Source organism: Salmo salar, chromosome 10 (genome assembly GCF_965601325.2).
Source record: "Salmo salar chromosome 10, fSalSal1, whole genome shotgun sequence".
Taxonomy (NCBI): domain Eukaryota; kingdom Metazoa; phylum Chordata; class Actinopteri; order Salmoniformes; family Salmonidae; genus Salmo; species Salmo salar.
Window position 1 is genome coordinate 74,775,867 of NC_138300.1, and position 144,179 is coordinate 74,920,045.

The window sequence follows — 144,179 nt, forward strand, 5'->3', positions numbered from 1 at the left end:
AAAGTGCTGAACCAATAGTTATATTGAATACGTCCGTCCTAGCTTGGATTGCCTCTTATCCGCTCATTTTTCCCTTATACCATAGTTTGCACATCTCAATTGTCAGTAGAAACCCCATTTGTTTAAGCAAGTCAGCAATATCAGCTATGTTTTTTAAAAAGGCAGTAAATGAGGCTGAATGAACTGTTTCGCTGTTAGACAAGGCTCCACTGATAGCCAGGTGTAGCAGTGGTAAGGATTAACTCCATGGTGCTGAAAGGAAAGCTCTGCTGTTGGGACGACAATTTGTGGGCACCGTTTGTCACCATTACAGTGCAATTAATGTATTGTTTTAGTGTTGTGTAGTGCCTTTGCTGGCATGCATCAAATATATATATATATTCTGCCCCACCAAGATGTACATGCTAAAATTGCCCTAATGTGTTTTACTATCTCCTGCCTTAGTATTCAGTAGGCTCTGAGATTAAATATGCTATGATGTCGGCTCCTATCACAAAGCAATACTGTAACCAACGGTAAATGCATCTGTTAGGCCTACATTTGAATGTTTTTATTAGCCTAACATGATTATAACTCCCGTGCATTAAAACACCTCAATTTTCCCCCAAAGAACAATATTTGCTTGCAGTACAGTTGATCAACCACTAGAAGTTATGTGTTCCGCGTTCTCTGCACGAGTGCACGTAGTAGATGGACCGTAGAGATCACAGTAGTAAGGCACAAAAAAATGCAGGAGGCGGGAACAGTAAATAAATAAGCCAGTGCCCATTGCCACAGCGCTCGTGGATGCTCAGCGCAACAAGTTAGCTTTTTAGTCAGACGAAATTTAATCTACTCGGTGCTCCTGCCTTTGTGTTGACAGCTCGACAACTCTGACAACCGCTTTCCCCACTTCCAATCTTGTCTACCATTTTCCCTTTACCCACGGACTTCTTACTTTAGATTACGATTATGTGGACGTTCGACCCTTATTTCTCCTCTCTGAGTCCGCCGCGGAAATGATATACTCGACAGCATATCTACCCAGTTTCCACGGTAGGTTTTTATCCATGTCGAGACCGCAGACATTGTCAACGAGAGGCAGATTTATTTCTGCTTCGCGGTCCTGGTACTGTATTTACCCGTTATTTTACGAGATAGACACGTTAATTGGAAATATGACACGACAGCTGAAGGTAATGAACAGATGATTCAAGTCGGACAGTGACATTATTATTATTATTATTATGTTATTACATAACGGATAGGTTAGTGCTTGGTAATTGAATTATCCATTTGAATTACATAATGCAAATCTTCGACACTCGTGCCATTGTGCTGTGGTAGTCTGCACTCATCCTGCCCATTTAGCTATACATAATTACAAAGGAAACTAAAAACTGATAAGTCATTCTTCTGTGCCAACTTTGTGCAGTATTCTTCTAGAACAATGAAAGAGGTGTGCAGAGAGATTTCCAGTGTGCTGACAATATGAAATCATGGCTGCTAAAATAGACTGCAAGGATCTCAGTAGTTTCTACTTTGGGAATGGAAACTTGTCACCCAGCACATGATGTTCCACTCATGGGTATGTCAGATATGTAGTTGGGGTATTATGATTAGTTTAGCCAACAGGCCCATGTACATTTAGTGTCTGTCTGAAAGGTAATGACATGCATTTTCTAATTGTTAGTATCAAACGGGTCATACATTCCAGAGAGTGGTTAATAATTAGACACGAGTGTGTTTGAATCCATTTGGCCTACTTTTGTATATATAGTGTAGCTTCCTCTCTGATCTCCATGTAACCACTCATCGACTGAACCACAAGATTATTATTTGTCCCATCTGACACAATGTATTATCCAGCAGCAACATCTTGCCTAGTGCTCCCTTGGGCTTGCATATTATGTAAAAACTTCAAATAAATCATTTTGACGGTATTGAAAAACCATCCTGTGGCTTTTTCCAAATACCGCGGTGTACGGTATATACTGTATATCGCCCAAGCCTATCACACAATACCAATTACAGCCATCAGAATTGTGAAGCCCTCTTTATTGAAAGGTTGGACCATGTTAACATTGCATATGGCCCAACCTCTATTGTGAGTGTTTGAAAGAGATGGATCAATTATTATGTCCTATTATAATGAGGAATAGTCAGTTTTATTAGACTTTTGTTGGAAATGAAAGGTGCTAATTGAGCACTGCCCGGCTATGTTTGGCCAGGCTAATATTCTAAAGTGAAGTAGGTTGGGAGCTTCAAAGAGAACCCATTCATAAAACTGTGGACACAGCTCTCGGCGGCGAGGTAATTTACATCTCAAGGTTCTGTATCTGTTTGTGTTGTAGATAATAACGGCTGTCTGAAAGTCAAGTTGGACAGATCAGCCTCAACTAAACCAAACAGTAAAATGGACTTCGTAGGCGAAGATATTACTTTACTAGTAAACTATTGAATTCATTACTTCTGATATTGGATAATGTGGATACATTCTTTATTGGTTGTCATGCAACTTCCTAAGACCTATCCACCACACATGCCCCCTGTCTATTGGTATGCATCTCCCATAATGACTGATTTACTGTGTGGCCTGGTGTGATGTTGTTTACAAGTTTCCGGTCCACTAGGCTTAAGCCAAAATCTTTTTCTAGTGGGAAATGGTTCCCCTCCACAGAGTTGAGACAGGCACAATGTGGTCGTTTCCCCTAGCGTTGTTTCGGATTGGACTCCTCGTTTGGGGACAGGGAACAACTGAAGGGATGAGATCACTCAAGGACACTTAAACAAGAGACCCATTGAGGAGGTTTAGAAGCATTTTGGCTCTGATTTGGAGTCAGTAGCAGCACTACACAATATAACTGTTTGTGTTTGTTTAGTTGTAAAACCGCCGCCCCTTGAATGTCTTTTGGACTCAAAGTTACTACTCATTAGAACTCCCGAAGAGCAGCCATTATCTATCATTCTATCGTCTGTCAAATAACAGTGAACAGGACTCAAAGATCGAATCAATTTAATTTCAGTGCATGTAGATGGGTGTTGATTCCAGCGAGAGGGGAATATTATTTTCGGAACCATTTTGCATAGTCACTTATTAGCAGTTCAGCACATCAGCGTTTGTCGTACTGTTACGCAAAATCAAGATAAACCTTTACCATCATAGAAGACATTAAACATCCATAACCAAACTGGCTAAAACTCTGTTGTTGGCCGATGGTAGCTATATCTGCACATGTTAACTTGAGTTCTAACGTCACCAACATTACTAGCAGCAGTAACAGTAAATCCAGGTATAATGGCTAACACAAAAATTGACTACATTTACATACGGATAGTATTCCGGATAGTAGCTCATATCCAGATTAAGGTCTTATTCAGGATAAGCTGTTTACATGCACCTTTTGATATCCCACTCACGAGTATCCCTTTAACCATGAATAAACAGAATATTTCTAATTTAAGTTCATATGGGTTAAATAGAATAATAACTCAAATCTGGACACTGACTGTAGGGCCTATAACCTCTCACATGTAGTCGGATATAATATTAACTCCATCAGAATTATGCATTTCTTGCAGTAAAACGATAGAACAAATGTTAATTTTGTCTCAGGAACAGGATTGGAGAAATATTATTTATTTGTTTCGGCATCTCTTCAGAAAATGCGCGTGTAATGTATTATCTTTGACACTGTTATGCAAGCAGACAGTATTTCAACCACATAAATGATGCACCCAAGATGAACTGAAGTCTTATCAGAAGCGCGTTTCATCGTTTTCTCAGCGTTCCATTTCCTTAAAACCGGTCAAACTGATGACATTTGGACATTTTTCAGAGGACCCAGTCTTTCCACTGTTTTGGAGTTATTGCATTTTTGCCGGTCCCAAAACGCCAACCTAAACGAAACAGACAACTTTACCGGTGTTAACTAGATTACTAATGCATTAATTCTATCAATGTAAGACATTCTTCAGGTGAGCACTACTTTATTTTGTCTTCTGGGGCAACAAGTTATGACAGACGAGAAGCTGCATGTATCTAACTATAGCTGACAAACAAATGGCCTACCAAGTGTTGGAAATTTGGTATATAGCCTCGTTGTTGTTTTTTTATTGTGTTCCTTTTTCTTGTTTTACTTTAATGTATTTGGTAAATATTTTCTTAACTCTTCTTGAACTGCGCTGTAGGTTAAGTGCTTGTAAGTAAGCATTTCACTGTAATGTCAACACTTGTTGTTTTATAATATGGCCTACCAAATGTCGGAAATTATAAGCAGAAACGTTTCTAAAATAGGGGTGAAAGTAGCCAGCAGGCTTTACAGTCCAGTACGGAGTATCAGCAAAATAAATTATTATGGAATTATTATGGTGGATTTAACTGCGCAGGTGCCCTACTTTTCAAAGTGATTTGTTTGACAATCAGATGAAACATCACACAACAACCATGATATGTGAAACTGAGCTTGCACAGACCACAAAAAACAACAGTAAATGCGATAAGTTGTTTACATGCAACAGTATCCCGTCTAAGACCAGGCATCTTATCCGGGTTTCTCATAACCGGGATACAAGCTTTTTTGGGTTATTGTAAATGGGATATGTTATTGTAAATGGGATATGTTATTGTAAATGGGATATGTTATTGTAAATGGGATATGATGTTTATATGCATCAACTCAAAAACAGAATACTTGAGTATCCCGAATAATAATGGGATATTGGTGTGCATGTAAGTGGCTACCATAATATCCTGCAAGTTATATCAGCCAATAAAGATCAGGCAGTTGAGCAAAAATAAAGACATATCTTGAAATAAACATTGACATTAATCCAATTGGTATTTGACCGTTAATTTCTGCAAAACTTGCAGTGTTGATGGAGTTGTTGTAGCTTACTTGCTAGCTAGCTAGCTAGCTTATTCCATCCCCATACGCCATGCTAAATCCGAGTGGGCCAGTTTGTTTTGCATGGCACGTTTTCTTTAATCATCCACTAGCAACATAACATGACAAAACTCTTTGGGCACTTTAGTACCTACTTCCCTGATTCGCCTCCATCACCGAAGCCACCAGCAGGCTGTTCCTTTCTTGACTTCAAAGCTGCAGTGTATTGTTGGTATGCGAGTTTTTGATAAATGTAATTCAAATTGCGAAAACAGACGTATTTTTTTAATAAACTTTTGCGTAAAGACCGTTTTGAAGGAATATAATCAGTCAACGTTGTTTTAGATTTGTGGAATATATATTGTGCAACCTTTCCTTTCACAGCACGAGTGAGGCTGGATTATTGATAAAGTCTCTGAATGAAATATACTTTTGAACATCCAGTGGTTGTTTTTAATATTGTATCTAGATCATTTTTAACCATCATCTCAATGCTAGCCTGGTCCTAGATGTCTTTCGATCTCTGTGTGACAGTGACGATGGGAGTTGGCAAGACAGCACACACAGATCTGGGACCAGGCCATCTCAGTGCATGTCACTCTGGTCCTGGCGGAGCTAGGACGCCAGACAGCCAGTCAGTCACCAAGGGGCTAACTGAACTTCAGAGAACATGACGCTTTGAATAAAAGTGGGAAGAGAAGAGCATGTTTCGCAGATGAAACCAGGAGATACCTGGTCTGGGGAGTAACCGGGCATTCACCTACACTGACCTCAGATCCAGTTCTTCCTACCTGACTACCTGACTGGCAAATTAGGAGAAAGTTCTAGAAAGGAAAGATGGAGAGAGCAAGGTTGTGTAACTAATAAAAGGAAAGTCTTACTAAGCACAGCATATACACAGAGTGTACAAAACATTAGGAACACCTTCCTAATATTGAGTTGCACCCCTTTTGCTCTCAGAACAGCCTCAATTAGTCGGGGCATGGACCCTAGAACGTGTCAAGCGTTCAACAGGGATGCTGGCCCATGTTGACACCAATGCTTCCCACAGTTGTGTCAATTTGGCTGGATGTCCTTTGGGTGATGGACCATTCTTGATACATACAGGAAACTGTTGAGCATGAAAAACCCAGCAGTGTTGCTGTTCTTGACACACTCAAACCAGTGCACCTGTCACCTACTACCATACCCTATTCAAAGGCACTTAAATCTTTTGTCTTGCCCATTCACCTTCTGAATTGCACACACATAATCCACATCTCAATTGTCATAAGTCTTGAAAAGGATTCTTAACCTGTCTCCTCCCCTTCATCTTCACTGATTAAAGTGGATGTAACAAGTGACATCAATAAGAGATCATAGCTATCACCTGGATTCACCTGGTCAGTCTATGTCATGGAAAGAGTTCCTAATGTTTTGTCCACTCAGTGTATCCAGGACCTCTACACCAGGCGGTGTCAGAGGAAGGCCCCAAAATTTGTCAAAGACCCCAGCCACCCCAGTCATAGACTGTTCTCTCTACTACTGCATGGCAAGCGGTACCGGAGTGCCAAGTCTAGGACAAAAAAGGTTCTCAACAGTTTTTACCCCCAAGCCATAAGACTCCTGAACAGGTAATCAAATGGCTACCCGGACTATTTGCATTGTGTGCCCCCCCCAAGCCCTCTTTTACGCTGCTGCTACTCTCTGTTTATCATATATGCAAAGTCACTTTAACTATACATTCATGTACTTACTACCTCAATTGGCCCAACCAACCAGTGCCCCCGCACATTGATTAACCGGGCTATCTGCATTGTGTCCCGCCACCCACCACCCGCCAACCCCTCTTTTACGCTACTGCTACTCTCTGTTCATCATATATGCATAGTCACTTTAACCATATCTACATGTACATACTACCTCAATTAGCCCGACTAACCGGTGCCTGTATGTAGCCTCGCTACTGTTATAGCCTTGCTACTGTATATAGCCTCGCTACTGTTATTTTTCACTGTCTTTTTACTGTTTTATTTCTTTACTTACCTATTGTTCACCTAATACTTTTTTCCACTGTTGGTTAGAGCCTGTAACTAAGCATTTCACTGTAAGGTCTACACCTGTTGTATTCGGCGCACGTGACAAGTAAACTTTGATTTGATTTCTCAAAGGGGAATGCGTTGCTGTAAGCCGTGTATCCTGATTAAATCCGAAGGGAACAGACAGGTGCAGGCACAGACAAGCTGAATGATAGGTTGTTAATGCTAGGGATGTAACAAATTAAAATGTTTAAACCACCATTTTTTTTAAAATCGGTTTTCCACATTAATTCACAATGCAGCTGCGCTTCTGCCAGCAACAGTTTGGGCCTCACGGTGCGTCCCTTTCAGGTGGTTAAGCATTGAACCTGTGCTACCATTACTATACCTCAATTCCACCTTGCAAAGTTTGCATTTCTTTCTCATTTACCTTCTCAAAGTATTGTCATACAGGACTTCACCGCTGTCCCTTGCCTTTTTCTGCCATTTTTCCAACTGTTAACGACGATGACGTAGTGGTGGAGAGTCGACTCCAATTTAATTGATTTCTCGACTCCTTTTGTGCTGACTCCCGGTGTAAACTCTCATTTCTGAGTTTCAAGATTCGATTCCGCTAGGACTCCACTTCTAAGATTCAGTATTTTTGGAACGGAGGAGACTGATCACATTGCCGTACTTCCGAAAACAGAAACACTTGCATCTTTCATAGCGAGCTAGCGAGGGACGAAGAGGGAGAGGGGAGGGACACAGTATAGGCAGGTAGACCACCAGGCAGACTGAGTCAGAACTGTGCACTAGGCCCATCTATGGACAATCAAAAGCTGGTTCTCGCAATGGACAGCTGTATCTCTTTTTGGCTTGCAATGTCCCGCAACTTCAGTCAAGCAGGGCCTATCATCAATGAATAGGCTAGGATATTGAGATGCAACACTTCGCTCTCCCAGTCACACACAGTGTCTGCGCAAGTGCACGGGTTCGCTTCATGCTGTTCACAGCGTGGTAGCCAGGACACCAGAGCCTCATGCTTCGACACTCTTAGTTGCTGCGGAAATTGACCCACTATACTGTTTACTTTCTGCATCTTCTTTAATCACAGTGGCGTAGGGTGAAGGTGGTTTATTGGTTGATTTGGCCTTGAGTGCGGAGACCTAGGACAGTGTCTAAGCACGGCTTTATCGATCGCAGCTTCCACAGTCATGCTGCTGGTGATGCAGGTTAACTGACTTGCCTAGTTAAATATAAACAATAAATAAATAAATAAATAAATAATGATTTAATATCGCTGAGTCTATATTTAAATTACGCATCTTTCCCTTTATAGCCTATCGTCTAGTTAGGCTAAAGAAATAATAATAATATGTTTTGTGATAACGGCACTGTGTTTTTTGTTTAGGGATTTTTCTTAACGTTAAGGATCCCAATTTCGTTTCAAAGTTTTAATGTTTACACCCCTAGTTCCTGTATCATAGCGATCACACTTCAGTGGTCACACGTCAACCTGCATCACCAGCAGCATGACTGTGGAAGCTGCGATCGATAAAGCCGTGCTTAGACACTCTCCTAGATCTCCGCACTCAAGGCCAAATCAACCAATAAACCACCTTCACCCTACTCCACTGTGATTAGAGAAGATAAATGGGGATGAGACTAATTAGATCTATTTATGTTCCCAGCCACATCACAGGAAATGGGTTTCCAAGAATCAGGGAGCCATGGAAACCGTTGTCATGGTTTGTCTCGATGGAGCTTGTACCTGTCTTCTCAGGCAGTGTGTGTGATGTCCGCAGCTGTTGCAGATAGGATCAGATCAGGAGATGGGTGAAAAGGGTGGACTGGAGAGAAAGGAAAGGAAGGGACAGAGAGGCGTCAACTCTTCTTAAAGATGCTGTCCGGGACCTTAACTTACTTCATAACATATTGTACGGAACATTTCATACGAAATGGATGACGTAGTACACGGTCGTGCACAATTTTCGAGGGACCTGTTTTCGCCTTTGAGCACTACTTCCAAAACTACTGGGTGACAACATACAAAAGCTCTGGAGAATCACTTTAATGACAGCTGAAGCCGACAGGAACAGGAAACCAGATACAGTTATATAGTACGACAACAGACTGACTTATATATTTTTCACATCTTATCCCATGTTTTTACTCTGAAATACATTTCGGCATATTCACTCTACTATTTCTATCCACTATTTCAACACTATCAGAATTCTGTTCCTATGTATTTATTTTTAGAAGTGGGTCTTTGTTCTGTTTAGCACAATTTTTATTGTGACTCCCTTTTGAAGGCATTCATGTTTGTCTAAGGGAACGGAAAGGCTACACTTGCTCACAGATGATTTGTTTCGCAACACTCCCAAGGTCCTCTGTTTTGCGTGCTACCTGACCTTTCGTGAGTTAACCTGCGCTCTTCATATAGCCCAGGTTGTGTTTGCACTGGGTTTCTATCGGTTGACCATTAAACAAGGTGTCTCCTCATGTCCACTTTGGAACTCGGTAACAAGAAGAAGAAAATGCCCGCCTCGAATGGCCTTTTCTCAGGCTGTTGCCATGGCGACTGAGAGAGGAAAATACCTGCATGCATAGCGACCGTACGTGACTGTGTGGCAGAGTGAAATTTTGCAAGCACTGGGGACAAAAGAAAGCCCACTGACAATATGTGCAAAATATGTGCATCACTGTCACAGAACTGCCAAGAGCTTTTTTGTGGTGATGCGTTTGGTCTTTGTCGAGTAAGGAAGCCTTTGTCGATCCATTGTGCAGGGCCACTGGACAGAGAATAATGAGCCAGGCTTGGCATGCAGTAGAGAGGAAGTTCCTTATATTGCTCCATTCTCTTTTCACTGCCATTATTAAAAAACATCATCCCCCGGAACGTCAACTCCTGTAATATTTCCCTCAAACAATAAGATCACTATTCCGTCTCATTTTACCGTTTCTCTATTTTTGAGGTCATGGTGGGGATATAAAACTCCCTTTGTGTCCGGACAGTCCGGGCAGGCAGTGTCTGGTGCCAACTCTATCCCATGGCAGTCCCAACTCCAGTCACATCGCAACTAAAGAAAACACAATGCCAGCTAGTCCCCCGGACCAGCCCTGAGCTTTTCCCTGTGCTGCATTTTGGACATCCTCCAAAAGCACAATTATCTCCTCTTCAGTGTCCTTGGGTGAGGTAGCATTGGTGAGGATTGGGAACCTGGCAAGATATAATTGACTAAATACAGAATACAGAATCTGGGGTTGATAGACCAAGAGCTGTGAATGCCTCGTCTCCCTAGTTAAAGTAGGGCTGATTCAGCCCTTTGAATTCGAATGTGAGCGTAGTTACTTACTTTTCACATTGAATCGTGTGTGTGTGTGTGTGTGTGTGTGTGTGTGTGTGTGTGTGTGTGTGTGCGCATTTCTCATTCTCCCATCTCATAAGGCTCACACGTACAGACTCATCAACCTAGTTACTTTTGGCACTCATTGTGTCTCTGCTGCTTCTCCGTTTGCTGCCACCACGCTATTTACACTCTGCATTACTACCTATCACAGTGTTTGTCATCTCTCGTTGTCAACTAGCTGTCATGCCATGTAATCCTCTGTAGGCCTATCTGTCTCAATGTAAACTCATCGCTGCCTGGCATCCCCGGTTGAACCTTCAGTGTTAACTGTTGACCTTTGAATGCTTGAAAGAATATCTCGAGAATGGGTGTTTATCATGTACACCAATGAAGAATGTGGGGTCTTCAGCATCTTCAGAGGAACCAAGTTGAAGTCCTTGAAAGGCTTTAGGGTGATATGGGATTTTACAGCAGGGGGAGGTTGAAAGACCTTGTTCTTGGTGTGCGTCAAGCATGTATGAAACATGGGATGGAATGGAGACAGGTCAAGCTCAGTGGTGGTCTTATCTCAGATTCACTTCCATCTTATCAGCCTTCCTTGTCTGTTTGAACTGCATCTGCTCAGCAAACCGGCTCTGTTTTATTCCCTTCAGAACACTGAAGGGAAGTTGAAACAATGGTATTTTGTTTGATGCGCCCGCTAATTACTGTTTCTAAATGTGTTCATTGTTCACCCAGTCGAAGGAGTCTACGTGCTTTGCCAAGCTAACGGTTCTGAAACTGTGAGAGCGCCCACGCCTCAACCTTTCTCTCTGCAGCCTTTTAACGATGGTCCAACCTCTATATTTAGTCATTATCTCCCACACTCCCTCCCTCCCTCCTTCCCCTTCCCACCTTTTCAATAAGCTGGGCTGTTAGCTGAACTGACAGCCTGATCATCATGTCACTTCTCCGCCCGTCTTGTCAGTTGTCACCTACCTTGTCTCTCCGTTCCCAGCCAACCAATCAACTGTCACCTACCTTGTCTCTCCATTCCATGCTAGCCAATCAACTGTTAGCGTGCCTGTCTTCCCTCAGACAGCCACCTAGTCTGCTGTGGTTATTCTCATTAGTGACTTTCTACTCTCTTGGAGAATGGTATTAGCTAATGAAAGAGGGCTTTGTTGTTTCAGGTCAGGGCCAGTTTAGTGGATGACAGGAAACCACTAATGACAAGCAGAAAACCACACGTTGTTGCAGTTGTCTCAACTCGTGAGCAGAACAACTGGAATCCTACAGTTATTAGCGCGTGGATACCCAAAGCTGTTCAGCCAAACCAATTCATTAGGGGTCCATCAAGGTGTGACTCTCACTAACCAAACGTTTGGTTTGGAGGTGACAAAGCTGAATACATGTCTGTTCTACGAAATATATTCCCAAATAAATGTATTCTCAAAAATTGCTTTCTCTGTTACGCTGTGTAAACTGAACTGAACTGAACTGAACTGAACTGACACATACTACCATTCAACGTTTGGGGTCACTTAGAAATGTCCTTGATTTTGAAAGAAAAGCTCATTTTTTGTCCATTTAAAATAACATCAAATTGATCAGAAATACAGTGTAGACATTGTTCATGTTGTAAATGACTATTGTAGCTGTAAACTGCTGATTTTGTTATGGAATATCTGCATAGGCATACAGAAGCCGATTATCAGCAACCATCACTCCTGTGTTCCAATGGCACGTTGTGTTAGCTAATCCAAGTATATCATTTTAAAAGGCTATTTGATCATTAGAAACCCCTTTTGCAATTATGTTAGCACAGCTGAAAACTGTTGTTCTGATTAAAGAAGCAATACAACTGGCCTTCTTTAGACTAGTTGAGTATCTGGATCATCAGCATTTGTGGGTATGATTACAGGCTCAAAATGGCCTGAAACAAAGAACTTTCTCCTGAAACTCATCAGTCTATTCTTGTTCTGAGAAATGAAGGCTATTCCATGTGAGAAATTGTCAAGAAAATGAAGATCTTGTACAACACTATGTACTACTCCCTTCATAGAAAAGCGCAAACTGGCTCTAAGCAGAGTAGAAAGAGGAATGGGAGGCCCCAGTGTACAAATGAGCAAGAGGACAAGTACATTAGTGTCTAGTTCGAGAAACAGACGCCTCACAAGTCCTCAACTGGCAGCTTCATTAAATAGTACCCGCAAAACACCAGTCTCAACGTCAACAGTGAAGAGGCGACTCCGGGATGCTGGCCTTCTAGGCAGAGTTCCTCTGTCCAGTGTCTGTCTTCTTTTGCCCAACTGAATCTTTTCTTTTTATTGGCCAGTCTGAGATATGGCTTTTTCTTTGCAACTCTTCCTAATTTGTAAATTTAAGTAGGGGTAAAGTGACTATGTATAGATAATAAACAGGGAGTAGGGGTGTTAATGTAAATAGTGCCGGTGGCCATTTTATTAATTGTTCAGCAGTCTTATGGCTTGGGGGTAGAAGCTGTTAAGGAGCCTTTTGGTCCTAGACTTTGGCGCTCCGGTACCACTTGCTGTGCTGTACCAGAGAGAACAGTCTATGACTTGGGTGACTGTAGTCCTTGACAATTTTTTGAGCTTTCCTCTGACACCGCCTAGTATATAGGTCCTGGATGGCAGAAAGCTTGGCCCCAGTGATGTACTGGGCCGTATGCACTACCCTCTGTAGCGCCTTACGGTCAGATGCCGACCATTTGCCATACCAGGCGGTGATGCAACCGGTCAGGATGGTCTCGATGGTGCAGCTGTAGAACTTTTTGAGAATCTGGGGACCCATTTCAAATCTTTTCAGTCTCCTGAGGTGTTGTCGTGCCCTTTTCACGACTGCCTTGGTGTGTTTTGACCATGATAGTTCGTTGGTAATGTGGACACCAAGGAACTTGAAACTCTCGACACGCTCCACTTTAGCCCCGTCAATGTTAATGGGGGCCTGTTCGGTCCTCCTTTTCCTATTGTCCAAGATTAGCTCCTTTGTCTTGCTCTGCCAGGTCTCTGATCTCCTCCCTATAGGCTGTCTCATCGTTGTCGATAATCAGGCCTACCACTGTTGTGTCGTCAGCTAAATAAATGATGGTGTTGGAGTCGTGTTTGGCCATGCAGTTGTGGGTGAACAGGGAGTACAGGAGGGGACTAAGCACGCACCCCTGAGGGGCCCCAGTGTTGAGGATCAGCGTGGCAGACGTGTTTTTTGCTACCCTTAACACCTGGGGCGGCCCGTCAGGAAGTCCAGGATCCAGTTGCAGAGGGAGGTGTTTAATCCCAGGGTCCTTAGCTTAGTGATGAGTTTTGTGGGCACTATGGAGTTGAACGCTGAGCTGTAGTCAATGAACAGCATTCTCACATAGGCGTTCCTTTTGTCCAGGTGGGAAAGGGCAGTGTGGAGGGCGATTGAGATTGCGTCATCTGAGGATCTGTTGGGGCGATATGTGAATTGGAGTGGGTCTAGGGTATCCGGGATGATGCTGTTGATGTGAGGCATGACCAGCCTTTCAAAGCACTTCATGGCTACCGATGTGAGTGCTACGGGGCGGTAATCATTTAAGCAGGTTACCTTCACTTCCTTGGGAACAGGGACTTTGGTTGTCTGCTTGAAACATGTAGGTATTACAGACTCGGTCAGAGAGAGGTTGAAAATGTCAGTGAAAACACTTGGCAGTTTGTCCAAAGTAATTCAAAGCCTGTACTGTATCACTTAGGATGCAACTTTCCAGTGATACAATTTTTTCCATGTAATGTTGTTATTAAAACAAAATCAGGCAACTCCATAGTAGAGTAGTTTAACTATTTACCTAGTCGGCCTGTTGTTGTGTGCTGTATGCGAGAAAAATGTTCCTCGAGGCGCATTCAAGTTGCGAGAGCCATAGATATGGAGGGAAACATGTAGTCTTTTTAGACAAGCAGTCTTGGCTAAACAATTCATAATACAATCGCTTGAAAACAGTTTTGAAAGCAGTTTTTGCAAATGTATTTTGAAAGCAAAATGATCTCATCATTTTACAATTAGGGCTGGAGATTTCCAGGGATCTCACAATATGATATTATCACAATAATTCTATATGTATTGCAATTCCAATACATATAGAATTATTGTGATTTTATTGTGATTCGATGTTCCAATCATATTGCTCACCATATGCCTACTGCAGAGGGACGAGAGAGAGACAAAATAAAACGAGTTTTGATCAGTCATGGGAATGAAAGTGCTGAAAACAAACTGGCTCCCGATTTAAAAAGAAGATGGAGAACAAGCTATGAAGGCAAGATACTGGACTTTAGGCACAGGTACAGCCAACTAGCAGAAAAATAATATTGTGATGTTGTCAAAACGATACGATATATTGTTAAAATGAATATCCCGATATGTAACTGATTACCCCCCCCACCCCCTTCACTAGTAGTCTTTTGCACAGTGCGACATTTGTCACTGACTTCAGATCTGCTAAGAGTACAGAGAGTACTAAGCCTTTGCAACTGTTTATGAAAGGAAAGGTCCAGGGACAGCAAGGGAAATGCACAAGTGGGAAATTGTGTCTGGGTAAAATTGCATTACCCACACATATTAAGGAGAGTGGGTGTCACTAGCTCTTCCTCAGAAGTGCTTTTCTCGCATTTTTAGCACCCTTCCCACTTTCTAAATAGTTATTGGCATCCTTGATAAAGATGAGCATATTAAACAAGTCAACCGTTTCTTTGTGGATTTTGATTAGTGCTTGGGGTTATCCACTTGCGGCCAAATGTCAGCATCCTGACAGAGGCAACCAAAACATAGACTCTATGGTTGCAAAAATGGTAAGAGACCTATCCATGCTCTGCTTTCTTGACATTTCTGTCGACCAGACAGGTCCTACAGGCCTGGTCATGTGCGGTCAAGAGGGACATAGGTCAATTGCAGTTGGTCCAGAACAGGGTAGCACATATTGCACTTAGATGTTGATGTGTTGAAGGTATCAAACTGTCTGTTCAAGCAGTTGGCACACAGTTCGGACACTCATCGGCAATCAGAAGTCTCTTCACAGTCTCCAGGTTCAGAACAGAGGCTGGGAAACGCACAGTAAAAAATAGAGCCATGTCTACATGGAACTCTCTGCCACCCCAGGTAACTCATGCTGGCAATAAAACCAGATTCAAAAACCAGATAAAATAACACCTTATGGCACGAAAGGGACTTTAAATAGACACGGACGTTTGTATATATTTTTGTATTGTAATTTACACTGTATTATGTATTGTATTATGTAGGTGGGTGGCCTTGCACAAATCCTTGGCTTATGCGAGCCCGAACGGCTCATAGGGCAGGACCCATCTCCTGTTTCTGAAGAGTGAGGCAGAGTCAGGAGATTAAGTATTATTATGTATTTTATTTGTTGTGTTTTATTTCCTGTTTGGACCCCAGGAAGAGTAGCTGCTGCCTTGGTAGCGGCTAATTGGGGAACCCAATAAATACTACTACCTGTTTTTTTGGCTAAAATGTCCTGGTACTTGGTAAATTTCACGTTGACCTTAACATGGGCCCCAGGACCAGTGGAAGCAAAATAGCCTCATAACATCAAAAATCCACCACCATATTTTACCGTAGATATGAGGTACTTTTCTGCATATGCTTCTGTTTTTCAACGCCATACCCACCGTAAACATTTTGCAGTATTCATCTCAGTCTCCGGATTTGAACCCCATTGAAAACCTGTGGTTTGAATTGAAGAGGGCAGTCCATAAGCGCAGACGAAGGATGTCAAGGACCTGGAACGATTATGTATGGAGGTACGGTCTAAGATCCCTCCCAGCGTGTTCTCCAATATCATAAAACATTTTAGAAAAAGGCTCAGTGTCGTTATCAAAGGGTAGGGTGCTGGAGTACTGAAAACGGGTGTTGATAATTTTGTCCCCTATCTTAAAAACAAATATATATACATATATATATATATATATATATATATATATACACTGCTCAAAAAAATAAAGTGAACACTAAAATAACACATCCTAGATCTGAATGAATGAAATAATCTTATTAAATACTTTTTTCTTTACATAGTTGAATGTGCTGACAACAAAATCACACAAAAATAATCAATGGAAATCCAATTTATCAACCCATGGAGGTCTGGATTTGGAGTCACACTCAAAATTAAAGTGGAAAACCACACTACAGGCTGATCCAACTTTGATGTAATGTCCTTAAAACAAGTCAAAATGAGGCTCAGTAGTGTGTGTGGCCTCCACGTGCCTGTATGACCTCCCTACAACGCCTGGGCATGCTCCTGATGAGGTGGCGGATGGTCTCCTGAGGGATCTCCTCCCAGACCTGGACTAAAGCATCTGCCAACTCCTGGACAGTCTGTGGTGCAAAATGGCGTTGGTTGATGGAGCGAGACATGATGTCCCAGATGTGCTCAATTGGATTCAGGTCTGGGGAATGGGCGGGCCAGTCCATAGCATCAATGCCTTCCTCTTGCAGGAACTGCTGACACACTCCAGCCACATGAGGTCTAGCATTGTCTTGCATTAGGAGGAACCCAGGGCCATCCGCACCAGCATATGGTCTCACAAGAGGTCTGAGGATCTCATCTCGGTACCTAATGGCAGTCAGGCTACATCTGGCGAGCACATGGAGGGCTGTGCGGCCCCCCAAAGAAATGCCACCCCACACCATGACTGACCCATCGCCAAACCGGTCATGCTGGAGGATGTTGCAGGCAGCAGAACTTTCTCCACGGCGTCTCCAGACTCTGTCATGTCTGTCACGTGCTCAGTGTGAACCTGCTTTCATCTGTGAAGAGCACAGGGCGCCAGTGGTCTCATGCTACCACTAGAGTGAAAGCACCGCCAGCATTCAAAAGTGACCAAAACATCAGCCAGCACGCATAGGAACTGAGAAGTGGTCTGTGGTCCCCACCTGCAGAACCACTCCTTTATTGGGGGTGTCTTGCTAATTGCCTATAATTTCCACCTGTTGTCTATTCCATTTGCACAACAGCATGTGAAATTTATTGTCAATCAGTGTTGCTTCCTAAGTGGACAGTTTGATTTCACAGAAGTGTGATTGACTTGGAGTTACATTGTGTTGTTTAAGTGTTCCCTTTATTTTTTTGAGCAGTGTATATATATTACTTGTTAAAGACAATCTCTTTCTCTGAGCAATTGTATTAATATAAAATACATTTCAAATTGTTTAGAGCATGCAATATATTATTTATTTTATACAGCTTATTTTATATAGTCTTTTTTGCTCATCTTTATCAAGGGTGCCAATAATTATGCACCTAGCTGAAGCTGTGGACAATATCCTGGGAAAGTGGGTTTATAGGCCCTTTCACACCACTGAGCAGAGTGAAACCAAGCTGTACCGAGCTGGCCCTGTAACACATCCACCATTGTAGCTGAAAAAGACAATGTGAAAGGAAAATATCATCTGCCAGCACAGTTTGTCTCCAGTCAGCACTATAGTTAGAAAAGGGTATGTGTATGTACTTGAGTGAAGTGTTTCTGTTGATCATTTAGTCAGTGTGTGAATGGGTTTTGTGTTTTGTTCTGTCCCCTCAGGCTGAAGATGATGGAACACCAGGAGCAGAGTGATGACATCAGTGTCCTGAGCCCGCTGGAGTTGCTGGCAGAGGCCGCCAAGGAGGATGATGGACACTGCCAACCACAGTTCAGGTGAGGCATCTCCACTACCTATGGCACAGATTTAGGATCTGCTAACCCCCTACCCTCTCAATCCTAATCTTAATTGTTGGGTTATAAAACTGAACTAGGGTCACTTCAACCTACTCCCTTCCCATACACGGCTCCTGAGTGGCACAGCGGTCTAAGGCACTGCATCTCATTGCTAGAGGCGTCACTACAGACCCTGGTTCAATTCCAGGCTGTATCACAAACAGCCGGGATTGAGAGTCCCATAGGGCGACTCGCAATTGGCCCAGAGTCTTCCGGGTTAGGGTTTGACCTGGGTAGGCCGTCATCGTAAATACGAATTTGTTCTTAACTGACTTGCCTAGTTAAATAAAGGTTAAAAATAAAATACAGTACACTTATAAGGATCCTGGATATGATATAGTCCATTGCCTTTGAGTGGTCAAGAAAATGTCTGTCCGCCCCTGTTCTTTTAGCAGTTGTTAGGGCAAATAGAAGAGACATCTGACTGTTAGTGTGAAAGTTGCCAGCCTCCCTGCAGACTCCAGAATGATAAACAGATGCATAATGTCACCTCATGCTGTCATGATGTACACACTCTGTCAGTCATGGTTAATGTGGCTACTCTGGTCACACCGCACCCCCAGCGAGCAAAACTAGTTGCAATGACGTCATTATCATGGTTGTATACTGGTTGCATAAGGACATTTCGTTAACATCTTTTTAGCAACCAGAAAATCACATTGTAATCTGTTTATATGACATCTTCTGAATCAGAAAAGCAATTCTCAACCAGAAAAGAATGTAATTAAGATGCCGTGTGCCATTGCCGTCTGCCGCCGTTGCTTTGCCGCGCTGACTAAGGACAGGGAGGCAAATGAGCAACTAGCAGTATGATGTGCAGTGATATGGTCCCGTGTGGCTCAGTTGGTAGAGCATGGTGTTTGCAACGCCAGGGTTGTGGGTTCGATTCCCACGGGGGGCCAGTACGGAAACAAAAAATACAAAAAGAAATATGTATGAAATGTATGCATTCACTACTGTAAGTCGCTCTGGATAAGAGTGTCTGCTAAATGACTAAAATGTAAATGTAAAATATCTCCACCTCTTGTCACCATATTCAACAACACTGTCTTCTTCTCTTCAGTAGCCTACACGTCCCCACTTGCATTCTGCCCCACCTTGCAGTCTCCTCTGCATACAGGAGTGGTATAATTGCCAATGGCTTAGGACACAATAAAAGTCTGGAAAACGCCGGCAGCCTGGCATACAAAGACAGTTAAAGGTCTCTATGGTCTATTTAGTTTTACATTGGTATCGAGCAGAATAGAATCACACCTCGTAATTCAACGTTGATGACTAGGTGCGAATGCTGTCTTGAGGTCTGGGACCCACCCTTTTCCCAAAGTGTAATTATAGTGACATTTTCCTTGACTCAGGATGAGGATTAGCTTTCACATGCTATCCTAGCAATTATTATATAGTATTTCTGGAAAATCTCATTGTTATATTCTACCCATCTGTCAACATGCCGTTTACATCATAGTCTTTTGATACAGTATAGTTGAACTTGTCTATGGGTGTGACAAATCTCAAGTGCACAGAAAAAACACAGACAGACAGACAGACAGACAGACAGACAGACAGACAGACAGACAGACAGACAGACAGACACACACACACACACACACACACACACACACACACACACACACACACACACACACACACACAGAGAGACTGTTACGGAGTAATGTCCTGACATAGACCCGTACCTACCCTGGTTTGTGACTCCCAGTCACTGTCAGACCTGGGATAACCTCTCACTGGCAGAGACGAACAGACAGACAGTCACATTCTCTCTGTCAGGAACACAGCCAACAGAGTCAGAGATCACATCAGGCCTTTTAACACAGTGTCCTGGTTTTAACTGTCGGTCCAATAATACTGTACATTGCTAAGCTATGCTATACAATACAACACAATATAATACAATAGAAATCAATGACAATATAACTTAATAAATCCCTCCAGGAGCAATTTTGAAGGCATCAGTGAGAGTACAAATTCGCAATGACATAAATTGTTGGAACTGTCGGAACTAGAAGCACAAGCATTTCGCTACACTCGCATTAACATCTGCTAACCATGTGTATGTGACCAATACAATTGGATTTGATTTGAATTACATCTTGAGCATACAATACAACGCGATAGTCCTAAAATTCATCCATACCATCAGACTATCATATCATATAGTATACACAGCTTGGAGAACTTGGGCTATAGTATGTATAACCAATAATGAACCTTGTTTTTAACAGCTATGTTATTATATGAATTATGAAACATCAGCTCTTTTGCCCCAGTGTTGTTTTGGTTCAGATTCAGTTCATTTCAGCGAGTTGAGGCAGAATTTATAATACCAGCTAGACTCTATTGAGTTTCCTTACAGATAACTATCCACTTAGCACCTTAATGTTAGTAAGTGATGCTATAGGGCTCATTTACCCTTCAGGTGATTGGAGATCTGTCTGAAGCGCTCATAATAACAGCACTAACGGTGAGGCAGCAGTAGTCTGTGCTGTTCTGGGAGTGTGACTGATAAACAGGCTCTCTGGCAGCACATGAAAGCCTAGAAGGGTGCGTGCTGAGGGAGAAAATACAGAGGGAGTTAGGATCATTAGATATGAAAATGGAACCCCCCCCCTCCGCCCCATACACACACACACACATCACACAAACAGAAAAGGCACACACACTCAAAACGCATGCACGCTATCATACACACACACACACACACACACACACACACACACACACACACACACACACACACACACACACACACACACACACAAAGGCGTTGTGTCTCTGCTCACTCAGAGAGTCTCACGTGTAAAGATACTCCCTGTGGTGATACTGTCTGCTCACTGCACTGAGCCAAAGAGGGAAAACCAGACCTGGTCAGAGAGACGAGCTAGCTCTTTAAGAGGGAAAATAAGTGGGCAAAACCATTGTCTATGTTGTCTATGTTGTCTATTGTCTATGTCTAGGTAAATATGTTGTCTATGTCTATGTAGTCTATTGTCTATGATGTCTATTGACTTTGTTGTCCATTGTCTATGTTGTCTAGGTAAATATGTTGTCTATGTTGCACCTCCGTCACTCGGTCGCATCGTTGCCATTGTTATTCGCTTGCTGCAGCTTATTGATGTGTGACTGATGGTTAATACCAAGTCTTTCTGAACGGGGGCTAATGGCTGTTTCGTAAAATGTACACTATTGTGGCCTGGAAATATGATCATTGCTAACATAGACAAATAAAGAGTAGAAAACAACGTTGCCATCATTGTGATGTCGTCAAGTTTAATTTAGAGGAGTGGCAATGTTGCTTTGAGCTAGCAAAGTTAGTCAGAAATAGCTAGCAATGCTAACGTTAGCGAGCTGACATTTCAGCGCTCTCCCCTCAATCTTAGCTAGCTAGCTAAAGTTATACTGCATCTAAAGTCAGTTGTTTGGAGATATCGCAATGATCACAAAAGCTTGCCCTACAAATTATTTGCCTCCTTTTGAAATGTCATCGTGTTTCCAAGCCACAGTAATGCACTTTAGACTAGCACCCATTGAGACTGCATTGAGTAGAATGCTCAGCTGGACATCAGGCCTAAAACGAACGTTCAAAACAATATTGTGATGTAATGTGCAACCCATGAAAATGTTGGCTATGTAAATACAGGTTACTGCCAAAATAAAGGAAACACCAACATAAAGTGTCTTAATAGGGTATTGCGACACCACGAGCCAGAACAGCTTCAATGCACTTTTTACAAGTGTCTGGAACTCTTGGAGGGATGCGACACTAATCTTCCACAAGAAATTCCATAATTTGGTGTTTTGTTGATGGTGGTGGAAAAACACTGTCTCAAGCGCTCCAGAATCTCCCATAAGTGTTCAATTGGGTTGAGATCTATTGACTGAGATGGCAATGGCATATGGTTTACATTGTTTTCATGCTTATCAAACCATTCAGTGACCACTGAAGTGTTTCCATTATTTTGGCAGTTACCTGTATGTACAGTGCATTCAGAAAGTATTCAGACCCCTGGACTTTTTCCACATTCTGTTACGTTACAGCCTTATTCTAAAATTGATAAAATCATTTTTTCCCCCATTTCATCAATCTACACACAATACCCCATAATGACAGAGCAAAAAATACATTTTTGCAAATGTATAAAAAGTAAACTGAAACATCATATTTGAACAAGAATTCAGACCCTTTATTCAGTACATTGTTGAAGCAACTTTTGCAGCGATTACAGCCTCAAGTCTTCTTAGCTATGACGCTACAAGCTTGGCACACCTGTATTGGGGGGAGTTTCTCCCATTCTTCTCTGCAGATCCTCTCAAGCTCTGTCAGGTTGGATGGGGAGAGTCGCTGCACAGCTATTTTCAGGTCTCCAGAGATGTTCGATCGGGTTCAAGTCTAGGCTCTGGCTGGAATACTCAAGGACATTCAGAGACTTGTCCCGAAGCCACTCCTGTGTTGTCTTGGCTGTGTACTTAGGGTCGTTGTCCTGTTGGAAGATGAACCTTTGCCTCAGGTCCTGAGCGCTCTGGAGCAGGTTTTCATCATGGATCTATCTGTGCTTTGCTCCGTTCATCTTTCCCTCGATCCTGACTAGTCTCCCAGTCGCTGCCGCTGAAAAACATCCTCACAGCATGATGCTGCCACCACCATGCTTCAATGTAGGGATGGTGTCAGGTTTCCTCCAGACGTGATACTTGGCATTCAGTCCAAAGTCTTCAATCTTGTTTCAGCAGACCAGAGAATCTTGTTTCTCATGGTCTGAGTCCTTTTTCCAAACTCCAAGTGGGCTGTCGTGCATTTTACTGAGGAGTGGCTTCCATCTGGCCACTCTACCATAAAGGCCTGATAAAGGCCATCGGGTTCTTGGTCACCTCCCAGACCAAGGCCCTTCTCCAATTCCTCAACTTGGCTGGGTGGCCAACTTTAGGAAGAATCTTGGTGGTTCCAAACATTTAAGAATGATGGAGGCCACTGTGTTCTTGGGGACCTTCCATATTGCAGACATTTTTTGGTACCCTTCCCCAGATCTGTGCCTCGACACAATCCTGTGCTCTACGGACAATTCTTTCGACCTCATGGCTTGGTTTTTGCTCTGACATGCACTGTCAACTGTGGGATCTGCCTTTCCAAATCATGTCCAATCAAATAAATTTACCACAGGTGGACTCCAATCAAGTTGTAGAAACATCTCAAGGATGATCAATGGAAACAGGATGCACCTGAGAAAAATTTCAAGACTCATAGCAAAGGATCTGAATACTTATGTAAATAATTTTTTTTTATAAATTAGCAAAAAATGTTAAAAAACCAGTTTTTGCTTTGTCATTATGGGGTATTGTGTGTAGATTGATGAGGAATAAAAATATTTTGTATGGATTTGACAATAAGGCTGTAATGTTGTCTATGTTGTCTACATCTATTTAAATGTGTATATGTTGTCTGTTGTCTATGTAAATTAGCTAGTAGTTATTGAAATAGATGTTTGCATGTGTGTGCATGCAAGCATATTAGCAGGGCTGAAAGTGTGTGCATACATGCACACTGCACACATCTCCTAAAAAATGTGCAGACAGGAGCCATGTCATCTTCGAGCTGCTTGCACACTTAAACGCCATATCAGTGCGGCTGTGGTGTGATCTGAACTGGGCCCCAGCAGAGCTCAAAAACACCTCCCTAAGATAGATCCTACCCCTACAAACACACCACACACACACTCCTCACCCTCTTCTCCTCTCACGCAGCACCCAAGAGGCTGCAGGAGATGCAGAGTGCTGGGAGAGGCAGAGCGAGAGGATCACAGGAGGAGATGGAGAGAGACAGAGAGTGCTGCAGCCCAGCGCACGTGCAGCCTGCACATGTTTACTAGAGAAGAGCGGAGACCCCGTTATGTAACACATATCTAGGGGGAGGGGGGAGGATAAGAGGAAGAGTTAGATGAAAGAGGAAGTGTGAGATGGATAGAAGGGGATTGAGGGAGAAATAGATGGGAAAGAGAGGGGGAGGAGAGATAAATAATGGAAAGAGAGGGGAAAGGGAGAGACATTTATGGAAAAGAGGGGCTAGGAGGGAGAAAGATATATGGCAAAATAGGGAGAAGGAGTGAGAAATACACAAGTATTCACACCCCTTGACTTTTTCCACATTTTGCTGTGTTACAGCACGAATTTAAAATGGATTAAATTGAGATTTTGTGTCACTGGCCTACACACAATATCCCAGTGGAATTATGTTTTTCAAATTTTTTACAAATGAATTCAAATAAAAATCGGAAATGTCAATAAGTATTCAACCCCTTTGTTATGGTAAGCCTAAATAAGTTCAGGAGTAGGAATTTGCTTAACAAGTCACTTAATAAGTTCAATGGACTCACTCTGTGTGCAATAATAGTGTTTAACATGATTTGTGAATGACTACCTCATTTCCGTATCCTAAACATACAATTATTTGTATGGTCCCTAAGTCAAGCAGTGAATTTCAAACACAGATTCAACCAGAAAGACCAAGGAGGTTTTCCAATGCCTCTCAAAGAAGGGCCCCTATTGGTAGATGGGTCAAAAAAAAACTGACATCAAATATCTCTTTGAGCATGATGAAGTTATTAATTACACTTTGGATGGTGTATCAATACACCCAGTCACTACAAAGATACATGCGTCTTTCCTAACTCAGTTGCCGGAGAGGAGGGAAACTGCTCAGGAATTGAGGCCAATGGTGACTTTAACCTGTTAGGGCTAGGGGGCAGTATTGACACGGCCGGATAAAAAAACGTACCCGATTTAATCTGGTTACTACTCCTGCCCAGTAACTAGAATATGCATATAATTATTGGCTTTGGATAGAAAACACCCTAAAGTTTCTAAAACTGTTTGAATGGTGTCTGTGAGTATAACAGAACTCATATGGCAGGCCAAAACCTGAGAAGATTCCATGCAGGAAGTGGCCTGTCTGACAAGTTGTTGTTCATCTTGGCTCTTTTTATTGAAGACTGAGGATCTTTGCTATAACGTGACACTTCCTACGGCTCCCATAGGCTCTCAGAGCCCGGGAAAAAGCGGAATGATATCGAGGCAGCCTCTGGCTGAAACACATTATCGCGTTTGGCAAGTGGCCGATCAGAGTACTATGGGCTTAGGCGCGTGCCCGAGTCGACCCCATGCTTTATTTTCTTTCGTCTGTTTACCTAAACGCAGATTCCCGGTCGGAATATTATCGCTTTTTTACGAGAAAAATGGCATAAAAATTGATTTTAAACAGCGGTTGACATGCTTCGAAGTACGGTAATGGAATATTTAGAATTTTTTGGTCACGAAATGCGCCATGCTCGTCACCCTTATTTACCCTTTCGGATAGTGTCTTGAACGCACGAACAAAACGCCACTATTTGGATATAACAATGGATTATTTGGGACCAAACCAACATTTGTTATTGAAGTAGAAGTCCTGGGAGTGCATTCTGACGAAGAACAGCAAAGGTAATAACATTTTTCTTATAGTAAATCTGACTTTGGTGAGTGCTAAACTTGCTGGGTGTCTAAATAGCTAGCAATGTGATGCCGGGCTATCTACTGAGAATATTGCAAAATGTGCTTTCACCGAAAAGCTATTTTAAAATCGGACATATCGAGTGCATAGAGGCGTTTTGTATCTATAATTCTTAAAATAATTGTTATGTTTTTTGTGAACGTTTATCGTGAGTAATTTAGTAAATTCACCGGCAGTGTTCGGTGGGAATGCTAGTCACATGCTAGTCACATGCTAATGTAAAAAGCTGGTTTTTGATATAAATATGAACTTGATTGAACAAAACATGCATGTATTGTATAACATAATGTCCTAGGGTTGTCATCTGATGAAGATCATCAAAGGTTAGTGCTGCATTTAGCTGTGGTTTGGGTTTATGTGACATTATATGCTAGCTTGAGAAATGGGTGTCGGATTATTTCTGGCTGGGTACTCTGCTGACATAATCTAATGTTTTGCTTTCGTTGTAAAGCCTTTTTGAAATCGGACAGTGTGGTTAGATTAACGAGAGTCTTGTCTTTAAAATGGTGTAAAATAGTCATATGTTTGAAAAATTGAAGTTTTTGCATTTTTGAGGTATTTGAATAACGCACCACGGGATTACACTGGCTGTTGAGTAGGTGGGACGCAAGCGTCCCACCTAGCCCATAGAGGTTAAAACATTTACAGAGTTTAATGGCTGTGATAGGGGAAATCTGAAGATGGATCAACAACATTGTAGTTACTCCACAATACTAACCTATGTTGTGACTTTACTTTCATTAATCTGATGACTGTTATTTATCTAATCAACTAACTCTTTAAAAGTCAATCGATTAAATACATATTGTAACTATTAACTCATTAGGATTTTATGGCAAAACGAGAGTGTTTTTTTAAGAGTTACCATCTCCCGATTAAACTAAAGGTCTTTACCTTTTAAATCCATAAACAGTCAACTCATTAATTGTAACCTCATATCATATCATCCTTCTGAACGGTCGTAACCTCCTGCATCTGCATAAACCCCAGCCTTACTTATGATTCAGTACTACACAAATTGGTTAAATTATTTATTTACTAGCGAACTAAATGATAACACAGGATAAACATACACATTTAATACATTAAAACAGGTCCCTAGCGGACTGACACAATATGGCATTTTGTTACAAAGGAGATGAAGAGTGCGAGAGAGAGAGAGGGGCAGAGACATAATACTTTGGTACATTTAGAAACTACTCCCACTGTAATCATATACTTTGCACACGAACCGCTGCCCATTTGGAGTAATAAATCATGAATGTACACTGCTCAAAAAAATAAAGGGAACACTTAAACAACACAATGTAACTCCAAGTCAATCACACTTCTGTGAAATCAAACTGTCCACTTAGGAAGCAACACTGATTGACAATAGATTTCGCATGCTGTTGTGCAAATGGAATAGACAACAGGTGGAAATTATAGGCAACTAGCAAGACACCCCCAATAAAGGAGTGGTTCTGCAGGTGGGGACCACAGAGCACTTCTCAGTTCCTATGCTTCCTGGCTGATGTTTTGGTCACTTTTGAATGCTGGCGGTGCGTTCACTCTAGTGGTAGCATGAGACGGAGTCTACAACCCACACAAGTGGCTCAGGTAGTGCAGCTCATCCAGGATGGCACATCAATGCGAGCTGTGGCAAGAAGGTTTGCTGTGTCTGTCAGCGTAGTGTCCAGAGCATGGCGGCGCTACCAGGAGACAGGCCAGTACATCAGGAGACGTGAAGGAGGCCGTAGGAGGGCAACAACCCAGCAGCAGGACCGCTACCTCCGCCTTTGTGCAAGGAGGAGCAGGAGAAGCACTGCCAGAGCCCTGCAAAATGTCCTCCAGGAGGCCACAAATGTGCATGTGTCTGCTCAAACGGTCAGAAACAGACTCCATGAGGGTGGTATGAGGGCCCGACGTCCACAGGTGGGGGTTGTGCTTACAGCCCAACACAGTGCAGGACGTTTGGCATTTGCCAGAGAACACCAAGATTGGCAAATTCGCCACTGGTGCCCTGTGCTCTTCACAGATGAAAGCAGGTTCACACTGAGCACGTGACAGACGTGACAGAGTCTGGAGACGCCGTGGAGAACGTTCTGCTGCCTGCAACATCCTCCAGCATGACCGGTTTGGCGGTGGGTCAGTCATGGTGTGGGGTGGCATTTCTTTGGGGGTACGCACAGCCCTCCATGTGCTCGCCAGATGTAGCCTGACTGCCATTAGGTACCGAGATGAGATCCTCAGACCCCTTGTGAGACCATATGCTGGTGTGGTTGGCCCAGGGTTCCTCCTAATGCAAGACAATGCTAGACCTCATGTGGCTGGAGGGTGTCAGCAGTTCCTGCAAGAGGTAGGCATTGATGCTGTGGACTGGCCCGCCCGTTCCCCAGACCTGAATCCAATTGAGCACATCTGGGACATCATGTCTCGCTCCATCCACCTACGCCACGTTGCACCACAGACTGTCCAGGAGTTGGCGGATGCTTTAGTCCAGGTCTGGGAGGAGATCCCTCAGGAGACCATCTGCCACCTCATCAGGAGCATGCCCAGGCGTTGTAGGGAGGTCATACAGGCACGTGGAGGCCACACACACTACTGAGCCTCATTTTGACTTGTTTTAAGGACATTACATCAAAGTTGGATCAGCCTGTAGTGTGGTTTTTCACTTTAATTTTGAGTGTGACTCCAAATCCAGACCTCCATGGGTTGATAAATTGGATTTCCATTGATTATTTTTGTGTGATTTTGTTGTCAGCACATTCAACTATGTAAAGGAAAAATAATTTAATAAGATTATTTCTTTCATTCAGATCTAGGATGTGTTGTTTAACTGTTCCCTTTGTTTTTTTGAGCAGTATATTTACATGTAAATGCCTTGGTTCGCCGGGTATCTCTATCGGGAACCAAGCCTTCTTTGAAAGGTGTTTGGTTGGGCCTTTCCGCGGCACGCTTGTAATGCTCTGATTGTCCAAAAGGGGTCCCCACCCATCTCTTAGGCATTTTTTGCTTTCCTCTGCCGTCGCCCGGCATCCGGCGATCCATCGTGTAGTCCTGAACAGAACAACAGAGCTCACTCTGCTTCCACTCGCTCTGGAAGATGATTCTTTGAAGATAGGCTAGCCAGCCATATCGATGGTTCTCAGTGGGGTGATGAGAGTAGTAGAATACATACGGTGGTTTGAATAGTAGAATGATCCCAGCTAATCAGTCATACCAGTGATTGTCCGAGAGGTGACATTATCGTTTCTACCTCGTGTTGAGATTTCTAACCACTTTGGACGTGAGCTGCAGCTCAACGCCTCTCTGGCCTGGTATGTTAATTCTTAACCCACTGTTTTATACAGTTCATTCAAAAACGCTCTCTGACCTCACTCAAGGGGCGGTGACTACTCACTTGTCCAAAGTTATAGAAACAATTTCCTCTTGTAGTTTCTAAGATCATATCCCTCTCTTAACAAAAACACTTTCATAATTGTTCATATTTTGTACACAATGTTGAAGATACAGACTTCATACATGTAGTGTGTATACTTTTCAAGTTACAGTATTTCCTTTATAACATTTTTAATGACATCACAAAATAACAACCGAAATGACATTATTATTCTTTAGATCGCTTCTGACCATTCTCCACGTTCTATGTTAGAAATATTGTTCCAGTATTCGCTTTAGAATGTGTTACAGTTTCGGCGGGAAAACGTCTGTGAAACAAATTTCATTACATTTCTGTGTGAATTTGGAGAGGGAGATAGCTGAAAGTTCTAATCCTTGATTAAAAAAACATGCATTGTGTTTGCAATAAGGCACTAAAGTCAAACTACAAAAAAATGTGTCAAAGAAATTCACTTTATATCCTGGATAGAAAGTGTTATGTTTGGGGCAAATCCAACCCAACACATCACTTAGTACTACTCTTCATATTTTCAAGCATGGTGTTGGCTGCATTATGTTATGGGTATGCTTGTCATCAGCAACTGTTTTTTATTTATTTTATTAACGGAATATGGCTAAGCACAGACAAAATCCTAGAGGAAAACCTGGTTCAGTCTGCTTTCCACCAGACACATGGGAGACAAATTCACCTTTCAGCAGGACAATAACCAAAAACACAAGGCCAAATATACACAACATTGAATGTTCCTGACTGGTTTTGACTTAAATTGGCCTGACTTAAATTGGCTTGACAATCTATGGCAAGACTTGAAAATGTCCGTCTAGCTATGATCAACAACCAACTTGACAGAGTTTGAGGAATTTAAAAAAGAATAATGCGCAAATATTGTACAATCCAGCTCTTAGCGACTTACCCAGAAAGACTCTGTAATCGCTGCCTAAGGTGATACTAAAATATATTGACTCAGGGGTGTAAATACTTATTTCATTTTCAATACATTTGCTAAAAATGTCTAAAAACATGTTTTCACTTTGCCAATATGGGGTATAGTATGTAGATGGGAGAAAGAAAAAATATATTTAATCCTTTTTGAATTCAGGCTGTGACACAACAGCATGTGGAATAAGTCAAGAGGTATGAATACTTTCTGAAGGCACTGTATATGGGAAAGAGAGAGAATGAGTCTCACACTCACACACACACACACACACACACACACACACACACACACACACACACACACACACACACACACACACACACACACACACACACACACACATACCTTTCAAATACAAAGCAAAGAGCCTCCACTCACCGGCTGGTTAGATCTCAGTCAGTGAGAGCTGAGAGCCTGGAGCCATGCCATTGGAGGTAATGATAGCCCTGTCACACACACACACATTCACACACAGAGACATTAGACACCACAAACACACTGAGATTAGACACCATACACCTGCTTCTAATCCACTGCCAGGGAACACAGAGAACTGCCAGCTTTTGACTCGAGAAGCATGGCTCAGCATCTATATCAGGGGTGCTGGGAAAGCATGGGAACCAAGTACCTTAAGGAAAATCACTTTGACACGTAAAACAGTTTTTTTTCACAGTGAATTCTATAGGACTATTCTATTTTGCATTGGGGAGTTCCCAAAAGTGTCATTTTCCAATTCCACATCTTTTTTTGTACTAGCTACTGAATTCTATCAGAGATGGTATTACTAGTGAACAACGTTGGCTTTGATGTAGGTAAACACTGATTTTCCTGCCAGAATGATGAGAAAAAGACAACCATTGGCTGTGTGCGTTTCTCTAATGTTTACCCACACCTGATTTGGTATATCAGTGGCATTTTGAATGGGGGACTCAAATCCTGGTAGCACGCTATCTATTGTACACCATTCCTAGCATAGTTGACAGTAGCATGGGTGCAGAGAAACATTTGGTACGCTGGCCCAGGTTGTGTTGGTTGTGCCGAGTCTTAATTAAAAGCTGTTTAATAATGGAGGACGATGCAGCTCACTCGTCCCCACGGAGCGCCAGTGTTTTTCTATTAGTGGCCTCGGTGCTGCCTGGGTACTGGCAAGGGACCTAGCACTGCCTGTTTACAGCACGGAAGAAATGGAGGCACAAGTGCGCACAGAACACACGCAGGCACAGACCCATTGCGTCAGCGGCAGTGGTCCCTTAGCAGTTGAGGATTACATCAGTCAGGCTGACACACACACACATACCACACACACACACACACACACACACACACACACACACACACACACACACACACACACACACACACACACACACACATGCTACTTACAAACCATTTTCTTTCTTTCTTTTGCTACTTACAAACCATTTTCTTTCTTTCGCTCTCCCTCCCTCTTTCACTCTCACACACACAAACCACTCATATGTCCCACACACCCGCACATACATGCCACTGACTCTCTCACACGTCATATATTGGCATTTAAATGTCTCTATCTACCCTCAAGACTGATTCAGTGCCCGTCTCAAAGTAAGCCACTCTAGATAATGCTTTTAACATGTTCCCAAATTGATTGAAACAAATACATTAGAATGACTTTAATAATGACTCATCGATTTCCCTCCCCTTCCTATTTATAGCCCAGGGGAGAACGACTGCCCCCTCTCATTGAAGCCACAGAAGTTCAAGGCCGACCGCGGTATTGCAGGCATTGTTAGCAGAAAACAGGATCCCCCATTATAGTGAATGGAATATCAAATCCCCAAAATATATATACAGTATATACAACTATGAAATAACACATATGGAATCATGTAGTAACCAAAAAAGTGTTAAACAAATCAAAATATATTTTATATTTGAGATTCTTCAGAGTAGCAGGCTACGAGGTAATTGAGGTAGAGATGTATATACTGTCTAGGAAGAGATAAAGTGACTAAGCAACGGGATAGATAATCAAAATGGCAATCTTCGTACCAATAATTGCTTCTATTACACCAGTTGTATGTCCTTGAACCAATTATAAAAAATTGCATACAGAAGAAGTTATAAGCATAATTTAGTTGCTATTCAGCCTGCAGTACCCCGGCCGGCCTTCAGCTGGAGTTACTTAATAACCTTTCTGGGACATGTGGGACGCTAGCGTACACGGTACACGCGGTACACACTATTCAACAGCCAGTGAAATAGCAGGGCGGCAAATTCAAAACAACAGAAATCTCATAATTCAAATTTCTCAAACATACAACTATTATATCCCATTTTAAAGATACATTTCTCATTAATCCAACCACATTGTCCGATTTCAAAAAGGCTTTTCGGCGAAAGCATAACATTAGATTATGTTAGGACAGCGCCTAAACAAGAAAAACCACACAGCCATTTTCCAAGCAAGGAGAGGCGTCACAAAAACCAGAAATACAGCTAAAATTAATCACTAACCTTTGATGATCTTCATCAGATGACACTCCCAGGAATCAATGTTACACAATACATGTATGTTTTGTTCAATAAACTTCATATTTATATCCATAAACCACATTTTACATTGGCGCATGATGTTCAGAAAATGTAATGCCTCCAAAACTTCCGGTGAATGAGCACATCAATTTACAAAAATACTCATCATAAACGTTGATAAAATTTACAACAGTTATTGAAAGAATTATAGATACACTTCTCCTGAATGCAACCGCTGTGTCAGATTTCAAAATAGCTTTACGGCGAAAACACATTGTTCAATATTCTGAGTACAGAGCTCAGCCATCAAAGCAAGCTATACAGTTACCCGCCAAGTTCTGGAGTCAACTAAACTCAGAAATAGTATTATAAATCTTCACTTACCTTTGCTTATCTTCGTCGGAATGCACTCCCAGGACTCCCACTTCCACAAGAAATGTTCGTTTTGTTTGATAAACTCCATATTTATGTCCAAATACCTCCGTTTTGTTCGCGCGTTCAGATCACTAATCCAAAGGCATAATGCATGAGCGCAAAACCCAAGACGAAAAGTCAAATAGTTCCATTACCGTTCGTAGAAACATGTCAAACGATGTTTACAATCAATCATTAGGGTCTTTTTAACATAAATCTTCGATAATTTTCCAACCGGACAATAGCATATTCATTACAGAGGAAAAAGAAGGAACGGCGGCGCGCCTGTGTGCCCGCGCAGTAAACAATTCGTTGGTCTCAGGCTTGAGACAGCTCTTATTCTCTTCCCAGTAACAGTAGAAGCATGAAACAAGGTTCTGAAGACTGTTGACATCTAGTGGAAGCCTTAGGAAGTGCAAAATGACCCCACAGACACTGTAGTTTGGAAAGGCAATCAGTTGAAAAACTACAAACCACTTCCTGGTTGGATTTTTTCTCAGGTTTTTGCCAGCCATATGAGTTCTGTTATACTCACAGACATCATTCAAACAGTTTTAGAAACTTCAGAGTGTTTTCTATCCAAATCTACTATGTAGATATCTTAGCTTCTGGGACTGAGTAGCAGGCAGTTTAATTTGGGCACGTTATTCATCTGAATTTCCGAATACTGCCCCCTGTCACCAAGAAGTTAATGGGAGGGGACAGCACTGAGCTAGCCTGCAACGTCACTTCCTGGAGTAGCTCAAACTGCGCATGTTATGTCTCCATGAGACGCCATCTTAACCGACTTCATTTTGCTTCAAATGCGCTGTTGAGTCTTCACATAGGAATGAATGGTGTTACGTGATCGATGGCTTTGTCCATTCATATATACCCATTGCTATACCCCCCCCTCTCCCTCTCCTTTTGACTCTCATCCCCCTCCCTATACCTCCCTTTCTCTCCTTTTTTCCTTCCTTTCTATTTCTTTCGCTTTCTCTGTAGCTGTGTGTGGCTGGGTGTCTGTTGGTGTAGTGTCTTTGTACTAAAGTGTCTTTGTACTACCAGGGAGCCAGAGGGCACACTGCTGCAACAGCCACTCTCTCCCTTTCCCTCTAATGAGAGTGTGCCATAGAGATGCCCACGTGAGGCTGGGTTACACACGCGCCTGCCTGAGCGCGCGTGCACACACACACGCCCTCCACACATACATCAAATAAAATGTTATTAGTCACATACTTCGTAAAACAACAAGTGTAGACTAACAGTGAAACACTTACTTATATACAGTGCCTTGGGAAAGTATTCAGACCCCTTGACTATTTCCACATTTTGTTACTTTACAGCCTTATTCTAAAATGGATTAAATAAAAACATTTCCTCAGCACACTACCGCGTAATGACAAAGCAAAAACAGGTTTTTAGACATTTTTGCACATTTATTACAAGTAAAAATAGAAATTCCTTATTTACATAAGTATTCTTACCCTTTCCTATGAGACTCGAAATTGAGCTCAGGTGCATCCTGTTTCCATTGATAATCCTTGAGATGTTTCTACAACTTGATTGGAGTCCACCTGTGGTAAATTCAATTAATTGGACATGATTTGGAAAAGCACACACCTGTCTATATAAGGTCCCACAGTTGACAGTGCATGTCAGAGCAAAAACCAAGCCACGAGGTCGAAGGAGTACTTATGTAAATGTAATATTTCAGGTTTTATTAGTATAAATGAGTAAACCTTTCTAAAAACCTTTTTTTGCTTTGTCATTATGAGGTATTGTGTGTATATTGATGAGGAAATCAATTTTAGAATAAGGCTGTAACATAACAAAATGTGGAAAAAGTCAAGGGGTCTGAATACTTTCCGAATGCACTGTATATAGAAATAGTGACATGAGGAATGAAGAAATGCACTCACACACACTTGCACGTGCCCATACACACAGACAAACACACACTCTCCATACACACATACACACACACACACACACATATACACATAGAGCCATCTCTGTCTCAGTGGGACTTCTGTACTGGGCCACAGGGCTAGAGTACAGCCAGTCTCTGTTTGTCTTGGGCCGGCCTGATGCCACTGCCTGCAGAAATATCTTCTCTTCTCTTCCTCTGCTGTCTGTCTGCTACTCCCTCATTATAGAAGCCAGCGGGTTGCAGAACGGGTGGACAAACAAACAGTTTGGGATTAACTGGCTCCCTCTCATCTCTTTCACTAGACCAGTGGTTTTCAAACCTCTCCTCGGGAACCCTTAGACATTTCACCATTTTGTCGTAGCCCTTAACTAGCTCACCCGATTCACCTATTCAAGCGCTTGACGATTAGTTGACAAGTTGAATCAGGTGTGCCCGCTGTCGAATTGTTCAAACACATGGAACTGCCGAGGGTGCCTGAGGAGAGGTTTGAAAACCCTTGGACTAGACAAGAGGACCACAGTACTGCAGCTTGTATCCTAGCTAGGTTGTGCAGAGCCGTGGTTTAGTGGGTAACTCTACCGGCCCAATCTGCATATGCCTCCCCACTGGAGACTGGGGTTCCATCCCTGTTTCCTCTTATGTCTCCCTTCTCACTATATCCCCTACTACCGGTATATACAGTATACCTGTCTATTAAACCAGGAAAAAAATACTAGGCTGAGTGAAATTCAGTCTTCCATTACCATAATTGAATGGCTCGTTTTCGCTCTGTTATTCTTAGAACGAAAGTTCGACAACCTGGAAATTGAGGTCCGCCGTGTGCTACCAACAAGAAAAAAATCATATGAAATGTGCAAATGCTTGCTATTCCTGTCCGCCGGTTCAACTTAAGGCCCCTCTGTTATGTGTCGTTAATTTGTGGTGGAATTCCAACTGAAAGTATACACAGATAACGGTACACAGCAGTTTACTGGAAGTGAGTTGTTAATTGCAGGAATTACAGGAGGGACAGTTAGTCTGTGAAGGGCAGTGTGAGTGAATGACCTCTCAGTACTCAGGGCTATAGAGCCTCAGTGAATAGGCAGTAGAACAGCTCTAGGGCTGTGTGTGTGTGTGTGTGGTGTGTGTGTGTGTGTGTGTGTGTGTGTGTGTGTGTGTGTGTGTGTGTGTGTGTGTGTGTGTGTGTGTACCAGAAATTGTCTCCTGTGAGAACAACATGTAGGCCACCCAAAAGTTCCTGAGGACAACAAATGCCGCATTCACCACTACGGACAAACTGACGCCGCTTACTCACCCACACTCAGGCTGTGGCCTACACACACACACGCACGCACGCACGCACGCACGCACGCACACACACACACACACACACGACAGATAGGCACACACAGACTGACACGCAAACACACATATACACACAAAAACACACACTTTTACCCCTTCACACCTCTCACAAACACAGAAAAGCAAACACAGAAAAGCACCCTTGCAACAACAGAAAAGAGGAGAGTAAATAATTCCCTGTCATACTGAACACAGTTCTATGTTGTGGGAACTAACCTCATTATGCAATGCAGTTTACATCTTGTATAACCCACATAAGAACTGGAGACTGGAGTCTATCTCTCAGACCACCTGACATCAATTCCTTACCTGAGGGTCTGTGTCCAATAACTTTGTTAGTCTGTGCACTCCTCCTGTTGACAGTGTCTGAGAACTCTGATCGCACACACACACAGTGTCTGGGAACTCTAAAGCTGACTATCTATTTATCCTCTGGTGTTTAGTATTGTTCTACTTTGATTTTCTCCTGGTCTCTGTTTGCACTAGATTAGAATATTAACAATGGTTTCTGTGTATGAATAAGAGTGTGCTTAGGTGGAGGTGTGTGTTTGTGTGTGAGTGTGTGTGTGTGTGTGTGTGTGTGTGTGTGTGTGTGTGTGTGTGTGTGTGTGTGTGTGTGTGTGTGTGTGTGTGTGTGTGTGTGTGTGTGTGTGTGTGTGTGTGTGTTAGAGAGAGAGAGAGAACTTCTCTGTTGTGTATATATACTGTATGTACGGTGCATTCGGAAAGTATTCAGACCTCTTGACTTTTCCCACATTTTGTTACGTTACAGCCATATTTTAAAATGTATTAAATATTTTTTTTCCTCATCAATCTACACACAATACCCCATAATGACAAAGTGAAAACATTTTAATGTTTTATTTTAGCACATTTATTAAAAATAAAAAACAGAAATGCCTTATTTCCATAAGTATTCTGACCCTTTGCTATGAGACTCGAAATTGAGCTCAGGTGGATCCTGTTTCCATTAATCATCCTTGAGATGTTTCTACAACTTGATTGGAGTCCACCTGTGGTAAATTCAATTGATTGGACATGATTTGGAAAGGCACACACCTGTCTATATAAGGTCCCACAGTTGACAGTGCATGTCAGAGCAGAAACCAAGACATGAGGTTGAAGGTATTGTCCGTAGAGCGCCAAGACAGGATTGTGTCGAGGCACAGATCTGGAGAAGGGTACCAAAAAATGTCTGCAGCATTGAAGGTCCCCAAGAACACAGTGGCCTCCATCATTCTTAAATAGAAGAAGTTTGGAACCCCCAAGTCTCTTCCTAGAGCTGGCCACCCGCCCAAACTGAGCAATCGGGGGAGAAGGGCCTTGGTCTGGGAGGTCTCTCTGACAGAGCTCCAGAGTGCCTCTGTGGAGATGGGAGAATCTTCCAGAAGGACAACCATCTCTACAGCACTCCACCAACCACTCTGGTAGAGTAGCCAGACGGAAGCAACTCCTCAGTAAAAAGCCCATGACAGCCTGCTTGGAGTTTGCCAAAAGCCCCCTAAAGGAGTCAGACCATGATGAAACCAAGATTGAACTCGTTGAGCTGACTGCCAAGTATCAGGTCTGGAGGAAACCTGTCACCATACCTACGTTGAAGCATGGTGGTGGCAGCATCATGCTGTGGGGATGTTTTTCAGCGGCAGGGACTGATAGACTAGCCATGATTAAGGGAAAGATTAACGGAGCAAAGTACAGAGAGATTCTTGATGAAACCTGCTCCAGAGCGCTCAAGAAGGTTCACCTTCCATCAGGACAATGACCCTAAGCACACAGCCAAGACAATGCAGGAGTGTCTTCGGGACAAGTCTCTGAATGTCCTTGAGTGGCCCAGCCACAGCCCGGACTTTAACCCCATCGAACATCTCTGGAGAGACCTGAAAATATCTGTGCAGCAATGCTCCCCATCTAACCTGACAGAGAGGGTCTGCAGAGCAGAATGGGAGAAACTCCCCAAATACAGGTGTGCCAAGCTTGTACCGTCATACCCAAGAAGACTCAAGGCTGCCAAAGGTGCTTCAACAAAGTACTGCGTAAAGGGTCTGATTACTTATGTAAATGTGATATTGCGGTCCTTTACTTTGACTACATTTGCTAACATTTCTAAAAACCAGTTTTTGCTTTGTCATTATGGGGTATTGTGTGTTGATTGATGAGGGAAAAAAACAATTTATTCCATTTTAGAATAAGTGTCACGTCCTGACCAGTATAGGGGTTATTTTGTTATTGTAGTTTGGTCAGGACGTGGCAGGGGGTATTTGTTTTATATGGTTCGGGTTGTATGTGTATGTAGAGGGGTGTTTGGTTTATGTATTCCGGGGTTTTTTGTATTGTTCTATGTTAGTATAGTTCTATGTTCTGTCTAGTCTATTGTAGTTCTATGTTTAGTTTATTGGGGTTGGACCTTCAATTGGAAGCAGCTGGTAATCGTTGCTTCTGATTGAAGGTCCTATAATTAGGAGTTTGTTTTCATGGGAGTTTTGTGGGAGGTTGTTCTTGTTTTGCTGTATGTTGCCTTCAAGACAGTTTTTTCATCGTTTTTGTTGTTTTTGTTTGTTAATAAGTGTTCACGTTAAAAGTTCATTTTGAGCACTCAACCCGCTGCGCCTTGGTCCATTCCTCACAACGAATGTTACAATAAGACTGTAGCGTAACAAAATGTGGATAAAGTCAAGGGTTGTGAATACTTTCCGAATGCACCGTGTATATACAGTAGTGTGTCTCATAAATGGAGTACAGAGGACTGTGGTGAAAGGAAGCCGTTTAATACTTGTTTCAGTTTAGATCAGCCTTCTCTTTTCCCTGAAGGCAGGGAGTGGGGGGAGGTCTGGTCTGGCAATGTTGGCACGGCCCAAAGTGGTGTCATCATACCTACCTAGCCTCGTGATCCACGGTTGGCATTTCTTTAAAGGAAGGCATCTCCGCAAGCAACAAGCAAACTGTGGTTGGCCTCAGAAATCCAGGGAATATAGAGGCTTTCTGTTACACTTTATAATAATAGCGTTCACAAATAATCCATTTAAAAGCTCATGAACGTTTAAATGCTTATGAATTGTAATGATTATAAAAAGTATAAATGCCTTTACGTGTATATTAATTTTTATAAATAATAAAATACTTAAAGGGAGGCTGAACTTCCTGATTTAGCCTCTGTTTCAATTCTCCTCATTAGGAAATGCGCCTGAGAACAAGATTTGGGTCTTGGAGGTGTGCTTTGATGTGGGGATCTTTTGTGTGTGTGTGTGTTCGAACGTGGGAAGCGTTTGAACTTTCACTCTGCCAAAACAGTACACAGTTAGTCACTCACCCTTCTAGATAAACTGAAACAGTCTAACCAGGTCTTGTGTCTGGAAGTAGCCTATACTAGCTAGCAAGCTAGCCAACTAATTTAGCCAATTAGCTTCAGTGTGCGACTGTGGCAAAGTTGGTTTTTACTTTGGATAGCCTATCTGTGGGGCTAGTTAGGGACAGTCAATAAATTACACAATGTAAATGGGACAATATGGGTAATTAGCTCACATTATCTCAAATTCTTTATTTCATATGACAGTACACCTACTTTAATATAAATATGGTATCAAAGCAAGTACTGTTGTTATGACACACAGTACAATACTGTAAAATTGACTGTATTATACTGTAAAAATGTAAATGCTACCGTAATCTGAATGAGTGACTGGATGAATGAATTAAATTCATTGAGGGGAGGGGTTTAAATTCATTGAGGGGAGGGGTTTGAATTTCACAGTATTTAACTGTAATTACGAGGGATTGGTGCAAGCAGGTTAGCAGATAGGTAAACTGCTTATACATTAAAGCATATTAATTCATATTTGGTGTTTTATATTGCTTGCACTTTAGAGGCCATAACATAGACTTCCAAACTGGCAGCTACTACAGGGCAAAACAGACCAAAAGGACATGGCAAAATGCCCAATCATTTAAGGTTTAAGACTTGCTGCCACTCCAATCTGTATACATTTTAAATTGATGGGGCACTATAACCACATAGGGGTTAAATTGGTACAGCATTCTCACTCACGGGGGCAAAAAATATAGTGTCTTACAAGGTAGGGCTGGGAATTGCCAGGGACCTCACGATACGATATTATCACAATACTTAGGTGCCGATACAATATGTATTGCTATTCTCATGATTCTATATGTATTGTGATTCGATACTGGGATTTTATTGCAATTCAATGTTCCAAACATATTGCCCACTATGTGTCTGCTGCAGAGGGACAAGAGAGACACATGAGAAAACTATTTTTGATCAGGGTCTGATATACCACGATATACAACATATTGACTCACTGTTTAAAAAAATACCTGCGTTTTGGAACAGGTATAGCCAACTAGCGCAAAAATGATATTGTGACGTTGTAAAGAAGAATGTTGCGATATATCCTCAAAAATAATATCCCGTTATGTAACTGTGTCGATTTTGTCCCCCATCACTATTACAAGGCACACTTCTAAATATGTTAATGAGACAGAAACAACAATCAGCCAGGTCACCAGTGATACAAGTCAGTACTCGACAACCATCCATGCCTGAGGACGTCTGGAGATGGCGTATTTTTCTGTTGAGAATACCCCAAATTACAGTATAAATTACAGTTTTCTGTTGCATTTCAGTTTTCTGTTGCATAACATCAACATGGACAACCCCAAAAACTGTAAAAATATCCACATTGGATTGGAGCGCTATTTTTAGGTAACTTTTAGGAGTCAGTATGTAATTCAAACCCTGGCAGTTATCAAATCGGTTATATAGGGCTTGAACCGAGACCTTGCACGTGACTATGCCTTACAGATATGATTTGATTGGATAATTAATATAAATAAACAAAAAAGCTGTTCCAATTGAGGACAGACACACATTTTAAAACCATTTAGGATCAAATTCAAAATGATTATTTACACAGTATTATTATACAGAATCATGTGACCCTGCCTGCACCTTGCTGGTACCAGAGTCAAATCTTTTCGAATATATTTTTTTATTTTCTGCATTCTTAGATACAGTGTTCTTGGTTTCAGTCAGAGACAGACTCAACCTGTCACCTTGACTATGTTGTCAATCAGCTACTGTTGACCCCCCTGTTAGACAGCCCCTGCTGTCCTCTCTGGTCCTTGGCTCCTGTCCTCATTTCTTTCTCTCCGCTCTCCTCTGAAAATAATACTGTATATGCGATTTAGCAAACGCTTTTAGCCAAAGTCACTTACAACAGTGACTCACTTACAACATACGTTGTCTCATTGGTGGTAGAGGGGGCCTCACCTCACCTCCTGGCTGACAGAGACACAGATGGAGAGAATGACCCCCGACTGGGTGCATGTGGCCTGACACCAGCTGACTGGCAGGTATCCGATGGCACGTGACAGACAGGATTGTCCCAACATGGGGTTAAACACTGTCACTGCTCTTTAGAAGATGCTATTTTGGGGACCGCTTCAGTTGTTGCGGTGGTGAAGGGGAGTGACAGAATCAGACCACAACACTAGCCATATAGGGAAAGGAAAGCTGGACACGCAGAGATCTAGGTATAGTATAGTGCTGCTGTTTCCTTAATAGAGTATATATTATATTATAAACTGGGTGGTTCGAGCCCTGAATGCTGATTGGCTGACAGCCGTGGTATATCAGACCGTATACTATGGGTATGACAAAACTTTTATTTTTACTGCTCTAATTATGTTAGTAACCAGTTTATAATAGCAATAAGGCACCGCGTTGCGTTGTGCATATGAACAGTCTTTAGCCGTGGTATATTAGCAGTGGTATATTATATTAGCCATATACCACGCCCCTTCGGGCCTTATTGTTTGTTTCTATAGCAGCCTACATCTAGTGAAAACCAATTATTGTGCAGTTTGTTTTGGTATCATGTTGTCACGTCCTGACCAGCAGAGGGCGTAATTGTGTTAGTCTTGGTCAGGATGTGGCAGGTGGTTTGTGTTTGTTAAATGTTGGGTTGATGATTGGGACTTCCAATTGAAGGCAGGTGTGTATAGTTGCCTTTGATTGGAAGTCCTATATAGGTGTGTGTGTTTTTCTTTGGGGTTGTGGGTGGTTGTTTTGCACTGTGTTTTTTAGCCTGCAAACTGTTGCTGCTGTCGTGTTTATTGTTTCCTGTGGATGCTTTACTCCTTTTGTTGGGTAATTAAATATGAGTATTCACATACCTGCTGCGCCTTGGTTCATTTCTGAAGACAGCCGTTACACATGTAGAAACCATTCAGAATGTTCTCTGTTTGCATATACAGTAGGTGGTTCCCTGTCACATTAGACTGTCACTATGACGTTCTAGTCTAGCCCCTGAACCACAATAGAATACCTGGAGAGAGTGATAATGACACAGTGGCCTATCAATGAAAACCAGTCACAACCTGTCTGAAGGCTTTATTCTCCCTCATTGACCACCGTCCAAAATCTATAGAGCTGAAATTATTATTATGGTTTAGGAGTAGTTCTGTTTTTACAACCAAATCTCTGTTTTTGATTTAAATGGCATGTTATAGAAGGGTCCAGACACCTTTTGTGTGATTTCATGTTTTTGAAAAACTTACCCGAACAGCAAATTACTTGCTCGTCTTCATTGTGTAGTATTGTGGCCCCGAAGACACAAACAGTACAATATGCCAGGCTTGAGCTGTGAATGGGAAGTAGCCTCTCCAAGCTATAATAGGCCCTTAGGGATATTAGAGGGAGTCTACTTTGGGCTCTAGTGGTCAGTATCAATCACTTTAGGTGTGTGTGTGTGCGTGTCCGTCCGTCTGTCTGTGTGTGTCTGTCTGTGTGTGTGTGTGTGTGTGTGTGCGCGCATGCGGGTGTGTGCGTGTGTGTGTCGGGTCAGGACTTGGCCAATAGAGACATCTGCTAAACTGTTTGTCTTTTACTTGACTTTCACAATCTGACTTTACATAAACACACTTTTCATATTACCTAAGCATTTACATTCACACCGATGACCTGTTTGAGGTGTGTGTGTGTGTGTGTGTTTGTCTGTGTGTGTCCATTTGCATGTCCCTGTCTTTTATTAATGGTTGTAATGATTGTTTAGGTGGTGTGTGTGTGTGTGTGTGTGTGTGTGTGTGTGTGTGTGCGTGCCACTCAAATATAAGGCTCATTTTGTCCATCATCGGCAGTTCAACAGTACATGCTATCATAGTCGTCCTCTGCTTAAAGACTATATGGAGGATACATTTAAGAACAAATGCATCATCATCATCATCATCACAGCTTTTGCTCTGTACTGAAAGTCCTGTATCTTGTAGACTTGGGGGAGATTGTAACCATCCGGACTGAGCTGAACATGGCACAACAGTCAGATTATTCATTTTTTTCCTACATATTTCTTTTTCTGACAGTGACAAACCATAGAAACTGTGTCACCACTCCTAAAACTTCTCGGTGTTTCTCTCCTCTACAGGCTGCAACTGATTGATGACCTGACCTATGAAGATGTCAAGAAATGCTACAGGGGCTCGGTGAGTCATTATTCCCGTGTCTGGATTCCCACTGTTTGTCATCGTTTACACGGTATTGTCAGCATAAAGAAGTAATGGAGCGCTTCATTCATGTGTAAGAAAATATTCTAACCACTACAATATTACGTATAGGAGAGACAAAGTAAGGACGCATGTAGTTGTACTTGAACTATCACACAGAAATACTGTCTTTACCCGATTGTAAGCAAGACATGGTATTTTGTCATAACAAAGGAATGAGTTTATGGCAAGTTATTTAGCATGGTAATAGTAAGTTCACCAGTCCACAGAATATTGTATATGCATAGTATAAGTGTCAGCTAATACATTTGAAATCTTATGAAGTATTTATTTTCAATGATTTTAGCACGCTCACAAGTCCACGTAATATTGTACGCATACAGTATGAGTTTCAGGGATTTGCATTTGAAACGATTTCAAATGTTTATTATTGTCCAAGGTTTTCTAGTGCAAGCTTCACATACAGGTTTAAAAAGTATGTGAGGGTTAAATTAAGCTCTGAATGGATCAGACCATATGTCTTCTGATTTAAATACCCATTTCTCCAGTCTTATACACACACAGACCCACGCCGACACACGCACACCTGCAATCGAACTGATTCAAACAATCACTCCCCTTCAGAATGGCTGATGAAAATGATCCCTTGGAAATAACCCACAGATGTTTCCAGCACAGATGTTTCCGTCTTTATCTATTATTGTGACATGGTGAGGTTGGACCCAGGTGCAGAGAAGAGACCAAATGAGGAATCAGTGGTTAAGGAGGAACATAATATTTTACTGAGAAACGGTAACAGAAGGATCACAGTAACGCTGGGGAAACCAACACACACTAAGTCTCGAAAACTCACTCAGGCGACAAACGCACACAGCACATAACTCAAGCTTCAGCAAAGGACAATAGAAAACACGCCTCTTTTAAACAGGGAAATCATAACGAGTAAATAGGACACACCTGAGTGTTGTTAATGTCTCTAGGACGATCTCTGCCGCCCTCTGCTGACAGGTGGAACCATGACAATTATAAGTTATAACCCAGGTTGAGGCAAAGAGGAGAAGGGATTGTCTGTGGCACCACTACAGAGGAACAGAGAAGGGAAGGGAACACTGTTAGATGTTACGCAGGATAAACAATTGGGTCAGAACACATTGTGACATAGGAAGTGTGTCTGAGTTATGAAACAACTCAGTGTAACAGAGAGGGTGTGGGACTAGTGTATAGTGATCGACCAGCACCAGGGGAACAGGTGTGTGTGTTTTTGTGCGCTTGCCTGCGTTTGTGCGTGCACGTGTGTGTGAATGGGTGTGCGGAAGAGTGCATTTTTTATGTGTGTGTGTGTGTGTGTGTGTGTGTGGTGTGTGTGTGTGTGTGTGTGTGTGTGTGTGTGTGTGTGTGTGTGTGTGTGTGTGTGTGTGTGTGTGTGTGTGTGTGTGTGTGTGTGTGTGTGTGTATGATCCTGTAGGGTAGCATGCCAAAGCTCCAGCCCCCATAGGGAAAGGACAGGGCAGGATCACGTGGCTGAGAGGAACCTAATTGATTGGAAAGGGTTTTATGCACTTCCAAAATAATAACAGGAGCTGAATCATAATCTGTTAAAAAAGCTTAGGTGATATAGTCACATGGCCATCAACTTTATTACAAGATTCCGTTTGGGAGAAGTAAAACAGTGAGTGGACATTTTCTGAAAGGAACCTCCCCCGTCTCCCCCTTGTCTCCCCTTGTCTCACCCCTGTCTATCCCCTGTCTATCCCCGTCTATCCCCGTCTCACCCCTGTCTCCCCCTTACAGACCGTCAGCAAGTACAATTCCCAGTACCACAAGCTGTTCCAGACCGTGCCCAAGGAGGAGATCCTCATGAAAGGTAAGTCAGGGGAAATTGAACACTGTCTATACATCATATACTCTGTCTATAATACTAGAATACTCCTGTAGTTAGAATGCATGCCCAGTACATTGCTTCATACAAGGTGGTATGCCATCTGATGGCTTGGGATGAATGTGTGCATGACATTTGTGGGAAGATCAAATACAGTGCAAGAAAATACCATTTGAATTGGGAGTGCTGAACTGCACTTTGTTTGAATAGGGTTTGCATCACTCTAATGTGCAAGGGTTGACTTGACACTAAACTAGATATGGCTGTGCAGCTACAGTACCACAGTTGAGATGTAGGCTATTCATATAACTTGCAATGCCTTACTTCTTCTGCCGCATATGGACATTCACACTATCATAAACCACGCCAAACCCGCTAGTCGCTAAAAAGCCGGCAAAGTGGTATTTTTAGGTTACCAATTCATTTGGGATTATGTGACTTGAGCCAAAGTCAATCAATTCCTTTTTCATTGCAAATCACTGTCAGCTGGCTGTTAGAATCACGTCCTCATCTCCTTACAGCAGGCTTCACAGTGCTTCCTAGCCAGCTGCTTTCCACTCCACAGAGTGTCTTCCTCTCCCTTCTCTTTCATTACTGTTCTCTCTTTCCATCTCTCTCTCTCTCTCTTTTGACCACTCTCCCTTTTCTCCTCTCTGTGAGGAACCCTGTACCAGCCTGCTGCATTCAGCTGGAAATGGAAGTTGGACAACTGAATGCATTGAACCGCATTTAAGCCAAAAGCCCTCTGAATCAGAGAGGTGCGGGGGCCATAATGAGGCCATGATCAAAAGCCTCTCCAATCACACATTGCCATTTTGGACTGTTTGTTTGTGTTTTGGTCATGAGTCATATTTTGTGACGTTAGTTCATAATCTGTGTTAGAACAGAAGTGAGTTTATTTTTGGTTCTTTCGTAATTTGTGGTATGGGCGTCTACAGATTGACGTGTTAGTATGCACGCCCTAAATGACATAATGATATTTCAAGTTGAGTTGTGTTTCTATACTAAAGGGAATCATCACTAGACAACGGTGGTCCACAATCCCATACACTTCAGCTGTATCCCACTGCCACAATGTGTGGGTTTGAAGCCAACTCGTATATATCCCACGCTAGTCTCCAGCTCTGTGCATTCTCCCTCTGGGGTGTGTATTCCCCACAGAATGAAATAGAACATTATTATACTGTATCTCTATGGTATTCCTGGTCTTATTTGTGTTTTTTTCCCTCCCATTTCCAGTGTATTCCTGCGCTCTTCTCCGAGACATCCTACTTCAGGGCCGCCTCTACATCTCCCGCAACTGGCTGTGTTTCTATGCCAACCTCTTTGGGAAGGACATCAAGGTGAGTGTCAAACAGCCATGGTGATGTGGTGGTTCATTGGCTCCAGTGGGTCTTCCCTGGTTAGCAGTTACGCTGATGCTGCCTGGTTCACAATGGGAAGGAATTGCAACTGCCCTCAGCCTTGACACAAAATGGCTTCTCTCTTCTAACAATGGGTGCGTTCGTAAATTCACTCTGGCTATCTACTCCGATTTCAGAGCACTCTCGTTTGAGTGTGCCAGAGCGCAAAATAACTGATGAATTTATGAACGCTCAACGCCTGTTGTTTATGGCCCGTGTCAGTAAACGTCGGTAAAAAAGTGTAATTAAATTGTTGCCAGCAGCACAGTTACAGTCACCAATGCTCTAGATAACATGAAAACAGCCTGACCAGCTCTGCTCGGGCGAGTAAAATGGTCAGAGTGAGGTGTTCTCTCATTTGAGTCTGGAAGTAGCTAGCGAGCTAGCCAACATTAGCTTGCTAGCGCACTCTGGCAGATTTAATTTACAAACACACCAAATATGAAGACCTGTGTTGAAAATAAATAATAGACTTATCATCATCATACCTATCAATGCTTATATAGCATTGTTGGTATGATCATTCCCGTTGATAACAGGTTCTCATTTTTACCTCCACACTTTCCATTGACTAGAGATCATTCAACATAAATGGATGTTTCTCTGTTCAATTGCTGAAGGTTTCTCTCTTTGAAATAGAGAATTAGGATGTCTGATAGAGACTTTTATCCTCTGCACTTAACAACCTGAACACAAAAGACATTCAAATGAATCGCACTGCATGCAGGTTTCCCTCTATTATGTCCATCGTTGAAACTGCTTATTCGCTTACGTTTCCTAGTTCAGATAATTGAGCTTGAAAAATGAAATGTTACAAGAGTAACGTTCAACATGAGATATGGCCTGTTTGATGTAGGTATTGAAATAAGTACAATAAAGTGACATGATAGTCAGGTTATTTATTGAACAGCAAACAGTTTTACAAGATGTTGAGTCCATTTACAGTAAAGGAAATTAAGTTGAGCACCAATTTCCTTATTTACAAATCATTACTTTCCATGACATCACGGAATACAACATAAAATGTAGTTGTGAAAGGGATAATAAGTTCTGAATAATACAATTGTTGGTCAGTCAAGTGTAAAAATGTTTTCAAGAGGAAAGGGTATTTGGCACCAATTATAGAATATTTGTATTGTATTTCTATGAAATAACAGAATTCTATTGAACTGATAAAGCATAAACCTAACAAGGCTATTTTAAGCTCAAAGACCCATTAACCAGCCAGTCATTTGAAGTGACTGAAGATTAAGCACGGTGTCAACTCACCCTGAACCCAACTATCAAGCACTCACTGTGTGTACACTCCCGCTGGAATAGACCTTTATTTGTTCCTTTTCTCACACTGTTTGTTTTGACCCGTTCTACTCCCCCTTTCTTTAAATGGGCACAAAGTCCCAAGATTGGGGTGCATAGTTATGTAGCGTAAAGGTCACACAGCTCATTTTTGTCATGTGCCGTATGTCTACTCTTAACTAACCTAATGGCATCCCAAACACTGTTCTGTACAGAATAAAATGCTTGTTCGAAATGTTTGCAAGTCATCCGGCTCAGATTTCCCATGTATGAATGGATTGGGTAGAATATAATGTCCATGTTAGTGGCTCTCAATATGCAACAATAATGCTATTGCAATGAGAATGTGCAAATAACAATGTTACCTTAATGTGTCCTTGTTGACTGACTGATCACTAAGGGAGTGAAGGGATGCTACGCTTAACACTAGAAAAGCCTGGCCCCATTGGTCCCCCCTCCGGGCCAATGACGTGTCTTTTGAACGTCAACATTCTAGTAAATACATTTCATATACAGTACCAGTCAAAAGTTCAGACACACCTACTCATGCAAGAGTTTCTTTATTTTTACTATTTTCTACATTGTAGAATAATAGTGAAGTCATCAAAACTATGAAACAACACATATGGAATTATGTAGTAACCAAAAAAGTGTTAAACAAATTAAAATATATTTTCTATTTGAGATACTTCAAAGTAGCCACCCTTTGCCTTGATGACAGCTTTGCACACTTGGCATTCTCTCAACCAGCTTCATGAGGTAGTCACCTGGAATGCATTTCAATTAACCGGTGTGCCTTGTTAAAAGTTAATTTGTGGAATTTATTTTGTTCTTAATGAGTTTTAGCCAATCAGTTGTGTTGTGACAAGGTAGGGGTGGTATACAGAAGATAGCACTATTTGGTAAAAGACCTATTCCATATAATGGCAAGAACAGCTCAATAAGCAAAGAGAAGTGACAGTCCATTATTACTTTAAGACATGAAGGTCAGTAAATGGAGAAAATTAACTTTGAACGTTTTTTCAAGTGCAGTCGCTGAAACAATCAAGCGCTATGATGAAACTGGCTCACATGAGGACCGCCACAGGAAAGGAAGACCCAGAGTTAACTCTGCTGCAGAGGATAAGTTAATTAGAGTTAACTGCACCTCAGATTGCAGCCCAAATAAATGCTTCACAGAGTTCAAGTAACAGACACATCTCAACATCAACTTTTCAGAGGAGACCTTCATGGTCGAATTGCTCCAAAGAAACCACTACTAAAGGACACCAATAAGAGGAAGAGACTTGCCTGGGCCAAGAAACACGAGCAATGGACAAATATTTTTTTATTTCAGTTTATTTTAGTAAATACTTTTAAAAAAAATTCTTAACTGCATTGTTGGTTAAGGACCCATAAGGACCCATAAGTATTCAGCGCATTCACGTCTGTAGCGATGAAATGCTTTGAAAGGCTGGTCATGGCTCACATCAACACCATTATCCCAGAAACTCTAGACCCACTCAATTTGCATACCGCCCCAACAGATCCACAGATGATGCAATCTCTATTGCACTCCACACACTGCCCTTTCACACCTGGAGAAAATGAACACCTATGTGAGAATGCTATTCATTGACTACAGCTCAGCGCTCAACGCCATAGTGCCCTCAAAGCTCATCACTAACCTAAGGACCCTGGGACTAAACACCTCCCTCTGCAACTGGATCCTGGACTTCTTGACGGGCCGCCCCCAGGTGGTAAGGGTAGGTAACAACACATCTGCCACGCTGATCCTCCACACGGGGGCCCCTCATGGGTGCGTGCTCAGTCCCCTCCTGTACTCCCTGTTCACTCATGACTGCACGGCCAGGCACGACTCCAACACCATCATTAAGTTTGCCGATGACACAACAATGGTAGGCCTGATCACCAACAACGATGAGACAGCCTATAGGGAAGAGGTCAGAGACCTGACCGTTTGGTGCAAGGACAATAACCTCTCCCTCAACGTGATCAAGACAAAGGAGCTACAGGAAAAAGAGGACTGAGCACGCCCCCATTCTCATCGACGTTACACCACGACAGTCGTGAAGAGGGTACGACAAAACCTATTCCCCCTTAGGAGACTGAAAAGATTTGGCATGGGTTTTACAGCTGCACCTTCCTGACTGGTTGCATCCCTGCCTGGTATGGCAACTGCTCGGCCTCCGACCGCAAGGCACTACAGAGGGTAGTGCGTACGGCCCAGTACATCACCGGGGCCAAGCTTCCTGCCATCCAGGACCTCTATACCAGGCGGTGTAAGAGGAAGGAAGGCCCTAAAAATTGTCAGACTCCAGCCACCCAAGTCATAGACTGTTCTCTCTGCTACTTCATGGCAAGGGTTACCGGAGGGCCAAGTCTAGGTCCAAGAGGCTTCGAAACAACTTCTACCCCCAAGCCTTAAGACTCCTGAAAATCTAATCAAATTGCTACCCAGACTATTTGCATTGCCCCCCAACCCCCCTTCTACGCTGCTGCTACTCTCTGTTATTATCTATGCATAGTAACTTTAAGAACTCTACCTACATGTACATATTACCTCAATTACCTCGACACCGGTGCCCCGCACATTAACTCTGTATCGGTACCCCTTGTATATAGCCTCGCTATTGTTATTTTACTGCTGCTCATTAATTTTTTTTATTTTTTTTTATTGCTTACTTTTTTTTAGGTATTTTCTTAAAACTGCATTGTTGGTTAAGGGCTTGTAAGTAAGCATTTCACAGTAAGGTCTACACCTGTTGTATTCAGTGCATGTGACAAATACAATTTGATTTGACAAATATGATTTGATTTGATTAGACAGGTGGAAATCTGTCCTTTGGTCTGATGAGATTTTTGGTTCCAACTGCCGTGTCTTTGTGAGACACAGAGTAGGTAAACGGATGATCTCCGCATGTGTTGTTGCCACCGTGAAGCATGGAGGAGGTTGTGTGATGGTGTGGGGGTGCTTTGCTGGTGGCACTGTCTGAGATTTATTTAGAATTCAAGGTACACTTAACCAGCATGGCTACCACAGCATTCTGCAGCGATATGCCATCCCATCTGGTTTGCACTTAGTGGGACTAGCATTTGTTTTTCAACAGGACAATGACCCAACACACCTCCAGGTTGTGTAAGAGCTATTTGACCAAGAAGCAGAGTGATGGAGTGACGCATCAGACCTGGCCTCCACATTCACCCAACCTCAAACCGATTGAAATGGTTTGGGATGAGTTGGACCGCAGAGTGAAGGAAAAGCAGCCAATAAGTGCTCAGCATATGTGGGAACTCCTTCAAGACTGTTGGGAAAGAGAATGCCAAGAGTTTGCAAAGCTGTCATCAAGGCAAAGGGTGGCTACTTTGAAGAATCTCAAATATAAAATATATTTTGATTTGTTTAACAATTATTTGGTTACTACATGATTCCATATGTGTTGTTTCATAGTTTTGTTGTCTTCACTATTATTCTACAATGTAGAAAATAATAAAAAGAAAGAAAAACTGTTGAATGAGTAGGTGTGTCCAAACTTTTGGGCGTTGTCGTGCACTTGTCAGCACCCTTTTACATTTCACAGGGTTGTTAACCCCTTTGACGCTCCACAAAATGTACTTGATGGTATTATTTTGGCCACCCTGAGCAATAATTTGTCTGAGTAATAATGCGTGGTGTAAAATACTTGGGAAAAGTACAGAAAAAAACTACAGAATGACATTAGAACTAAACAATTCACTCTGTGATGAAGCTGAGACTTGTAGGCCGGCTTTTCCCAAAGTCGGATTTTTGGTCTTATGTTCGTTGTCATGCTGAAATTTTTAAATAAAGTAGTCTTGGGTACTTCAGAAAGGGATCACCAAAAATTCACATCAATGTAACACTTAAGAACCCATAGTGGCCACCAGCCGTCTTTCTTCAAATTACTATAGCGTTGTTTTTCTAACAATAATATCTGTGTCAATATCGCAAAATTAACTTTCGAACAACCTGTTGTCGTATTCGCGTGGCTGTTGTCATCAACCGGAAACAGAGTATGCTGTCATTTGACTTTTTATAGGGGGAAAAAATCACTTAATTACTCAAAATTACGGTACTGAAGTGGCCACGACTTTTCACTGTGGAAGAGGCTGTATCTATGTTGGTTGGTGATAAGGATTCGGACACGTCTTTGCACTTTGAAAGTGATGATGTCGAGGTGAGTGAAATAAGTAAACAGCAGATGTATGTTTGGTGTTGTTGACGTTTGATGCTATGAAACTTGGGGAATAGCTCTCATATTAGCAAATCCTGTCATGATCACTTGCTTGGTACAGTCGAGTACATCAGCGGCGGAGCAGGAGCTTGAATGATTGCTCTCTCATGGAAATAGTTGCGGTGTTTGAATGGAATTTATTTTGGGCAACAGACATATACAGCGAAATGAGGATATCACTTGAAAGTATTCATTGAAACGCTTGTTTCCAATGTGGTCCTCGATTTTCAAGAACAACACAAATGATTAAAAGACAAGACAAAATTACAAACAACTATAAATACAGTAATTTATATTGACATCCTAAAAAGTGGCACTATTCACAGCACTTCTCCCTAACCTTAAAAAATCAACCATGTTAATTTCACATTTAAACAATCTTTTAATTGCACATCATACCGATCCTTCAAATAAATACACCTGGCCAGCAGTAGGGGGCACAAGGGGCAGCGGAGTGGTTTATCTGTATATAGTCAGCTAACTAATTTGTTGTTATGTCTTGTTTCTACTGATGTAATTGATATGGAAACGGCTCAAGCGGCTTGCTATAGCTAGCTAGCCAGCTAGTCTGTCAGGCAAGAAAAGTTGTGTGTGGCGGTAAATTTGGAAAGCGTCAACCTCAGCTGTCACTTTCACTAGCTAGCCTTACAGACAACCAGCTAACTAGCCATCGAAATTAGAGTAATTCGCATTTATCTGTTGGGCTTAAGTCATGGTTTGTCGTGTTTGCTAGATACAGATATTCATAGGCCATACATTGCCTAGTTTTCCTACTATTTCACAGCTTACGTGTCGCGTTAAGGTAGATGCCCGTGCAGTTTAGCTCATATGATATTGAGTTGCAGTGATATTTGTTTACATAGCCAGCTAGCAAGTTGCTTGTTTTGTTGTTGTGTTTCTACCGATGCAATTAATCTGGAATCTGTCACAGCTCCGTAACTAATCAGCTAACATTGGCGAACTCTGTACCACATACTTTGACCTCTTACCATCTATGAAAGTAATCTGACCATGGGTATTGAAGTGTGTACCCTATATAGCCTTTATGTTTATAACCTGACCCATCTATGAACATATTCATGAACGTCTTTTTCGTGTACTCTCTCCTGTCTGATTATCCATCCGTCTGATAGACATTGTATCCCAGTTCATAATCTGGCCACTAAGGGCTTCATTAAAAAAATATATTATATATAGTATAGTGTCATGATGATGATGTGTGTTTGTGTGTGTGTGACCCCAATACAATTCTATAATGCTGCTGTAGATTATTGAGAATTTTCAAAATAATGCACATTTTCTCACACATTTCAAACAAACAGACACAGCTCAAAAACAAAGAACAAATGACAATTACAAATGATCTTAGTTTTAAAGAGCACAACATCTTATTTGATATTACACTACATTCATGTCAATAGGAAAAAGACAGATTTTGTCAATTGTGTAAAGACACTCACTATCAAAAAACGATTAACACGCAACCCAACAAAAATCCCTAGAGTATTTACATTGTAGTAAATTTGTAGTAAAAATGCTAACAACTATTCAGAGACTATTTCAAAATGCAGATAACCTCTCTCAATAAGATTTAGTACAGACCAGGCTGGACACAAAATGTAGAAATAGTAGCCTACTTTGACAACAATTCAGTGAATGCAATAAGTATTAGGTAGAGACAAGAAACAAAACAACTGTTCAGAGACAATTTTAAAAAGTAAAAAGCCCTTCAAACTTCACCTGCTTTTAAATTATGAGTTACAACTCGGTCCACACGCCCTGGTGCCACCCTCTTGGGTCCCCTCTTCCTTCCACTGTAGTCATATCACAAAGTGAATACACAGCTGCGTTTTGAATGCCTTCAGGGACCAGCACCTGCGGTTTCTGGGAAGGGGCCTTTGCAGGGTCCCGCAAACAATGTACGCATTTATGATGGACATTTTGAGCGTCCCCAAAACATATTCTTCCACCATTTTTTGCCTGTGGATCCAACACTGTAATTGCTCCTCAGTTGGTCAAGATGGTCAACCACACTCCTCATTTTCTTGTTGTAATCCATTACAAGGTCTGGAAGAGATAGAAGTTTCTACCACTTTTAAAAACAACTCCAAACCCCCTGCCTTTCACTTTAGGCACATGTTGTGTGGTAAAAGGGTGAATGTTGTGACTTGGGGCAGACAAACTCCATGGAAACGTAGGCTCCCCTCTCGGGTGTGCTCTCCCTCTTCCTCCTTCTCTCACTCTGGTTCCTCCTCTCCTCCTGTCCCTTTTCCACTTCCTCTTCCTCCATGTTCCTCTTCAAGACAAAACAGCCAACTAGTTAGCTGACTACACTATACACAGCTAAACACTGTAACTATTTCAGAGACAGAGAGCAATCATTCGAGCTCCACCGCTGATGCTCTCACCTGTACCAACCAAGTTATCGTGACATGACTTGCTAATCTGAGAACGAATCCACAAGTTTCACAGCATTAAACATCGACAACACCAAAAATGTATCTGCTGTTTACTTATGTCAATCATCTCGACATCATCGCTCTTCTGCCCCAAATATATAAAAATTAAATGACAGAATACCCTGTTTCCGGTTTCTGCTTGATGACAATAGCCACGCGAATATGACAACAGGTTTATTAGTAAGTAAATTTTGCGGTACTGACAGAAATATTATTGTTAGATAAGAAAGGCCATTGACGGCCGCTATGGTTTTTGAGTTAAATATATTACTGTGCTTTGAGTGTTGCGAATTCAAGTATTTTTTAGGAATTGTCAAGGATGGGGGGGAGACTTTAACAATGGCAGAGTCATTTAAAAAGTTAACTTGTTTTTAGTCAACATGACACTCTTGGCTCTCCTAGTGCTGCGGGAGTAAAGGGATGCTATGCTATTATGCTATGAAGTGCAGGTGCTAACCATGTTTGCTTTTCCTCTACAGGTGGCCATTCCGGTGGTGTCAGTACGGCTGGTGAAGAAACACAGGACAGCGGGCCTAGTACCTAACGGGTTGGCCATCACTGTGGACACCAGCCAGAAGGTATGGCTCAGCATAGTACAGCAGCACAATGCAATATGGCTCTACCACTCACAGACAGCTAGCATTATCTAGGTGTTAACCCTAACACTTTAAGAGTTTTTTCTGCATAGAAGAGTATTGAGCAGGCCAGGTAAGTGTTTTTTCGGGACGCCTATGTCCAAACAGTATAAAAAATATTTTTTTAAATATATATACTGTATATACACTACCGTTCAAAAGTTTGGGGTCACTTAGAAATGTCCTTGTTTTTGAAAGAAAAGCACATTTTCTGTCCATTTAAAATAACATCAAATTGATCAGAAATACAGTGTAGAAATTGTTAATGTTGTAAATGACTATTGTAGCTAGAAACGGCAGATTTTTTTCAATGGAATATCTACATAGGTGTATAGAGGCCCATTATCAGCAACCATCACTCCTGTGTTCCAATGGCACGTTGTTAGCTAATCCAAGTTTATCAATTTAAAAGGCTAATTGATAATTATTAAACCCTTTTGCAATTATGTTAGCACAGCTGAAAACTGTTGTCCTGATTAAAGAAGCAATAAAACTGGCCTTCTTTAGACTAGTTGAGTAACTGGAGCATCAACATTTGTGGGTTCGATTACAGGCTCAAAATGACCAGAAACAAAGAACTTTCTTCTGAAACTCGTCAGTCTATTCTTGTTCTGAGAAATGAAGGCTATTCCATGCGAGAAATTGCCAAGAAACTGAAGATCTCGTACAACGCTGTGTACTACTCCCTTCACAGAACAGCGCAAACTGTCTCTAGCCAGAATAGAAAGAGGAGTGGGAGGTCCCGGTGCACAACTGAGAAAGAGGACAAGTACATTAGTGTCTAGTTCGAGAAACAGACGGCTCACAAGTCCTCAACTGGCAGCTTCATTAAATAGTACCCGCAAAACACCAGTCTCAACGTCAACAGTGAAGAGGCGACTCCAGGAAGCTGTTTTAAGAAGGTCATACCGAGGATCATTTAGCTATTTGATTTTGAATTTGAAGACCCCTTGATGTATCAAAATAAATATATAAAAAAATTATTTGATGGAAAAATTGTATTTGGCCCTATCTGGTAAAGACCAAATCCATATTATAGCAAGAACAGCTCAAATAAGCAAAGAGAAATAACAGTCCATCATTACTTTAAGACATGAAGGTCAGTCAATGCGGAACATTTCAAGAACTTTGAAATTTCTTCAAGTGCAGTCGCAAAAAACATCAAGAGCTATGATGGAACTGGCTCTCATGAGGACCGCCACATGAAAGGAAGACCCAGAGTTACCTCTGCTGCAGAGGATAAGTTCATTAGAGTTACCAGCCCAAATAAATTCTTCAGAGTTCAAGCAACAGACACATCTCAACATCAACTGTTCAGAGGAGACTGCATGAATCAGGCCTTCATGGTCAAATTGCTTCTCTTTGCTTATTTGAGCTGTTCTTGCCATAATATGGACTTGGTCTTTCACCAAATAGGGCTATCTTCTCTATACCAACCCTACCTTGTCACAACACAACTGACTGGTTGAAACGCATTAAGAAAGGAAAGAAACTCCACAAATGTACTTTTAACAAAGCACACCTGTTAATTGAAATGCATTCCAGGTGACTACCTCATAAAGCTGGTTGAGAGCATGCCAAGAGTTTGCAAAGCTGTCATCAAGGCAAAGGGTGGCTACTATGAAGAATCTAAAATCTGAAATATATTTGATTTTTTTAACACTTTTTTGTTTACTGCGTGAGTCCATATGTGTTATTGCATAGTGTTGATGTCTTCACTATTATTGTACAATGTAGAAATTACCCTTGAATGAGTAGGGGTGTCCAAACTTTTGACTTGTACTGTATTTCCATAATTTTATTTTACTGGTACTGGGTGACCTTCAGACGAGTCTTGTGAGGCCTGTGGGCATCCTAGAGCCAAATAAACTAGGGGTCATAGTGTGTAGGTCAAACTGTTCGGACGCTGCAGACAGAAGTTGGCAGATCGGCTGCGCCGACTTCAGACGAATCCCAAAACGCTTGTGGGAGTCGTAGAGCAAAATGGAGAGCACCATCATGTTCATGAGTCTCACCATAATAGTCTGGAGGCCTAACCGTTCAGAAACTACAGACGATTTTGTGAGAAGTCCGATTTTCAGGATGTCTCATGGTCTGACAAACACCGCTCTAGGTCTGTCACCTTTCACCGCAGATGCGGAAGTGTGACATCGGCGGATGCGGTGGATTGAGACGCGTCCAATGCAAATATCAGATATCTTTAGCTTAAACCAACATATTTTTATGTAGATTTTTTTTTTTTCCACTCAAGGTGGTTAAGACACTTTATGTTGATGTGTCCTTTATTTTGGTAGTTACTGTACCTGTAGTTTGTTCTCAACAGACACTGCTCTGATTTGAGAACATACAACATATCAGGTTAAAGACCCAGTTCAGTCAAAAACGTGATTTACCTGATTTTCCACACTATGAGGTAGGAATAATAATGTAAAATTGTGAACATTTGTGTGAAAAGACCGCCTGAAATTTCAGCCTGTTTTTGTAGGATGGAGTTTTGGTGACCAGGCATTAAATGTGTTAATATACCAATAAGAAAGAGTTCCAAACCTCTCTGCCAATAATAGCTAGGTTTCCCCTCCCGAACTCTGACCACTCCCAGACAGTCCTAGCAAAATTCTTGCTTGAAAAATTGCTCTTTGCTCATAGCTATTTTTGTTCCTTTTTTACTATTTTAATGGAAAACAATCACAGTAAGGTACTTAATTGTTACTCAGAAATGATTTGATATTGAGATAAAAATGGTGCTATTGGACCTTGAAAGGTCAAAGGTCACATCCATGTTCACCTTATTGACAATATACAGTTCTTCAGAGGTGTTTGCTTTGAGGATATGAGTAGTTTATTTGTAAAGTAATGAACAGCTGTTTCTGTACTTAATTTATCTCTGTGTCAGAAGCCCATTCTTCTTGCTGTATGATGGAAGCCTCCACACTGAATGAATCTTAATATTTTTGGATGTGATTTATATGGAGTAGTCTACAGCTCGCATTCACAGAGCTTAAAGAAGACACGTTGACCCAATGGCTTCTTGCTACTTAATCACTTTGGGATGTATTGCTTTTGAGTTTTTTGGTTTTGTTTGTTTTTCTTTATTTAATTAGATCCATTGGGTCCTCAATGGGGTGGGATTGGGTTGGGGGGTTGTAACTTCATTCTGTGTATCTGTATTCTTGTTTTCTAACAGTTATTATTATAAATAAAAACATTTGATTATAAAAAGGAATGTACAGCGATCAGGGTGCTTGTGTTTTGTTTCAAACGGTAACTTAATAGTCTGTTCTTGTTCTTGTACAAGTTAGTGGTGTGATGTAACAGGGCTCCTGACACAGCAAACACCTTTTATGGGGTTTTATGGTCCTTAGTGATGATGGCTAAAGCTGCTGGCTGCCACCTGGCTTTGTTTTGTCTTTCATGAATTAGTGAAACTGAGTGGCAGAGACAGCTCTCAGATAACTGTTTCATTTATCTAGTGCACAGCTGGATTGGCTGAAGCTACTCAGGCGTTGCATGTCATACAAATGTCAGTTGACAAGTGAGAAATCTAACTTTGTTGATAACCTGTGCATCTTCACATCTGCTGTAATAGATTATCAAAGATAGTGGAGCTAAAGTTTTTTTTTTTTTTTACCCAAGTGTCTTGTTCTGTCTTGCAGTATGTGTTTGTGTCCTTGCTGTCCCGAGACAGTGTCTACGATGTCCTCAGGAGGATCTGTACACACCTTCAGGTACGAAATAACCTCATAATATGCCATTGGCAAAGGTATACCAATAGATGTGGTAAAAAGGTCAATGGAACGCAGACCTTGGGGGAGAGAAGAAGTTTGCCGGATTGGCGCACACTAACCAGGTTGATATTTGCCAAATCCATCATGGTTGCTGTATTGTAACGGGCCCACAATGTGGTTACTAAAGTCCCATTTGGATACATTTGGCTGTTTTCAGTGCATAACATTTAGAAAGTTGTGCCTTTTCAGGTTTAGAAAAAGTGGTTGCTAAATGCTAGCTCCCGTTCGTATAAGCTGATGGCATAGCTAGCATACAGAAATTGTTGGTGGCAGTCAAATGTTTTTTACTGAAATGTAGATGATTGGTGATGATGATATGTACATGTATTGGGGTTGACATCCACACAAGCATTATACACCGATTTCTACCTCAACATAGTGTGAAATACACATAAACAATAGCTTAAATGGGCTAATTTTGCTTGGGGGCAATGAGGCAATTCTGGATCTTTCCCCCACCCGTTTCCATGGCATTTCCATTGTTTTGGTCGAGTTCCATTGACCTCTTTACCTCATCTATGGTCTGTAAGATTGAGCAGATATCGTGGATATCAATACTGTTGTGTAGTTACATTGTAGTTACACAATAGAGAACTAATAATTACTGCAGTTACAATGTAACCTTATTTTCCTCCTTAGGTGAATGGGAAGAAAAGCCTTAGCCTGAAGCAGTACATGGAGGAGCCTAGCTCACTATCTATGGTAAGCCCAGCCAGTACACTAAACTACACTACTCTGGGTGCAGTACAGTAGGATAGATATGGTAGCCTGGGTGACAGGCAGTTCTGCTCTCTTACCAACTCTTCATGGAATGAGTGACAAGGAGTTAGCAAGAGATCAAACACAGACCCGCACCCAGGATACAGTTGTGGTGCAACCCACCCTGCTTTACACAACAGTCTAGATCCATCTGCTACTGTTTGTTGACCAGCTGCCAAGGACCATAAATTGAACTTGGCAATGTGCAATTTACAGCATCCCTGTACTTTATAGTAAGTGTGTGTAGGGTCAAAGAGATAGATGGGGTAATGTAGTGTAGCATTAGCGTTATGCAAGTCAGAGTTAGGCATTTGTTAAAGATGTCTATTTTTTTACTTTTAGTGTTGAAAAGCAATATCCCAAGTATGAGCACAGTAAAGTACACACACTATGGTAAAAAAAAATGTTTGAGCAAAATGGGTTTTTTTAGACACTACTGCAAGGAGACTGGAGTGCTAACTTTAAGTGTTTTGAATATGCCCCTACACATTACTCAACGTGACTCTCATAGTAGTAAATTGCACTACTATACTGAACAAAAATATAAATGCAACATTCAATCATTTCTAAGATTTTACTGAGTTACAGTTCATACTGTATAAGGAAATCAGTCAATTGAAATAAATTCATTAGGACCTAATCTATGGATTTCGACGATGGAGGCGGTTTATGGTAGAGAGATTAACATTAAATTCTCTGGCAACAGCTCTAGTGGACATTCATGCAGTCAGCATGCCAGTTGCATGCTCCCTCAAAACTTGAGACACCTGTGGCCTTTTATTTTCCCCAGCACAAGGTGCACCTGTGTAATGATCATGCTGTTTAATCAGATTCTTTATATGCCACACCTGTCAAGTGGATGGATTATCTTGGCAAATGCTCACTAACAGGGATGTAAACAAATTTGTGCTGAAAAATTTCGATCGATGAGCTTTTTGTGCATATGGAAAATGTCTGGGATTTTTTATTTCAGCTCATGAAACATGGGACCAACACTTTAATATTTTTGTTCGGTGTATATACACTGAAGCATGCTTCTGGCCTTCCTTGTCAATTGTAAGTCCTATTAAGAATAAGATAAGCGGAGTGCCTCAAACTTCTGTTTTTTGCATCTGTTTTTAATCCTTTAGTAGACCCTTTTGTGATTGACGTCATCATGGGTTAAGGGCATCATGGGTTAAGACGCTTAGCATGCTGGTATTTTACTCAGGCGAAAGTCAAATGTTTTTTAGAGCTACTAAAGCAATAATAATCCACTCAGTGATGTGAGTGCTTAAAAGGGACCTCATACTCAAACTGCCCTTCCAGCCTTTTCTCCTCTTGATCTTTTTACTCACTGGCATAATGGTAGGTTCCAATTCGTTTTTTTTAAAGCATATCCAAATTAATAACAGCCGCTGGGGAAAAAATAAGGCAAATGTATAGAAAAAGAGAATGCCCACTCACTGTTTCGCTTATCCCAAATGTCATAATTTAATAAAGCTTAGGCAATACAATCCCTAACGTGTCAACCAAAACATTGTGATTATATCACCTAAACTTAATTAAAGATACCTTTTCCTTTCAACCTCTCTCAACTCCATCTCCTCTCTTCCTCTGCTGGCCTCTCCTCTCTCATTCAGGATGAGTTCCCTGTGGTCAATGACTTCCCTCCAGTGTTGAAGTGGAGGAGAAAGCCGTCCATTCCGTCCGTGTCCTCATCTCTCCCAGACCTCCTGGGGAACTCCACCAGCAGCCTGAGTGCAGTGGACACCCCCTACCTACCCACTGAGGTTCCACTGACATTGAAGAGTAAGATCAAAGGTAAGCCCCGCTCGATCATTAATCATCATGGGGCGACAGGTAGTAATTTTTGGGGTGGGAAAGGATTATTTTGGATAAAACAATTACTGCAGGCTGCACATAAACGTCTAAAACCTGATAGAAAGTATGTAGAAATTATAATGGACCTATATATTTGGAAATAACTGCCCTTTTTCCAGCCCACAAATAGATTTTGACAAACAAATCAGTCCAAACAAAAGTATTCACAACCTTCCTTTTGTCTTTTTCAATCCTTATGTGGCCCTCAAACCCTCGATGTTGCTTGCCCCTAGAGGTTAGAGAGGTAAACCGACTACAAGAGGGTTGCCAGTTCGAAACTTTGAATCCCGGGTCTTATGGGGAAATCTAAAGGAAGTGAGCAGGCAACTGGAGGGTTGCTGTTGTCAAGTCCTACAAATGGTGTACATGTTTTAGGACCTCTGTCAGGTCTGAGTTCAAAGCCTAAATCATACAGCAGGTATCCTAAAACAGTGGACAATAACCTAACCACTGGTCCAAGGTCAGATATTTTCCAGCCCTTTTATGGCCTAGGTTAGGAATGGGATGATGGTAATCTGATCCATGGAGGCAACCTTTCATCCATCACACTGTCAGGACTTTCACAAACAGCCTGTCATGTTTCTTTCCCTCTCACTTCCCACACACACACACAGCGGTGGCAGGCTCTGAATAGACTCAGCTCAGTGGTAGCTTGCATGGGTGCCTGACTAACTGATTTGTTTTATTTATCCAACAAAATACCCTTGGCAAGATGGGCAACGACAAGCTAACTAAAACAGAAACAGGCAAACTTAGCTAAAGGACTAAATTATACATACTTAATGACTAACATTTAAATGTAAGTTAGGCTCTGTTTTGGTTCTCTATGCCTGACGTAGTCTCTCATGACAGACGGGTACCGAGATAATTCTTGACAGAAAAGAGGACTATTAGCCGATATCTCTTCCTTCCTCCACACGCAAGCTGATTTGCTAATGTAGCCATTGGAGTCACCTTTTGGGCCAAAAGTCACACGCTATTGACTCACACACTGATAAGTAGGGATCTATGGCTACTAATTACCCAGCTGATAGTCTTTTTTTTAACCAGCGTGCATAGAGCCATGTACGTTCTCCAATAAACTACCTGAACTCTTGATTTTTGTATGAGCCCAATTTTTTTTTCTTCTCCCCTTCTACTGGCTAGAGCAGGGATGGGCAACTGGTGCCCCTCCACCCCTTTTTTTTAGGCCCGCGGACCAATTAATAAGAGGAAAATATTTTTTTTCAAATTTGAACTCAACATACTTTTCCTTGAGAGTTAGAGTAGTAGAGTACATAAGGTGCAATTTCGAAATTTGGTTGTGCATCAGCAGATTGGTAAATTAGTCTAGTGGCCAGCTATCTAAACTTCTAATAAGCAGTTTACATTTACATTTAAGTCATTTAGCAGACGCTCTTATCCAGAGCGACTTACAAATTGGTGCATTCACCTTATGATATCCAGTGGAACAACCACTTTACAATAGTGCATCTAAATCTTTTAAGGGGGGGGGGGGGTTAGAAGGATTACTTTATCCTATCCTAGGTATTGCTTAAAGAGGTGGGGTTTCAGGTGTCTCCGGAAGGTGGTGATTGACTCCGCTGTCCTGGCGTCGTGAGGGAGCTTGTTCCACCATTGGGGTGCCAGAGCAGCGAACAGTTTTGACTGGGCTGAGCGGGAACTGTGCTTCCTCAGAGGTAGGGGGGCCAGCAGGCCAGAGGTGGATGAACGCAGTGCCCTTGTTTGGGTGTAGGGCCTGATCAGAGCCTGAAGGTATGGAGGTGCCGATCCCTTCACAGCTCCATAGGCAATCACCATGGTCTTGTAGCGGATGCGAGCTTCAACTGGAAGCCAGTGGAGAGAGCAGAGGAGCGGGGTGACGTGAGAGAACTTGGGAAGGTTGAACACCAGACGGGCTGCGGCGTTCTGGATGAGTTGTAGGGGTTTAATGGCACAGGCAGTGAGCCCAGCCAACAGCGAGTTGCAGTAATCCAGACGGGAGATGACAAGTGCCTGGATTAGGACCTGCGCCGCTTCCTGTGTGAGGCAGGGTTGTACTCTGCGAATGTTGTAGAGCATGAACCTACAGGATCGGGTCACCGCCTTGATGTTAGTGGAGAACGACAGGGTGTTGTCCAGGATCACGCCAAGGTTCTTAGCACTCTGGGAGGAGGACACAAGGGAGTTGTCAACCGTGATGGCGAGATCATGGAACGGGCAGTCCTTCCCCGGGAGGAAGAGCAGCTCCGTCTTGCCGAGGTTCAGCTTGAGGTGGTGATCCGTCATCCACACTGATATGTCTGACAGACATGCAGAGATGCGATTCGCCGCCTGGTTATCAGAAGGGGGAAAGGAGAAGATTAATTGTGTGTCGTCTGCATAGCAATGATAGGAGAGACCATGTGAGGATATGACAGAGCCAAGTGACTTGGTGTATAGCGAGAATAGGAGAGGGCCTAGAACAGAGCCCTGGGGGACACCAGTGGTGAGAGCGCATGGTGCGGAGACAGATTCTCGCCACGCCACCTGGTAGGAGCGACCTGTCAGGTAGGACGCAATCCAAGCGTGGGCCGCGCCGGAGATGCCCAACTCGGAGAGGGTGGAGAGGAGGATCTGATGGTTCACAGTATCAAAGGTAGCAGATAGGTCTAGAAGGATGAGAGCAGAGGAGAGAGAGTTAGCTTTAGCAGTGCGGAGAGCCTCCGTGACACAGAGAAGAGCAGTCTCAGTTGAATGCCCAGTCTTGAAACCTGACTGATTAGGATCAAGAAGGTCATTCTGAGAGAGATAGCAGGAGAGCTGGCCAAGGACGGCACGTTCAAGAGTTTTGGAGAGAAAAGAAAGAAGGGATACTGGTCTGTAGTTGTTGACATCGGAGGGATCGAGTGTAGGTTTTTTCAGAAGGGGTGCAACTCTCGCTCTCTTGAAGACGGAAGGGACGTAGCCAGCGGTCAAGGATGAGTTGATGAGCGAGGTGAGGTAGGGGAGAAGGTCTACGGAAATGGTCTGGAGAAGAGAGGAGGGGATAGGGTCAAGTGGGCAGGTTGTTGGGCGGCCGGCCGTCACAAGACGCGAGATTTCATCTGGAGAGAGAGGGGAGAAAGAGGTCAAAGCACAGGGTAGGGCAGTGTGAGCAGGACCAGCGGTGTCGTTTGACTTAGCAAACGAGGATCGGATATCGTCAACCTTCTTTTCAAAATGGTTGACGAAGTCATCCGCAGAGAGGGAGGAGGGGGGGGGAGGGGGAGGAGGATTCAGGAGGGAGGAGAAGGTAGCAAAGAGCTTCCTAGGGTTAGAGGCAGATGCTTGGAATTTAGAGTGGTAGAAAGTGGCTTTAGCAGCAGAGACAGAAGAGGAGAATGTAGAGAGGAGGGAGTGAAAGGATGCCAGGTCCGCAGGGGGGCGAGTTTTCCTCCATTTCCGCTCGGCTGCCCGAAGCCCTGTTCTGTGAGCTCGTAGTGAGTCGTCGAGCCACGGAGCAGGAGGGGAGGACCGAGCCGGCCTGGAGGATAGGGGACAGAGAAAATCAAAGGATGCAGAAAGGGAGGAGAGGAGGGTTGAGGAGGCAGAATCAGGAGATAGGTTGGAGAAGGTTTGAACAGAGGGAAGAGATGATAGGATGGAAGAGGAGAGAGTAGCGGGAGAGAGAGAGCGAAGGTTGGGACGGCGCAATACCATCCGAGTAGGGGCAGAGTGAGAAGTGTTGGATGAGAGCAAGAGGGAAAAGGATACAAGGTAGTGGTCGGAGATTTGGAGGGGAGTTGCAATGAGATTAGTGGAAGAACAGCATCTAGTAAAGATGAGGTCAAACGTATTGCCTGCCTTGTGAGTAGGGGGGGAAGGTGAGAGGGTGAGGTCAAAAGAGGAGAGGAGTGGAAAGAAGGAGGCAGAGAGGAATGAGTCAAAGGTAGACGTGGGGAGGTTAAAGTCACCCAGAACTGTGAGAGGTGAGCCATCTTCAGGAAAGGAACTTATCAAGGCGTCAAGCTCATTGATGAACTCTCCAAGGGAACCTGGAGGGCGATAAATGATAAGGATGTTAAGCTTGAAAGGGCTGGTAACTGTGACAGCATGGAATTCAAATGAGGAGATAGACAGATGGGTCAGGGGAGAAAGAGAGAATGTCCACTTGGGAGAGATGAGGATTCCAGTGCCACCACCCCGCTGGCTCGATGCTCTAGGGGTATGCGAGAACACGTGGGCAGACGAAGAGAGAGCAGTAGGAGTAGCAGTGTTATCTGTGGTAATCCATGTTTCCGTCAGCGCCAGGAAGTCTAGGGACTGGAGGGTAGCATAGGCTGAGATGAACTCAGCCTTGTTGGCTGCAGACCGGCAGTTCCAGAGGCTGCCGGAGACCTGGAACTCCACGTGGGTCGTGCGCGCTGGGACCACCAGGTTAGAGTGGCAGCGGCCACGCGGTGTGAAGCGCTTGTATGGCCTGTGCAGAGGGGAGAGAACAGGGCTAGACAGACACATAGTTGACAAGCTACAGAAGTGTTGTTTCTTGTATTATTGTCTCTTGTTTCTTTAGAGAACTGTTTCACTTTGATATCCTTTTTCTTCTGTCCTGATTTTCTCTTTCTTTTCTTCTGTTAACTAGATATTCTTTGTTGTTCTTCGTTAGCTAGCTAGCTTCTTCCAAAAGACTCCCTAGCAACTGCTTAGCAACTGGTAAACAATTCAGCTAGCTAAGATAACTACAATTTTATGAAAAATAGTTATTTTTCAAAAGCCTATCTTCTTTGTTTGTTGCTTGTTTTTTCTCCTCTTCAGTCTTGCAGTTTTCTTTTGCTTTTTCCGATGTTTAGATAGTTAAAACTGCAAACGTTTGCCTCCACCCTATGGCAAAATGTGTAGAATTGCAGCAAATTAGCTGTAAAACTGAAGAAAAAAAATTCTCCGCCCCGTGGCAAAATGAGAAGAATTGCTTGAAATGAGTTATAAAATAGCAAAGTCTTCTCTCCGCCCCATGGCAAAATGTGTAGGGTAGCAGGATTATAGCATTAATTATTAAGCCAGTGAGGAGTTTTTGTATGGGGGGCAATGAGAGTGTCGAATTTAGTCAAGATAAACTTTTATTGCTATTTTGATACGCAAGGCATATTTACTCTTATAGAAGGAACATAATGCTTAGGTTGTTACGAGTGTACTGATATAAGTGTGATGCACGTGACATCCCGGGAACTTTGAGAAGAAAAAAAACACTTGACATCGGAGTTGTCCCTGTTGAAATTCGAGACGTTCTGTACATATTCATGAGGCTAGCTTAGCATCTCACTCTCCATTGAATACAGGCGGTTGACGTCAACACCCCTCATCGAAGAGTTCCAAAAAGTATTCAAATAACGAGATGTATCCACCAATCCAAAGACAGGAATAGGCGGGAGATTGACATCCCGCTGTTCCGCTCTGTGGACAACAAATCCCATTGTTACGGCGAAGACACAAGCATCTCGTCATTATTTCCAGTATCTCTGGTTGTACTTAAGGCATGCCTGTAGTTCTAGAAGTATGAGAGGTGCCCTCAGAGTGGCGGGAAAAACACAGAACACTCCTTTCATACATAATTGTACCTTCTCTCAGATCATTAAAAGCTCCGCTGTGTGGAGTTTTTAGCAGGGTCCTGTTCATTAGGCACCAAATGGAAGAAAGTGGACTGAAAAATGGAGGGACTACGTTTTTTGTTTGCCGTTGCAAAACATTTTGAAACAATTTCCATAGCGTGACATAATGAACAAGACCCTGTAGAGGCCAACCCCAGCCCTGTTAAAAAAGATGGGTAGAATGAAACGTTAGCACAATCAACACATACAAATGTACAAAATATATCCTACTGTAAGACTAGCTCCGAGACTAGTATTGTTACTTTCTATGTGGAAGCACCACTTTAAAGCAACGATTATGGTTTAAAGGGTCTTGTGTAGGCTAAGTAAGGTTGGAAATAAGTAAGGTTGTAAATGGATCCCCTGAGTTTCTCCAACGTGTCTGCCTTCAAGTTTAATTCCTGCTGCATTGGTGTCAGACTTGGGATAGGAGACAGACAGTGGCGCTTAGCTGTTAGCCACCCACATACTCAGCGCTGTGTTGACTGTGTAGTCTATAGAGAAAGAAAAGCTCAATGATAACACTAATGCCATTATGCTCTGGTGTGTTGTCTATAGACGGGTTGGTTGTTTAGCAACAAAACCGGCACTTGCGCAATGGTTACTGAAAACATAAATACATATGTGAGCACTTGTTGTCTCTCAAATATATTGTTACAGTTGTTGGTTAGCTAGCTAGCAATTATTTTACCATATTAGCAAAACAAGACATGGTATCAATAACAAGATACAACGAGCTGTAACAAGCCACCTACGATTCCCCACATGGCAGCGTCTTGTCATTGTTGCTAGCTATCTGACCATTCAGAATCACAACGCCAAACAGCCTTCTGCCTCATCGATGTGCGCGCATCATTTTTTTGTGACGTTGTCAGCCAACCCGTGTATAGAGACAGAATAGCTTAATGCTAACGCTAATTAGCATTGCTCTCTCTTGTGGTATTGTCTATAGAGACGCAATAGCTCAACGCTAACGCTAACCCATTTTGGTCTGTTGTGTTGTGTGCAGAGCGGAGTCTGGAGACAGAGAAGATCCTCCTGACAGAGCCAGTGCCAGAGCTGGGCCACATGGAGTACCAGCTGCTCAAGTTCTTCATCCTTCTGTGAGTACTGGACAAACTAACCTGGTGCTGTTTGTGTTCTCGTGGCGTAACAATCACCATAGGAGTTGGCAAGGCAGCCCAAACAGATCTGGGACCAGGTCTGGGACGGACCACAATGCACTCACATCACACACAGGGCGAGTGTCCTGTTACTATGCACTTAGGAAGAATATAAATTGCATTGCCTTCTTTCCTGGTGTCCCCTCTCCTCACCTCCTTCTCAAAACCCATTGGATGAGAAGGTCAGAGGTCCCGCCACTCAGACCTTCTCATCCAATGGGTTGAGAAGTTAAGAGGTCCCTACCCTCTGACCTTCTCGTTCCATGGGTATTGAGAAACACGAGGAGCGAAGATGTGAGGAATCAAGGCGATGCAATTGCGATTCTCCCTTGCTGTCATACTGCCACCTGCTGGTCATAGTAATTCTGACCAGTTCATATTTCACTTAGTGTACATATTACATCTCTTTAAATTTAGACATTTGTCTTTTTTGTAAATGGCATTACGCTGTTATTTTTCATGGCTGTTAAGATTTTTATGAATTTTATAGCATGCTTGGGGGAAAAAACTATGTTGAAGCTCATGGCACGTCACTCACATAATGATCCATAGGCCTTTTATTATAGCTGTCGGTGTACACGTGTGTGGAAAACAATGTGGTAATTGTGTGGTGAAAGTGTATGTCTCCTGTCTCCCTCAGTATCATTCTGCTCATCATGTCCTCTTGCTACCTGGCCTTCCGTGTGTGTAGTCTGGAGCAGCAGCTGTCCTTCCTCAATACACACCCGACAGTGCACATGAGAGAGAGGTGAGGGACACGCACGGGCACACACATACACGTGCATTGGTTCATACACACAAACACACACGAGAGCACACACAAACACACACACACACATAAAGGCATGGGCACACACACACACACACACACACACACACACACACTGAACACACATGCACAGCAGTGGCAGTCGGTGCCGTTCAAGATGAGCGAGGGCGATTCTTTTTTTAATGAGCTTAGCCTTATATCTATTACAGCATATTGGATACCTGTCATTCATATTCCATTCACCCAGTTCAATGTAACATCGATAGGTTTAGGCTACTACATGATACTCGAATTTACATGATACTATACCCATCATGAGGTTGCTACAACCTAGCCTAAAAATGAGTTTATAACGTAGGTGCACAGGTCGAGAGACAAACTGGAGTAATCAAGGTGACAGACAGTGACACACATTCAATACCACCTTGCACACTCTTGCTTGCATCTAGCTGATCTGGAGTGTCACCATTAGTCCAAACCGTTGCAACTGAAAGGAGAGCTTCTATTGGACAAATTCAGGTTGGTCCCTCTAGGGCTACGCAATATGGCCAAAATATCATATCACGATATTTGTCAAATTTATTACGATATGACGGTATTTTAGGTTTTTGTATAATACAAGTTCTAAATATGTTTAATGAGTAATGCATAACCCGAGGGTGGCAACACATACATTTGAAATGTTTTTTAATGGGGATTTCTACATTCTGATTGTTTTATACTGTTCAATCAAACTTCAACCAAAAGTTGGAATATATTGGATACAGTGTTGTTTGACATGACAACGAATGAAAAATCCAGGGAGGGGTTATTTTAACCGGGTTGGAACCAAAGTGATGGTCAGTGTTTCCCAGTGGACCCTAATTAGAGGTTACATTATGATGTAGCTAAAATATTAATGTTTTGCCTATTCCTCTCTGATTTAGAATATAAAGTTGCACAAATGACATGCTGATCTAGGCCTACACCAGCACTGGTATCAGGCTGTATTTTCTAGCTAGCTAGCTACGTTTGCTCTGACTTAGGACATTTAGCCAGCTAACTATCGATGAGCATTAGTGGCTAACACAATTTATTTTAGCCACAACTTGCTAAGAAAAGACAAACTAGTTGTTTGCAGACAGTAAGACACACAAACTAATAGTGTCATCATAGAAGGCTTGTGGATTTACAGTATGTTAAGAAGCGAAGTGGAAAGCAGCGCCGCCATCACCATCTTGTTGCATCTGCAGAATTGACCATGCAGACAGTCACAGCAAGTGAAGTGGCTGTGACTCGTGGTAGAGCACTCTCCTTGGGTGACAGGGGGTGGGGCTTGGCGTGTGTGGAAGGAGAGCGGGAGAGAGACGACTCAAGTGGCAAAATGAGTAAACTATTAAAAAAAATGTCATTACACATGGCGGAGTGGTAGGGTAGCCTAGTGGTTAGAGCGTTGGACTAGCAATCGAAAGGTTGCAAGTTCAAATCCCCAGCTGACAAGGTACAAATCTGTCGTTCTGCCCCTGAACAAGGCAGTTAACCCACTGTTTGTCATTGAAAATAAGAATTTGTTCTGACCTGCCTAGTTAAATAAAGGTAAAATAAAAATAACACATTAAACCAACCATACATTGAAATACCGTAATACAAGGTAAAGTAAAAACCCAAACTGGTACGTGCATCAATACCGGTATATAGTCAAATACGGTATGCCGCCCAGCCCTAGGTCCCTTCGTTCAGAAATGTTTTGCGACAGAATCGGTGGAATAAATACAGTCGAAAGCTTACCTTGACTTGGAAGAGTTGCAGTGTTGGATAGCCTTAGCCAGCTAGCTAACATAAATAGCATTCCTCTCTGTTTGATTCAGGTTGGTGAATAGGCTAAATTAGCTGCATTAGCTAAGTAAGTGAAAGGTAAACTATGCTTCTTCTCCTGGCGTCACCAGAAAATGCTAACATACGTTTTTCAGGGATACAGTATTTGCAACCTAACTTCTGTTTCCCCTGAAAAACGGAACGGCGTCTTTCTACGCCTGCCACATTAGTTTAGTGAAAGGTAAACTAGTAACTATCTCTCTCTCTCTCTCTCTGCTGCTTCTCCTTAATTTTTCAATAAATTAATTTGTTGAAAACTGTTCAACTATTGTCTTTCTCTGTCTGTGAGTCAACTACTCACCACACTTTATGCACTGCAGTGCTAGCTAGCTGTAGCTTATGCTTTCAGTACTAGATTCTTTCTCTTATCCTTGGATGGACAAGTTGTTAATTCATACTGCAAGAGCTTTTGATAGATTGAAGAACGTCCTCCGGAAGTCATCATAATTACTGTGTAAGTCTATGGAAGGGTGTGTGAACCATGAACCTCCTACGGTTGTATTTGAAGTCAATGTACCCAGAAGACGGAAAACGAATCTTTGTCCCCTAGTCCCTTTGCTAATTTCCTATCTCAAGAGAGTGCTGAATGCTTTGATAAGTCATATTTGCTGTATAGTCATATTTTACTAGATATAACATTATATTCCCACTTCAAGATCAGATAGTGTTATTGCTATGCCAACGTGCATGTTTGTCTCCTCCCAGGTAACACTTGCTGTATGCTGCGTCCCCATTGGACAGATGTCCTGTCAGTCACGAAGGTTCTCCTGATGATTTGGCAAACAGAGACTCGGTTCTTTTACCTGTCCCACCATGTAGGTGTGGAGGAGTGCCCTGCTGGTTCAATGAGAAGACAATGACTTGAGAAAAGCCAAGACCTGAAGCAAACACTGCACTTAAACAGACAGCCTAGTAGGGGGTGCCAGTGAGTCAATAATCCTCTTGTCATTCCCTAGAAAGACTATGGACCCCTCGGACAATAGACTTGGATGTAATGAGGAGAATGGAGGAGGATTGGAAGTAGAGGACTACAGAGTAGATGTCAATAGGGCCGTGCCAACCAAGTTCACCTGATTTTGACCTTTGACCTCAATGTCCTTATTTTACTGCCAAGGAATTACAATTCCAGTCGACTGATCAGACACTTTCGCATTCAGGATTTCAGAGACTAGAGCCTTTTTTTCCCCAGAGACTTTTTCAACAGGAACAGACAACAGTGGGGGTTTTTGTGTACATTTTTGTGGAGAGTTGCTGCCAGAGAGACCGAAGACAAGGCATTCCATTCCGATCAGGAACTCAAACCTGACCTGGTCAAACAGTTCCCACCGCAGCCCACCCGGTTTACTGAGCACGGTCACTAAGGCACGAACTCTCCTGTACCCTAATGAAGAAACTATTTCAATAGACATTATTATCAGAACTTTATCTGTCTGCCAGAATTGTGAGATGATATGCTAGCGTTACGGCTGAATTATAGCGGTCTTGTCATGCAAACTGAAAACATGGTACCGTGTGTGTCAGGTGAGGTCGACAAGTCATGAAGTGAAAGGTGCGTGTGTGTATGTGTCGGTCTGGGTGCGTGTTTATGTGTGTATGAGTGTTTTCAACATTATGTGTGCAACTTAACAAGTGTCTAGGACTATCTCAAGGTAGCGTGTATCTTCACCACCTGACAAACGATGCCTGCATGTAATGTAATACTAGATATTGACCGAATTGTAAAGCCATTGTCTGTGACACTGTTGCATGGATGTTTATCGATGGAGTGGAACTAACGCAGAGTAAAGCAGTGAAGGTATTGAGAGAGACGCAGGTTGACAGTGAATGTCGTTGCTGTTCACTTGTTCTTTAATGTTCCATGTGGAGGTGTGTACTATTGAGATTGTACAGTACTTGAAACCTAATCATGCATTTCATAGGAGATTATGTATTTATGTAATCCATGACGTGGAAAAATATGGCCTCCACTTCAGCTACTAGGTGCACCTTTAAAGCGTATCCGAGGCTGGGCAGAGAGAATTGTGTAGACTAGAGTGTATTTACTACTAGAGCCTGTATGTATTTATTTGTGTGCAATTTTGTACTGAGTCAGAAAGGCATGTTGTTTTTAGTGAGTCGGTATGGGTGTTTGTTCACTGACGTATTTCTGACATGGGTCGTGTTCAGTTTGCACAAAATGGGGGGAAAAAACTGATTTGAAATGAACTACTTGGATTTGTCCAATCATGCCCTAATGAATACGACCCTGTCTTGCAGTAGGGCTGGAGTCACAGCAGTACCATGCGTAACTGTGAGACAGCAGTGACTAATAAACAGCCTTCCTTGCCCGTGCCTCTTGTGACCTTTGACCTCTTGTGCACACACTTCCTTGCCCGTGCCTCTTACGACCTTCCACCTCATATAACTGGATCCCAACACTGAAAATGGAAACATCTGGAAGAAATAATGGAGGAACATCAACACTAGGTCTTCCCCCTACTGACCTACAGCCTATTTACCATGCAGGGGTTACTTTATTACAAGTGTGTGGGATGTTAGTTTAGTTGGGAGAGACTATGGTAAACACAGTGATGAAATGTCCACTCCCTTTTTATGTATCAGAGAGTTTAATGTATGTATTTATTGTTTGCAGATGTGTTCTAATACGTACAGTGCATTCGGAAAGTATTCAGACCCCTTGACTTTTTCCACATTTTGTTATGCAACAGCCTTATTCTCAAATTGATTATAAAACATTCTACACACAATACCCCGTAATGACATAACCTGTTTTTGCTTTTATACATTTTTGCAAACATATTAAAAGTAAAAGAGTGATATATCACATTACATAAGTATTTAGACCCTTTACTCAGTACTTTGTTGAAGGACATTTGGCAGCGATTACAGCCTCGAGTCTTCTTGGGTATGACGCTACAAGCTTGGCACACCTGTATTTGAGGAGTTTCTCCCATTCTTCTCTGCAGATCCTCTCAAGCTCTGTCAGGTTAGATGGGGACTGTTGCTGCACAGCTATTTTCAGGTCTCTCCAGAGATGTTCGATCGGGTTCATGTCCAGGCTCTGCCTGGGCCACTCAAGGACATTCAGAGACCTGCGTTGTCTTGGCTTTGTGCTTAGGGTCGTTGTCCTGTTGGAAGGTGAACCTTCGCCCCAGTCTGTCCTGAGCAGGTTTTCATCAAGGATCTCTCTGTACTTTACTCCGTTAATCTTTGCCTCGATCTTGACTAGTCTCCCAGTCCCTGCTGCTGAAAACATCCCCACAGCATGATGCTGCCACCACCATGCTTCGCCGTAGGGATGGTGCCAGGTTTCTTCCAGATGTAACGCTTGGCATTCAGGCCAAAGAATTCAATCTTGGTTTCATCAGCTCAGAGAATCTTATTTCTCATGGTCTGAGAGACTTTAGGTGCCTTTTGGCAAACTACATGTGGGCTGTCATGTGCCTTTTACTGAGGAGTGGCTTCCGTCTGGCCACTCTACCATAAAGGCCTGATTGGTGGAGTGTTGCAGAGATGGTTGTCCTTCTGGAAGGTTCTCCCATCTCCACAGAGAAACTCTAGAGCTCTGTCAGAGTGGCCATTGAGTTCTTGGTCACCTCCCTGACCAAGGCCTTTCTCCCCCGATTGCTCAGTTTGGTCGGGCAGCCAGCTCTAGGAAGAGTGGTTCCAAACTTCTTCCATTTAAAAATAATTGGGACCACTGTTTTCCTGGGGACCTTCAATGCTGCAGACATTTTTTGGTACCCTTGCCCAGATCTGTGCCTCGACACAATTCTGTCTCAGAGCTCTGCAGACAATTATTTCCACCTCATGGCTTGGTTTTTGCTCTGACATGCACTGTCAACTGTGGGACCATATTTAAACAGGTGTGTGCCTTTCCAAATCATGTCCAATCAATTAAATTTACCACAGGTGGACTCCAATAAAGTTTGGAATCATCTCAAGGATGATCAATGGAAACAGGATGCACCTGAGCTCAACTTCGAGTCTCATAGCAAAGGGTCTGAATACTTATGTAAATAAGGTATCTGTTTTTGTTTTTAATGCATTTGCAAAAAAGCTAAAAACCTGTTTTCGCTCTGTCATTATGGGGTATTGTGTGTAGATTGTCGAGGAACATTTTTATTTAATCCATTTTAGAATAAGGCTGTAACGTAACAAAATGTGGAAAAAGTCAAGGGGTCTGAATTCTTTCCCAAGGCGCTGTACATTACTACTAAAGTACTACTTCATAACATTGTATGCAACAAATCTGTTTGTGTTACTCAGCAATACGTTATGGATAAGACAAAGAGCTGATTGTCTATGAGGGGAGGCACATAGGCCGTGTTACTTACTCCATACAATCAGATGGTCTCTCTCTCATGAGTTTTTGGATTGTGTTGGACTTCAAGAAACCCTATTGGATATTAACAGTGTCAGATTCTACTCGACATGTATTTTCCTCCCAGCTAAAGAGCCAGATTGGTGTGACCCCCCCCCCCCAGGAAGTGAGCTGGCAACCAAAGGGTTGCTGGTATCAAATCCTGGATGCCATTGCCTGCCGTTATGCCCTTGATCAAGGCACTTGATCAAGGGCAGCTCCCAGGGCGCCCAGTGTGGAAGCCCCCCGCACCTCTCCCCCCCAAAATTGTGTCTCTCTTTTGGAGGGGTTGGATTAAAAGTGGAAGTTAAATTTCGGTTGGTCCTTGTATGCAATGACCAATAAAGGGATCTTCACCTCAGTCAATGGGAGCCTTTGATGGTGGATGTACAGAAGGTTTTTTGCTGACACACCCATGACACTGGCTACACATTGGGAGAGGCACCACTGACAAAGTTGGGGGAAAATCGCTGGAGTTTCGCTATTGGTTACATAACATTGCATACCCAATGGAAATACGATCCCCATTTTCTGTGGACGTATATTATTCAGCAAAAACAGACCCAAACTAAGTAGATATAGTTGATATAGATAGTTATTGTTATGGGCTTATGAAAAGTTCAGTGGTAAATCTAGACTTGGTTGTTGGCTGTTCTATGGCTTCTAGCTGTAGAAAATTCATCCGGAGTCTAGTACAGCTCTGGGTTTTATGAATTACTGTCTGCAGTCCATAAGTAATACTGCAAGCAGCAACAGTATTTGGAGCAAACATTTCCAGCCTACTTGTGTGAAGTTGCTTGTGTCTCTTATCATCGCAAAAAGAACCGCACTATGGCCGGGATTCAGTCAAACCCGTCTTTGTTTACAAACTTCACCCTGTGCACACACTACACGCTAAGTTAAAGCATACCTGTGAGGGGAGTCTACCTGGTTGTCGCTCTGAGTGGTCAAGTAGTGGGATTGTACAGTAGCGGCCACTTCATTCAAGCAAGCGTTCATATTTGTTTCCATCCACATAGAAGAAATAACACAGAAATTAGAGGAGACCATCGAAATTGACCCACTAAAATAGATCTCATTCTCCTCAAAGCATTTCTCCAGAAGGATATCTACTTATCTGTTTTAGATCAGTAGATGCACTGTGTCCATCAATTGTCATTTTTGTTTTTATGCTCTCTTGTGCTTTCTCCGATCTTGTGTTTTGCCCGAGCAGTATCAAGATATGTCAAAAATAACTCTCCCTACCTATTAACTATCTGCGTGACACAACTATTCAACAGGTCATTTTTCTTGGAGGTGAGCGAGAGGATACCTTGGGTGCGGTAACCTGCCGCTGTTTGTATAAAGAACGATTATGGAGCATGTTTCGTGGAATGATAGACGTACCACCGGACAAAGAACAGGGTGCGCTGTCAAAGTTTTATACATTTAAAAATAAATAAAAAATCTTTCAAAAACCTCCTGGGATTCTCTCCCACTTGCGGTAAGAAATGTTTTCAGATATACACAGGTGAAGCTGAGGTTCACGTCGGTAGATTTATGACGGACGTTGATGTTTATGCTACATTACTAGTCTCCCGTCTACCAGACTCGAGGCCTCTTCTCATGGTCAACAACTACACAGCTCTGCGCAGAGAGGAACTGGAGATGCTGCTGTGAACATATATCTGCTTCTCTGCTGATAAATCTACAGCAGGTCCATTGCCCCGATTCCAAATTCACCGCTAGACCCTACGCCTGATGCGCTTGTGGATAGCGGAGGGGATCGGACAGCTATAAGCAATAGGGTGAAACGTATTACCATATTGCTTACACACATCAAATCCTCTCATATCTTCATAGGTGCATAGGTTCTAGGGCTGGATTTGAGATTGCGCAACTCCAGGAACACTCCTAATATCAACATGACAAGGTGGGTTGAGGCGACTGTACAGTCAGAAGGGTCTGTATGATTTAGTATTTGTATCCACCTTAGCTTTTCGGTAGGAGCCAGAGGGTAGTTAGTCTAATGATCAACAGAAGAAACGTCAACATGACATTCCTGTGCGTGCATGTGTGGATGTGCGAGAAGCTGTGTAATGGGGCTGGGACTGTGTGTGGGTGGTGATGGGGACAGTATAGGGTTCCGCACCCCTCCTTCCTCCTCCTCTCCAGTTAATATGCACTGGGAGGGAGTTTGACTAGGACATTCCTGCCTGGTGGCTAATGGCTGCTGGGGTTCAGAGGACAGTCTTTATGAGCCTCTCCCCAGGGAGGTGGGGGCGTTCGGGAGGAGAGCAGAGCAAGTGGAGGGCAACCAACCATCAGTGGTGGAGGATGTCTGGGTGGGTGTCGTGTTCAACCTTCTTTTTCCATTCTATATAAGACTTGACCAAACGACAGAGTCAATGTGCGGGGGCACCAGTTAATCGAGGTAGTTGAGGTAATATGCACATGTAGAGATAAAGTGACAATGCATAGATAATAAACAGAGAGCAGCAGCAGGGTAAAAGAAGGGTCTGTGTAGCCCTTTGATTAGCTGTTCAGGAGTCGTATGGCTTGGGGATAGAAGCTGTTAAAAAGCCTTTTGGACCTAGACTTGGTGCTCCGGTACCGCTTGCCGTGCGGTATTAGAAAGAACAGTCCATGACTAGGGTGGCTATAGTCTTAACAATTTTTAGGGCTTTCCTCTGACACCGCCTGGTATAGAGGTCCTGGATGGCAGGAAGCTTGGCCCCAGTGATGTACTGGGCCGTATGCACTACCCTCTGTAGTGCCTTGCGGTCGGCGACCGAGCAAGTTGCCATACCAGGCAGTGATGCAATCAGTCAGGATGCTCTTGATGGTGCAGCTGTAGAACCTTTTGAGGATCTGAGGACCCATGCCACCCCTGAGGGGCGCCCGTGTTGAGAATCAGCGCGGCAGATGTGTTGCTACCTACCCTCACCACCTGGGAGGTGGCCATTCAGGAAATCCAGGATCCAGTTGCAGAGGGAGGTGTTTAGTCCCAGGGTCCTTAGCTTAGTGATAAGCTTTGAGGGCACTATGGTGTTGAACGCTGAGCTGTAGTCAATGAACAGCATTCTCACATAGGCGTTCCTTTTGTCCAGGTGGGAAAGGGCAGTGTGGAGGGCGATTGAGATTGCGTCATCTGTGGATTTGTTGGGGCGATATGTGAATTGGAGTGGGTCTAGGGTATCCGGGATGATGCTGTTGATGTGAGGCATGACCAGCCTTTCAAAGCACTTCATGGCTACCGATGTGAGTGCTACGGGGCGGTAATCATTTAGGCAGGTTACCTTAGTGTTCTTGGGCACTGACCACTGTTGAGAGTCTAGACCTTGGGCTGAGTACCATGGGGCTAGAGTGGTTAGGCCAGATATGCTCCAAACACCGCTGTCCAGACAAACAATGAAGCGAAGGAAAAATACCATGCATGCTGCAGCCAATGTGGCCCTTGGGTGTAATTTGCTGTAGAGCCAGGGGTCACACACACACACCTCAGTGTGGGGGGCAGCACGTGCCACAAATTCAATAAAACGGGAAAACAACCAGGGAGGACAACCATGTCTGTGGGTTAACTATCCATGACCTGACAGTGTCTGTTTCCTTGCAGGGAGTCTGTCTGACATGGGATCTGTGTCTATCTATGATGGTATCTATGTAGAAACTAACTGAACTGAGATCCATTTTTGTGTTTGTGTCGAGCCATACTAGTATCTGTGTGAGGCCTGGCTGTTTCAGAATCAGTGGATAGAGGCAACACAGTGCCGCTCGGGAATGGGGAATGTGCTGACTCAGCAGATGGAAGTCTCGACTCGGCCTCTAGCTCTCCCCGGAGTCCCTTCAGCCTCTGGAATGTTCTTCCAGGGACCTTTGCTCTGCTCAGTCTGTCTGTACGAGATGAGGCAGCCGTGGGCGAGACAGCGGATGACAAATTAAATGACTGACACCGTCTCAGTCTTTCTCTTCCATTTAGAACAAGCAGTGAAGAAACAATACACCAGAATGAACCAAATCAGCGCACATACACTACATGACCAAAAGTATGTGGACACCTGCTCTGCGAACATCTAATTCCAAAATCATGGGCATTAATATGGAGTTTGTCCCCCCTTTGCTGCTATAACAGCCTCCACTCTTCTGGGAAGGCTTTCCACTAGATGTAGGAACATTGCTGCGGGGACCAGTCAGCCACAAGAGTATTAGTGAGGTTGGTCACTGATGTTGGGCGATTAGGCCTGGTTCACAGTCAGCGATCCAATTCATCCCAAAGGTGTTCGATGGAGTTGAGGTCAGGGCTCTGTGCAGGCCAGTCAAGTTCTTCCACACCGATCTCAACAAACCATTTCTGTATGGACCTCGCTTTGTGCATGGGGGCATTGTCATGCTGAAAGGAAAGGGCCTTCCCTAACTGTTGCCACAAATTTGGAAGCACAGAATACACTAGAATATAATTGTATGCTCTAGCGTTAAGATTTCCTTTCACTGGAACTAAGGGGCCTAGTTCGAACCATGAAAAACAGCCCCAGACCATTATTCCTCCTCCACCAAACTTTACAGTTGGTGCTAAGCATTCGGGCAGGTAGCGTTCTCCTGCCATCCGCCAACCCCAGATTTGTCCGTAAGACTTCCAGATGGTGATTCATCACTCCAGAGAACGCGTTTCCACTGCTCCAGAGTCCAATGGTGACGAGCTTTACACCACTCCAGCTGACGCTTGGCATTGCGCATGGTGATCTTAGGCTTGTGTGTGTGGCTGCTCGGCCATGGAAAGCCATTTCATGAAGCTCCCGACGAACAGTTCTTGTGCTGACGTTGCTTCTAGAGACAGTTTGGAAGTCTGTAGTGAGTGTTACAACCGAGGACAGATGATTTTTACACCCTACATGCTTCAGCACTCGCCGGGCCCGTTCTCGGAGCTTGTGTGGCCTACCACTTCACGGCTGAGCAGTTGTTGCTCCTAGACGTTTCCACTTTACAATAACAGAGCTTACAGTTGACCGCGGCTGCTCTAGCACCTAGAACCGACTTGTTGGAAAGTTGGCATCCTATGACTGTGCCATGTTGAAAGTCACCGAGCTTTTCAGTGAGGCCATCCTACTGCCAGTGTATTTCTATGGAAATTGCATGGCTGTGTGCTCGATTTTATACACCTGTCAGACCCTGACATTGGCTTATATGGATAGGGCTACATTTAAATGTTTTTTTTTACAGAAGAATTATGAAATGCATATGCATAACCATGGTAGCAATTGAAAGGGAACAGTTTGGAGATCATGGGGAAATGATTTTACCAAAGGTGAGGACACAACAGTTCACCTTAAACAAGAAGAAATATGCATTTTACATTTACTGTACTTTTCGCCACATTTTCTTTATAACGAAATCTGAAAATACTCTGGATACATTCAGTAACATGATAAGAATATTCCTGGACAATGTCGGGTAGATGCAACATAAGACCAACCAAAAAAAATCACAATGGTTTTTAGTGAGAGGACTAACTTGTGTCTCCAATTGGCCGCACAGCTCTCCAAAGTGTGCACTAAGTCATTTCAATGCACTTTTATGACTCAAAGAAGAGTCTTCAACTATCAGGTACTGTGTTGAGCTCTCCTAGCTGTGCCGTTGAGGAACTAGAGAACACTTGCAGTTGTTTTGTTTGGAACACAACCCTACATCCCCGCCATCACACAATTACTGTCGTTGTTTTATGCAAATAAATCCCAATCTGGGTCAGGTGGGCATCATTTGTAAGCCTGTTCTATTGCCAACATGACTAGCTAAGTTATAAAATACAATATTCCAGTGTTAGGCTTTCACAATGCAATTCAAGGAAACCGATACGCTTGGTGTGCATAGAAAGGAGTCCTGAGTGCATTCAGGTGTGCGTGCCGTGGCAAATGTTCTTCACAATACACAAACATAAGCTCATTCTGTTCAGAACAACCCATGGTGTGACGTCATGTCATCTTGTAACTAACTGTACATCAAACATAGTGATCATAAACATTGACACTGTATATGACATGAGTTTTATTTTAAGGAAACGTGAAGTGCACATTTGGACTCACGGGTTTTTGGCTTGCTTGTATTGACATCAAAGCGGTATATATTATCAAATCCCATCAAATCCAATTTTATTGGTCACATACATGTGTTTAGCAGATGTTATTGCTGGTGTAGCGAAATGCTTATAATCCTCAGTGTCTCATCTTTCAAAATACGTAGAGTCATCTTAATTTACAACATGTCCCCGCACTCAGACAACAAAAAATGTGCTAAAGTTGCCCAGTTAGTGGGTGGGATGAGGTGCTCAAGTTCAGAACGGCTGTCAGTCAAAACCCATACAGGGCTGTGAAGCGCAGAGCCAGAGCTCTGACGTCATGTATAGCATGTTACTGTACAGGCACTGCGCTCCATTTTCAACCCGTATATGGGTAACAAATGTAAAGGGTTAGGCCCCAGTAAACTGGCCTCAAAGTGATACATCTGGTCAAGGATCAGTGTTATAGGGGCACTTGAACTCATTTTGAATGAAGGGTTGTGTAATGGAGGATTTTCTTCTCAAAAGTACCCTGCTAGTAAACTATTCCCTGATAAGCCAGTCAACCGTCAGCTTAAAGACCACCAGGCCAGCAGGGGATGCTCCATATATTATATATACGATGATAAAGTTAGTCAATTCGCACAACTGTAATGGACACACAAAGCTTACTGTAAAGTATTTCCTTACTGGTATTCTTTCAGGGTCCTTTACTAAACACATCAAATAAAATCCAAATGATGCGTTTCTCTGTATAACAGAATGACCCATGGTGATGTAAAAGCCTGACTGCTTCAGAGTCATGCCCTGTTTCTTCTACTCCAAGGATCATCAACTAGATTCAGCCGCGGGGCAGATTTGTTTCTTAAGCGGATGTTCAGGGGGCCGGAACATAATTACAAATCATTTGTAGACTGCAAATTGACCGCAAGAAGCCCAAACAGATATGTTTGACTAAAACATAATCATTTCAGACCTTGCTTACATTTGTATACGATCCCATATCTCTCTGTTATGCGTGGGAATACTTTGGAACAGGTTTTCAAAATTAAAATCACTTGGAGCTGATTTGCTAGTGTTTTTACAGTTTTTTTTGCTCAGAAAACTTGGGTGGGGGGTAAAAAAAAAAAATCACTACTCTATCATTTTCCACAGGTATACTGCAGACGCTGGGACACTTATGGGCAGCCTAAAACCTGCAAACACCCCCCCCCCCCCCCTCCCTCAGCTCTATGATAAACATGGGTCTTTTCTGGCGTATTTATTTTCCTGATGTAGATCTAGCAAGACGATACCTCTCTATCCTCCAGAACGAAGCGTTGCCTTGTCTTACAGTCGAATGCCTGAAAATAAATAGTGCCTCCGGGATATTTGGGCAGATTCTTTGTGTTTAAGGCAGTTGTACATCCTATGTCCACAGTGTTATGTTCTGTGAGTGTAAATTAACCAATCAGATGTCTCAAGCTGGACCATAACAGGAACATAACGTAACTGTTTGATTTGATAGGGGCTCTTGTTCAGTTACGGGAGCAAAGGACAAAAAAGGCCTTTCGGTTTTTCTTGGCAGCAGAAGCATGAGAGTGAAAAGCATGCGACGACCAGCAACGGTTTTCAAATGATGAATCTGATCTCATATTGACGTAATAGACGTTCCTCTAATGTGTGGATGATATGTGGAGCACATGTGCACGTGTTCAGCCGTTGACTATAGCGTCGGCACGTGGTTTCTGAAATGTGTTTTCCATCAGATACGTGGCTGAATGTGGGGCTCCTCAAGCTCTTCTGAAATCTCTAAACCCGGTCGAGGCCTTAGGAAAACCAGAGGGCAGGCGTGGAGGCATCGGGACGGGTGAGGTTGAGTGATAAAGTCAGGAGAGAACATGCCTTGCCTCCCGTCCCTCTCAGCGCACACACACACGTCCACACGCACATGTGCTAATGCGCAGCAACGCACACACATCTTCAAGGCACTGGATCATAGCTGAGGTGTGCGTATGTGTGTGTGTGTGTGTGTGTGGGGGGGGGGGCATAGGGGGGGATTGGGACGCATGAAATTGAGTGAAAGTTATAAAGAACGATTAATTAGGAGAGAACATGCCTTCCATCAACTGATCACGCACACACACACCTCAAGGCACTTGATCATAGCTGAGGTGCATTTGCCTGTGTGCGGGGCCCATTTCTGCTGCTTTCGATATGCCTAATGGGGAGAGACGTTTGGGGGTTTGGGGGGTTGGCGAGGTAGTCAATGAGCCGTCAGCCATGGAACTGGACTGTTTCCTCATATTAAAGCTGTCTAATTCTAACCATAATTCACCCGCAGAGAGCTCTACCTTTCAGAGGGCATTAATGAATTTTCTACAGACCCTCTAGTCTGTGTCCCAAATGGGCCCACAGGGCTCTTGGTCAAATGAAGTGCACTATGTAAGTAATAGGGTGCCGTTTGGGATCTCTAGTCCACCCCCCCACCCCCATCCTGAGACTGTGGAGGCGCCAAGGCCGCAAGTGGCGACAGAGACAGGGGAACTCGAACCTGCAGCACCTGGTTGCCTGTCACCACATGCTAATGAACACCACCTGCTGGAGAGAGAGAGTGAGAGAGAGAGGTGTTGGAGGAGTACATGTCCTAAACAAATTACCTCAGGCAGTGACCCATGGGTGCTATGGAGGTATGTTGTATCACACTCGTGATAGTTACTACATATGACCATAGACAGATCAGTGTGTGTGTCATTTCTGTCTCTACGCTGGGTTGGTTGCAAAGCAATTCTGAATGTTATTTCCCTTTCTTTTTAGCCTAGGCCTAGTGGGCTATATTCTTGTATAAATTAGAAAATGCAAATGAGATATGCTCAAGGCATTGGAATATATTAAATTCTTTCCACCCATCTTAGAGTGAAGCGAACACGGTACAGACTCCAACCGAAGGTTTCAAATCAAAGTTTATTGGTACACAGATTTGCAGATGTTATCGCCGGTGTAGCAAAATGCTTGTGTTTCTAGCTCCAACAGGACAGTAATAATACCTAGCAATACGCACATAATCCAAATTATCCAAGTTGAATGAAAGAAAATGCAAAATATCAGAACGAGCAATGTCAGAGTCAGGAATATTATATATATATATATATATACAGTACCGGTCAAAAGTTTGGACACACCTACTCATTCCATTTTTTTTTTATATATATATAGTTAAACAAATCAAAATATATTTTATATTAGAGATTCTTCAAAGTAGCCACCCTTTGCCTTGATGAAAGCTTTGCACACACTTGGCATTCTGTCAACCAGCTTCATGAGGTAGTCACTAGGAATGCATTTCAATTAACAGGTGTGCCTTGTTAAATGTTAATTTGTGGAATTTCTTTCCTTCGTAATGCGTTTGAGCCTATCAGTTGGGTTGTGACAAGGTAGGGTTGGTATACAGAAGATAGCCCTATTTGGTAGAAGCAAGTCCATATTATGGCAAATAAGCAAAGAGAAAGGACAGTCCGTCATTACTTTAAGACATGAAGGTCAGTCAATCCGGAAAATTTCAAGAACTTTGAAAGTTTCTTCAAGTGCAGTTGCAAAACCCATCAAGCGCTATGATGTACCTGGCTCTCATGAGGACTGCCACAGGAAAGGAAGACCCAGAGTTACCTCTGCTGCAGAGGATGGAGTTAACTGCACCTCAGATTGCAGCCCAAATAAATGCTTCAGAGTGTAACAGACAAATCTCAACATCAACTTTTCAGAGGAGACTTATTGGTCGAATTGCTGCAAAGAAACCACTACTAAAGGACACCAATAAGAAGAAGAGACTTGCCTGGGCCAAGAAACACAAGCAATGGACATTAGACTGGTGGAAGTCCAAATTTGAGAATTTTGGCTCCAACCGCCGTGTCTTTGTGAGACGGATGATCTCCGCATTTGTGGTTCCCACCGGAGGAGGAGGCGTGAGCATGGAGGAGAAGGTGTGATGGTGTGGGGGTGCTTTGCTGGTGACGCTGTCTGTGATTTATTTAGAATTCAAAGCACACTTAACCAGCATAGCTACCACAGCACTCTGTAGAGATACACCATCCCATCTGGTTTGCACTTAGTGGGACTATCATTTGTTTTCAACAGGACAATTACCCAAAACACACCTCCAGGCTGTGTAAGGGCTATTTGACCAAGAAGGGGAATGATGGAGTGCTGCATCAGATGACCTGGCCTCCACAATCACCCAACCTCAACCCAATTGAGATGGTTTGGGATGGATTGGACCACAGAGTGAAGAGAAACCAGCCAAAAATTGCTCAGCATATGTGGGAGCTGAACGTATCCTCTGCAGCAGAGGTAACTCAGGGTCTTCCTTTCCTGTGGCGGTCCTCATGAGAGCCAGTTTCATCATAGTGCCTGATGGTTTTTGCAACTGCACTTGAAGAAACTTTTAAAGTTCTTGAAATGTTCCCTATTGACTGACCTTCATATCATAAAGTAATGACGGACTGTTGTTTCTCTTTGCTTATTTGAGCTGTTCTTGCCATAATACGGACTTGGTCTTTTACCAAATAGGGCTATTTTCTGTATACCACCCCTACCTTGTCACAACACAACTGATTGGCTCAAACGCATTAAGAAAGAAAGAAATTCCACAAATTAACTTTTAACAAGGCACACCTGTTAATCGAAATGCATTCCAGCTGACTACCTCATGAAGCTGGTTGAGAGAATGCCAAGAGTGTGCAAAGCTGTCATCAAGGCGAAGGGTGGCTACTTTGTATCTTGATTTGTTTAAGCCTTATTTGGTTACTACATGATTCCATATGTGCTATTTCATAGCTTTGATGTCTTCACTATTATTCTACAATGTAGAAAATAGTAAAAATAAAGAAAAACCCTTGAATGAGTAGGTGTGTCTAAACTTTTGCTGGTACTGTGTATATATATAAATAATGGTATAAATAATGGTGTGTGTATAGACAGTATGGACAGTATATGAATTGAAACGGTTTTTAGGAATAATTATATAGGATGAGCCATGACTAGTAGAATACAGTATATACATACAGTATCTTCAGAAAGTATTCAAACCCCTTGACTTTTTCTACATTTTGTTATGGTTACAGCCTTATTATAAAATTGATTAAATAGTTTTTTTCACTCATCAATCTACACACAATACCCCATAATGACAAAGCATAAACAGATTTTTAGAAATATGTTTGCTAATAAAAATTTTTTTTTTTTAAACACATTTACATAAGTATTCAGACCCTTTACTCAGTACTTTGTTGAAGCACCTGGCAGTGATAACAGCCTTGAGTCTTCTTGGGTATGACGCTACAAGCTTGGCACACTTATATTTGGGGAGTTTCTCCAACGCTTCTCTGCAGATCCTCTCAAGCTCTATCAGGTTGGATGGGGAGCGTTGCTGCAAAGCTATTTTCAGGTCTCTCCAGAGATGTTCGATCGGGTTCATGTCCGCGCTCTGGCTGGGCCACTCAAGAACATTCAGAGACTTGTTCCGAAGCCACTCCTGCGTTGTCTTGGCTTTGTGCTTAGGGTCGTTGTCCTGTTGGAAGGTGAACCTTCGCGCCAGTCTGAAGTCTTGAGCGCTCTAGAGTAGGTTTTTACCAAGGATCTCTCTGTACTTTGCCCGTTCATCTTTACCTCGATCCTGACTAGTTTCCCAGTCTCTGCCTCTGAAAAACATTCCCATAGCATGATGCTGCCACCGCCATGCTTCACCGTAGGGATGGTGCCAGGTTTCCTCCAGATGTGACGCTTGGCATTCAGGCCAAAGAGTTCAATCTTTCTTTCGTCAGACCAGAGAATCTTATTTCCCATGGTCTGAGATTCTTTAGGTACCTCTTTGGCAAACATAGCAGGCTGTCATGTGCCTTTTACTGAGGAGTGGCTTCCATCTGACCACTCTACCATAAAGGCCTGATTGGTGGAGTGCTGCAGAGATGGTTGTTCTTCTGGAAGTTTCTCCCATCTCCACAGAGGAACTCTAGAGCTCTGTAAGAGTGACCATCGGGTTCTTAGTCACCTCCCTGACGAAGGTGTTTAGCTTATCCGGGAGGCAGGCGTCGGTGTCCGCAACATGGCTGACTTTTTCTTTATAATCCGTGATTGTCTGGAGTCCCTGCCACATACAGTGAAGGAAAAAAGTATTTGATCCCCTGCTGATTTTGTACCTTTGCCCACTGACAAAGAAATGATCAGTCTATAATTTTAATAGTAGGTTTATTTCAACAGTGAGAGACAGAATAAACAACAAAAAAATCCAGAAAAACTCATGTCAAAAATGTTATAAATTGATTTGCACATACCATTCAAAAGTTTGGGGTCACTTAGAAATGTCCTTGTTTTTGAAAGAAAAGCTCATTTTTAGTACATTAAAATAACATCAAATTGATCAGAAATACAGTGTAGACACTGTTCATGTCGTAAATGACTATTGTAGCTGGAAATGGCTGATTTTGAATGGAATGTCTATAGAGTTGCATAAAATGGGCAAAAGAACACAGACACTGGCCAGAGGAACTCTGCCTAGATGGCCAGCATCCCAGACTAGCCTCTTCACTGTTGACAGTGAGACTGGTGTTTTGCGGATACTATTTAATTAAGTTGCCAGTTGAGGGCATCTGTTAAATTATTCTTTATTACCAACGCGGTATTGTAAACACATCATTCGTGGCCGATGTTTGCTTGTTTGCAGACTTTTTTGTACAGCATTGACAGTGCTACTGTATCTTTTTTGACACACAAAGACCCAAACGGCATTCCATAGTATGTATATCGTGAAGCTAATAGCAGTAACACTATTACTGTGTAACTCCGGTATGGCAACATCTGAAAAATAGCGCACTTGGTAGTGCGTACCTATGCTCGACCAGTCGGTGAAAGCCAACATCACCCACAATAGAGAATGGTTGATTGTCAAGGGCAATGGATTCCATTATATTGGCTTTAATGGATTCTCGCTGAAAATGTCTTACTCTTTCAAATGACTGCTAGACTTGTTGACTGCTCGATCCACACAGCAGACATTGTGGGCTAGGTTAGGAATGCTGTGTTGCACGTGTCGCGCAAAATTTTAGGTGGCGTCATTAGGTATGCACGGTAGCTTTGCCATCGGTTTTTAACGTCGACGTTAAACTAGACATCGGGCCGATACCGATGCTGGCATTTTTAGCTAATACCGGCTGATTCCGATATGTTCACCGATATATCGTGCATCCCTAAAAATAGGTTGGGGGCTGTGAATTTATGCACAGTCTTTAACTAGGGTGTTGATTTGAGAGGCAATGTTTTTTTCGGAGGGGGGCAAAGAAAAGGGAAAGGGGGATACGATTAGTACCCATGTCCTCGTGCAAGGGACTCGAGTCCAAGGCACCTGTTTTGTATTAACACCCCTCCGTGGGTGTGTTTGACAGGGACAAGGTGCTAGCAGAGGGCAGAGTGTAGCAAGGGAGCAGACCCGAAAATAATTTCAAATACTTTAGCTTTCCTGGCGCAATGGAACCTATAGAATAGTAGCAAATATGCAATCACTGCCCATCTGGCACTCCAGGCAGACTTAAGCAAACGCTAAAAATATTTGAAAAATATTAAATAGTATTTGAACACAGGTCTGCAGATGAGAAAGATCTTCTGTCGTCTCACCCACATTACGGCTTCCCACGATGCTCAGCCATTGGCCGTGACACATGTGGAGTTGATTGTAACGTTTCTTGTCTCTTGGAATGAGCCAATTATTTACACACCGTGGTTCAAAGCTGGTTGTGTGTTTACTAGACCACAGATCTCATCAAAGGAAGGAGGACTTTGGTTAAATCGGGCTTCCAGGAAAAGTAAATCACATTTAGGAGGAGCCTAACTGATGTCAGCAAGAGGCTTATGATTTTGGTATGAGCCATGTGTTTGAGCCTCAAGTGTGGAGACTGGTTTCCCAGCACACCATCATGTGTCAATCTTCACTTAGGTGGTAAATGTCATTAACATAACTCCTGTACAGGACTTAATCCCTTTGTATCCAACTTCCCTTAGCGCTCTGGGAGAGTTACTGACAGTCTCTTTCATACCGGATTTCTCACACTGTCTGTCTGCGGACAACAGGTGTATTCTAGCTCCCTAGCCTGGAGAGTAAATACACAAATGTGAAGCAGCAAAACCCTTGAGGTCTTACTGTGACAGTTTGGTTGTGGTATTGCTGGGTATCAGTGGCGGTCAGTGCCGTTTATGATGAGAGAGGACACTTTTTTTTTCTTCTCATGAGCATGGCCTTATTTCTTTTACAGCATGTTGATGACTGTCATTCATATTCCATTCATATAACATCGATAGGTTTAGGCTACTATATGACACTCAAAATGTTCCCTATACCCATCATGAGGTTGCTACAACCTAGCCTATGAATGAAAGTTTACAACGTAGGTGCACACATGTTGAGAATGTTTTTGAGGTGACAGACAGTGACGCATGAACAGACAGTGACACATTCAATACCACCTTGCACACTCTTGCCTGCTTCTAGCTTATCTAAGGTGTAATCATTAGTCCAACAGTTGCAAACGAGAGTTTTTATTGGACAAATTCAGGTATTTTTATCCCCGTTTCATTTGCTTCCGTTTAAGAAACATTTTTTTCAACAGAATCGGAGGAATGAATACACCCCTGATCACGCAAACACAGTTCACTTTCATAGCAGCCACGTTGTATTCATTCTAGCCTCTATGCACTCTCCTCTCACCTTTTCGCTTCATTTGAGGACTTCAGTGAACAACACATCAGCTGTATGTGACCAGACGAAAAAACCTTTCCAAGCCAAACCATGTCATAACCACTGCACACAGCCTATGTCGTTGTCCCCATATTAGCTAAAGTAACATCCTAGTCAACATAGCTAATAGAACTAATGCATAAGTAAACCCGCTACAATCATGCAGTAACTTTACAGTGTATATTCAGTAAGCAGTTAGACCGGAGGGCCCCGGTGGCAATTAATTAATAAAACTTACCTTGACTTGGAAGAGTTCCATTGTTGTGTTGGATAGTCATAGCCAGCTAGCTAACATAGCATCCCTCTGTTTGAGCCGGGTGTTTCAGTAGGCTAAACTAGCGAGCTGCATTTGCAAGTTAAGTAAGTGAAACTGAAAGAGGAAAAAAGGACAAAATCTCTCTCAGAAATTCATTTGTCGTTGTCTTTCTCTCTCTTTGAGTCAACTACTCTCCACATTTTATGCACTGCAGTTCTAGCTAGTTGTAGCTTATGCTTTCAGTACAGGATTCATTCTCTGATCCTTTGATTGGGTGGAGGACATGTCAGTTCATGCTGCAAGTGCTCTGATAGGTTGGAGGATGTCCTAATTAGAAGTTGTCATAATTACTGTGTAAGTCTATGGAAGGGGGTGAGAAACAAAAGCCTCTTAGGTTTTGTATTGAACTCAGTGTACCATAAGGAGGATGGAAGCTAGCGGTCCTCCGGCTACACCATGGTGTTACCCTACAGAGCGCTATTAAGGCTACAGTAGACCCTTCTTTGCAAAACAATGTGTTATAAAAAAGTATAACTTTTTCAGTGTTTTACATGTTTTATTTTTATGAAATTCACTGAGAAGGATGGTCCTTCCCTTCCTCCTCTGAGGAGCCTCCACTGCTGGGTATTGTCAATAAGGAGCAGCAACAGTAGACACGGCAGAGTTTAGGGTTGAAAATATCACAGTTGTGATATTGAGTGCTGGGTATGATGAAACAAGTGAAGCTACAAGTAAAATCCATTAGACTCACAACTCTCACCAGAGGAACATGTCACTCTGGGCCTATGGGGGGTTTCTTATCCTTTCATAGCACTACACACCCCCACCACCAGAGGTCAAAGTGGTCCAGTCCCCTAGTTCACACCTCGTCTTGTAGGAAACAGACATGAGAAGAGAGACACCATGACAGCTTGTTGATGCTCATAGCGCCCTCGGAACATGATGCTAGAAAGCCAGCCGTGTCCTCAACCATCTCGAGCCCCACAAACTCTTGTTACCGAACAACACCATCGTCACATTGAGAAGACCACAGAACGTGGTAGAGAAGAGGGTGTTTTTGCTTCGTAATCCAGTACCATTTTGACATTACCCCACAGCTTCATGTTCCCATAACCATGGTTGCGTAGGGTCAACCACGTTGTGACCACAGGAGGTTAGTAGCACCTTAATTGGGGAGGACGGGCTCGTGGTAATGACTGTAGCGGGTTCAGTGGAATGGTATCAAATACAGCAAACACATGGTTTCCAGGTGTTTGATGCCATTCCATTTGCTCCATTCCGGACATTATTATGAGCCGTTCTCCCCTCAGCAGTCTCCACTGGTTGTGCCTGACAAACACTTGTTATCGAACAACAACCATCTTCAGAAGCGTTCCAGAGAAGAGAGTATTTTCCGGCCCTACTTAAACAAAATCAAACCCAAAGCCTATTCATGTTCTTATAACCAGCCGTGTTCGGGGCTCTTGTGCTTTATCCACACAATAACCCCTGTTCTTTTTATGTAAACTATATGTCAAAGTTTGGTAAACTGACCTTGGGATTACCACAAATAATCATATCCGCACATTGTTCTCCTGGGCTGAGATTGGCTGGGAGCCAGGAAGGGGAGGTCCAGATCCACTGCTGCTGCCTGCACCACAATTAACAACATGTAACTGCTTTGTTTTACAGGAAGAAAGTGAAAGTGAATAATACATGGGATTTCGATTAGAATTTATAATGTCACGTCGACATTCCGTCAAGCAGGAAGCTAGATACTCTAGTGTATATAGACAGTATTGTCAGTGGAGGAGGAGAGAGAGTGTCAAGTGACACACACATCATTTGATTTTAGCTTCCGTTGACGGGCAGGACTTGCGTTGTGTTTGTAAATGAATTTGATCAAGTTATGTAGCCTATTGATTCCTTCTTGATGAATAAATACAATTAAAATGTTTTGTTGTTTCTCTGTAATACTAGCCACCTAACAAGTTTATGAAGTTGGCATTAGCTAGCCAGCTAGACAGATTCCCAATCTCCCAACCTCATAGCTACAAAACCATTTAAGGCTATCAATCAAGTCTTAGCTGGCATGCCTACTGGCAAGTTTGCTAGACTTTAGAAAAAAACAAAACTTGCTTTAATTCCAACAGAGATTAGATATCACATTACAAACCACCATTATGTGACACATTAAGAAATATTGAAATAAGACTCAAAGGAAGAAAAAATGTACTCTAATGGAGTTGATTGTTCATTCAAAATTAATTTTAGTTAAATTTAAGTAAGTCTGAGAGTTGGATATTTACTCCATTTAGTGTTTTAACTCCAAAAATATCAACACCATGACCAGAGTAGTTTTAACACAAAATGGGGGTGGGACCATCTAAACCCCAAAATAGTGTTACATTTGACTCCATATATGTTGAATTAACTCTTGCGATTTTACTGTGTATGTATTACATCTAATTTAATTGCCAAATGTAGTTAAAGACAAATTTCACTGCTGCTCTTTCACTGCATATGTCATTAATATAATTATAAATGTATATCATACATATGTGGACACCTGCTCGTCGAATCTCATTCCAAAATCATGGGAATTAATGTGGAGTTGGTCCCCCCTTTGCTGCTATAACACCCACCACTCTTCTGGGAAGGCTTTCCACTAGATGTTGGAACATTGCTGCAGGGGCTTGCTTCCATTCAGCCACAAGAGCATTAGTGAGGCGGGCACTGATGTTGGGCGATTAGGTCTGACTCGCAGTCGGCGTTCCAATTCATCCCTAAGGTGTTTGATGGGGTTGAGGTCAGGGCTCTGTGCAGGCCAGTCAAGTTCTTCCACACCGATCTTGACAAACCATTTCTGTATGGACCACGCTTTTTGCATGGGGGCACTGTCATAAAGAGCCTTCCCCAAACGGTTGCCACAAAGTTGGAAGCACAGAATCATCTAGAATGTCATTTTATGCTGTGGCGTTAGATTTCCCTTCACTGGAACTAAGGGACCTAACCCAAACCATGAAAAACAGCACGAGACCATTATTCCTCTTCCACCAAACTTTACAGTTGGTCCTATGCATTGGGGCATGTAGCATTCTCCTGGCATCGGACTGCCAGATGGTGAAGCGTGATTCATCACTCCAGAGAACACATTTACACTTTTCCAGAGTCCAATGGCGGCGAGCTTTACACCACTCCAGCCAACATTTGACATTGCACACAGTGATCTTAGGCTTGTGTGTGTGTGCTCGGCCATGGAAACCCATTTCCTGAAGCTCGTGATGAACAGTTCTTGTGCTGACGTTGCTTCCAGAGGTTGTTTGGAACTCTGTAGTAAGTGTTGCAACCGAGGACAGATGATTCTTACACGCTTCAGCACTCGGCGGTCCCGTTCTGAGAGCTTGTGTGGCCTACCACTTTGCGAGCGTCTGAGCCGTTGTTGCTCCTAGACGTTTCCAATTCACAATAACAACACTTACAATTGACCAGAGAAGCTCTAGCAAGGCAGCGCTCTGACGAACTGATTTGTTGAAAAGGTGGCATCCGATGATGGTGCCACGTAGAAAGTCACTGAGCTCTTCAGTAAGGCCATTCTACTGCAAATGTTTGTCTATGGAGATTGCATGGCTGTGAGGTCGATTTTATACACTTGTCTTAGACTGACCAGGTGAATCCAGGTGAAAGCTATGATCCCTTATTGATGTCACCTGTTAAATCTGCTTCAATCAGTGTAGATGAAGGGGAGGAGACAGGTTAAAGAAGGATTTTTAAGCCTTGAGACAATTGAGACATGGATTGTGTATGTGTGCCATTCAGAGGGTGAATGGTCAAGACAAAAGTTTTAAGTGCTTTGAACAGAGTATGGTAGTCGGTGCCAGGCGCACTGTGTCAAGAACTGCAATGTTGCTGGGTTTTTCACACTCAACAGTTTCCAATGTGTATCAGGAAAGGTCTATCACCCAAAGGACAGCCAATTAAACCTTAAAGAAGAAGACATTCCCATCAAATGTGATCTAATCATCACATTAGGAATAGTAAATCAAATCAAATCAAATGTATTTATATAGCCCTTCTTACATCAGCTGATATCTCAAAGTGCTGTACAGAAACCCAGCCTAAAACCCCAAACAGCAAGCAATGCAGGTGTAGAAGCACGGTGGCTAGGAAAAACTCCCTAGAAAGGCCAAAACCTAGGAAGAAACCTAGAGAGGAACCAGGCTATGAGGGGTGGCCAGTCCTCTTCTGGCTGTGCCGGGTGGAGATTATAACAGCACATGGCCTAGATGTTCAAATGTTCATAAATGACCAGCATGGTCAAATAATAATAATCATAGTAGTTGTCGAGGGTGCAACAAGTCAGTAACACAAGAGTAAGTGTCAGTTGGCTTTTTCATAGCCGATCTTTGAGGCAGTAGTAGGCAAGTATGCATGGAATGCTTTAATAAAATGACACATGTTTATGGGGAAAATTAGTTTCCCAAACCTCAAACCCACGCACGGCCTATGTTAAAAGGTATTGCATGTTAAATGTGATATGACACATCTTTGAGGCACAGAGATCGTATATGAAATTAATAGGGATTCTATATGTATGTAATTCCATGATTACACCTAGGCTTACACCTTGCTTCTGCCTGTAAACACAGTCCAGTTCAAATGAATGATCGCAGGCCCATGTAGCAAATTGATTATTACTGATTATTACTGCAAATCACTACTACTGTAGCTCTGATTGGCTATGGAACATCTGCGTAGATTCTTCTTCTTCTTGGCAGATCGCATCCAACTTTTAAGGTGCATACACCCCCACTTACTGTACATTAAATTCTCTTCATTATCCCTGTTCCCTGAAGAAAGTGAAATAGAGCCCTAGACACCACTTTCCTCCCCCCACTACACCACCCAAACCCCAACCCCGTCCAAGCCTCTCTAACCCTTTCACACAATCTCTCCCTATCTACGTCATACAGTTCACAAAAAATCAACACGTGCTCCACTGTTTCCTCCACTAAACAAACAGAACTGTTTCATGTCTCCCTATCATCCACACTGTGGCATTCAAACCTGTGTGCCCCAACTGTAGTCTACTCCACACAACTTCCTCTCTCCTAGATCCCATACTCCCCACCTCCTCCTTTACTGACTGATGCATGCAATAAAATTGCCTCCCCTTACTACTAGCATCCCACTCCCTTTGCCAAAGATCGAGCCCTTTTGCCCGGATCAAGGACTTGACTTCCCTGCGGCCCAGCGGGACCTTAATATCTACCCCCTCTCTCCTCAACGCACTCTTAGCCAATACATCAGCCTTCTCATTACCCTCCACACCCACATGGGCGGTAACCCAGCAAAAGCTTACCTCCAATCCCATTACCACCACCATCATCTCCACAAACGAGTCTCCCCTATCCGACCTGCCCGTTTTCACACTTCCTCAACACTGCAGCCGAATCAGAACATATCACAACTCTGAGTGGTTTCACCTCCATCCATCTCAAACCTAGAATCATGGCCATCAACTCGGCCGCATACACTGACACAATCAGTTAACCGAATTTTCACAAATGCCTTACTCTGTCATTCCCAAACATTCTATGAATGTTTTGAATACATTCTATAAACAGATTTGAATAAGATTTCATGTTGCTAAAACGCTGTCAGTTCCACTTTAGGCTTGCTTAAATGCAGCAGGACAGTTATTTCATTGTTGAATCACATAAATGTGTATAGTTAATTCGGTATCAGTGTTGAAAAATCATAATCGGCCGACCTCTGGTATATACAGTTGAAGTCGGAAGTTTACATACACCTTAGCCAAATACATTTAATCTCAGTTTTTCACAATTCCTGACATTTAATCCAAGTAAGAATTCCCTGTCTTAGGTCAGTTAGGATCACCACTTTTATTTTAAGAATGTGAAATGTCAGAATAATAGTAGAGAGAATTATTTATTTCAGCTTTTATTTATTTCATCACATTCCCAGTGGGTCAGAAGTTCACATACACTCAATTAGTATTTGTTAGCATTGCCTTTAAATTGTTTAACTTGGGTGAAACGTTTCGGGTAGCCTTCCACAAGCTTCCCACAATAACTTGGGTGAATTTTGGCCCATTCCTCCTGACAGAGCAGGTGTAACTGAATCAGGTTTGTGGGCCTCCTTGATCGCACACACTTTTTCAGTTCTGCCCACAAGTCTTCTGTAGGATTGAGGTCAGGGCTTTGTGATGGCCACTCCAATACCTTGACTTTGTTGTCCTTAAGCCATTTTGCCACAACTTTGGAAGTATGCTTGGGGTCATTGTCCATTTGGAAGACCCATTTGCGACCAAGCTTTTTATCTTGCAACACTTTTTATCTTGCAGATGATTGAAAAAGCAGCCCTTATAGAGACTCACCACTGTGATTTATCTAAATTGTGTCACAACCAGAGGGGTAGTGAAGGGTTATGAAACTAGAAGCAAAACACAAAGAGCTACTGGGAAAAGTTAAATAACATAAGATTAATCAACATTATCACAACAGCAGAGAATAGGATCCAGGATTTGCCTCTTATTTTTTCATGAATTTGAAGTCATATCTCTCTGATAGCTAGACAAGGGGAAGGGGTAGGCGTGGGGAGTGCATGAATGGAATTCATTCATTCATTCATACTTCATTGTTCCATAGCGGTATTTGTTTAGGAATAATTTCACATGTAACATCACATGACATTAAACACTTCACCTAAATACAACACATATCACATGACATATTTCACAAGACAAAATCAGACAGATATATACTGAACACGTAAAAATCTAAATGATTAAAATCTCAAAGATAAAATTCAACCAGAGAGCGCTATTAGATCATGGGAAAAGGCTGCAATTGTCCGTTGCACTTGAATCATTCCCACGGTAAATTGCTAGGCCCGCTATGCTATGAAACCACACATTATTGCTGTCCCACTCTGATCTGTTTCACCTGTGTTTGTGCTTGTCTCCACCCCCCTCCAGGTGTCGCCCATTTGCCCCATTATCCCGTGTCACGTTCTGACCAGTAAAGGGGTTATTTGTTATTGTAGTTTGGTCAGGACGTGGCAGGGGGTGTTTGTTTTATGTGGTTCGGAGTTTGTTGGGTTATGTTATTATGTAAGAGGGGTGTTTGTTTAGAGTGTTCCAGGGTTTTTCTGCTATGTTCTTGTTAGTTTTTTTCTATGTTAGTTCTAGTCTTTCTATGTCTATGTTTAGTTAATGGGGTTGACCTTCAATTGGAAGCAGCTGCTCCTTGTTGCTTCTAATTGAAGGTCTTATTTAAGAGGGGTGTTTTTGGTGTCTGTGCACCTGACAGGACTGTTAGTGTCGTTCGTTGGTTTGTATATGTGATTTGTTTGTTTTTCCTTCTTTTGATTTAATAAAGAAGATGAGTATACACATTCCCGCTGCACCTTGGTCCAATCCTTACGACGCCCGTTACAGAACTACCCACCACCAAAGGACCAAGCAGCGGAGGAAGGAGCAGCAGGTGGACTACAGGGAGTCGTGGACATGGGAGGAAATTCTGGACAGGGCTGGACCATGGCACCAGGCTGGTGAATACCGTCGCCCACCGGAGGAGATAGAGGCAGCCAAGGCGGAGCGGCGCCGTTATGAGGCTTTATACGCGCTGATTGGGAAGCACGAGAGGCACCCCCAAGAAAAATGTTTGGGGGGGCACACGGGTAGTTTGGCTGGGCCAAGGGTGAGCCCTAAGCCAACTCCCCGTGCTTATTATGGGGAGCGTGTGGAGACGAGCGCGCCGGTGTATGCGGAAGTGCGCACGATCTCGCCCATGCGCACGCACAGTCTGGTGCGAGTGATCCCGGCCACTCGCAAGTGCCGTGCTAGAGTGGGCATCCAGCCTGGAAGGAGGATGCCTGTGCAGCGCATCTGGCCACCAGTGCGCCTCCTAGGCCCAGGCTACCCTACGCCTGCTCTATGCACGGCAACCATCAGGCCTCTGCACAGCCCAGTTCGCCCTGTGCCAGCACTCCACTCATGCAGGGCTGCTGTTACCATCCAGCCAGGACGGGTTGTGCAGGAGGTGCGCTCCAGACCTCCAGTGCTTACCCATGGCCCGGTGTATCCAGTTCCTGCTCCTCGTACTAGCCCTGAGGTGCGTGTCTCTAGTCTGGCGCCTCTAAAGCCAGCACCACGCACCAGGCCTTCAGTGCATCAGCCCAGTCTAGTACGTCCTGTTCCCGCTCCTCGCACTAGCCTTGGGTGTGTGTCTCCAGTCTGGTACCTCCACTACCAGCCCCACGCACTAGGCCTCCAGTGAGTCAGTCCAGTCCAGCTCGTCCTGCTCCTGCTCCTCGCACTAGCCCTGTGGTGCGTGTCCCTAGTCTGGCACTTCCTAAGCCAGCTCCACGCATCAGGTCTTCAGTGCGCAGTCCCTGTCCAGAGCTTCTGGCAACAGTGCCTCGTCCAGAGCGTCCGGCGACAGTGCCTCGTAAAGAGCGTCCGGCGATAGTGCCTCGTCCAGAGTGTCCGGCGACAGGGCCCCGTCCAGAGCCGGCCCACAGTCCGGAACCGAGAGAGACGGCCCACAGTCCGGAGCCAGCAGAGACGGCCCACAGTCCGGAACCGAGAGAGACGGCCCACAGTCCGGAACCGAGAGAGACGGCCCACAGTCCGGAGCCGAGAGAGACGGCCCACAGTCCGGAGCCGAGAGAGACGCCCACAGTCCGGGCCGAGAGAGACGGCCCACAGTCCGGAGCCGAGAGAGACGGCCCACAGTCCGGAGCCGAGAGAGACGGCCCACAGTCCGGAGCCGAGAGAGACGGCCCACAGTCCGGAGCCGAGAGAGACGGCCCACAGTCCGGAGCTGAGAGAGACGGCCCACAGTCCGGAGCCGAGAGAGACGGCCTACAGTCTGGAATCGGCGCAGCCAGAGTCGCCCTTCAGCCCGAGGTCTCCAGCGACGCGCATCAGCCCGAGGTCTCCAGCGACGCGCATCAGCCCGAGGTCTCCAGCGACGCGCATCAGCCCGAGGTCTCCAGCGACGCGCATCAGCCCGAGGTCTCCAGCGACGCGCATCAGCCCGAGGTCTCCAGCGACGCGCATCAGCCCGAGGTCTCCAGCGACGCGCATCAGCCCGAGGTCTCCAGCGATGCGCCATAGCCCAGAGACTTCGGGAGGGGTAAAATGTAATAAGTATTTAGCGGGGGTAGACAGGTTAGGTTGGGGAGTAAGGCCGGAGCCTGAGCCACCTCCATAGTAGGTGGGTTGGGGAGAGGGGGGTGTAGCACAAGAACTCCAATTTGAGCAGCAGCAGCTGAAAAATGAGCTCCTACAAATATTGAAATTTACATGGTTTTTAGAGTGAAGTACATCGGAAAAAAGCTAAAGAAAACTGCAAGACTGAATAGGAGAAAAAACAAGCAACAAACAAAGAAGATAGGCTTTTGAAAATAACTATTTTTCATAAAATTGTAGTTATCTTAGCAAGCTGAATTGTTTACCAGTTGCTAAGCAGTTGCTAGGGACTCTTTTGGAAGAAGCTAGCTAGCTAACGAAGAACAACAAAGAATATCTAGTTAACAGAAGAAAAGAAAGAGAAAATCAGGACAGAAGAAAAAGGATATCAAAGTGAAACAGTTCTCTAAAGACACAGGAGACAATAATACAAGAAACAACACTTCTGTAGCTTGTCAAATATGTGTCTGTCTATCCCTGTTCTCTCCTCTCTGCACAGGCCATACAAACGCTTCACACCGCGTGGCCGCTGCCACTCTAACCTGGTGGTCCCAGCGCGCACGACCCACGTGGAGTTCCAGGTCTCCGGCAGCCTCTGGAACTGCCGGTCTGCAGCCAACAAGGCTGAGTTCATCTCAGCCTATGCTACCCTCCAGTCCCTAGACTTCCTGGCGCTGACGGAAACATGGATTACCACAGATAACACTGCTACTCCTACTGCTCTCTCTTCGTCTGCCCACGTGTTCTCGCATACCCCTAGAGCATCGAGCCAGCGGGGTGGTGGCACTGGAATCCTCATCTCTCCCAAGTGGACATTCTCGCTTTCTCCCCTGACCCATCTGTCTATCTCCTCATTTGAATTCCATGCTGTCACAGTTACCAGCCCTTTCAAGCTTAACATCCTTATCATTTAACGCCCTCCAGGTTCCCTTGGAGAGTTCATCAATGAGCTTGACGCCTTGATAAGTTCCTTTCCTGAAGATGGCTCACCTCTCACAGTTCTGGGTGACTTTAACCTCCCCACGTCTACCTTTGACTCATTCCTCTCTGCCTCCTTCTTTCCACTCCTCTCCTCTTTTGACCTCACCCTCTCACCTTCCCCCCCTACTCACAAGGCAGGCAATACGCTTGACCTCATCTTTACTAGATGCTGTTCTTCCACTAATCTCATTGCAACTCCCCTCCAAATCTCCGACCACTACCTTGTATCCTTTTCCCTATTGCTCTCATCCAACACTTCTCACTCTGCCCCTACTCGGATGGTATTGCGCCGTCCCAACCTTCGCTCTCTCTCTCCCGCTACTCTCTCCTCTTCCATCCTATCATCTCTTCCCTCTGCTCAAACCTTCTCCAACCTATCTCCTGATTCTGCCTCCTCAACCCTCCTCTCCTCCCTTTCTGCATCCTTTGATTTTCTCTGTCCCCTATCCTCCAGGCCGGCTCGGTCCTCCCCTCCTGCTCCGTGGCTCGACGACTCACTACGAGCTCACAGAACAAGGCTCCGGGCAGCCGAGCGGAAATGGAGGAAAACTCGCCTCCCTGCGGACCTGGCATCCTTTCACTCACTCCTCTCTACATTCTCCTCTTCTGTCTCTGCTGCTAAAGCCACTTTCTACCACTCTAAATTCCAAGCATCTGCCTCTAACCCTAGGAAGCTCTTTGCTACCTTCTCCTCCCTCCTGAATCCTCCTCCCCCTCCCCCCCCCTCCTCCCTCTCTGAGGATGACTTCGTCAACCATTTTGAAAAGAAGGTTGACGATATCCGATCCTCGTTTGCTAAGTCAAACGACACCGCTGGTCCTGCTCACACTGCCCTACCCTGTGCTTTGACCTCTTTCTCCCCTCTCTCTCCAGATGAAATCTTGCGTCTTGTGACGGCCGGCCGCCCAACAACCTGCCCACTTGACCCTATCCCCTCCTCTCTTCTCCAGACCATTTCCGGAGACCTTCTCCCCTTCCTCACCTCGCTCATCAACTCATCCTTGACCGCTGGCTACGTCCCTTCCGTCTTCAAGAGAGCGAGAGTTGCACCCCTTCTGAAAAAACCTACACTCGATCCCTCCGATGTCAACAACTACAGACCAGTATCCCTTCTTTCTTTTCTCTCCAAAACTCTTGAACGTGCCGTCCTTGGCCAGCTCTCCTGCTATCTCTCTCAGAATGACCTTCTTGATCCTAATCAGTCAGGTTTCAAGACTGGGCATTCAACTGAGACTGCTCTTCTCTGTGTCACGGAGGCTCTCCGCACTGCTAATGCTAACTCTCTCTCCTCTGCTCTCATCCTTCTAGACCTATCTGCTGCCTTTGATACTGTGAACCATCAGATCCTCCTCTCCACCCTCTCCGAGTTGGGCATCTCCGGCGCGGCCCACGCTTGGATTGCATCCTACCTGACAGGTCGCTCCTACCAGGTGGCGTGGCGAGAATCTGTCTCCGCACCATGCGCTCTCACCACTGGTGTCCCCCAGGGCTCTGTTCTAGGCCCTCTCCTATTCTCGCTATACACCAAGTCACTTGGCTCTGTCATATCCTCACATGGTCTCTCCTATCATTGCTATGCAGACGACACACAATTAATCTTCTCCTTTCCCCCTTCTGATAACCAGGCGGCGAATCGCATCTCTGCATGTCTGTCAGACATATCAGTGTGGATGACGGATCACCAGCTCAAGCTGAACCTCGGCAAGACGGAGCTGCTCTTCCTCCCGGGGAAGGACTGCCCCTTCCATGATCTCGCCATCACGGTTGACAACTCCCTTGTGTCCTCCTCCCAGAGTGCTAAGAACCTTGGCGTGATCCTGGACAACACCCTGTCGTTCTCCACTAACATCAAGGCGGTGACCCGATCCTGTAGGTTCATGCTCTACAACATTCGCAGAGTACGACCCTGCCTCACACAGGAAGCGGCGCAGGTCCTAATCCAGGCACTTGTCATCTCCCGTCTGGATTACTGCAACTCGCTGTTGGCTGGGCTCCCTGCCTGTGCCATTAAACCCCTACAACTCATCCAGAACGCCGCAGCCCGTCTGGTGTTCAACCTTCCCAAGTTCTCTCACGTCACCCCGCTCCTCCGCTCTCTCCACTGGCTTCCAGTTGAAGCTCGCATCCGCTACAAGACCATGGTGATTGCCTACGGAGCTGTGAAGGGAACGGCACCTCCATACCTTCAGGCTCTGATCAGGCCCTACACCCAAACAAGGGCACTGCGTTCATCCACCACTGGCCTGCTGGCCCCCCTACCTCTGAGGAAGCACAGTTCCCGCTCAGCCCAGTCAAAACTGTTCGCTGCTCTGGCACCCCAATGGTGGAACAAGCTCCACCTCTTTAAGGAATACCTAGGATAGGATAAAGTAATCCTTCTAACCCCCCCCCCCCCCCCCCCCCCTAAAAGATTTAGATGCACTATTGTAAAGTGGTTGTTCCACTGGATATCATAAGGTGAATGCACCATTTTGTAAGTCGCTCTGGATAAGAGCGTCTGCTAAATGACTTAAATGTAAATGTAAATGTAACTGTCGGTGGCGGCGGCCACCCTCCCTTCCCTCCCTTTAGTTATTTTTTTGTTTATGTTTAGAATTATTGGATTAGGTTTTGTTTTGTTGTTTTAGGTGCATCCGGGGTTTGCACTTTGGGGGGGGGTACTGTCACGTTCTGACCAGTAAAGGGGTTATTTGTTATTGTAGTTTGGTCAGGGGGTGTTTGTTTTATGTGGTTTGGGGTTTGTTGGGTTATGTTATTATGTAAGAGGGGTGTTTGTAGAGTGTTCCGGAGTTTTTGGGCTATGTTCTTGTTAGACTAGAACTAACAAAGAAATAAACTTTCTATGTTTAGTTAATGGGGTTGACCTTCAATTGGAAGCAGCTGCTCCTCGTTGCTTCAAATTGAAGGTCATTTAAGAGGGGTGTTTTTGTCATGGGATTTGTGGGTAGTTGTCTCCTGTTTTGTGTCTGTGCACCTGACAGGACTGTTAGTGTCGTTCATTGTTTTGTATACGTGATTTGTTTGTTTTTCCTTATTTTAATTAATAAAGAAGAAGAGTATACACATTCCTGCTGCACCTTGGTCCAATCCTTACGACGCCCGTTACACCCTGTGTATTTATACCTGTGTTCTCTGTTTGTCTGTTGCCAGTTTGTCTTGTCTCGTCAAGCGTACCAGTGGTTTTCCCGTACTCCTGTTTTTGCTCTAGTCCCTGTTTTCTTGGTTTTGACCATTCTGCCTGCACTGACCCTGAGCCTGCCTTCCATTCTATACCTTGTGACACTACCCTGTATTATTGATCTCTGCCTGCCCTGAGCCTGCCTGCTGTTCTGTTCCTTTTGGACACTGCTCTGGATTACTGACCTCTGCCTGCCCTTGACCTGTCGTTTGCCTGCCCCCTGTTTTTGTTATAAACTTTTGTTACTTCAAACTGTCTGCATTTGGGTCTTATCCTGAGGTCTGATAATTGCAGAGACTTTGATAATACCGGCCGCAATTGATATAGTGAAAACAATGTGTGGGGCAGAGGCACAGAAACTCACATCAATACCTTTGTCACATAACACTGTTAAAGAAAGAACTTATGCTCTGACTGAATGACTCAAACTCTCCGGCTTATGCTCTCCAAATGGACGTTAGCTGTGAGGGCAGAGATGCCGAAGCATTGACTTTTGTTCACTATATATTTGGGAGATGCATCAGTAAGTTACCCACACGAGTGATGACTGCTCATCTCCCTTGCTTGGAATAGCACTTTGGGACCTACTTCCAAATCCGTTTGGTTGTGATCCTGGCTCAGTTGATATGCCGGTAAGTGAAATCGAACAGTTGATCGAATGCTGCAGAGAACGCATTCACAGGTCACTACGGAGGAGTTTTGGTTCCTGACTCAAAACGGAACACCCTGCTGTCAAAACAACTTGGAACTCGGAACTTTGACTTCAGTGCGTTCAAGATGACTGGGATCTCTGAAAGAAACGAGCTCCAACTGGAAAAAATATTTTTTAACGATTCTCCAACTCGGAACTCCAACTCAGGAACTCCGACCTGTTTCTAGAGCTCTGACTTTCCGACCTAAAGATCACTGACATCATGATTTGATCTAGTATTTTTCAGAGTTTCCAGGGGTCTTGAAAGCACCATAAAACTCATGGTAGGCTACCCTTCACCAGCTCATGTCTGTGTGAAGCTGGATTCAGTGCTCTCGTCTGCATTAAAACCAAATATCGATTCAGAGAAGAGGTGCGCATTGTTGACCACAGACGGCTTAGTCATGCTCATGTACAATCTGCGATGTAGGAATTTCCAACTTTAATTACTGAGCAAGTAAGCAGCAGTCTAAAAATGGCACCATTGCGACAGTCTATAGCTTCGTGAAATGTTATGCTTAACATGGAGAAAATTACGACCATATAGGCCTACCAATAAACATTTATCCATTTTCTAAAGCAAAGCTATATAAACACTGGCAACACAGAGAGCCTATCATCGATACGATAGGCATGCAGCATCATAGACGCGTTTCAGCACCATGGACAGTGATTGGTAGTCTATAGGCCGACTTTGTGATTGGCTGACACATTATTTATTTTTTTAGGGGAGGGGTGAGTTCCGACCTCGCGGGGGTCCAGAGAAACTGCATTACGCCCATGTGTCTGATTCATATCGTGTGATTTCTAATAGTTCACGATTATATCGACTGATTCACTTTGGATATCTGTGGGGATAGTTAGGGGCCATCAATAAATTAAATAAATAGTACCCGCAAACACCAGTCTCAACGTCAACAGTGAAGAGGTGACTCTGGGAAGCTGGCCTTCTAGGCAGAGTTAGAAAGAAAAAGCCATATCTCAGACTGGCCAATAAAAATAAAAGATTAAGATGGGTAAAAGAACACAGACACTGGACAGAGGAACTCTGCCTAGAAGGCCAGTATCCCGGAGTCGCCTCTTCACTATTGACGTTGAGACTGGTGTTTTGCGGGTACTATTTAATGAAGCGCCAGTTGAGGACTTGTGAGGAGTATATATAAGATCTTGTTACCATGGAAAGGAATATACCTGTCAATTTGTGGAAAAAAATCACCCTGATTAACTCTTTAGTCATATCCCAGTTTACCTATTTGCTGACGGCCTTGCCTACAGCTAGCGACTCCAGTATATTTGGAATGGCAAACCAGACAAAAAAACTAACAGGCCTATTTATATCATGAATATGAATTCAGAGGGCAGAAATGATTAAATATTAAAGCGTTATACCTCTCACTAAAGGCTTCAGTCATACAAAACTTCTCTGGCAGATTAGTAAGAATGTCTCACCCCATGTTCAAGAATGCCCTTTTTCCATTTATTTAGATTCAACCTCTTACTTTTGGTTATTTGAAAATGAAATAATCTCCAAAATGTCAATAAAAACAAGCCATGCGAAGTTGGTTGCAATTTCTGTTTAAGCCACAAGAATAGACAGAACAATGGTAGGGTAGGTAAGACTCGGCAACAACATGTCTGCCATGCTGATCCTCAACACTGGGGCACCTCAGGGGTGTATATTTAGTCCCCGACTGAATACCATCATTAAGTTTGTTGACGACACAACAGGCCTGATCACCGACAACGATGAGACAACATATAGGGAGGAGGTCAGAGACCTGGCTGTGTGGTGCCAGGACATCAACTTCCCCTCAATGTGAGAAAGACAAAGGAGCTGATCGTGGACTACAGGAAAAGGTTGGCCGAACATGCCCCCATTAACATCTACGGGGCTGTAGTGGAGCAGGTTGAGAGTTTCAAGTTCCTTGGTGTCCACATCACCAACAAACTATCATGGTCCAAACACACCAAGACAGTCGTTAGAGGGCACGACAACACTTTTTCCCCCTCAGGAGACTGAAAAGATTTGGCATGGGTTCCCAGATCCTCAAAAGGTTCTACAGCTACACCATCGAGAGTATCCTGACTGGTTGCATCACCGCCTGGTATGACAACTGCTCAGCATCTGATCGTAAGGCACTACAGAGGGTAGTGCGTACGGCCCAGTACATCACTGGGGCCAAGCTTCCTGCCATCCAGGACATACAGTTGAAGTCGGAAGTTTACATACACTTAGGTTGGAGTCATTAAAGCTCATTTTTCAACCACTCCACAAATTTATAGTTAACAAACTATAGTTTTGGCAAGTCGGTTAGGACATCTACTTTGTGCATGATACAAGTAATTTTTCCAACAATTGTTTACAGACAGATTATTTCACTTTTATAATTCACTGTATCACAATTCCAGTGGGTCAGAAGTTTACATACACTAAGTTGATTGTACCTTTAAACAGCTTGGAAAATTCCAGAAAATGATGTCATGGCTTTAGAAGCTTCTGATAGGCTAACTTGTTATGGATAGGGGGCAGTATTTTCACGGCCGGATAAAAAACTTACCTGATTTAATCTGATTATTACTCCTGCCCAGAAGCTAGAATATGCATATAATTATTAGCTTTGGATAGAAAACACTCCAAAGTTTCTAAAACTGTTTGAATGGTGTCTGTGAGTATAACAGAACTCATTTGGCAGGCCAAAACCTGAGAAGATTCCAAACAGGAAGCGCCCTCTCTGACCATTTCTTGGCCTTCTTTGTCATCTCTATCCAAAACAGGAGATCTCTGCTGTAACGTGACATTTTCTAACGCTCCCATAGGCTCTCAGAAGGCGCCAGAACGTTGAATGATGACTTTGCAGGCCATGGCTGAAAAACAGTAGCGCATTTGGTAAGTGGTCGATCTGAGAACAATGAGACTGGTGCGCGCGTGCACGAGACGACTCCATGTTTACATTTTCAGTCTTTGAACGAAAACAACGACTCCAGGTCGGAATATTATCGCTTTTTAACGCATAAAAATTGATTTTAAACAGCGTTTGACATGCTTCGAAGTACGGTAATGGAATATTTTTAAATATTTTGTCACGAAACGCGCCGGGCGCGTCACCCTTCGTTACCCTTCGGATAGTGTCTTGAACGCACAACAAAACGCCGCTATTTGGATATAACTATGGATTATTTGGAACCAAACCAACATTTGTTATTGAAGTAGAAGTCCTGGGAGTGCATTCTGACGAAGAACAGCAAAGGTAATCCAATTTTTCTTATAGTAAATCTGAGTTTGGTGACTACCAAACTTGGTGGGTGTCAAAATAGCTAGCCCGTGATGGCGAGCTATCTACTCAGAATATTGCAAAATGTGCTTTCACCGAAAAGCTATTTTAAAATCGGACACCGCGATTGCATAAAGGAGTTCTGTATCTATAATTCTTAAAATAATTGTTATGTTTTTTGTGAACGTTTATTGTGAGTAATTTAGTAAATTCACCGGAAGTGTTCGGTGGGAATGCTAGTTCTGAACGTCACATGCTAATGTAAAAAGCTATTTTTTGAAATAAATATGAACTTGATTGAACAAAACATGCATGTATTGTATAACATAATGTCCTAGGAGTGTCATCTGATGAAGATCATCAAAGGTTAGTGCTGCATTTAGCTGTGGTTTTGTTTTTTGTGACATTATATGCTAGCTTGAAAAATGGGTGTCTGATTATTTCTGGCTGGGTACTCTGCTGACATAATCTAATGTTTTGCTTTCGCTGTAAAGCCTTTTTGAAATCGGACAGTGTGGTTAGATAAAGGAGAGTCTTTAAAATAGTGTAAAATAGTCATATGTTTGAAAAATTGAAGTTTTGGGATTTTTGAGGAGTTTGTATTTCGCGCCACGCCCATCATTGGATATTGGAGCAGGTGTTCCGCTAGCGGAACGTCTAGATGTAAGAGGCTAATTGACATCATTTGAGTCAATTGAAGGTGTACCTGTGGATGTATTTCAAGGCCTACCTTCAAACTCAGTGCCTCTTTGCTTGACATCATTGGAAATTCAAAAGAAATCAGCCAAGACCTCAGAAAAAAAATTGTAGACCTCCACAATTCTGGTTCATCCTTGGGAGCAATTTCCAAACGCCTGAAGGTACCACATTCATCTGTACAAACAATAGTATGCAAGTATTAACATCATGGGACCACGCAGCTGTTATACCGCACAGGAAGGAGACGCGTTCTGTCTCCTAGAGATGAATGTACTTTGGTGCCAAAAGTGCAAATCAAACCCTGAACAACAGCAAAGGACCTTGTGAAGATGCTGGGGGAAACAGGTACAAAAATATCTATATCCATAGTAAAACGAGTCCTATATCGACATATCGTGAAAGGCCGCTCAGCAAGGAAGAATCAACAAAAAGTTCTGTGGATATATTGAAGCAACATCCAAAGACATCAGTCAGGAAGTTAAAGCTTGGTCACAAATGGGTCTTCCAAATGGACAATGACCCCAAGCATACTTCCAAAGTTGTGGCAAAATGGCTTAAGGAAAACAAAGTCAAGGTATTGGAGTGCCCATCATAAAGCCCTGACCTCAATCCAATTGAACATTTGTTGGCAGAACTGAAAAAGCATGTGCGAGCAAGGAGGCTTACAAACCTGACTCAGTTACACAAGCTCTGTCAGGAGGAATGGGCCAAAATTCACCCAACTTATTGTGGGAAGCTTGTGGAAGGCTACCCGAAACGTTTGACCCAAGTTAAACAATTTAAGGGCAATGCTACCAAATACTAATTGAGTGTATGTAAACTTCTAACCCACTGGGAATGTGACGAAATAAATAAAAGCTGAAATAAATCATTCTCTCTACTATTATTCTGACATTTCACATTCTTAAAATAAAGTGGTGATCCTAACTACCCTAAGACAGGGAATTTTTACTAGGATTAAATGTCAGGAATTGTGAAAAACTGATTTTAAATTTATTTGGCTAAGGTGTATGTAAACTTCCGACTTCAACAATGTATATACTAGAGGTCGACCGATTTAGATTTTTCAACACCGATACCGATACCGATTATTGGAGGACCCAAAAATGCCGATTCCGATTAATCGGTCGATTTATATATATATATATATATATATATATATATATATATATATATATATATATATATATTTGTAAAAATGACAATTACAACAATACTGAATGAACAATGACCACTTTTATTTTAACTTAATATAATACATCAATAAAATCAATTTGGTCCCAAATAAATAATGAAACATGTTCAATTTGGTTGAAATAATGCAAAAACAAAGTGTTGGAAAAGAAAGTAAAAGTGCAATATGTGCCATGTTAAAAAGCTAACGTTTAAATTCGTTGCTCAGGACATGAGAACATGTAAGCTGGTGGTTCCTTTTAATATTCCCAGGTAATAAGTTTTAGGTTGTAGTTATTATAGGACTATTTCTCTCTATACCATTTGTATTTCATATCCTTTTGACTATTGGATGTTCTAATAGGTACTTCAGTATTGACAGCCTAATCTCGGGAGTTGATAGGCTTGAATGCTTACGAGCCTGCTGCTGCCTACCACTGCTCAGTCAGACTGCTCTATCAAATCATAGACTTAATTATAATATAATAACACACAGAAATACGTCATTAATATGGTCAAATCCGGAAACTATCATTTCCAAAACAAAACGTTTATTCATTCAGTGAAATACGGAAACGTTCCGTATTTCATCTAACGGGTGGCATCCATAAGTCTAAATATTGCTGTTACATTGCACAACCTTCAATGTTATGTCATAATTATGTAATATTCTGGCAAATTACTTCACAACGAGCCAGGTGGCCCAAACTGTTGCATATACCCTGACTCTGCGTGCAATGAACGCAAGAGAAGTGACACAAATTCGCTAGTTAATATTGCCTGCTAACATGAATTTCTTTTAACTAAATATGCAGGTTTAAAAATATATACTTCTTTGTATTGATTTTAAGGAAGGCATTGGTGTTTATGGTTATGTACATTCGTGCAACGTTTGTGCTTTTTTTGCAAATGCGCTTTTGTTAAATCATCTCCCGTTTGGCGAAGTTGGCTGTCTTTGTTAGGAAATGGTCTTCACACAGTTCGCAACGAGCCAGGCGGCCCAAACTGCTGTATATACCCTGACCCTGTTGCACAGAACGCAAGAGAAGTGACACAATTTCCCTAATTAAAATAATTTCATGTTAGCAGGCAATATTAACTAAATATGCATGTTTAAAAATAAATACTTGTGTATTGATTTTAAGAAAGGCGTTGATGTGTATTGTTAGGTACACATTGGTGCCACGACAGTGCTTTTTTTCGCGAATGCGCTTGTTAAATCACTTGTTTGGTGAAGTAGGCTGTGATTCAATGATAAATTAACAGGCACCGCATCGATTATATGCAACCCAGGACAAGCTAGATAAACTAGTAATATCATCAACCATGTGTAGTTAACTAGTGATTGTTAAGATTGATTGATTGTTTTTTATAATATAAGTTTAATGCTAGCTAGCACCTTACCTTGGCTCCTTGCTGCATTCGCATAACAGGTAGTCAGCCTGCCACGCAGTTTCCTCATGGAGTGCAACGTAATCGGCCATAATCTGTCTCCAAAAATTCCGATTACCGATTGTTATGAAAACTTGAAATCGGCCCTAATTAATCGGCCATTCCGATTAATCGGTCGACCTCTAGTATATACTAGGCGTTGTCAAAAGAAAGCCCATAAAATTGTCAGAGATTCCAGTCCGCTCCCCACCCACCCACCCACCCACCCATTTGTTTTGTACACTGCTGCTACTCGCTGTTTATTATCTATGCATAGTCTCTTCACCCCTACCTACATGTACAAATTACCTCGACTAACCTGTGACCCCGCACATTGACTCGGTACCGGTACCCCATGGATATACAGTTGAAGTCGGAAGTTTACATACATCTTAGCCAAATACATTTAAACTCCGTTGATAAACATGAGCAAAAATGACTATAAAATAAATAATACAAACACTGAGCTGTATTGTATGCTAAATATATATATATATTTTTTACGTATTCTTTTATACTAATACAATTGCTCAGAGAAAGAAATGTTTAACAAGTAACAAAACATTTTGGTAAAAAAGATAGGGGTCAAAATGATTGGATCCTCAGTTTTCAATACTCCAGCATCCTCCCCTTGCCAGAATAATGACACAGACAGCAAGGGGAGGGTGCTGGAATATTGAAAACAGGGGAGCCAATCATTTTGGCCCTTATCTTTCAAAAAAATATACAGTGGGGGAAAAAAGTATTTTATCCCCTGCTGATTTTGTACGTTTGCCCACTGACAAAGAAATCATCAGTCTATAATTTAAATGGTAGGTTTATTTGAACAGTGAGAGACAGAATAACAACAAAAAAATCCAGAAAAACGCATGTCAAAAATGTTATAAATTGATTTGCATTTTAATGAGGGAAATAAGTATTTGACCCCCTCTCAATCAGAAAGATTTCTGGCTCCCAGGTGTCTTTTATACAGGTAACGAGCTGAGATTAGGAGCACACTCTTAAAGGGAGTGCTCCAAACCGCAGCTTGTTACCTGTAAAAAAGACACCTGTCCACAGAAGCAATCAATCAATCAGATTTCAAACACTCCACCATGGCCAAGACCAAAGAGCTCTCCAAGGATGTCAGGGACAAGATTGTAGACCTACACAAGGCTGGAATGGGCTACAAGACCATCGCCAAGCAGCTTGGTGAGAAGGTGACAACATTTGGTGCGATAATTCGCAAATGGAAGAAACACAAAAGAACTGTCAATATCCCTCGGCCTGGGGCTCCATGCAAGATCTCACCTCGTGGAGTTGTAATGATCATGAGAAAGGTGAGGAATCAGCCCAGAACTACACGGGAGGATCTTGTCAATGATCTCAAGGCAGCAGTGACCATAGTCACCAAGAAAACAATTGGTTACACACTACGCCGTGAAGGACTGAAATCCTGCAGCACCCGCAAGAATACATATACAGGCCCGTCTGAAGTTTGCCAATGAACATCTGAATGACTCAGAGGACAACTGGTGAAAGTGTTGTGGTCAGATGAGACCAAAATGGAGCTCTTTGACATCAACTCAACTCGCCGTGTTTGGAGGAGGAGGAATGCTGCCTATGACCCCAAGAACACCATCCCCACCGTCAAACATGGAGGTGGAAACATTATGCTTTAGGGGTGTTTTTCTGCTAAGGGGACAGGACAACTTCACCACATCAAAGGGACGATGGACGGGGCCATGTACCGTCAAATCTTGGGTGAGAACCTCCTTCCCTCAGCCAGGGCATTGAAAATGGGTTGTGGATGGGTATTCCAGCATGACAATGACCCAAAACACACGGCCAAGGCAACAAAGGAGTGGCTCAAGAAGAAGCCCATTAAGGTCCAGGAGTGGCCTAGCCAGTCTCCAGACCTTAATCCCATAGAAAATCTGTAGAGGGAGCTGAAGGTTCGAGTTGCCAAACGTCTGCCTCGAAACCTTAATGACTTGGAGAAGATCTGCAAAGAGGAGTAGGACAAAATCCCTCCTGAGATGTGTGCAAACCTGGTGGCCAACTACAAGAAACGTCTGACCTCTGTGATTGCCAACAAGGGTTTTGCCACCAAGTACTAAGTCATGTTTTGCAGAGGGTCAAATACTTATTTCCCTCATTAAAATGCAAATCATTTTATAACATTTTTGACATGCGTTTTTCTGGATTTTTTTGTTGTTATTCTGTCTCTCACTGTTCAAATAAACCTACTATTAAAATTATAGACTGATCATTTCTTTGTCAGTGGGTAAACGTACAAAATCAGCAGGGAATCAAATACTTTTCCCCCCCACTGTATACTGTATAAACAAAATCAAAATCTCCCTCTAAGCAATTGTATTACAATAAAAGTGTATAATTGATAACATTTTGACCATACAATACGTATACAGTTTTATACCGTTTTTATTTGCTCATCTTTATCAAGGGATCCAATAATTCTGGACCCCACTGTACATGTTAAAATATACTGGTAACTGCCAAAATAAGCACCAACATAAAGCTTCCTAATAGGGCGTTGGGCCACCACGAGCCACCAGAACAGCTTCAATGTGCCTTGGCATAGATTCTACAAGTGGAACTCTATTGGAGGGATGTGACAATTTTCTTCCACAAGAAATTCCATAATTTTGTGTTTTGTTGATGGTGGTGGAAAAACGTAGTTGCAGGATCTCCCATAAGTGTTCTATTGGGTTGAGATCTGGTGAATGACTGACACACACACTTTAAACCCCTTATGCTCCTTTGAGAGCCCTCTTTCAAAGTCACTGAGATCCCTTTTTCTAGCAATGGTAGCCAAAATAATTTATGCATGACGGGATGCTAATAGCTTAATTGAAAGCACCTGCTTTCAATATACTCTGTATCTCTCATTTACTAAAGTGTTTCCTTAATTTTGTCATATATATATATATATATATCATCCATACATACATACATACATACATTACATACATTACATACATACATTACATACATACATACATACATACATACATACATACATACATACATACATACATACATACATACATACATTACATACATACATAGTGGAGAGAGATTGAGAGAAGAAACATGGTATAAAGGTGACTGGTTGCCCTCTAGGTTATAGAGAGCTGGTAGTCCCATCTATCAAGTGTGAAACAGGGAAGAGACTCAGGGGATATGCTAATTTGGTATAGAGCAGACCTAACCCACTCTATTAAATTAGTCAAAACAGGAACATTTTACATCTGGCTAGAAATTAATAAGGAAATGACTTCAACAGAGAGAAATATCCTCATGTGTGCTACCTATATCACACCAATAGAATCCCCATACTTTAACGATGACAGCTTCTCCATCCGAGAGGGGGAGATCAAACATTTACAGCCCCAGGGACATGTACTAGTCTGACACCCTTAACACACAGGGGAACAAACACCTGCCTGGAGGTGACAACATTCCCTCCCCCATATCCCCCCTTAGACACAACCACGACAACATAACCAACAGAAATGGGTTACAACTCCTGCAGCTCTGTCGGACACTGGGTATGTACATAGTCAATGGTAGGCTTCAAGGGGACTCCTTTGGTAGGTACACAATTTGGCAGTAGTACTGTATACCAGCCTGCATCCCTCTGCTGGCTTGCTTCTGAAGTTAAGCAGGGTTGGTTCTGGTCAGTCCCTGGATGGGAGACCAGATGCTGCTGGAAGTGGTGTTGGAGGGCCAGTAAGAGGCTCTGGTATTAAAAAAATATCCCAGGGAAGTGAATTGGGATATTGCAATGTGTAGTGTAGGGTGCTGTCTTTCGGATGGGATGTTAAATGGGTGTCCTGACTCTCTGTGGTCACTAAAGATCCCATGGCACTTATTGTAATTCCCACTCTGGCATTCATACCTTCATGGCCACCTAATCCTTATAATTGGCTCATTCATCTCTCCCCTGTAATTTTTCCTCAGGTTGTTGCTGTAAATGAGAATGTGTTCTCAGTCAACTTATCTGGTTAAATAAAAGAAGAGTACTTTATCACTGACCTCAACCCAAAGGGTTCACAGTCAGTCCACTGACACCCCTATCAGATCACAGCAAAATAACATACTACTTGAACAGAGCTATGCTCAATCATGAGGCATCAAAGACAAGGGAACTGAATACTATTAAGAAATGCTATAGATGCAAGAAAAGTAGAGTGGAAATGTACCAAAAAACTATTAGGCAACAACAAATGCAATCCCTTCTAGACAATTTCCTGGACAAAATATTTCACTGTAATAGTGAAGGTGTAAACTTAGCAGTAGAAAACCTAGATAGTATATTTGACGTCTCAGCTTCCCTATCAAATCTAAACATTTCAAGCAGACAACCTGTGCTTCCCTGTGGCTCAGTTGGTAGAGCATGGTGTTTGCAACGCCAGCATGGTGTGTGCAACGCCAGGGTTGTGGGTTCGATTCCCACGGGGTGCCAGTACAAAAAAAAAAAAAAAAGAGGATGAAATGTATGCATTCACTACTGTAAGTCGCTCTGGATAAGAGCGTCTGCTAAATGACTAAAATGTAAATGTAACCTAAGAAAATGTATGAGAAATGGTTGGATGAAGAATGCAAAAACCTATGAAAGAAATTGAGAAATCAATCAAACCTAGTCATAGAGACCCAGAAAACCTGAGTCTACGCCTTCATTATGGTGAATCACAATACAGAAATACACAACAGAAAAAGAAGGAGCAGCACGTCAGAAATCAGCTCAATGTAATTGAAGAATCCATAGAATCTAACCACTTCTGGGAAAATTGGAAAACTCTAAACAAACAACAACACGAAGAGTTATCTATCCAAAACAGAGATGTATGGATAAACCACTTCGTCAATCTTTTTGGCTCTATAACAAAGAACAAACAGCCAAAACATATACATTATCAAATACAAATATTACAATCAACAATTAAAAACTACCACAACCCACTAGATTCTCCAATTACAATGAATGAACTACAGGACAAAATACAAACCCTCCAACCCAAAAAGGCCTGTGGGGTTGATGGTATCCTAAATGATAAAATATGCAGACCACAAATTCCAATTGGCTATACTTAAACGTGTCACGTCCTGACCATAGTGAGTGGTTATTTTCTATGGAAGAGTGGTCAGGGCGTGACAGGGGGTGTTTGTCTGTTTTTGTATGTCTATGTTCAGTTTCTAGTTTTGCATTTCTATGTTGGTGTTGTTTGGCATGACCTCCAATTAGAGGCAGCAGGTTGTCATTGTCTCTAATTGGAGGTCCTATTTAAGTTGATGTTTGTCCCACATGTGTTTGTGGGTGATTATTCATTGTGAGTGTATTTGATCCTCCTGCGTCATGGTTTGTTGTTTTGTGTATATTTTGAAGTGTTTAATTGCTGCATTTGGTTTCACTGGTTAAATAAATATGTGGAACTACGAAAACGCTGCATCTTGGTCCGCTCCTTCTAACAGCCTTGACAGAATCACCCACCAAAGAAGGACCAAGCAGCGTGGTAAGGAGCAGCAGAAGTATCTGGAGGAATGAACTTGGGAGGAGATTTTGGATGGTAATGGACCCTGGAGGCTGGCTGGGGAGTATCGTCGTCCGAAGGAGGAAATCGAAGCAGCGAAAGAGGAGTGACGATACTACAAGGCTCTATATGCACCGAAAGGCAAGGCTGAGGCAGCCCCCCAAAAAATGTAGGGGGGGGGGGGGCACAAGGGGAGTTGGGCAGAGTCAGGATGGAGTCCTGAGACAACTTCCCGTGCTTACTGTGGGGAGCAAGTGATGGAGCAGACACCGTATCTTGTGGTGAAGTGCGCTGTGTCGTCAGGGCGCATTCAAAGGCTGGTGCGAACTGTGCCCGCACCCCGCAGTTATCGAGTGGAGTTGAGCATCCAGCCAGGATGGGTTGTGCAGGCCGTGCGCTCCAGACCTCCAGTGCGCCTCCAAGACCCAGTGTACCCTGTGCCTGCTCCGCGCGAGTGCGCCACCATAGCCCAGTACGTCCTGTTCCTGCTCCCCGCACTAGCCCGAAGGTGCGTGTTACTAGCCTGGCGCCTCCTATGCCAGTCCCATGTAGCAGACCTCCAGTGCACCTCCAAGGCCCAGTGTTCCCTGTGCCTGCTCCGCGCACTCCTTCCTCCAGTACGCCTTCATAGCCCGGTAAGGCTGGTGCCTGCTTTGAGCACGCGGTCTGCAGTGCGTCTCCCCAGTCTGGTGAGACCAGTTCCAACGCCCCGTAGGAAGCCTCTAGTGGTGGTCAATGGTCCGACGTCTCCAGTGATAATCCATGGCACGAAGCCTCCAGTGATGATCCATGGCCTGGAGCCTGTGGTGTTAATCCAAGGCACGAAGCCTCCAGTGATGATCCATGGCCCGGAGCTTGTAGGGATGATCCATGGCACGAAGCCTCCAGTGATAATCCATGGCCCGGAGCCTCCAGTGTTGATCCATGGCACAAAGCCTCCAGTGATTATCCATGACGCAGAACCAGTAGTGATGATCCATGGCACGGAGCCTGCAGCGAAGGTCCCCAGTCCGAAACCTACAGAGACGCTCTTCAGTCCGGAGCCTCCAGCGACGCTCTTCAGTCCGGAGCCTCCAGCGACGCTCTTCAGTCCGGAGCCTCCATCGACACTCTTCAGTCCAGAGCCTCCAGCGACGCTCTTCAGTCCGGAGCCTCCAGTGACGCTCTTCAGTCCGGAGCCTTCAGCGGCGGTCTTTAGCCCAGAGTTTTCAGCGGCGGTTGGTGGTCCAAAGCATCCGGCGAGGATCCATGGTCTGGTTCCTCCGGATATACAGAAGCGGGGGGATCAGCGGGCAGTGGGGGTACCACGCCCGGAACCAAAGCCGCCGCCATGGACAGTTGTCATCCACCCTACCCTCCCTTTGTGTTGTGTTGTTTTTTTAGGCGCGGTCGGAGTCCGCACCTTTGGGGGGGTACTGTCACGTCCTGACCATAGTGAGTGGTTATTTTCTGTCAGGGCATGACAGGGGGTGTTTGTCTGTTTTTGTATGTCTATGTTCAGTTTCTAGTTTTGCATTTCTATGATGGTGTTGTTCGGCATGACCTCCAATTAGAGGCAGCAGGTTGTCGTTGTCTCTAATTGGAGGTCCTATTTAAGTTGATGTTTGTCCTACATATCTTTGTGGGTGATTATTCGTTGTGAGTGTATTTGATCCTCCTGCATCACGGTTTGTTGTTTTGTGTATATTTTGAAGTGTTTAATTAATTGTTGCATTCGGTTTCACTGGTTAAATAAATATGTGGAACTACGAAAACGTGCATCTTGGTCCGCTCCTTCTAACAGCCGTGACAAAACTCTTTAACATTATCCTCAGCTCTGGCATATTCCCGAATATTTAGAACAAATTTGACCCCAATAACTACTGTGGGATATGCGTCAACAGCAACCTTGGTAAAAACCTCTGCATTATCATTAACAGCAGACTCGTACATTTCCTGAGCGAAAACAATGTACTGAGCAAATGTCAAAATTGGCTTTTAACCAAATTACCGTAAGACAGTCCACATATTCACAATGCACACCCTAATTGACAAACAAACAAACCAAAACAAAGGCAAATTATTCTCATGCTTTGTTGATCTCAAAAAAGCTTTCGACTCAATTTGGCATTAGGGCCTACTATACAAATTGATGGAAAGAGGTGTTGGGGGAAAAACATACGGCATTATGAAATCTATGTACACAAACAAGTGTGCGTTTAAAATTGGCAAAAAAACATTTCTTTCCACAGGGCCGGGGTGTGAGACAGGGATGCAGCTTAAGCCCCACCCTCTTCAACATATCAACGAATTGGTGAGGGCACTAGAACAGTTTGCAGCACCTGGCCTCACCCTACTCGAATCTGAAGTCAAATGTCAAAGGTGTGCTGATGATCTGGTGCTTCTGTCCCCAACCAAGGAGGACCAACAGCAGCACCTAGATCTTCTGCACAGATTCTGTCAGAACTGGGTCCTGACAGTAAAGTTCAGTAAGACAAAAATAATGGCGTTCCAAAAAAGGTCCAGTTGCCAGGACCACAAATACAAATTCCATCTAGACACCGTTGCCCTAGAGCACACAAAAAACTATACATACCTCGGCCTAAACATCAGCGCCACAGGTAACATCCACAAAGCTGTGAACGATCTGAGAGACAAGGCAAGAAGGGCGGTTGCCATCAAATGTAAAATAAAATTTGACATATCAATTAGGATCTGGCTAAAAATACTTGAAAGTTATAGAACCCATTGCCCTTTATGGTTGATAGGTCTGGGGTCCGCTCACCAACCAAGAATTCACAAAATGGGACAATCACTAAATTGAGACTGCATGCAGAGTTATGCAGAAATATCCTCCATGTACTGTACAACGTAAAACACCAAATAATGTGACTGACCCAAAATTAAGGAAATCTTTGACTATGTACAGAATCAGTGAGCATAGCTTTGCTATTGAGAAAGGCCCGTCGAAGGCAGACCTGGCTCTCAGGAGAAGACATTGAAGTATTGAAGTCAATTTAACCATAGGAGGACAGAAACTAGCTGTCCTACAGCTACACCAGGGTGTTACCCTACAGAGTGCTGTTGAGGCTACTGTAGACCATTGCAAAACAGTGTTTTAATCAATTATTTGGTGACGTGAATATATTTAATAGTTTCATCTAAAAATTATCATTTTTAAATGTTTCACTACTTGAATTTTTATGAAATTCACTGAGGATGGTCCTCCCCTTCCTCTTCTGAGGAGCCTCCGCTTATGTCAATACACATCCAAGAGTACAACCAGTTTTGTTAGACACTTGCTGCTGATGAGTATTTTCTATTTTCTTCTGGCTGAGACAGTTTGTTTGGATTGCCAATAATAATAATCCTTGATAATTGAACTACTATTAGGGGCGGTAGGTACCCCAGCGGCTAGGAAGTTGGACCTGTGTCCAAAAATTGACAATACAGTTAAATTGTCCACAACAAATAAGAGTGAGATATACCTTATTAGTCCATACATGATGGACATTTTTCCGCTGCTTTTAACCCAACCCCTCCGATGTACACACACACATCAGGTTTGAACCACTGGATCAGAAGGCAGCCGCAGTGCAGCACCCAACGAGCAGTTTAGGTGGTTAATTTCCTTGCTCATGGGAACATCGGCAGTAGGTGGCACCTGAGATCTGTCTGAGATATTGATGCCAGTAACCCTCCGTTTGTTGGCTCACTCCTACCAGCCCCGCAAATAGCGAATGAAGGGGGACATTGCTCCACCCACACCCCATTCGATGCATTGACCGGATGTGGGTGGATCAATGTCTACATAAGGGTACACATTAAAAACACTCACAGAAGCTCTGACGAAGGCCTTGAGGCCGATACGTAAAGCTTAATTAAGAGCAGTGATACTAGCAAGAGCTGTGTGCGGTTTCTTCTTTTTTCTCTCATTTTATTCAATTGTTACCATGCACCTGAAAGAAAGATATCTCAGATGTGGGAATCCCATTTGAATTTTGAATCACAGCTAAACATAATTAAATGTTATGTAGGCATAGTTACACTTGCAGCGCATTTTCTGAGATCTCCAAGATCCATGATTCATACAGGGTTCAAGTTCAATGTTTTATACTGAGCAAAAATATATACGCAACATGCAACAATTAACAATATTACTGAGTTACAGTTCATATAAGGAAATCAGTCAATTGAAATAAATTCATTAGGCCCTAATCTATGGATTTCATATGACTGGGCAGAGGCGCAGCGATGGGTGGGCCTGGGAGGGAAAAGGCCCACCCACTACGGAGCCAGGTCCAGCCAATCAGAATACATTTTTCCCCACAAAAGGGCTTTATTACAGACAGAAAATACCCCCCTCTCCCCTCAGACAATCCCGCAGGTCAAGTAGCCGGATGTGGAGGTCAGGGCTAGCGTGGTTACACATGGTCTGCAGTTGTGAGGTCGGTTGGATGTACTGCCAAGTTCTCTAAATCGACGTTGGAGGTGTCTTATAGTGGAGAAATGAACATTCAATTCTCTGGCAACAGCTCTGGTGGACATTCCTGCAGTCAACATGCCAATTGCACACTCCTACAAAACTTGAGACATCTGTGGCATTGTCTTGTGTGACAAAACTGCACATTTAAGAGTGGCCTTTTATTGTCCCCAGCACAAGGTGCACCTCTGTAATGATCATGCTTTTTAATCAACTTATTGATATGCCACACCTGTCAGGTGGATGGATTATCAAAGCAAAGGAGAAATGCTCACTAACAGGGATGTAAACAAATCCCGTATCTGTCGCAGAATGTTGCTGCTAACCTTGTGCGACAGCAAGCCTTTTCCTTTTGGCCAGAAATTATAAGAATATGGAGAGTTATGAAGCTATGAAAACTGGGTGTTTTCCAAATGTTGAACTTAAATGGCTACTAATACTGGAAAAGCTAAATCAAGGCCCAAGTATACAGATTTGACGATATTCTTGCAGAAAAATGTAATTTCAATGTAAATGTCTCCTTCACAATTTGCCCAAATGTACCTGGGTGACTTCACACTAAATATCATGTAGTTTGCTCATACTTCAAGTTATCCGTCTGAAACTTTGCACATACACTGCTGCCATCTTGTGTACTGCATCGGAATTACAACCAGAGTGATGGCTAGATTTGGGGCCTTTCTGTTGCACTTCAAAGATGGTGGTAGAAAAACATTTTAAACGGTTGGTTTATTCTTTGTATTTTCTTCTACTAGATCTATTGTGTTATATTCTCTTACATTCAATCCACATTTCCACAAACTTCAAAGTGTTTCCTTTCAAATGGTACCAAGAATATGCATATCCTTGCTTTAGGGCCTGAGCTACAGGCGGTCATTATGCAAACATTTTGGCATTTTGTAACAGATGTCTATTTCCACTCATTAAATAGCGTGAGTATACAGTACATGCAGTTTGGATGCTGGAATTATTTGGGAGAGAACAAACATGCCCTTTTTGAAGTGATTCGCTCGAAAATATCATGACTGATTATGTTCATGCCAAATTGAAAGGTAATACATTTTTACCGTTTAAATTACATCTTTATTAATAGGCCCATAAAAAGAATGTGCGTGCACTCAATAGAGACTCCCGAATCTCAAGGTGTAATTAGCACTTCCTCTTTCCTTCCATTCACCATATGATTCAATTGACATGCTTCCACTCCTGGTATGTGGTGCATAATAACAATTTACACCGCAACGCTAGAGATGACATCTTTTTCTGAAAATTCCCTGAGACACAATGCACTTTCCTTTTGTTCTCCTGACGTACAATAAATCAACACCACACCACTCCTGGTCACTGATTGACTCCACCTTCCCAATTGCGTCCGCACAACTCGTCAATCCTTTTTGACGGATGGGTTACTGCAGCAGACGGCCACACCGGGTTCCACTCCTATCAGCAAAAAACAAGGAGAAGCGTCTCCAGTGGGCAAGCGATCACCAACACTGGACAGCTGAGGAGTGGAAAAACAATCACCAGGTCTGACGAATTGCCAGTTCAAATCAAATCAAATCAAATGTTATTTGTCACATCGAATAACAGGTGTAGACCTTACAGTGAAATGCTTACTTACAAGCCCTTAACCAACAACACAGTTTTAAGAAAATACCGAAAAAAGATTAAAAATTAAAAAGTAAGAGATAAGAAAAACAAATAATTAAAGAGCAGCAGTAAAAAAAAACAATAGCGGCGCTATATACAGGGGGTACCGGTTCAGAGTCAATGTGTCAATGTGCAGGGGCACCGGTGTCGAGGTAGTTAAGGTAATTATGTACATTCAGGTAAGGTTATTAAAGTAGCTATGCATAGATGATAACAGAGAGTAGTAGCAGCATAGGGGTGGGGGTGCAAATAGTCTGGGTAGCAATTTGATTAGCTGTTCAGGAGTCTTATGGCTTGGGGGTAGAAGCTGTTTAGAAGCATCTTGGACCTAGACTTGGCGCTCTGGTATCGCTTGCCATGTGGTAGCAGAGAGAACAGTCTATGACTAGGGCGCCTGGGGTCTTTAACAATTGTTAGGGCCTTCCTCTGACACCGCCTGGTATAGAGGTCCTGGATGGCAGGAAGCTTGGCCCCGGTGATGTACTGGGCCGTACGCACTACCCTCTGTAGTGCCTTGCAGTCGGAGGCTGAGCATTGCCATACCAGGCAGTGATGCAACCCGTCAGGATGCTTTCGATGGTGCAGCTGTAAAACCTTTTGAGGATCTGAGGACCCATGCCAAATCTTTTCAGTCTCCTGGGAATAGGTTTTGTCGTGCCCTCTTCACGACTGTCTTGGTGTGCTTGGACCATAGTTTGTTGGTGATGTGGACGCCAAGGAACTTGAAGCTCCCAACCTGCTCCACTACAGCCCCATCGATGAGAATGAGGCATGCTCGGTCCTCCTTTTCCTGTAGTCCACAATCATCTCCTTAGTCTTGATCACGTTGAGGGAGAGGTTGTTGTCCTTGCACCACCAGGTGAGGTCTCTGACCTGCTCCCTATAGGCTGTCTCATCGTTGTTGGTGATCAGGCCTACCACTGTTGTGTCATCAGCAAACTTGATGATGGTGTTGGAGTTGTGCCTGGCCGTGCAGTCATGAGTGAACAGGGAGTGCAGGAGGGGACTGAGCACGCACCCCTGAGGGGCCCCCGTGTTGAGGATCAGTGTGGCGGATGTGTTGCTACCTACCCTTACCACCTGGGGGGTTGCCCATCAGGAAATCTAGGATCCAGTTGCAGAGGGAGGTGTTTAGTCCCAGGGTCCTTAGCTTAGTGATGAGCGTTGAAGGCACTATGGTGTTGAACGCTGAGCTGTAGTCAATGAATAGCATTCTCACATAGGTGTTCCTTTTGTCCAGGTGGGAAAGGGCAGTGTGGAGTGCAGTAGAGATTTCATCATCTGTGGATCTGTTGGTGACGTATGCAAATTGGAGTGGGTCTAGGGTTTCTGGGATAATGGTGTTGATGTGACCCATGACCAGCCTTTCAAAGCATTTCATGGCTACAGACGTGAGTGCTATGGGTCCGTAGTCATTTAGGCAGGTTATGTTAGTGTTCTTGGGCACAGGGACTATGGTGGTCTGCTTGAAACATGTTAGTATTACAGACTCAGACAGGGAGAGATTGAAAATGTCAGTGAAGAAACTTGCCAGTTGGTCAGTGCATGCTCGGTGTACACGTCCTGGTAATCAGTCTGGTAATCAGCGGTCTTGTGAATGTTGACCTGTTTTAAGGTCTTACTCACATTGGCTGCGGAGAGCGGGATCACACAGTCATCCGGAACAGCTGACTCTCTCATGCATGTTTTAGTGTTACTTGCCCCGAAGCGAGGATAGAAGTTATTTAACTTGTCTGGTAGGCTCGTGTCACTGGGCAGCTCTCGGCTGTGCTTCCCTTTGTAGTCTGTAATAGTTTGCAAGCCCTGCCATATCCGACGAACGTCGGAGTTGGTGTAGTACGATTTAATCTTAGTCCTGTATTGATGCTTTGCCTGTTTGATGGTTCGTCGCAGGGCATAGCGGGATTTCTTATAAGCTTCTGGGTTAGAGTCCCGCTCCTTAACAGCGTCAGCTCTATCCTTTAGCTCAGTGCAAATGTTGCTTGTAATCCATGGCATCTGGTTCGGGAATTTATGTACAGTCACTGTGGGAACAACGTCATCGATGTACTTATTGATAAAGCCAGTGACTGATGTGGTGTACTCCTCAATGCCATTGGAAGAATCCCGGAACATATTCCAGTCTGTGCTAGCAAAACAGTCCTGTAGTTTAGCATCTGCTTCATCTGACCACTTTTTTTATAGACCGAGTCACTGGTGCTTCCTGCTTAAATTTTAGCTTGTAAGTAGGAATCAGGAGAATAGAGTTATGGTCAGATTTGCCAAATGGAGGGCAAGGGAGAGCTTTGTACGTGTATCTGTGTGTGGAGTGAAGGTGGTCTAGAATTTTCTTCCCCTCTGGTTGCACATTTAACATGCTGATAGAAATTCGGAAAAACGAATTTAAGTTTCCCTGCATTAAAGTTACCGGCCACTAGGAGCACCGCCTCTGGATGAGCGTTTTCCTGTTTGCTTATGGCGGAATCCAGCTCATTGAGTGTGGTTTTAGTGCCAACCTCACTGATATGTAGACAGCTACGAAAAATACAGATAGAAACTCTCTTGGTAGATAGTGTGGTCTACAGCTTATCATGAGATACTCTACCACAGGCGAGCAAAACTTGGAGACTTCCTTAGATATCGTGCACCAGCTGTTGTTTACATAAATGCATAGGCCCCCACCCGTGTCTTACCAGAGGCTGCTGTTCTGTCTTGCCGATAGAGTGTATAACCCACCAGCTGTATGTTCTTAATGTCATCGTTCAGCCATGACTCTGTGAAACATAAGATATTACAGTTTTTAATGTCCCATTGGTAGGATATACGTGCTTTCAGTTCACCCCATTTATTTTCCAGCGATTGAACGTTAGCTAGCAGAACGGAAGGTAAAAGCAGATTAGCCACTTGTCGCCTGATCCTCGCAAGGCACCCTGATCTTTTGCCTCAAAATCGCTGTTTCCTTCTCCAGCAAATCACTGGAATAGGGGCCTGGTCAGGTGTCTACAGTATATCCCTCGCGTCTGACTCATTGAAGAAGAACCCCTCGTCCAATTTGAGGTGAATAATCCCAGTTCTGATGTTCAGAAGCTCTTTTCGGTCATAAGAGATGGTAGAAGCAACAAAATGTACAAAACAAGTTACGAACAACACGAAAAAACAAACAAAATCATATGCTTGTTTGAGAGCCGATATGACGGCAGCCCTACCCTCCGGCGTCATCATCATGTTGCGTTAGCTGATGGCAGAGTCAAGATTTGGCGTAAGCAGCATGAGTCCAAGGCCCCATCCTGCCTGGTGTCAACGATACAGGCTGGTGGTGTAATGGTGTGGGAAATGTTTCCCTGGCACACATTAGGTCCCTTGATACCAACTGAGCAACGTTTCCATGCCCCTAAGAATTCAGGCTGTTCTGGAGGCAAAGGGGAGTCTGACCTGGTACTAGATGAGTGTACCTAATAAACTGGCCACTGAGTGTATATCTAGTCGTATCGCATGCCTGGGATACTATAGGCTACAGCAAAAGCAGAAAGCTTACTCTTAATTTTCAGAATGGATATGATACAGTAGCCTATCTTCAGGTTGTATTACTCTGGAGACCCCTCCCTTGTTGACGCCCATTACCAGCACAACTCCCTCCCACCAAACTGTAGGCTACCTCCCATAATACGATACAATGAAATGATAAAATAGAGGTCGCGCGCTCAGAAGTTTACACCTATTAACACGAAAAAGACCAAGCTGGTGGCTGGTGACACAGAGCTCTCAAATACGCAATATTCTGGAGAAAAAAAAAGAAGGGAAATTTGGATTCTCTACTAGTTGACACCTGTACTGAGTAAGATTTATATTGAAGAAGCTAACCAGGGGGTGCCGTTTGGAAAGCAGTCACATTGTCATTCGTGGAAAGGGAATTAGTATGGGTTTGAGTGCGGTAGTGTATTTGTAAGCAGACGGAGCGCACGCCTTCCTCATTAGAAAAGGTATCGGGAGCTGGACTACAGGAGTGGATTCGAGCAACAGTGGAGGTAAACCCGTTTGATAACGTTACTCACACTTTACATACGAGGGCATAGATTATATCGTCTATGGCAAGCACCAAATCTACCTAACTGTCCCTGTGCAAAGCTATTGGCATCAAGTCGAATGTCAAATCGCTCTTCCAAGCTGCTGTCTCGCTGCATAGCGTTGAATGGCATATCTATCGTGGCCGTTCAATTCCAACACACAGACGCTTGGTAGGGTAGTAACGTTATTACGTCGAGAAAATAACGTGACAACATTCAGGTTATCTTTAGGTTTGCTTTGTGTGGTCGAAAACCACTAGCTCAGTCACCCAAACAGGCTCGGAAAATCATCATTTTCACCCCTTTGCCTTTGATTATGTCATGATTGCGGTTTTAAAACAGAAACGTAACACATTTTCCCCAAAACTGTTAGGTACTAGGTCGGTTAGATTTGTTGACCCCACCTATCAAACGTGTAACGTTATAATAATACAGTGTCACATTCTCAATGGACAAGCAACAGTGAACGTGACGCATTTGGTTTAGTTACTTTGTATCTGACTAGTTGCCTTCCATGTCGTGGGGGGTGGGGGTGTAATTACTCTTTGACTTGTATTGTTACACATGTAGCTCAACAGGGCTTATTCAGTGTGGTTGGGTTTGGTGTATGGAGATGCTTGCAGGATGGGCATCATAAGCGTTTTGATGAGGGGGAAACGGCACTTTCCAGAGCAACAATGTATTCATTATCTATAGTAACTATATTATAGCATCATGCCATTTTATTGTAAGGAAGCATTGCCATACTCTACAAAGCACATGGGTTAGTTTAACATTTTTTGATATTAACCTGAACCCCCAAGGAGCCTTAAAGGGGAAAACCATCAAGCTATTCAGCAAAGAGCGCAATAGGTGACTGCAGAACCTCAATAGGGAATATGGTACCTTAGTCCTAGCTTGTATTCCGCTCTACACTGTGTCAATGTCTCATAGTGAGGGAAGACATGGGCATAGAGACCCACATTCCCCAACAACTCTTAATTGGCGACATTGAGCAACAGTCCTCTCAAAGCCCATGTCACGAGTCGCTATGGGCCTTGGTCAATCCTCATGAAATACCACAGTGATGTCATTCTCAGCAGGGAAGACAGGCTAAAGTTGTTATGGCATGGAGAGGTGACATCTCAACAAAGGTTACATGCAACTGTATCTACACTAGGACTGTCCCCGACTAAAAAATGATCATGGTTGGTCGAGAGTAGTCTGTTCTTTCGACCTATTAGTCAACATTTTTTAACACATATTTTCCCCTAAATAGACACACCCTATGTGTTAATAAAATCAACCAGATGTAGGCTACTGAGCTTGTCTGATGCTTTTACCACACTGTGATTAAATAATTAAGGCACACCAATGACTCGAGGGTGCCAGAGATCAAGATCGCCTAACCAGAATAAAAAAATCTGTTCCCGATTTCCCCCCCCTCCTCCAGCAGCTGCTGGCCTTGGCAAATTCTGCCATTTAAGTTCCTGAAGTTGTCGGTAATAGGCTACACCAAGGGTCGGCATCCTTTTCCATTTGGAGTGCCAATTTATCTTAACATTTATACTGATCTGCATGCCAGTTATGATTGTCATATGCACATTTTCGTGTAACAGTTTCATTTATAATACTCTTCCCATCTAAAAATTCCAAAAGTGACTTCTATTGCCATTAGAAACTATGTAAAAATAGCCTACATAAAGCCAACAAATAAAAACATTGAAGCCTGCAGGTAGAAAATATCCTGATAATAAATATCCTATAAATCACATTGGCTACGCATGGCCTGTCTGCAAGGAACTTGAAACATTGTATCAACTTAGTCTGGCCCGAAGCTTACATTTACAAAATTGTATAAAATATTCTGCGCCCTCAGTTTCCAGCGCCATTGATCTCCGGACAGAGACAGCTGTAGGCTATTTGAGCAAGGGCTAAAAAGTAATCAGGTAGGCCTATTTTATGATGTTTCCACCAGATCTGAGCATTACATTTTGTCCCCCTTTCACACCAAGTGGTTATCGAAAGAGCTGGAAAGATTTTTCAAATGGGCTACGTTGAGGAACTATTGTCTTCCTCAATGACTTTGAGAAGCTCCACAGTGGTGGTGCGTTAAGACAATCAGAAATACTATCAGATCCAAAAATGGGCACATTTTTTAATAGGCCTACATTTGGATGCAGGCCAGGTAGCCTAGGCCAACTTCTATGCATAATCAGGTGCGAGTCCTTACTCAGCATTGACCGGAGTTGTACAAATAAAATACAAAGAATACATTGACAACTCGTAAATAGAATGAAATAAACCAAAACTTGTTCCTCACAAGTGTAGCCTAGGTTGTGCGGTCCGCAAACAACGTGTCCACTCCGACAATAAGAACGGTAAAATACTAATAATAATATTAGAGGAATTAGTGGTAAATGTACCACTGGTGATACTGGTGTGCCATCCTGCGGCCTCCAATGGATTAGTCCACCGAGACATGCATGAATCAAACAGGTGTCCATCGTTTTTTTTTTTATTCAGCAGAAAAATCCAGGACACTGTCTTTCAAAGGTAATTCATAAAAATCCAAATAACTTCACAGATCTTCATTGTAAAGGGTTTAAACACTGTTTCCCATGCTTGTTCAGTGAACCATAAACAATTAATGAACATGCACCTGTGGAACATCATTAAGAGACTAACAGCTTACAGAAGATAGGCAATTAAGGTCACAGTTATAAAAACTTAGGACACTAAAGAGGCCTTTCTAATGACTCTGAAAAACACCAAAATACAGATGCCCAGGGTCCCTGCTCATCTGCGTAAACGTGTCTTAGGCATGCTGCAAGGAGGCATGAGGACTGCAGATGTGGCCAGGGCAATAAATTGCAATGTCCGTACTGTGAGACGCCTAACACAGCGCTACAGGGAGACAGGACGGACAACTGATTGTCCTCGCAGTGGCAGACCACATGTAACAACACGTGCACCGGATCGGTACATCCGAACATCACACCTGCGGGACAGGTACAGGATGGCAACAACAACTGCCCGAGTTACACCAGGAACGCACAATCCCTCCATCAGTGCTCAGACTGTCCGCAATCGGCTGAGAGAAGCTGAACTGAGGGCTTGTAGGCCTGTTGAAAGGCATGTCTTCACAAGACATCACTGGCAACGACGTCGCCCATGGGCACAAACCCACCGTTGCTGGACCAGACAGGACTGGCAAAAAGTGCTCTTCACTGACGAGTCGCGGTTTTGTCTCACCAGGGGTGGTGGTCGGATTCGCATTTATCGTCAAAGCAATGAGCGTTACACCGAGGCCTGTACTCTGGAGAGGGATCGAGGTGGAGGGTCTGTCATGGTCTGGGGCGGTTTGTCACAGCATAATCGGACTGAGCTTGTTGTCATTGCAGGCAATCTCAATGCTGTGCGCTACAGGGAAGACATCCTCCTCCCTCTTGTGGTACCCTTCCTGCAGGCTCATCCTGACATGACCCTCATGACAATGCCACCGGCCATACTGCTCGTTCTGTGCGTGATTTCCTGCAAGACAGGAATGTCAGTTCTGCCATGGCCAGCGAAGAGCCTGGATCTAAATCCCATTGAGCACGTCTGCGACCTGTTGGATTGGAGGGTGAGGGCTAGGGCCATTCCCCCCCAAAAATGTCTGGGAACTTGCAGGTGCCTTGGTGGAAGAGTGGGGTAACATCTCACAGCAAGGACTGGCAAATCTGGTGCAGTCCATGAGGAGGAGATGCACTGCAGTACTTAACCTCTCTGGGCTAGCCAGTTGAATCCCGTGGCGCGATTTTCAAATACCTTAGAAATGCTATTACTTCAATTTCTCAAACATATGACTATTTTACAGCCATTTAAAGACAAGACTCTCGTTAATCTAACCACACTGTCCGATTTCAAAAAGGCTTTACAACGAAAGCACAACATTAGATTATGTCAGCAGAGTACCCAGCCAGAAATAATCAGACACCCATTTTTCAAGCTAGCATATAATGTCACATAAACCCAGAAGACAGCTAAATGCAGCACTAACCTTTGATGATCTTCATCAGATGACACACCTAGGACATTGTTATACAATACATGCATGTTTTGTTCAATCAAGTTCATATTTATATCAAAAAACAGCTTTTTACATTAGCATGTGACGTTCAGAACTAGTAACTAATTTACTAAATTACTCACGATAAACGTTCACAAAAAACATAACAATTATTTTAAGAATTATAGATACAGAACTCCTTTGTGTAATCGAGGTGTCCGATTTTAAAATAGCTTTTCGGTGAAAGCACATTTTGCAATATTCTCAGTAGATAGCCCAGCCATCACGGCTAGCCATTTAGACACCGACCAAGTTTAGCCCTGACCAAAGTCAGATTTACTATTACAAAAGTTTGATTACCTTTGTTGTCTTCGTCAGAATGCACTCCCAGGACTGCTACTTCAATAACAAATGTTGGTTTGGTCCAAAATAATCCATCGTTATATCCAAATAGCGGCGTTTTGTTCGTGTGTTCCAGACACTATTCGAAATGGTAAATCAGGGTTACGAGCATGGCGCAATTCGTGACAAAAAAATTCTAAATATTCCATTACTGTACTTCGAAGCATGTCAACCGCTGTTTAAAAACCATTTTTATGCCATTTTTCTTGTAAAAAAGCGATAATATTCCGACCGGGAATCTCCGTTTAGGTAAACAGAGGAAAGAAAACAAAGCATTCGGTCGACGCGGACACGAGGCTGAGTCTCACAGTACTGTAACCAGCCACTACCCAAACGCGCTACTTTTTTTCAACCAGAGCCTGCAAAGCCACGATTCAGCTTTTTGCCGCCTTCTGAGAGCCTATGGCAGCCGTAGGAAGTGTCACGTAACAGCAGAGATCCTTTGTAATGGATAGAGATGGCAAAGAAGGCCAAGAAATGGTCAGACAGGGTACTTCCTGTACAGAATCTTCTCAGGTTTTGACCTGCCATTTGAGTTCTGTTATACTCACAGACACAATTCAAACAGTTTTAGAAACTTTAGGGTGTTTTCTATCCAAAGCCAATAATTATATGCATATTCTAGTTACTGGGCAGGAGTAGTAACCAGATTAAATCGGGTACGTTTTTTATCCGGCCGTGTCAATACTGCCCCCTAGCCCTAACAGGTTAATTGAAATGCATTCCAGGTGACTACCACATGAAGCTGGTTGACAGAATGCCAAGAGTGTGCAAAGCTGTCAAGGCAAAGGGTGGCTATTTTGAAGATTCTTCAATATAAAGTATATTGTGATTTGTTTAACACTTTTTTTTGGTTACTACATGATTCCATGTGTTATTTCATAGTTTTGATGTCTTCACTATTATTCTACAATGTAGAAAATAATAAAAACCCTTGAATGAGTAGGTGTCAACTTTTGACTGGTACTGTATATATTTACTACTGCTCGACTAAAAAAAATCTTGGTCGACCAACAGTCTATCGACAAACCAATCGACCAGTCGATTAAATGTGGTCAATGCACACTCCCTCAATTTGAGACCTCTGTTGCATTGGATTGTGACTAAACTGCACCTTTTTGTGGCCTTCTGTCTCCAGCACAAGGTGCACCTGTGTAATGATCGTGTTGTTTAATCAGCTTCTTCATATGCCACACCTGTCAAGTGGATGGATTATCTTGGCAAAGGAGAAATGCTCATTACCATTGATATAAACATATTTGTGCACAAAATTTGAGCAAAATATGCTGTGTATGGAACATTTCTAGGATCTTTAATTTTAGCTTATGAAACATGGGACCAACACGTCACATGTTGCGTTTTTATATTTACAGCTCAGCGTTTATGGCAAAAATTCAATTGTTTCACAAGCAAAATGACAACCTGACACTGCTAGCCTGACAGGGAATGATTCAAAATGTTGGCGTTTGCTGTATTTCTTTAACATTTTACGCAGGTGATTGCATAAGCGAGCAAATGAAAAGCCTTGGAGAAAATAACTGAAACGTCAGTTTGACAGTGTACTTAAAAATGTTGAAACAAATGCCTAGTACACATTGCCACAACAGCAGTGGCTTACCTCAGTGGCAGACATTTTCCCTCAACACACCTGGTTTTAAATGCCATGTGTTAATTAGCTCAATGACTATCACCTGTGACAGTGAGCCACTGTTCCAGCTCCTCCAATCGAAACACACAGACAATCGATGCAAAAAGGCTTGTCCTTCACAAATGTTTTTTGCCGTTTGTTTTTGATTTGAAAGCGTCACCTAGGACCGGGTTTCCCAAACTGTTGGGGGGTACTTGATGACTGGAGTTGGGAAACACGGACTTAGGACATGTATTTGTTCACTTATCCCTGGTCACACCCATGCATTCCTAGTTTACACCATATTTATAACATTGAGCAGGGAATGTGAATATATTTATGGTCGCTTTACTACCTTCCAGTTGGCACTATATCTTGATGCCCTTGCTTTTTCATTTGGCTCATGCAGTCTTTCCAGTTGCAACATTTAAGGCTTGGTGCATAAAACAAGACCAGGATGAGTTCCTCTCATACTATAGGCCTACTCTGTCACCGGAGTTAAATGCATCTTATACTGTGTATTTATAGGCCTACCCCAATGGAGGGAGATCTCAAATAGAACTGTCTTTGTCTTAACATGGCCAACGGGATGTGAGAACATACTATGGTAAGGGTCATTGACGCGTTCAGCCAGCGACAGGGCAAGATATCTCAGAGGTGGCGGAAGTTGTGTTCTAGTGATTTTGTCGCATCACGATGCACGTATAGCCTGTGCTTTTGACCATGTAGGCATTTTCTGAATTGGCCCAACATATTTGTTCCAAGAACTGTATGACATTTTGCTTACAGGTAGAAAAACATAAAGGAATTGAATCAAGCGTGCGTCCGCCCAAGCTATTTATTGAATGTACAAAACCATTATTTATTTTTCTGTAATTCATTTTGTCAGAGTTTGCCCACGTTGCAGTCAAAGCAAAATATAAAGGATTATTTCAAGAAGAAGAAAACAAATCTGACTGTTTCCCATCGTTGCTGTCCAAGGATATTAGAGGATTTTCCATTTGTGAGAGCGCTCTTCAAAGGACAGTGTCGCTGGCACAGATTGTTAGTGTAATATCAGCATTCCGTTTGATTTCGACATGGCCTGATTCTTATTGGGGCGCTTGTTTTCTTGTCTGTCTTCACTGAATCTCTGCATCTTATCTACTTGTATTCATAATTTAACCTAAGTATTATGGTTGCAAGAAGATCAACCAATTGTTATTTTACTGCGGGTAGGCATACTGTTAAACAACAATGTCCCCTCTGCCAATGTTATCATGTGCCAGGCCCGTCTTGCAATGTATGCTCCTGTCTGTGGCATCAGGCAGCAGCTGGGGAGGAGAGGGGAGAGAGGGAGAGAGACTGTCTCATACTATTATCATTATGTAGCCTACCTGAAAGATGTCAAGGGTCTTAACTACGTTGAGTTGCAGGAAATGAGATTCAAAACAACAAATTAAACAAAATCAAGCTGGTTGTGTTTTTCATAGCCTATAACTCAATAAACAATTTAAATCAACAATTTGAAAAAGGGGGCAGGCTGGTAAGCCCTGGTATAGGCGTACTACTATAGATGGCTATGCCATGGAGGTCTGTAGATACAGCGTTCTACATTGTGTGTACAAAACAGTAGGAACATCTTCCTGATATTGAGTCGCCCCCCCCCCCCCCCCCCCTTTTGCCCTCAGAACAGCCTCAGTTCGTCGGGGCATGGACTACAAGGTGTCAAGCGTTCCACAGGGATGCTGGCCCATGTTGACGCCAATGCTTCCCACAGTTGTCAAGTTGGCTGGTTATCCATTAGGTGGTGGACCATTTTTGATACACACAGGAAACTGCTGAGCATTAAAAAAAACAGCAGCGTTGCAGTTCTTGACACAAACCAGTGTGCCTGGCACCTACTACTATACCCCGTTCAGGCACTTCAATCTTTTGTCTTGCCCATTCACACTCTGAATGGCACACACACAATCCATGTCTCAATTGTCTCAAGGCTTAAACATTTTTATTTAATCTGTCTCCCCCCCTTCATCTACACTGATTTGAAGTGGAAGTGACATCAATAACAGGATCGCAGTTTTCACCTGGATTCACCTGGTCAGTCTATGTAATGAAAAGAGCAGGCGTTCCTAATGTGTTGTACACTCGGTGTATATCCAGCCATATAAACTCCTGTTGATGTTTACCCACTCAGGAAGCTTCCTTTGATTCTGTTTAGGCCATGAGTCGGTGGCTTAGCGTCGCTTGAAGCCAAATCCCAGCTCGTTTGTTTGGACGGCAGTCTCCCCATGACACACAAGAACAATGGCAGGAGGAGACTCCGAGGATGTGGAGAAAGTCAATAGGGCTTAATGGCCATTGTGACACACAATCACAGTCTACCATTAACTGCAGTGGGAGCTATCTAAGCTAAAGTAATGCTAACATCAAGAAGTTAGCCTAGCCATTCAATGTGATTGGAAAGACTGCTTAGAGATGCTAGTGGTAAACTAATATAGCTTCCTTTCATTGAGTGACACTTAGGTTCAGCTTATTCACTGAGGAGTTGATTGTAGGGGGTCTATTTGGTCTTTAGTCAGTCAATTTAGCAGCGAACGCTGATGTTAGCATTTTTGCTCTCGTTCCGTAGCTAGCTGATGGGTAGAGTTGTTGGTGGGATTGACAGTTCTTGTCTAGCGCAGCACTTTTGTAAGGCAAACACAATCTTCCCTTTTTTTAAGTTGGCACCATGTCATTTGGGTTTTGAAGGCAACCTGGGTTTTGAAGGCAAGCCTGTTACCACTGACAGGGTGGTAACATTCTTTAATACTTGTTTATTTTCCATTAGTGCTGAATCACTGTCTGTAATAAGTACTGTCGTTTTTCTGCATTACTTGTCTGGCCAGTGTTGGTCAGCCTGTGTTACAGTCAGTGTTTTTAATTCAATAATTAATTGGTGGGTGCTTATTTGTCATATTTCCTTTTTATTTTTTTTATCCCAACCCTTCCTGAGACACCTTCTGAGATTGGCGTCACAGCCAGGGTCTTCCATTATCAATGGTGACCCTGGAGCAATTAAGGTTAAGTTCCTTGCTCAAGGCCACATCAACATTGATTTTTTTATTTTTTGCTTTGGGGATGGTTCGGGCTAGCAACCTTTCAGTTTGTGGCCTAATGCTCTAACTGCTAGGCTACCTAGTGTGGGTAGTCTGGTCTGGTACAGTCATAGGGGGTGGCAGTTTGTCCCTGTAGCCCAATGACAAACGAGAGAAGGGTGGTGTCGACAGACCGACACCCCCCTCCTCTCACCCAGTCTCTTTAGCAGTGTATTGGAGGAACAGCGTGACAGACAGTGGGAGGGCGGTGGCCAGTCAGTCACCAGGCCTGCGTCACCGAGCTGGCACAATGCAGACCAGTGCCTGGGTGTGGCACCACAGCTTGATGTGGAGCCCTGCTGTCCTAGCGCACTAGGAATGGTGTGTGTGTGTGTGTGTGTGTGTGTGTGTGTGTGTGTGTGTGTGTGTGTGTGTGTGTGTGTGTGTGTGTGTGTGTGTGTGTGTGTGTGTGTGTGTGTGTGTGTGTGTGTGTGTGTGTGTGTGTGTGTGTGTGTCACTCACGTTTGGTTGTAAAACAAACAGTTGATTCCTATTTTAAAATCTGATTTTCCTTTACCTAACTCCTAACCCTAATGGTAAGCCTAAAATAGCATTTTTCCTTGAAATGGCCCATATTGTCAGAATGTATTGTTTTACTATCTTGTGAGGACTTCTGGTCCTCATAAGGATAGTAAAACACATACACACAAACAAACATACAGCTCAAGTGACCTTTCTCTCAATTTCTCTGTCCCTGACTCAAACTGTAACACTGTTTCTCTCACTCACTCTCACTCACTCACTCACTCACTCACTCACTCACTCACTCACTCACTCACTCACTCACTCACTCACTCACTCACTCACTCACTCACTCACTCACTCACTCACTCACTCACTCTCTCACTCTCTCACTCTCTCACTCTCTCTACACTCAGCTGATGGGACTCTGAAAGTGTAGTCAAGGTTCTGTGAAAGTTGTTTTGTTCCCTATTACAGGTGTCCTACTTGTGTGAGCAGTGTCGAGGTTAATCTGGGAAACTGGACTATAAATATAGTAGGTTATGGGTAGAACATAATAATTCCTCCTCACGCAGTAGCTAAGAGAGGACATGTCATGTGTATCGTTGTTGAAAGGGCCAGTTGAAAGATTCCATCTTAGAAACAGCACTTCCCATTTCATGTGGAAACTGTGATGGAAAAGCCATTCACTTACATGGTAAGCTGTCAGTCAACAGTTAAGTTTATCTTGAATGATTCTACCATACTTGGCCTACTTCCACAATGCAAAGAGGAACGTATAAGTGCAATTTTAAAGATTTGTGGTACTGTAGTTTCTCTTTTACTATCGAGTGTATGTCCCCCCCGCACACACAAACACACACACTTACCCCCTCCACACATACACCCCTCTAGCTCATCTGTGTCTCCCATGAAGCTCTCTGTCTGTGGCTCTAGATCATTTGATGTTGAGGGATGTTCAAAGGCGGAATACCCACTCACTGTGCTCCGTCACTGATCAGAGCCCCAGGCATCACCCCCCCCCCCCCCCCCCCCCACACACACAGTCACGGCTGTCTTGGACACCCTTTTTAATACCGCTTCACAAATTTATTTAGGCCCTTCACGGTGTCATGTTTGTTTAACACACAATTCACTCCCATTCATTCACCCACAGATTCCTGTCCATTTCAGAAGTTACATGGTACATCAACCTTGTCCACTACTGGGAAGGAGCTGTTGCTAGGAGCTCTACAAAATAATTTTATTGCAATGTTTAGTCTGGGTCTGAATGGTAAAACGGGTCACTAATTAGTCTATAGTGTTACCATAGAGATGTATAGTCATATGTAAATTCATGCCAATGTGCCGCATGAAGAAGTAGAGGTGTATAATGTTCAAACGCTCAGCCCATACATTCTTATTTTCTTCCTTTCACAAAGGGTGTCATGAAATGGGCAATAGAATATAACTATATGACTGCTTACATTTTAATGAATACATGTATCTCTCCACTCAAAGCGACTGTGTTTCAGGGTCTATTTTGAATAATGTGGGGAGATAGTGCAGTAAGGGAGTGTAATCTATAGAGCTGATGAAAGCTGCATTGTCTACACCAGCTCCAGACTGAGCTGTCCTATTGGCCGGTGTGCACAGTGGCGGGGCAGATGATTGGCTCGTGGCTGTGATGTCTGGTTGTTCAGTGTTTTCCTGGAGTAGCCAGCCAAATAGAAAAAGTATTTAGCCGGGCTGGTTCTTAAGACATTTTTGCAGAAGAAGCTATATTTTGCTGGGCTCTGGTACATTCTAATGCTAGATTCTATTTCAGCCAGCAACTCATGTTTTTACAGTGTTAGTTTTATTAGCTGTTGTACAACAACGGAAAATGTCATTTTGACTACACTGGGTCTTTAATGAATCCTGTAAAAGTATGCTGACTTCCATGGGCTTCAAGCTTCTTTTGAAGAGGCATTTTCTCAGCTATCTGCATTACAGGATTGATTGAAGAATGAAGCAAGTATTAAACATGGACTTTGCTACACAGAAAGCAGCAGTTGACGACTCTATTGTCAACAGTTTGATTTAAATCAGTAGACTTACAGTATCAGTCAAAAGTTTGGACACCTACTTTTGGACACAACCCAATTCAAGGGTTTTTCTTTATTTTTGCTATTTTCTACATTGTAGAATAGAAATGATGAAATAACACACATGGAATCATGTAGTAACCAGGGTTGTGTAGTTACTTTCTAAATGTAATCCGCTGGTTACTTGTTACCTGTCCAAAATTGTAATCGGCAATTTTGGATTGCCCAAACTCTGTATTGTAATCTGATTACATTCCTTTACTTTTAGATTACTTTCCCCTCAAGAGGCATTAGAAGAAGACGACAAACATGTATGTTACCAATTGAATGACATCTTTTGCAGGATAAACCAATGTTCAAGTTTTACATAGCTGGCCATATATGGATGTAAAATTTTACTTTATGGGTTGGTTATGTAGGCTTCTTTAATTCATCGCTTTCTACTACATATAATAATACAATTAAATTATAGACTTTGATTTTTAATGTAAAGATATCAGAATTCCAGTCATTCCAAAAAATCTTCAAGAATAGAACTTGGAAATATAGATTAGCCAAATTGTTTTACCTGAGTATAACCCCAAAACTAAGGACTTATTAGCCAGCCCTACTCTGTTGTTTATGATTGTGTTGTCATGGAGGACTGATTGGGCTCATTGATTTGAGTTGAAAAATCAATGCTGCGCTCATGGAATGGCATGATTTGAGCACTACTGAAAAGTGCTATTTACATGTGAAAAACGAATGCCATATGCTGCATTTGCTATAGGCCTATTGCTTACCTTATGTTGGTGACACTTTGATATCTTGATAATATGCAGCTGTTTAAAAGGAAAATCCACAGATGAAACAATAACAAAATGGAGGCCCCGCATCTGTTTTGGTAAAAAGCTGAGGGATGAGCCTGGAGAAATGTAACCACTCTCAGATTAATAGACCGCTGTGGATGCAAGGACTGACCGTCCATGATATCAAAACTATTGTTTTAACCATGTTATGAGGCTATACAGTGTTTGTTTACATTTTCAATGTTTACCAACATTGGAGAAAAACAAGCTTATATGTTGGGTTCTCATGGAGTGTGACAGTTGAACTAAGCTCACGAGGCATTTATAAGTCCTTCTCTTCAAGAATCAATGGATATATATATATATATAAGCTCCAAAAAATAAAGGGAACACTTAAACAACACAATGTAACTCCAAGTCAATCACACTTCTGTGAAATCAAACTGTCCACTTAGGATGCAACACTGACAATAAATTTCACATGCTGTTGTGCAAATGGAATAGACAACAGGTGGAAATTATAGGCAATAGGCATGACACCCCCAATAAAGGAGTGGTTCTGCAGGTGGTGACCACAGACCACTTCTCAGTTCCTATGCTTCCTGGCTGATGTTTTGGTCACTTTTGAATGCTGGCGGTGCTTTCACTCTAGTGGTAGCATGAGACGGAGTCTACAACCCACACAAGTGGCTCAGGTAGTGCAGCTCATCCAGGATGGCACATCAATGCGAGTTGTGGCAAGAAGGTTTGCTGTGTCTGTCAGCGTAGTGTCCAGAGCATGGAGGCGCTACCAGGAGACAGGCCAGTACATCAGGAGACGTGGAGGAGGCCATAGGAGGGCAACAACCCAGCAGCAGGACCGCTACCTCCGCCTTTGTGCAAGGAGGAGCAGGAGGAGCACTGCCCGAGCCCTGCAAAGTGACCTCCAGCAGGCCACAAATGTGCATGTGTCTGCTCAAACGGTCAGAAACAGACTCCATGAGGGTGGTATGAGGGCCGACGTCCACAGGTGGGGGTTGTGCTTACAGCCCAACACCGTGCAGGACGTTTGGCATTTGCCAGAGAACACCAAGATTGGCAAATTCGCCACTGGCGCCCTGTGCTCTTCACAGATGAAAGCAGGTTCACACTGAGCACGTGACAGACGTGACAGAGTCTGGAGACGCCGTGGAGAACGTTCTGCTGCCTGCAACATCCTCCAGCATGACAGGTTTGGCGGTGGGTCAGTCATGGTGTGGGGTGGCATTTCTTTGGGGGGCCGCACAGCCCTCCATGTGCTCGCCAGAGGTAGCCTGACTGCCATTAGGTACCGAGATGAGATCCTCAGACCCCTTGTGAGACCATATGCTGGTGCGGTTGGCCCTGGGTTCCTCCTAATGCAAGACAATGCTAGACCTCATGTGGCTGGAGTGTGTCATCAGTTCCTGCAAGAGGAAGGCATTGATGCTATGGACTGGCCCGCCCGTTCCCCAGACCTGAATCCAATTGAGCACATCTGGGACATCATGTCTCGCTCCATCCACCAACGCCACGTTGCACCACAGACTGTCCAGGAGTTGGCGGATGCTTTAGTCCAGGTCTGGGAGGAGATCCCTCAGGAGACCATCCACCACCTCATCAGGAGCATGCCCAGGCGTTGTAGGGAGGTCATACAGGCACGTGGAGGCCACACACACTACTGAGCCTCATTTTGACTTGTTTTAAGGACATTACATCAAAGTTGGATCAGCCTGTAGTGTGGTTTTCCACTTTAATTTTGAGTGTGACTCCAAATCCAGACCTCCATGGGTTGATAAATTGGATTTCCATTGATTAATTTTTGTGTGATTTTGTTGTCAGCACATTCAACTATGTAAAGAAAAAAAGTATTTAATAAGATTATTTCTTTCATTCAGATCTAGGATGTGTTATTTTAGTGTTCCCTTAATTTTTTTGAGCAATGTGTATATGTGTGTGTGGTGTGTGTGTGTGTGTGTGTGTGTGTATAAATACACATACATACATGCATACATGCATACATGCATGCATGCATGCATGCATGCATGCATGCATGCATACATACATAGTTCCAGTCAAAGTTTGGGCACATCTACTCATTGAAGGGTTTTTCTTTATTTTTACTATTTTCTACATTGTAGAATAATAGTGAAGACAAAACTATGAAATAACAAATGGAATCATGTATTAACCAAAAAAGTGTTTGAACAAATCAAAATATATTTTAAATTCTTCGAAGTAGCCAATCTTTGCCTTGATGACAGCTTTGCACATTCTTGGCTTTCTCTCAACCAGCTTCATCGAGCTGGCCAAGGCTTTCGACTCTGCCAATCACCGCATTCTTATCGGCAGACTCAACAGCCTTGGTTTCTCAAATGACTGCCTCGCCTGGTTCACCAACTACTTCTCAGATAGAGTTCAGTGTGTTAAATCGGAGGGCCTGTTGTCCAGACCTCTGGCAGTCTCTATGGGGGTGCCACAGGGTTCAATTCTCGGGCCGACTCTTTTCTCTGTAGACATCAATGATGTCGCTCCTGCTGCTGGTGATTCTCTGATCCACCTCTACGTAGACGACACCATTCTGTATACTTCTGGCCCTTCTTTGGACGCTGTGTTAACAAACCTCCAGGCGAGCTTCAATGCCATACAACTCTCCTTCCATGGCCTCCAACTGCTCTTAAATGCAAGTAAAACTAAATGCATGCTCTTCAACCGATTGCTGCCCGCACCCGCCCGCCCGACTAGCATTACTACTCTGGACGGTTCTGACTTAGAATATGTGGACAACTACAAATACCTAGGTGTCTGGTTAGACTGTAAACTCTCCTTCCAGACTCACATTAATTAAGCATCTCCAATCCAAAATTACATCTAGAATCAGCTTCCTATTTTGCAACATGCTGCCAAACATACCCTCGTAAAACTGACTCCTACCGATCCTTGAGTTCGGCGATGTCATTTACAAAATAGCCTCCAAAACTCTACTCAGCAAATTGGATGTGGTGTGTCACAATGCCATCCGTTTTGTAACCAAATCCCCATATACTACCCACCACTGCGACCTGTATGCTCTCGTTGGCTGGCCCTTGCTTCATATTCGTCGCCAAACCCACTGGCTCCAGGTCATCTATACGTTTTTGCTGGGTAAAGCCCCGCCTTATCTCAGCTCACTGGTCACCATAGCAGCACCCACCCGTAGCACGCGCTCCAGCAGGTATATTTCACTGGTCATCCCCAAAGCCAACTCCTCATTTGGCCGCCTTTCCTTCAAGTTCTCTGCCAATGACTGGAACGAATTGCAAAAATCACTGAAGCGGGAGTCTTATCTCCCTCTAATTTAAGCATCAGCTGTCAGAGCAGCTTACCGATCATTCCACCTGTACACAGCCCATCTGTAAGTAGCCCACCCAACTACCTCATCCCCAAATATGTATGTATGTTATGGTATGGTATGTATTTTGCACCCCAGTAGTTCTACTTGCACATTCATCTTATGCACATCTATCACTCCAGTGTTAATTGCTAAATTGTAATTATTTCGCCACTATGGCCTATTTATTGCCTTACCTTCCTAATCTTACTTAATTTGCACACATTGTATATAGACTTTTCTATTGTGTTATTGACTGTACGTTTGTTTATCCCATGTGTAACTCTATGATGTTTGTGTCGCACTGCTTTGCTTTGTCTTGGCCAGGTCGGTGTTGTAAATGAGAACTTGTTCTCAACTGGCCTACCTGGTTAAATAAAGATGAAAAATAAAATGAGGAATGCTTTTTCAACTGTCTTGAAGGAGTTCCCACATGTGCTGAGCACTTGTTGGCTGATTTTCCTTCACTCTGCGGTCCAACTCATCCCAAACCATCTTAATTGGGTTGAGGTCAGGTGACTGTGGAGGCCAGGTCATCTGATACAGCACTACATCGCTCTCCTTCTTGGTCAAATAGCTCTTATACAGCCTGGAGGTGTGTTGTGTCATTGTCCTGTTGGAAAAATGAATTATAGTCCCACTAAGCGCAAACCAGATGGAATGGCATATCGCTGCAGAATGCTGTGGTAGCCATGCTGGCTAAGTGTGCCATGAATTCTAAATAAATCACAGACCGTGTCACCGAGAACCACCCGCACCATCACACCACCTCTATGCTTCACAGTAGGAATCACACATGCGGAGATCATCCGTCTACATACTCTGCGTCTCACAAAGACATGGCGGTTGGAAATGACTGTCCATCATTACTTTAAGACATGAAGGTCAGTCCATCTGGAAAATTTCAAGAACTTTGAAAGTTTCTTCAAGTAATGTCGCAAAAACCATCAAGCGCTATAATGAAACTGGCTCTCATGAGGACCGCCACAGGAAACGAAGACCCAGAGTTACCTCTGCTGCAGAGGATAAGTTCATTAGAGTTTACCAGCCTCAGAAATTGCATTCCAAATAAATGCTTAATAGTTATTGGTTGGTATGGTTCCTCTCTATATTCAGCTATTAATAGGCTAATACACTTCATAACCAAATGTAAAAAGCTGTGTAATATAATTTAGCATTGCATACCATTATTCTTTAGAGTTGCATTGATTTCTGTTTCTAAAGTATTTCATTTTGAGAAGATTTAGGAAAATAGGACGCTGCCCCTCTTTAAAGGGATACTTTAGGATTTTGGCAATGAAGCCCTTTTAATAGCATTAGCGCAATTGCTAACTAGTGTTAGCGCAAGACTGGAAGCCTATGGTAACTGC

The 144,179-nt window shown here is 43.2% G+C and overlaps 2 protein-coding genes across 3 annotated transcripts in view; both read left to right on the plus strand.

The window, feature by feature from the left end:
- Positions 1-680: 680 nt before the first annotated feature.
- On the plus strand, positions 681-73,558 carry gramd2ab (GRAM domain containing 2Ab). 2 transcript variants are annotated; one of them, XM_014123957.3, is made up of 13 exons: positions 681-1,035; positions 15,877-15,992; positions 17,775-17,888; positions 43,446-43,503; positions 45,316-45,388; positions 46,643-46,746; positions 55,294-55,392; positions 59,103-59,174; positions 59,874-59,936; positions 61,616-61,796; positions 68,451-68,544; positions 69,245-69,352; positions 71,933-73,558. In XM_014123957.3, the coding sequence occupies exons 2-13, from the start codon at positions 15,961-15,963 to the stop codon at positions 71,934-71,936; spliced, it is 1,002 nt and encodes a 333-aa protein (XP_013979432.1). In that variant the 5' UTR covers positions 681-1,035; positions 15,877-15,960; the 3' UTR covers positions 71,937-73,558. The 2 variants fall into 2 exon arrangements, with proteins under 2 accessions (XP_013979432.1, XP_013979433.1); XM_014123958.3 differs by lacking the exon at positions 15,877-15,992 and having other exon boundaries at positions 682-1,035.
- A 52,997-nt stretch (positions 73,559-126,555) lies between these two features.
- myo9ab (myosin IXAb) overlaps positions 126,556-144,179 on the plus strand; it is a 230,216-nt gene continuing 212,592 nt past the window's right edge. Inside the window, exon 1 of the mRNA XM_082957151.1 lies at positions 126,556-126,912. The gene's annotated coding sequence lies outside the window, so the exon portion shown is untranslated. The remainder of the gene's footprint in view (positions 126,913-144,179) is intronic.

Excerpts from the sequence above, each read along its gene's own strand:
- gramd2ab (XM_014123957.3), top strand. The coding sequence starts at position 15,961 with ATGTCAAGGACCTGGAACGATTATGTATGGAG. Across the intron at positions 61,797-68,450 it reads ATTGAAGAGTAAGATCAAAG|AGCGGAGTCTGGAGACAGAG; the intron begins GTAAGCCCCGCT and ends TGTTGTGTGCAG. Across the intron at positions 68,545-69,244 it reads CTCAAGTTCTTCATCCTTCT|TATCATTCTGCTCATCATGT; the intron begins GTGAGTACTGGA and ends TGTCTCCCTCAG.